General features: G+C 42.7%; 1 non-coding gene across 1 annotated transcript; it reads left to right on the plus strand.

The window, feature by feature from the left end:
* The first annotated feature begins 86,289 nt into the window (after positions 1-86,289).
* On the plus strand, positions 86,290-86,364 carry Trnat-cgu. The gene has a single exon. It is a non-coding gene; the product is annotated as a tRNA-Thr (tRNA).
* The last annotated feature ends 57,815 nt before the right edge of the window (positions 86,365-144,179 follow it).

A 144,179-nucleotide genomic window follows, 5' to 3' on the forward strand; every position in this document is an offset into this window, starting at 1 on the left:
TGACTTCTCGCGTGCAGCGCCAGAGAGACGCTCACAATATAACAAACTGTGCTTAAAAGCCGGCTTCCAACACCAAATCGATCCGCACAGTCATGGAAAAGAGTAAATGAAGGCAACATGGGTAGAACATTGACAAACTGCAGACACCAGCGCGTTTACCGTATGTGAAGAACGTCCCTGACGTCCCACCGGTCTTCTACACCACCTGCAAGATGAAGGATGCTCTATGCTCCACCAAGGACAAGGTAAATGCTCTGCACAGTGAAGGCTTGTAGAAGGTAGACTGTGAGTATGGTGAAGTCGGCATCGGCGGACACAGACCAATAGATGAGAGCGGCTATTGGAATATAAAACACAACAACATGAGAAATTCGGGAAACATAGGGGAGGAGACATCACAGACATAAGTTTAGTTCCGGTAATCGTTAAGGCTCAAAATGGCTCTGAGCACTATGAGACTTGACATCTGAGGTCATCAGTCCCCTAGAACTTAGAACTACTTAAACCTAACTAACCTAAGGGCATCACACACATCCATACCCGAGGCAGGATTCGAACCTGCGACCGTAGCGGTCGCGCGGTTCCAGACTGAAGCGCCTAGAACCGCTCGGCCACTTCGGCCGGTGGTAATCGTTAAGATTTAACTATAAAATGGGATGGGTATTAATTTTTCTTTTCTTCCGGGGGACCACGAATCCCTTGCACCAGATACTCAGAAATTATCCCTGAACACCACCCGAAATTTTGACGGTGGAATTAGCGCTCATCCTGTATATTTATCATTTTCACATCCGTAGCGGCGGTCGAAAGTTACAAGTGTACGGGAGACGCCTGTACCTTAAGCCGGAATGTACCTTGTTCCAATCTTATATCTCTAATCTTTACTCTCCAATTTTAGTCTCTTCCACCCGAAAGGCTGCCTACTATGATAGGAGTATAGTCAGCTGTTATTAGAGGAGTAAGGGGCAATTACTTCAGTTTTTTTCAGTTACAAGTATGGGTTTCTGGTTTTGATTCAATGTTATTCCAGATGCATTTGCGCACATAAAATGAAATAATTACGATAGACATTTTTCTTAGTAACCGTGCTTTTACTTCTCCCGCCATTTGATTATCTTAGGTTATATTGACCTTTTATTGAAATGGGAGGAAAATCGTATCTGGAGCTAGTTGGTGGCATTGCATTATGAACATGGCCAGAAGTACTTTGTAACATACATTAACAATGTGAGAACAGATATTAACAAGATAGAAATGTTTAATAGGCTTCAAAAATTAAAATTACTTTTTATTTAAATATTTGTTTACAATTAATTTTGGGACAAATTATTTTACAACAAAATAATTATTTTTGTGTGTGTTCATTTAGATATTCAGTTTATAGTTTTGTGTTTATGTTCAACAAATTCTGTTCATAATATATGATTTTCCGCTTATTTTAAGTGGTACGTGACCATATTGTACTTTGAGCCAAATACAATATTTTAAGATTTTATCTGTGTGATACTGTCTTTTAACAAATAGATTATATTTTGTAATTCATTTCATGGGAAATAAGACAAGTAATATGGTTAGATATGTACATGAAAAACCTAATTATTTCTTCTGCTATTACGCCCCAAAGGAAACACGCCCAAGGTACAAGCCCTTCCCTTACTCTGCCATTATGAGACCTCTGAAACAGAATGTTTATCTGATAATACCCCTTTCATTCACGTGTTCCTCCGACTGTACAAGGGTTTAGTAAAGACTCCCCATGTAGCTCACAATATAAAGTCTTAGGGAATCAAATCAAGAGTCAAGGATGTGGTCAGCCGCACCTATGTACCTTTCCCAAAATTCTGTGTCAACGTGGTCTTTGACAGAAATTACGAATCTTCTGAACAGAGGACATCATACTAGGTCAGATTATCATATTAGGATATACTTGACTCCATATTTGAATCCTTAAAACTTTTCCTTTGAACTGCGTGGGGAGTTTTTACTAAACCCCCGTAACAGTTGGAGGAAGACATGGATGCGAGAGATTATAAGCGCCAAAGAAGTGATTCTCCGTACATATGAAGCCTCTTACCCAAAGTATCATAATTTTCTATGAAGAAAAGACTTGTGAGACGAATTTAGTGATTGTGTTGCTGAGCTGTTGTCTTCATCAGCTACGTAATAAGTATCAGTATTAACACGAGAGTCAAGTCTGTTTCCTTGTAACGTAGAAATGGATCATCTCCAAATAAGTGTCCGGTGCGCAACTTTATGTCAATCATTATTTAACTTAGCGGCCTCATACCCGCAGGTTATCAAGCGTCAGTATCCTCATACCAAATTCGTGAGTCTCTTCATGATCGCAGTTCAAGTAAGTCTGAATTGCACTTAGTGCGTTCCCGCAGCGTTTGCCTTCGGAGCCATACATATTTGTGGATACCATTATCTATGTATAGAATGTCGCACCTTGGAACAGAAATGCCAAACGGTCACTTTTTCTGATGACTCCCTCTGTAGTTGTATAAAAGAGTTTTTGTGGTATACTCACATTTCTTTAGCGTTTTCCGAATGATTTAATCTGTACTCAAATATCTCTTTAGACTTCTAAACAACTCATGAAAGCGTCTGCTGTAAGCTATGTGCATTAATAAATCCACAGTTACCAAAAGTTTTCAGTTGTAGGGAACTGCTTGCCCCTTTCATACAACTACCCAGATTGCATGTCACAGAACTACGACGTATTGAACTAAATGCATCACCAAATATACCAGTAACTGAGAGCATACATACAATTTAAGCGTCTGGTTAGCTCATCAGGTGGTGTCGTCTCTACATAGCAACCGAATAGTCTCTTCGGTCTGTGGGTACACATATGTGGACTTCGACGCTTCACATCGTAAAATTCATAAATGATTTTTACCAGCTCAGTACATGTATGACGGTTACGTAGTTTCAGTTTTTACCAGTAGATCACACCTGTAACTTCTTACAGTGGCACTTATGATATTTTGAATATGTGACTGTACGACTCCCCAAGCTATGCTCATGTTACCTTTAAAAGCCCCATGAAAGAGATTAGCTTGCTCAGACAAACAGACGGATACGATGGTTTCAGATAAATAGATTACGATGTCTTTTTCTTTCGTGATTAGGTTTTGACGAGATAAAGCTTATATGCTGCCCCAAACTATACTCAAATTACCTGCGAAATCCCCGTGAAAATTGGTTTTTTAGGTTTGGAGAAGCGCGTTCAAACAATTATCAGTATAGATTCAATGTTTTTGTCTTCTGCTGGCTGAGACATGAAGCACGCATATGTGTATCTTAAATGTTTTAGAAGACATGAAAAATAAAAATTAACGCAATCTATTATAGAGCGTAACTATGTGTAACAAGAATAAAACAAATGATACCAACATTTTTCTTTTCTTATTTCGTTACCGGGGCTGAAGAGACAGTGTGGACCAAGCGAGATGGTGGAGTGCTGAGGCAGAGGTTTCGCATTAGGAAGGACGGTGGTTCACATCCCCGTTACGCTATTCAGATTTGTATTTTGCGTGGTTTTCAGAAATCGCACAGTCCTGCGGTGGTATCGTTAGTTTTAAGCGAAGCGACAGATTTCCTTCCCCGAACGGATCTCGTGTTCCATCACCAACTACATTTTTTTTCCGTCAACGGGGCGTTGCACCCCAGTCTCCCAACCTATTACAGCCACATGTGTGAGAGATTGCCGACAGGTGTTGCTGCGACAGGCAACTCGACAGGATGATGAAATGCGATGGAGGACATTTGTCAGATAGGAAGCAATAATTCCTATCCACAGTTTCAACATCGACGTGGTACAGTCAAGAACCGCAAACCACTGTGACGTGCGCAGTTGATAGATATTTGACGTTATTCACTCGGAATAGAACCGTCAACATGCCAGAACAAAGGGCTGCTCTTGCTGCTTCCAGCAAACGAATTTTATCGTCGAATACTGTGGAAAGGTTTCACGAACTTGGTTGTAAGTGAGGCGACCCGTCGTCTGTGAGTTCACCACAGAAATAAGCGTTAGAGGGCCACAGACGCTGGAAGGACGTCATTTCCGAGGAAGGCTCCGGTTTAGTTTACGAAACGAAAACATTTGTAATTTGTAATTTAGTTTCGGAACTGACAAAAGTCGTCAAAATTAGAGATGGAGATGCTTTAAGGGGGGCAATGTCTGTGAGTGGAGACCCTTATCTTTAGGTTTCCCATGCAATTACATGGCTTCCCACTCGCATGTGTTATTGTGCACGTCTATAAGGAGAACAATATTAACAGTCATGCCGATACGAGCGCAACTAATCTACAAGAGAATGAAGATCGTCTACACAAGACTCGTCTTGTAGACGAACACTTTCAACCACGATAGCTGCAAAGCATATAGTATCCAAGTCGTTCTTCCGACTTTAATACTAACAAGCACGTTCTTGTAGCACGTTGCTGTTTTCAGTCCTGCTTTCCATGCTGATATCGTAATAGAAGCAGGACTACAACAAAAACGACGTTCACTTTATATAGAATCCCAGTTTTATTATTGTTATTATTATTATTTGAGCCGTCAGTCAGAAGACTAGTTAAATGTGGCACGCCCCTGAGTAATTCATCTCCTGCGTTAACCATTCCATCTCAGAGTAGAATTTTGCACCATACATCTCAGTTATACATAACATATAAACAAACGTCCAATCTGTTAATGAAACACGAGACTATTTATTTCCGAAGAAGTGGAAGCGCAAGTAACAAAAGATCTAGATTAGCTGGCGAATTATAACGAAGAGTTTAAGCCAGCAGAGTCTCACCCGCGCATATTCTTTCAATGTAACCATAATGCGAATAAGGCGCTGAATATATCTTGGCCCATATGAAAACTTGAACTGAATTTAATTGATAAAAGGAGGAAATACAAAAACGCAGCAAATGTCGGAAGAAAATACAAACGTTTAAAAAATCAGTTTCACATGAAGTGAAAAATGGCTAAGCAGGAATGCCTAGAGGACAAACACATGGATTTAGAAGCATATTTTACTAGGGGAAAGATAGATACCGCATACAGGAAGGTAAAGAAGCTTCAGGGGATAAGGGAAGCAGCTCTATGAATATCAGGAACTCAGATGGAAAACCAGCCTAAGCAAAGAAGGGAAAACTGAAAGGTGGAAGGACTACATGAATGATCCATAAAAAGGAGATGAAGGCAGTATTACAGGGCGCAGAAGTGGACGTAGATTGCGAGAAGACTTTGACGGAGCACCGAAAGATCTAAATCGAAACAAGGCCCCAGAAGTACTGTAGCCTTGGAAGAGTCAGCCATGATAAAATTATACCACCTTGTGTGCAAGATGTTGAGAGAGGCGAAATACTCCCGTAATACGTAATAATCCTAATTCCAAAGAAATCAGGTGCCGACAGGTGAGAACTATCAGTCTGATAAATCAACACGAGTTATTTACAGAAGAGTAGAGAAACTGGTAGAAGTCGTTCTTGGGAAATAACAGTTTCGATTACGGAGAAATGTAGGAGCGCATCATTATTAACACCAGGACTTACCTTAGAAGATAGGTCAAGGAAATGCAAACCCTCGTTTATTGCATTTCTAGACGTTGAGAAAGTTGTCGAAAATGTTGACAAGAAGATAGAACGGGTATAATACCGGGGGAATTGGCTCTTTATAACTTGTACAGCAAAGAGACGGCAGTCATAAGAGTTGAGAGGCATGAAAGCAAAGCAGTGGTTGAGAAGGGAGTGAGACAGGATTATAGTCTACCCACAATGTCATTTCATCTGTACTTTGAACAAGCTATAAAGGAAACCAAAGAAAAATGTGGAGTAGGACTTGAAGTTGAGGGAGATGAAATAAAAACATTCAGGTTCACCGATAACATCGTAACTGTGTCAGAAAAAAGGGCTTTCAACAGTAGCTGTACGGAATGGGCGTGTCCTCGTTCTATCAACGAACTTGTCAAAGAGAGTGCAGGAGCGAAAACAGGTTCAGGGCACTCTCTCGCCTTTGGGGTGGAAAACAGCCCCTAAAGGCGGAAGATTCAATAATGATCAAAGGCATGATGGTGCAGGAGGCAATGCAAACAAGTGCGTTAAAGACCCATAAAGTATATCCGCAGGACATGGAGCCTGTTACTGAAAAGTGTCATGATGATTTTTCCATTGGCAAAAGATTTCAGACAAGTCCCTCATTCGGATCTCCGGAAGACTGCGAAACGGGAGGTGACCATGTAAAAAAGAACGATTAGCCCACGAAAGGATATGGTTTTAGGAATCGGGGCGTGGAATGTCAAACGTTTGAACGTTGTAGGGAAACTAGAAAATCTGTAAAGGGAAATGCTAATGCACAGTCTAGATATAGTGAGCGTCAGTGAAGTGAAACTGAAAGAAGACAAGAATTTCATGTCATATGAATACAGGTTAATATCAATAGCGGCAGAAAATGGTATAACTGGAGCAGGATTCGTTATGAAGAGGAAGTTAGGGCAGAGAATGAGTTACTGTGAACAGTTCAGTGATAGGGTGATTCTCATCAGAATCGACAGCAAACCAACACCGACAATGATAGCTCAGATATACATGCTGAAGTCACAAACCGAAGATGAAGAGACAGAGATTACATATGAGGCTATTGAGCTGATACTTCAGTACCCAAGAGAGATGAAAATCTAGTAGTCGTTGGGGACTTTAATGCGGTTGTAGGTGAAAAAATAGATGAAAGAGACACGGGAGAATATGGGCTTCGTACTAGGAATGAGAGAGAAGGAAAACTGCAATAAATTTCAGCTATTAATAGTGAATACTCTTTTTAAGAATCACAAGAGGAGAAGGTATACTTGGAAAATACCTGGTAATTCGGGGAGATTTCAGTTATATTACATTATGGTCAGACGGAGATTCCGAAATCAGGTACTGGATTGTAAGGCGAACCCAGGAGCAGATATAGACTCAGATCATAATTCAGTAGTGATGAAGAGTAGGCTGAAGTTTAAGAGAGTATTCAGGAAGAATCAGTGCGTGATGAAGTGGGGTAAGGATTAACTTAGGAATGAAGATGTACGCTTGAAGTTCTCTGAGGCTATAGTTACTGCAATAAGGAATAGCTCAGTGGCCAGTTCAGATGCAGTACAATGGACATCACTAAAAAGGGCAGTCACAGAAACTAGAAAGAAAACCGTCGGTACAATAAAGGTGACAGCGAAGAAACCATATGTAACAGAAGAAGTACTTCAGATGATCAGTGAAAGAAAAAAGCAGAGAAATGTTAAAGGAACTTTAGGAATACAGAAAAGCAAGCCATTTAGAAATGGAATAAATAGGAATTGTAGGAAAATGGCTGCATGAAAAATGCGAAGAAATCGAAAACGATATCATTGTCAGAAGGACTGACTCAGCATACAGGAAAGTCAAAACAGCCTTCGCTAAAACTAAAACAAATTGCGATTGAGAGTGCAATCATAATACCGCTGTTAAATGCAGAAGAGAGAGAGGATGGATCGAAAAGATACATTCAAAGCCTCTATGAGGGAGAGGACGTGTGATGATGTGTAGGACGAGGAGCACGAGTCAGTATAGAAAACTGCAAGAGGCGACAAGTACGAGGATTATCGCACAATCAGCTTAACAGCTCATGCATCCAAGTTTCTGACAAGAATAATATAAAGAAGACGGGAAAAGAAAATAAAGGATGTGTTAGATGACGATCAGTTTGGCTTTAGGAACGGTAAAGGCACCGGAGAGGCAATTCTGACGTTTGCGGTTGATAATGAAAGCAAGAATAAAGAAAAATCAAGACGCCTTCATAGGAAATGTCAACCTGGAAAAAGGATTCACCAGTGTAAAACGGTGCAAGATGTGCGGAATTCTGAAAAAAGAAAGGGTAAGCTGTAGGAAAAGACGGGTAATACACAATACGTACAAGAACCAAGAGGGATTAATAAGAGTAGAAGGCCAAGTACCAAGTACTCGAATTAAAAGAGTTGTAAGATAGGGATGTAGTCTTTAAGAGCTACTGCTCAACCCGTGCATTGAAAAAATAATGACGACAATAAAAGGAAGGTTCAAGAGTGGAATTAATATTCAAGGTGAAAGCATTTCAATGATAATATTCGGTGATGACATTGCTATCCAGTGAAAGTGAAGGAAATTTACAGGATCTGCTTGAATGAACAGTCTAATGTGTACAAAATATGGATTGAGAGTAAATCGAAGGAAGACGAAATAAATGAGCAGCAGGAGAAATGAAAATAGTGAGAAACTAAACATGATGACTGCTGATCACGAGGTAGATGAAGTTAAGGAATTCTCCTACCTAGGCAGCAAAATAACTCACGGCGGAGGAGCAAGGTGGACATAAAAAGCAGACGACCACTGGCAAGAAGGACATTCCTGGACAAGAGGAGTCTACTAGTCTCAAAGATGACCTTAATTTGAGGAAGAAATTTTTGAGAACGTACTTTTGGAGCACAGCATTGTAAGGGAATGAAATATGGCCTGTGGGAAAACCCTAAAAGAAGAGACTCCAAGCATTTGAGATGTGGTGCTACGGACGAATTTTGCAAATTAGGTGGAAGGAGGAGATTTTGCGCAGAATCGGAGAGGAAAGGAATATATGGAAAAACTGACAGGAAGAAGGAACAGGATGGTAGAAATTGAGTTAATACATCCGGTAATAACTTCCATGGTACTAGACGGAGCTGTAGAGGGGAAAATTTTTAGAGGAAGACAGCGACTGGAATACATTCAGCAAATAACTAAAGGCCTAGGTTGCAAGAGCTACTCTGAGATGAAGAGGTTGGCACTGGAGTGGAATACGTAGCGGACTAGTCAGAAGACTGATGTAAAAAAAAAAGGTCAAGGTAATTAGTTTAGGAAACGAGACACTAAAAGCAATAGATGAGTTGTGCTATTTTGGCAGGGAAATAAATAATTTTAGTCGAAGTAGGAAAGATATAAAATGTAGAATGGCAATGCTAAGAAAAGCATTTCTCAATAAGTGATATTTGTTAATATCCAACACAGATTTAAACATCTGAAGGTATTTGGCTAGAGTGTAGGCATGTATGGAAGTGAAAAACTGATGATAAACAGTTTAGAATAAAAGAGACTAAAAGCTTTAGAAATGTGGTGCTAAAGAAGAATGTTGAATTTTAGATAGATTACATCACGTAGCTAGTGAGGAGGTACTGAATAGAATAAGGGGAACAAGAAATTCGTAGCACAACTTGACCAATAGAAGAGATCGGTTGGTGGGGCATATTCTGAGACATCAAGAGATCATCAGTTTAGTACTGGAGGGAAATGTGGTTGGTAAAAATCGTAGAGGGATAGCAAGAGATGAATACAATAATTAGATGCAGGATGTAGACTGCAGCAGTTATCTGGAGATGAAGAGGCTCACACAGGTTAGAGCAGTATGGAGAACTGCATCAAATCAGTCTTCGGGCCGAAGACCACAACAACAGGAACAACGTGAAAACTCCTGGCAGAAATATTTGGCGTGGCCTTGAAGAGGTCTTGAAAATTCAAACAACACCGTCTCAAGAAGTGAAAATCGGAAATAATTTTACTCCAATCGGGAAGTGTGCATTTTGGGAGATACGATCCTCAGAGCTTAAGACATTATCTTTGGCACTTTCCTTCTATACACCTGAGTGTATCTTTCGCGGGAGTGGTCGGCGGATCGGTGGAAGGGGGGAAAAGGGGAGGGGGCGGTACAAGCAAATCGGGCTAGTTCGGATCAGCATATATCTTGCTGACAATCCACCTCATAACACAGTGTGACACATTAATGTATTTAATGAATAAAGTAAGAAGCCATACAGCCAATAATGCACTATCAGTGATATAGCCAACTAACTAAACTCAAACTCCGTTCATGCCAGAGCTCCTCAGCAAAGCTCTTGGGGGACGAGACAGAGGAGTTAAAAGACGTCATAAATTTAGTGCCATAGTTTTATCACTCCAGTGCATTCAGAACTAGAGTTGTGTCATCGTCTGCCTTTCATTTATCGGAAACTCTGAGCCGACTTCGTTCTGAAGTCTCAAAGTACATTATGGATCTAAAAATGTCATGCCATCTGGAAGTAAAAAAGGGTATGCGTCTGTCGAGTTTATAGGTTTCCCGATCTAGAAGATGTCATAACGCCGCAGAAAATTGGATCTACTAAAAGGAAATGAAAAGGTTATTAATACCACAACTTTTCTGGTGAATGTTGTGAAATCCGAACGTTTAGAATAAAATAATAATAAAAAAGTCCTACGGACCTTCCAGACGTCATCAGTTTTAAGTACCACGTACATATATCACTGTCCTTACTAACTCCAAATAACAACGTCCAGTCGCTTTCGATTTTTTTTTTTTTTTTTTTTTTTTTTGTTTCCATAAATTAGTATTCGAACTGTTTCACTCTCATATATAAATGTATGCGGAAGCCACATAATTGTGTTTGTAGACTGATGCTGATAGTAGCTGTGTCACGAAAATATAAGAATTATTTTTTATGTATGAGTATAGCCATGAATGATGCTAAAATGTCAAGTTGAGAAAAAGAAAAAGAGGTAATTTGCCATATAGCTATCACTCATGGTGATACATTGAAGTAGTTGCTATCTTATTATTACGCAGACGTTCCCAGCATCTCTGTGCACAAATATTACAAGATGTCAACGTAAGCTAACCAATCTTCGGTCACTTTCATGATCTGTTCCTGCTGGCCTGTCCAAGAAACTGACTATTCTTCATGAATTTAACTGTAGAAATCGAATTGTCGCGCAACGGATTGAATAAAGAGAAAGATTTGGCCCTCTTAAATGAGTCCTGGGTAGTCCACCTTCTTAGGTGAGTGGTCAGCACGACTGACTGCCATATATGGATCCGCGTTCCGTTCCCAGTACTGGCATGGAGTTTTCCTTGGTGAGAGGACTGATACGGGGTGCGCTGAGCCAACTGAGGAGCTATTCGACAGATTAGGAGCGTTCCCAAGTTCAAGACACCCGACAACGACTGAGAGAGCGGTGTGCTAATCACATGTGCCTCTAGACTGCATATAACACCATCTAATGAGTGAGTCGTGGGTGTTCTTTTTTACACCGTCATTAAGGATTATTCATTGTGGGCGTCGGCCATCTAGTGAATTGAAACTCTTGGCCTAAAATAACCCGAATTTCATTCGCTCTTCGCGGGAATACATATGAAGAAAGGGATAATCAAAAATTAGTAAGAATGGCAAGAACAGAGAATAAACAAAAGCGATGACAACATTGAACATAGGCATGCTTTAACTGAATATCTGATCAGCTTGGCAAGTTTTGATAGAGAGGATGCAAATAACCTTCACCCCAACAGGTTCTTGCCCGTCATTACCGTGGATGGACGTGCTGTGATTGCTCTGGTCAAACCAGGAAACAAGGTGTAGATTCCACATGCGAGTGCCTAAATCTTCTTGATCACGTGCTAGACTAGATTCAACCATGATGTCCAACGATATTCAGTACAAAAGTAATCAAAATCATCTAATCATGATCCTTCGTTATAACCCACGCTGAAAGCTGCTCTCACCAGAATCGACAAGGAGACAATATCTGCTTCCGCTGTGGCCTGCTCGCAGCGGTATCTCATCAGTGATGGTATGATGAGCTGATTCTCGAGAGAGCATGTTTCCCAGTCAAGTCCGCCTTCTCCCACGTCACTATCCACAGTCTCCGTGCCTCACGCCAATATGTCCTCTCCTGCGTCCCTATCTAGAGTCTGTTTCCACTTCTCTACCCACGCTCCTGAAAAACTGTACAGTTCCTCTTTGCACAAAATCCGCACAAATTATCTTCCACCGATGGAAATGGGTCGGCCAGTGATTAACCAATGATTTATGCTGCGCTCCAACACACAGCAGATACTGAAATAAGTGGTTGTAGTTTTATCATAAGCAGCATTAAGAAGTATTTTTCCTTATGTCTTGATGGTGACTAGATTCGGACACCTATGTCCATTTTCAAATCATCCGTATCGTCAGTGTGACAATACAGGCGAATGCCTATATGCAAAACTTGCCCGTGCAGTGACGATCAAACTCAACAACTGTAAATAAACCACGTAGAACAGACATCGGAGCAACCACCAATGCCTGTCCTATGTGGACTATTCACTGTTTTTGAGCCGGCCACAGTGCAGTTTGATCGTCACTGCACGGGCAAGATTTGTATATGGGCTCTCGCCTATATTGTCACACTTACAATACAGTAAATAGGACATAGTTATCCGAAACAAGTCACACCAAGAAATAAAAAAATGGGTTTCTTATTGCAGCTTATGACGTAGCTACAACCATTTACGTAAGTTGTAAGACAAGTTGCGGACCTATTTTTCACCTGCAATGTGCTGCAATTTCGTAACCTGGTGTATACCGGGTGGTTATAATTTAACTTTCTCTATTTAACACGTTATAACACGGAAAGTAATTACCGTGCGACAACCAATCTTGGTAGCATTAATGTCAAAGACATGGGACGAGAAATGATGCAAGATGAATTCAACTGAAACACTTTTAATATGCTGCTATGGTGCATCATACCATTAAAATTAATAAAATATTCCGGGCTATTATGCCATGATCTAATGGATTTCACTTAAAAACCCGACATTTCGTCCCCATCTGCGGAGGGCGTTTTCAAGGGGGATCGTCCGACTCACACCATGACTCGCTACTGACTACAGCAAAATGCCGCGTCCGCATGCTTACGCGCAGTGGCGTGACGTCACATGTTTTGAATACGCGAGTGCAGCTGGCCGTTGCCGACTGCCGTCGTCCGCTGTTACCATACTTTATTAACTGTTACAGTTCCGGCCTTGAAAGCTTGAAAGCTTGTTCAGAAAAGTATGAAAGCGCAGGATTGCGTTCTGCACAGCAGAACTAAGCAAATCCGTAGGTACGCTGGCCCCCTCTCTCGGTATGCTGCCTTTCAGATCAGCACATGTGTGAATGTTTCCCTGGTAAACCATGTCCTTCAGGTAGCCCCACAACCGGAAATCTCAAGGAGTGAGATCAGGTGATCGTGCCGGCCAAGCATTTGGAAGCGATTGGCTGATAAATCGATCGTTTCCAAATGCGTTTCGGAGAAGCAGGTGAACTTCACGAGCGATGTGATTCGAGGCCCCACCTTCATGAAAACTGTTGAGCTCAATGCGTCTCACTCCTGTGGGGCGTGTATGACGTTCTGGCGAAGCAAATCGCAGTAACGCTGGCCAGCCACACTACACGTCGTTGTTCCTTGAACGCCAAATTGTTCAAAGAAGGATGGGCCAAGGATGAGAGTAGCCGTGAAGCCACATCGTACGGTGACACACTCACCATACAGAGGAACTTCATGCATAGTGACTGGAGATGAAGATCCCCACACTCGGAAATTCTGTGTGTTTACCTCACCCTTCAGAGAAACATGAGCTTTGTCTGTGCATAGGGTGTTCCAGGGCCAGCCCTCGTCAACTTCAACCCTTGCGAAAGCGGAGAGCGAAGTCAACATGTCGTTCTTCGTCCTGTGGTGCAAGCTGCTGTACGGTATGGATCTTGTACGGATACCATTTGAGAATGGTTCGAAGCACCTTCGTACAGTGTACCACAGGATGTTCAACTGTCGTGACACAGCACGCGCACTGCCTGACGATCGGGAATTGCGCTCAGCGTTGTCTGTCATAGCAACAGAGATTTCATCAACTACCTGTGGTGCAACCGGTCATCGGCCTCTTCCCCAGTTCTCCAGTTTATTCGAACTTCTTCATCATACTCCGCACAGCAGGTGGAGAAAGAGGACCCTTCCGTAACCCTTTCATCTGGCGATATTCTCGAAGTGCAGCTGCAGCATTACTGTTGTTTTCATAACAGAGCTTCCTCAGTAATGCCCTGCTCCTTTTGTCCAAGCTCATCTTAACACGTCAACAAATGCACTGCGACTGGTGAGGTGTGTGAGGCTATGATTCACGATCCTGATCACGGCACCAGGTCGTCATAGTTGGACCTGGTCAGTGGCGCTGTCACGCATGGAAATCATGCACCCCACACTCTGGACATTAACGTTACCAAGTTTGACACTTGTACGGCAGTTAATTTATGTGTTATAACATGTTAAACAGAGGAACTACAACCACTCGGTTTGTTTTGTAGTAGCGCAATGAGATGCCTTCCCAAACATGACATTTTGGGAGCCGATTTCCAAACTACGACATAGCTGATATTTTTTAAGCTAACCTACGAGCTGCCTTCTTGTGTTACGAGAGAGAGAAATTTGCAATCCCTGTGCAGTGGCAATTGGATCTCGCCAGAGCCCCCCCCCCCCCCCCCCCCCGGTGGGAGAAGAAAAGATTTATAGCAATGATGAATAGTTTCCCACTTGAAGACGATGAGATGGCATCTCTTGACCAGCCCGGCTTCCCTCAGTTTTCTCGGAAGACCAGTTCATGTCCTTTTAGCAGAGATTTTGACTCGTAAAATTACTTATTTTTCCTCGGCCTGGATGCGTGTCGTTGTCCCTCAGAGTGAGGTTTTTCGAAGCAGACCGCATATGCACTCCGCTGGGGCTACAGTTCTGACGTATTTTCGGACAGGTGCCTGGGTGGCGCCTTATCTGACAAAACCGCATGTACGGTGAAACTTAAGGTGGCCATTCACAGCCTGAGCGGTCGGGGCAGTGCCTACTGCTTGCGGAATTTCCGCTGTCTGCGACCGGCATTCCCTCCTGCCCAGCATAGCTCACCCATGACTCTAAGGACTCGTGGAACTCATTACATAGAGGACATGTAGCTAGACAGACAGAATGAAAAAGGAAGTGAGATGCGTGTTAGCGATTCGATCTTTGCAGTCACTGAAATACTCCATGATATGAAGACATATACCTGTCAATCGGTACGATCATTAAATAAATTAGTATATAGTAATGATATATGAAATGTGTCAGCCCTAACCTGACGGATGCGTTTCAATATATGAGTTATGTCTGCATCCCTCAGCTGATCACGAGCGGGGAAAGGTTCGGAGATCAGTTACTGGAAATAAATAACTATTTCAGATGTGACTGGAAGCAGCTGCCTGAATTTATATTCAGTTAATAATCGTCACGCATTCTACAATATATGTAGCAGGTAAGCTTCATCTATTCTGCATTACCATAAACTGTACTAAAATCATATAAATCTGCTTCTACATCACTGTTCTGCAGTTCACATCCAAGTGCTTGGCAGAGGACTCCACGCTATTTCTCGACCATTTCACTCTAGAAGAACCCGCAGGAAAAATTGACACATAAGCATACAGTGTGAGCTCTGATTTCTCTTATTTTATTACGCTGTAAATTTCTCCATTTGTAGGTGGGATTCAATTTATTATTTTCGCATTCGAAGGAGAAAGATAGTGTTTTAAATTTTATCATATCCGTGACACTATCTCCCCTATTTCACGATAACGGAAACGAGATGCCCTTCTTTGAACTTCTTCGGTAGCCACCCTCAGATATATCTGGAAACAACGCCAGAGCGCGTAAAAAACACTCCAGTAGAAGTCGAATAAGAGTAGTGTAGGTAGCATCTTTAGCGTACTTTTGCCAATAAAATGCAGCTTTCTTTCGTCTTCCCCACAACGTTTTCTATGTGACGGTTCCAGTTTAAATTATCCATAATTGTAACCCTGAGGTTCTGAAACGTTTAGTACTCATGTGGAGAATCTCAAGCTTTTTATTGTTTACAGTCAACTATCACTTTTCTCCGCCATACAGGTATCTCTTATTAATCATTTTGTAATTCATATTGATTTTCTGATGGCTTTACCAGACGATAAACGACAGTATCATCTGCAAACATTGTCCCGCAAATCATTTCTACAGTTTAGAAACAGCAGAGGCCCTGTGATGGTTCCTTGGGGAACGCCGGATCTCACTTCTGTTTCACTCGATGACTGCAGTTATTACGAACCATCTCCTTAGTGACAGAAAATAGCGAATGCAGACGCACAACTGAGACGATACTCTAGGTACGCAGTCTGATAAAAAGCCACTTTTGAGGATTTGTATCAAAAGCCTTCTGGAAATCTAGAAATATGCAATCAACTTTCCGTAAATAAAGAAATAATAGCCAAAATAGTGATAATTACGTCGAATTGTATTAAGATTTGCCAAAATACTTTCATAACACGCCATGAAAACAAAACATTGAATAGAACAAGTTGAATATCAAACTAAATACGTCTGTTTCACAAATCTAGTATCTAGAAATATGGCGTCAACTTGAGATTCCTGTCGATAACATTCATTATTTTGTGTAAATAAAGCCCCAGTTGTGCTCCACAAGAACAATATTATCTGAATCCATGCAGACTGTGTGTCAATTGATCGCTCTCTTCGACATTTATGTTCGTCCGTTATGAAGTAACTCGAAGAAAACTTGCAGACCCATTTTATAGAACTAATGGAAATACCACTGTAGGCAGTTGGTTCACATCTCTTGCATCAGTTGATGAATTATTGAATCGAGGACTAACATACGTAGGTACTGTACGAGAAAACAAACGGGAGATTCCTTGCAAGATTTTGCCTAATGTAAGAAGACCCGCTGAATCATCATTATTTTGATCTGTACGAGAGAAGACCTCTGTATCATTCGTTCCAAAGATCTATAAAACTGTAGTTTTACTATCTTCTAAGCACCATGAAGTGTCTGTAAATCAACAATCGAAGGAAGCTGAAATTATAGAGTTTTACTGTAACATGAAAGTAGCAGTTGATGACTTAGATTTTAAATGCTCAAATTACTCTAGTTCACGCAGAACAAGAAGATGGTCTAACATAATCTTCGCTGCTATACTCAGCATTTCTCTTGCTAACGGATATGTTCTTAGTGTCGGTTCAAAATCAATTTAAAAAATCAGCCTGGAGAACACATATAGTCCATTCCAATGAGTATAGTAAAGCCAAATGTGTACAGCAGACTAGAAAATAACCCAAATTTGGATGAAAATATGAGGGAAATAATGTTCTAATTGGTTGGCAATGAAAAACTTTATCAACGCCCAATGCATATGAGCTAGGTCCCAGTGCTTCTAAAACGCCAAGGTGTTATATTTTCCCAAGGACGAAAGATAGAGTTCTCTAACATGTAACAGTTGCAATAAAATGTACTTGTAACCCTCACTTAAAGACAATCAATTATTGTTTCTCCTTTGAACCCAAACAAAACGAATTATGTTGTAGACTCATATTAAGATGCTTTCATTTTTTCATATTATTATTAATTTTTGTTTTGTAATTTTAATTTTATTTTATGTTCCTATTCTGTTAAAAAACATTTAATTTTTGCGTCGATTTGTATGTAATTTAATCTGAGCTATAAAAATTAAAAACCGAAAGATATATTTTTGTAAATGACTTAAAATTTCTGTTAAGACTGATTACTAAAAGCACAATAAACGATTAAGTAATAAATATGTTGTCTTATATTGTGTAAATATGCAAGTAACTTCCAATAATTATTTATAAACATGCCTAAATTGTGTTGGTGTACTTCTAGAGCTACACATGGCTGTATGTTACAAAAAACAACCCGTGTACTTAAAGATTAAACATTTGATGTAGTACGGAAACACTGAATATCTTGTGTCAGTCACTCTTCAGCGAGTTACAGAATATTCGCAGAGATGTGATGGCGAGCCGTACCGTGAGGTGCAGTACGCTGCATTAATCTCCCGGCAGCCGGCGCTGTTCCTCCGAAATCGACAGAGTACATCGACCGTGGCTCTGCGCACACGCCGCTCCGTGTCCCGCGCGACGTAATGACCTTAATAATACATGCGGTTACCCGGCGACCCAAGAGCACGCGATGAAGTGCTTAAGTTTTCTTGTACTTGCCAGATATCGGGGGCTTAGCGGAGACTGCGCCCTGGATAAGCGAGTGCGGTACTTGGCCTAGCTCCTAGGCCCCATGTAATGAGTTGAGCCCAACTATCCTGCTTACAGGCGTGTCCTCTGGACTTGCATCGTCGCATCACCACACGTGAAAATCAGAGTAACTTTTACTCGACGTTTGCAATATCATTTACTGTTATTCGTTAACAAATACGTTCTGAGTAGTTACGTTACGAAATATTTAGTTGTGCACTACGAAAATGATTAATTTCTTGGTAACTTTACTGTTTTCTTGTTTACTTTGTGCTGTTTCTTGGTAGCATATTTAGATTGACACGTTAGTGGCACTAGCCATAAGTAAGATTTCTAGTTCAATCACTTACTTGTATCCCTTATTTTAGGACACAGAACTTCATTCTTAATGGAGAGAAATCTTCAACTGTAAAAGTAACTTCGGGAGAACCCAAAGGGTTGGCGCCAGCTTTTTTGTACGTTAGATAAATAGACACGAACTCGATTGGACTTTTTTCCACGTACACACGACACGCTTTGTATACCCGCCACTGTTCTTACTGTTATCTGCTTCCTGTAAGTAGTTAGTGCACATTGTTGCCGAGCGAAGGCGGTGGTCATATTAATGTGACTGGATAGCTTACGTCGTGACAATACCATGAAAGTGTGTGCTCCTTCCTTCGGCGCTCGCCATACGACACCCCGCAGTACTGTGCGGTGTCACCGGTTGCATAATCAGCAGGTGCAGCTGGTCGACTAGGCTGATAGCGACGACTGCTGTAAGATGGCACCATTGCACGCAAAACTACATTTCCATGCCTTCCATAGACGCGAATTAATCGCCAGAAGACACCGCGTTACACGAAGAGCCAATCAGAAAGCACCATCTCATCACGGCCGGCGGCAGGCAACCACACGGATCGAGTGTTCTCATCCGCGTGGTAGTAGAAGCAGCGCCGCCATGCCTCTAAATGACTCAGCCCACAGCGAGCACGGCGAGATCACAAGAAGCCAGTGGACTACCTCCTCCGGCGGTCATCAATGAGTGGTACCGCTGCCAGTCCAGTGAACCTGCAGAAAGACATCCCGGAATACAGCTTGGTAGATATGGACTTGTAAGAGGGGCCATCTAACTTGGTTTGTATGATGAAGTTGCGCACTTTGTTATTTGAAGGTACCTATTCCGGGGAGAGAGAGATCTGTGAAGTTCCAGCATGCTGATAGAGGACAGCACGCGTATCAACGTTTATTAAATATTTTCCTTCAATTTTCGTCTTTCTTATAATTATAGTCATTTCTTTATGGTGACTAATTTCGGACTATAACGTCCATTTTCAAACCACAGTAATCATGAAGTTTCGATAGACGTAGGTGCACCTAAATGTAATTATACTACAAGCTGAACGTTCGTATCTACCTTTAAAAAAAAAAAAAAAAAAAAAAAAAAAAAAAAAAAAAAAAAAAAAAAAAGAGGGAAGTTGGATATTGATTTTGCCGTTGCGAGCATACAAGAACTCTGTCTGAGATATTACTACCGCGAGCTGCAGCGAAAGAACAGTTCTTGACAGTAGTTCGAAGCGGGCTGGGGTGGAGAAATGCGTCAGGAGAGGTCGCAGCCTGCTCTGACAGTCCTAGTGGCGCCAGAGGAGGTTTTTGAATTAATCCAGGATTTTTGGTACTTTCACTTTTTTCTGTGCATTGTTGTTGCTTTCCTGCGCACTGAAGGGATTTTATTAGATTTGTGTGTGCTTACATTGAAACTGACATTCATAGTTTTGTTGTGACCAGACACGTGATTATTGATTAAAGACATTGTGGAATAATTAAAACTTTTGCTAATCAAACTGTTCCAGGAAAAGAAAGGTTGGTTGGTGGGTTGGTTGGTTGGTTTGGAGAGTAAAAGGACCAAACGGCAGGGTCATCAATCGAAAAGGAAGTTTGAGTAAAATTGGTCTGTGTGTGAATTTTTTGAATATGGTAAATTAAAACTATTTATTGATTCCTTTAATTTCTTACATCATTTAAGGCTTGTTGACTTAAATCCTCCTGATCATTTAATTTCTATAAAAAAGAAAAAGCGGAGTAGTGATCATGCAAGCACTCTGCATGTGTCGCTGTATTTCTGTTGGATTATTGTAGTATGTTCTTGGGTGCAGAACATGCATGCAGTTGCAGCGGCATGCCAAGTTAAGTTGTCTGTTGCGTCCAGAGCATTACAGAACAATTGTTAGGAGATGTTAGAGAATATTTTAAAAATCGCAGTCAGATACAAGAGAACTGATTTTTCATGATTTATAGGAAGAGTAATTAATTCCCTATCAGAAAACCAACATGTCCGATAGTAGGTATATCCACTAAGTGTTTGAATACTGACATGTCTGAATAAGGTTTTTCATAATTCAAGTTGTGTGCCTACAGATCAGATTTTATGATAACGATAATGAAGTTTCGCTAGATAGCCTAGCAATTTTTGGATTAAAGGTATAGATAACGATAATATTGGCAGAGATAGTGCTGTACACATTTTCGTATGTCTGTTGCCATAATAATAACTTTTGATAGTAAAACTTTCACGAGTCTGATGATAATTACAATTCTTGCTAATAAAACTTCCAATGCAGTTTCCAACAATTTACATGTCTGTTGGTGGCGGGAACCGTATGATTACACTTACGTCTAACGCCATGGTTTAAAAAAGGACGTGATGGTCCGATAGTATTCACCAAAAAGAAATGGCTATTATCACAACAGTGGTGGATATCGAAGGAAAATAGAGTTAGTTACAGCAGAGTTCTACCCTCCCTGGAGTGCTCTAATGAATACAGCCATGGTAATTGGATTATTTATGTGTGTAGTTGTCTCCGACACTACACTGGTGCAATCGTAATTGAGGTGAGGTGCTACTAGCCAGATAAGCACATCCCAACGGTGGCGAAATCACGTCACAAAAGGATAACTGAAGAGATTCGAGTTGAGGTGGGGGTTTACCCAACAGTGTATATTTTCCTATTGATCCTTCTGTTGACCACTATTACTAACCTTAAATCATGAAATATTCACTTTCACGTGATTATAATCCGCTGCACTAGTTCCATAGTGTTGCACCTCGGTTCTACTTGGTTAAGCGAACTGCTCTTGCGACCAGCTCAGCGAAACGACATCATAAGAGGGAATCACCTAATCAACAAGCTGGAATTCTATAAGAAGCGTGCGTGATTTCTGAAAGGAGTTGCTACACAATATAGCATCAGTAGGGCACCTGAAGGCACCCACATGATGGGAAAGCTGGAACAAATGATGTCGTGGTTGTCCCCCGACTGTTCCTGGCACCTTTGCCTGTTACAATTGAGAGGCCAGGATTGCTGCCATTTTAGAAACACTACCTCACCAGGCTTGCATGTATACAGTCTAATTGAGACGTGTACTGTAGTCACCAACTGCGTGGGCGCGCACACTCGCTGTTCATCGCCGTGCGCAGGCACACGCCAATGCCGCCATCCACGCTGGGGACCGCAGTTTGACCTCGCATGGCCCAGTGTGCTTCAAGCCGAGCAGCATGAATAGCCCAGATATAGCCGCCTTTGCTGTCCACCGCTGGCTGCTCCCACCATCCCGCTTCAGCACGTCTACTATTGCGCTGACTTCACGATTCGGCTGCTTGCCGCCATCGACTGATGGAACATACCATTTGCTGTCTGTACGAACGGCAGGCCACTACTGACACCAACACGCTCCACTAACAGAGGCCAGCACACATCACGGACGGCCTTTGGCTGCATTTCCAGTACCGTCTTATCTGCTGTACTTGTTACGAAATAAATAGATTTTTCAACCAGTACTGTTTCCATGACGGATCTACGCCTGACATCTGACACCACATCACTGCCGCAACGCGCTGGGTGCTGAATGACCCACTGTAATGGTCTTTCACTTTGGCTACTACAAGTTTTGACTCCACTAAGGGAATAAGAACCGCCGATAGAAACACGTAGCAATAGGGAGTGAGAAAAGTAGTAGAAACATTTACAGATCTCATCTATACATAATGCAGCTAAAAAACAAACCCAAAATTCAAACGCCCTGGCAGATTAAAACTTTGTGCCGGGCCTAGACTGTAACTCTGGATCTTTGTCTTTCGCGGGCATGTACTCTACCGAACCGGGTAGCTCAGTTGGTAGAGCACTTGCCCACGAAAGGCAAGGGTCCTGAGTTCTAGTCTCGGTCCGGCACACAGTTTTAATCTGCCAGGAAGTTTCATATCCGCGCACACTCCGCTGTAGAGTGAAAATTTTATACCAGAAACCTAAAATTACTGCTGAGATTATCTTCGTTTCTAAAATTAACAACTCAAATCAAAATAATAACAATAGTGATGAACGGAAACCAAACATTACTGTTATTTACCTTTATAGCTGAATAAGTGAAGTAAATTTTTGATTAAAAAAGAAAAGAAAACATCACTACGAAAGAGGAGTAACTCTCTTATCTATGGAAGAAGTGTCCTAAATTAGGGCTACCATTTACTTTTTTAAGATATAAATTAAGTTATGTTGAATATCTTCAACATTTCACGGCCCTGTCAGCAACTGTATAAATATTAATTTTAATTTAAATAATTAGAATTCAGGTTTCAGTCGCGATAACCCAGCCTTCTTCAGAATAACAGTAACTACCGTTTGTCCATAGTGGACATCGTCAAGTTAAAACTACAAATCCATAAATCATCGTCAGACTATAAAAGTCCAGTTCCAGATAAGGTTTATAGTCTGACGATAATTTATGGATTTGTAGTTTTAGCTTCACGATGTCCACTATGGACAAACGGAAGGTTGGGTCATCCCGACTGAAACCTAAGTAAATTCTAGGTAAACAGTGCAACTGAGGCTGTTGATTATTAAAATTAAAATTAAATTATGTTGCAAATAAATTTTAAAAAATGTTGCAGGAAGAAACAGTTTGAAAAGTCCTGTTTTAAATCGTTGGGATGAAATTTATCACACTCTCATTATTTTTCTTCTTTTGCGTTTAAAAATATCGTCAAGTTGACACAACTTTGACGTGTGGTCTAAATTTGGCCTAGTACTAAAACTATTGACATATAATTGAGAAAACTGAGAGCAAGGAAACAAAAACAATTTATTTGAAGATTACAAAATTGGAAGCTTTTGTGCAGCAGTTGAAAAATAATATAACATACACTCCTGGAAATTGAAATAAGAACACCGTGAATTCATTGTCCCAGGAAGGGGAAACTTTATTGACACATTCCTGGGGTCAGATACATCACATGATCACACTGACAGAACCACAGGCACATAGACACAGGCAACAGAGCATGCACAATGTCGGCACTAGTACAGTGTATATCCACCTTAAGCAGCAATGCAGGCTGCTATTCTCCCATGGAGACGATCGTAGAGATGCCGGATGTAGTCCTGTGGAACGGCTTGCCATGCCATTTCCACCTGGCGCCTCAGTTGGACCAGCATTCGTGCTGGACGTGCAGACCGCGTGAGACGACGCTTCATCCAGTCCCAAACATGCTCAATGGGGGACAGATCCGGAGATCTTGCTGGCCAGGGTAGTTGACTTACACCTTCTAGAGCACGTTGGGTGGCACGGGATACATGCGGACGTGCACTGTCCTGTTGGAACAGCAAGTTCCCTTGCCGGTCTAGGAATGGTAGAACGATGGGTTCGATGACGGTTTGGATGTACCGTGCACTATTCAGTGTCCCATAGACGATCACCAGTGGTGTACGGCCAGTGTAGGAGATCGCTCCCCACACCATGATGCCGGGTGTTGGCCCTGTGTGCCTCGGTCGTATGCAGTCCTGATTGTGGCGCTCACCTGCACGGCGCCAAACACGCACACGACCATCATTGGCACCAAGGCAGAAGCGACTCTCATCGCTGAAGACGACACGTCTCCATTCGTCCCTCCATTCACGCCTGTCGCGACACCACTGGAGGCGGGCTGCACGATGTTGGGGCGTGAGCGGAAGACGGCCTAACGGTGTGCGGGACCGTAGCCCAGCTTCATGGAGACGGTTGCGAATGGTCCTCGCCGATACCCCAGGAGCAACAGTGTCCCTAATTTGCTGGGAAGTGGCGGTGCGGTCCCCTACGGCACTGCGTAGGATCCTACGGTCTACGATGGAGCTCCGTATGCCACGGCAAACTGGTTGACACTGACGGCGGCGGTGCACAAATGCTGCGCAGCTAGCGCCATTCGACGACCAACACCGCGGTTCCTGGTGTGTCCGCTGTGCCGTGCGTGTGATCATTGCTTGTACAGCCCTCTCGCAGTGTCCGGAGCAAGTATGGTGGGTCTGACACACCGGTGTCAATGTGTTCTTTTTTCCATTTCCAGGAGTGTATTTTATCCTGTGACTTCTACAATTTTATGTTGACAAGAGCCTCTACCTGTGGGCATTTACTACTGATCATTCATTCTGAGGTATGACATATGTAATCAGGCTGCTATCTGAGGTCATGGCTTGGGATATTTCTTGTTTTTGTCACTTTCATATATGACAAGAGCCGCTCAGCTACAGCTAATCTAATGTACCATCACGCGATGTAGCATGGCCCACTCCTTCTGAAGCATATATTTTTAGGAATATCGAAACCTAGGTCAAGAGCTAATGAATCTATTTTGCAACTGGGTGGATGATTTTTTTCAGCCTCTTACGACTATTTGGAAAGAATATCGTATACACAGTGGTCACTGTGGTATCCCAAGCTGATTCTTACCACAATATCTCTAACGTAGCCTGATTGTCCCCACCACCTTGTTGCCTAAAGTTGATTTATTAAGATTTGGAGTAAGGAAGTAATTTGGGCAGATGATCACATTTTCACAGCACGCGCTGAAATAGTGACACACCGCAGCGAGCGACAGGGTCAGTCGAATTTAAATAACCAGTTCTGTTAATAATAAAAATATTTATATTTTATGTTGCTTTTCTTTGTTGTGTGTTTATGCCTCGTTATCTGTTTGCTTTCTGTGGTTTGTCTACCTATAATCGTCTAGAGGATAATTGGGCTTCTGTGTCAACGATAATATGAGATCTGGTACACTTTCTGCAGAGCTGCACATATATTTTCAATTATTTGATTTCACAATACAAATCAATAAAACACACATAACTCGTTCTCCATCCTTGCACTTCAAACTCGTACGACCAACTGCCCAGAAGAACATAACAACATGTAGCAAAGAAATTACTATCAAATATCGATCTATTTATGTAAAACAATCTTTGGAACATACATTTCATAAATAAAATACAATTAACTGTTCATCTTTTTTGAGAAGTCCATAACCATCGTTGTAATTACGTTAAGTATTTATAACTGTTGATGTTTAAACATTTCCGCACTGCTACGTAGTAGTGAATTTTTTTGTTTTTTCGTCTTCGGTGCGATATCGTTCACTTCATATGATCCATGATCTGTGTGTGTGTGTGTGTGTGTGTGTGTGCGTGTGTGTGTAACACATCTTCTAAGTGACAACGAGTACCTACTGTCCCCTGGGAGTGACTCGTTAAGGAGTTATTGTATTTCATTTGATTTCTTTCCTCAATTATTTGTATCTGTACTACAATGAAAATACCTGCACAACAGGGAAAATTTCGACAGTAAGTGTTTTGTGTCTTATGCTTTCAACATAACAGGAAGCTGGCGTACTTTGCACTCGATGTTGGAAGCCACATCAGTTCGGGCAACAATGAACGGGTAGAAGCGGTCCCATTTCATGATCAGCTCGGTCGCTAGACATGAAAATAACGGACCTCTTGAATGAGGTTTTCACTCTGCAGCGGAGTGTGCGCTGGTACGAAACTTCCTGGGAGATTAAAACTGTGTGTCGGACCGAGACTTGAACTCGGGACCTTTGCCTTTCCCGGGTAAGTGCTCTACCATCTGAGCTACCCAAGCACGACTCACACCCTGTCCTCATAGCTTCACTTCTGCCAGTATCTCATCTCCTACCTTCCAAACCTCCGCTGCAGCGTGAAAAACTCATTCTGGAAACGTCCCCCAGGCTGTGGCTAAGCCATGTCTCCGCAATAACCTTTCTTACAGGAGTGCTAGTTCTGAATGGTTCGCAGGAGAGCTTCTGTGAAGTTTGGAAGTTAGGAGACGAGATATTGTCAGAAGTGAAGCTGTGAGGACGGGGCGTGAGTCGTGCTTGGGTAGCTCAGACTGTAGAACACTTACCCGCGAAAGGCAAAGGTCCCGAGTTCGAGTCTCGGACCGGCACACAGTTTTAATCTGTCTGGAAGTTTCAACCAACTTCTTCTTCTGGAGTCATGCACGGACCTGGCTGCTAAGACTCTCACAGCGGCAGAAAATCTGATGAACCGTGGCAGTCGCTACCAGTTGGATAATGCGTCTCCGAGATTCGATCCGCTGACGACAACCGAGTCCCATAGTTCCACCGGCGAGTACGCTGCCGGTATGTGGTGTGGTCTGTCTGGCACAATGATCTTGGCATAGTCGCGGAATAGTCACAGCGCTCTGCATATTAACTAACGGAGGACGCCTTCGTCTGGCTTCGATGGCTCCTCTGATGTTGGCCAGCAGGTACATCTTATCAACGTATGCTCTACTGAATCTACCTGTAGGAAAATTCACCGGGAAAGTTATGAAATTCAGACTTCTGTGTTTGTTTGATACTGTACAGTACTCTGAGAAAACTGATTGAACATAGTGACCCTGGCGCATGTGTAACATGGCGAGAATTGTTCAAATGGCTCTAAGCACTATGGGACGTAACATCTGAGGTCATCATCCCCTAGACTTAGAGCTACGTAAACCTAACTAACCTGAGGGCATCACACACATCACATTCGAATCTGCGACCACCGCAGCCGCGTGGTTCCAGACTGAAGCGCCTAGAACCGTCCGGCCACAGCGGCCAGCGTTATATTTGCACCTGTGCAATCTATTCAGTAATTTGGAAGTGCCAGTCGTGGTGAGAACAGTGTTCTGTATAGTTGTGAATGAGTCATGCAGGGAAAAGTGAATATGAACGTGGACAAACTGTTGGTGCTCCTATGATATATGCTACCGTAATTAAGGGAGCCGAAGTGTTTGGTCTTTCAAGAGGCACGGTATCAAAGATATGTACTGCTTGAAGAGAAAGGGAAAACATTATTCTCTCAGGAGGAATGTGTGTGTAGCGTAATCGTGACAGACGGTCATTGAAGACGACAACTGCAGAAATGAATGTCGCACTCGCGAACCCTGTCAGCACCAAAACAAAACAAAGGGATCGCCCTAAGCATGTATTTGTAGGACGACCTGATGTAAATGCCCGTAACAAGAAACTGTGGTGCCGAGGTCATGAAACCTGGACCATCCCAGGAGTGAAACATGGTAGTGGTTTGGTGATTGGGGCAGCCATATCGTGGTGTGCTATGGGGCCCGTGGTTACTCTGAAAGATCGCATTACTGCGCTCAGGTTAGTATTTTGACCGATCAGGTCCAGGTCATGATACATTGTTTGTTCTTCAGTAGTGATACTGAAAGGAGTCTACTGCGGTGCACTTATATGTGTCATCCGAATACTGCAATAATACTAATGTAAACTAAAATGAAACTATTATATTTTAAACGATGTATGTCTCTGATGGGCCCTATAAAGCGGATCGCTAACTTTGCACGACCGCAGATTGAAAGATACTGCTTCTGGTCTGAGATTGTAGTGTGGGAGTAAAAGACCGCTTGGCGAACAGCGTGGAGTGTGTATCTGTCAGTGAGCGAAAGAGGATGCAGAAGGCCGTTTTTGTGGTATGCTCTGTAAGGCCACCAAGTGTTAAATTATAATGTAGGAATTTTCTCATACCAATATTTTGTGTAACACCGCACGTAAAATAGGTAGTTAAAAATGAGGAGTGATTTTACAATGAATGTAAATTTAATTTTTACAAGAAAGGATTATTGGATTGTTAACACAAACAACCTTTACGAATACATGTATTATTGGAAGTACAAATGTGGAAGGAGAAGTCTTCTCGCAGTTAAGGTAAAGATGTTAATTTTTTATTACTTTCCTTTTTCCAGCGCGTTAGTATTAATGAGTTGGCTGATATTCGGTAACAGTGAGCTCTGCGTTGAGTTACTCCAGAATGTACGTAAACAGATTTGATGTACAGCAAGCTAGTTAGATATTTTCTTATTGTAATGTTTCTGTGAATTGTTAACACAGGTATATGTAATTTTATGGTTTGTCTTTATGCTTTTTAGTGATGTTAGATAATATTTGCTGTACAAATCTCAATGTCCGTGGCTACGCCAGGAATGATATGTTTTCATTTCATAAAAAGGATTTAATTTTTCTGAGTAATTTAATAACAATTGTCAGATGTTTTTAAAAGCCTAACTTCACTACTGAAAAGGTGAGTGTTAGTAATTCACACAAATCACTACCGCTCCCTCTCCAGGTAATATGTTTTTCAAAGACATTGAATTTTTCGTAAATGTTTTCATTTATCAGCCAAAAAAATTTTATGTGTATTTCAAAGTATTGCCGCCAGAATTGCACACCGCTAAGACTGTAGCTAGTATATTTTATTCTTCTTCATGACAGAGCAGAATATAACGCGATCCACCGTTGCTGCTTTAGAGGTAAGACAGTTTTATTTATTTATTATGTGCACAGGGACCAGAGTTATCGCCTCGGACATGGATGTGTGTGATGTCAAAATGGTTCAAATGGCTCTGAGCACTATGGGACTTAACATCTATGGTCATCAGTCCCCTAGAACTTAGAACTACTTAAACCTAACTAACCTAAGGACAGCACACAACACCCAGTCATCACGAGGCAGAGAAAATCCCTGACCCCGCCGGGAATCGAACCCGGGAACCCGGGCGTGGGAAGCGAGAACGCTACCGCACGTGTGTGATGTCCTTAGGTTAGTTAGTTTTAAGTAGTTCTAAGTTCTAGGGGACTGATGATCTCAGATGTTAAGTCCCATAGTGCTTAGAGCCATTTGAACCATTTGAATCAGAGTTATCAGTTTTGAACAGAGCCAGAGGCTTCAGTACCTAAGGGACTGAATATTTTCTGGAGTGACTGTATTTCTTTATTGGTATTGGGAGTTGCGTTGCCCAGTCAGTTAGTATAAAGTTTTGCTAACAATACCACAGAGTAAGCACGCCACTTGCACTTGCGCTAGATGATAACTCCAGTTGTGTATGCAATCCCAGTTCGGGCATCCATTCAAGTATTTCAATAAATTTAAAGAACGTTACAATACAGTGTTCGAAGACGACAGGGCCCCTACTCACAACAGCTCTCATCATCCAGGCACGGTTTTATGGCCTGGCCGACACAGTCACCAGTCTAGATACCGTGAGTATTCGTGGTTTACTTTGGAGAGAGAGGAGCGAGATTGCTTCGCTGTCCTCCTCCATTACCATTACTTGAACTTACCACTATTTCGTAGAAGGAATTATATGGCACTTCCCTCAGAACCATAAAGGACCTGTATTTATCCTTTCCAAATAACGGGAATGTAAGGCTACGACCGTGAGATCGCCGAAGCTAAGCGCTGTCGGGCGTGGTGGGAACTTGGATGGGTGGCTATCCACGCCGCCATGCGCTGTTGCCGTTTTTCGGGGTGCACTCAGCTTCGTGATGCCAATTGAGGAGCTACTCGACCGAACAGTAGCGGCTTCGGTCAGGAATACCATCATAACGACCGGGAGAATGGTGTGCTAACCCCACGCCCCTCCTATCCGCATCCTCGTCTGAGGATGACGTGGCGGCCGGATGGTCCCGATGGAGTGGTGGAAATTACAGGAATGTGTTTTCAGTACCTAGACGGTATTAGGCATGGTGACGTTTTGTAATAGGGTGGTTTCATATTTTTGTCCCACATAAGCATTATGGAAAGACCAGTTCATCTTCTCCCTTACGCCCGGTATCGTAGACTTTCCCCGGTGACCACACTATTGAGGAGAACGGACACATTGGTGCTGCGAAGAAATGCGATACTGTGGCTTGTGTCGGTCTCGAGAACGCGCCGCTGTTTAGTGGTACGTCGCGTCGGTACTGCTGTCTACTCCAGAGGAGCTTCCTGTCGCGCGGTGTGCCGGCGGCGGTCCAGCCGGTCTCCGCTACCTGCTGCCTGTGGTCCCACTACGCGCGGCGCCCCCTGCCGGCAGTGGGCCGGTCCGCGCGGCGCTTCGCAGTCGACTGCGCCGCCGGGAATCGATATGGCAGAGCGGCGCCGCCCGCGCCTCGCCGAGGGCCCAGCGGCCCAGCGGCCCTCCGCCCCGGCAAAGCGGGCCGCCGCGACCACGGCCACCGCACGACCACGACCACACCACCGCGACCTGCCACCAGCTGACGGCTTGCTTCAGCCCACTGTTCCAACAGCCCCGCTGTCTCCTGGCGTCGCCCACGCACGGGTATTATGCGGTGAATACACTGGCTGCCATTGAAATTGTAGCGCCAGAAGGGACAGCATAGAACGAAATATGCATATACAGTACAGTAGGAAAAATATGATAGTGCATTTGTGGGTGATTTATGGGTGTACACGGTTGGAAATTCAGTATGCAGACCTGTCACCTCTGGCAGCAGCGACGACCCTAACACTGCTGGACGTCGGTTCAAACTGAGCTTCGGTGGCAGGCTCTACATTGCTTCGGTTCTATGCAAGACTTACAAATCGTAATGACTGGAAAGTTGCAGAATATTAGTCTCACGGTAACCCATCATCAGCTGTTTTCAGTGGTTGAGAGATCTGGCAAACGTGTTGACCGGCATCACCCTCTACATGGCGTAGTTTAGGACTTTCTTAATCAGTCTTCTGACTGGAATGAGATTTTCACTCTACAGCGGAGTGTGCATTGATATGAAACTTCCTGGCAGATTAAAACTGTGTGCCAGACCGAGACTCGAACTCGGGACCTTTGCCTTTCGCGGCCAAGTGCTCTACCAGTTCGAGTCTCGTTCCGGTACACAGTTTTAATCTGCCGGAAGTTTCATATCAGCGCACACTCCGCTGCAGAGTGAAAATCTCATTCTAGAAACAACCCCCAGGCTGTGGCTAAACTTGTCTCTGCAATATCCTTTCTTCCAGGAGTGCTAGTTCTGCAAGGTTCGCAGGAGAGCTTGTGTGAAGTTTGGAAGGTAGAAGACGAGGTACTGGCAGAAGTAAAGCTGTGAGGACAGGGCTTGAGTCGTGCTTGGGTAGCTCAGTTAGTAGAGCACTTGCCCGCAAAAGGCAAAGGTCCCGAGTTCGAGTCTCGGTCCGGCACACAGTTTTAATCTGCCAGGAAGTTTCAGTCTTGTGAATGGTTTGATGCGGCCCGTCTGTGGCAAATTTTTCATCTTTCCAATCTACTTCCTCAATTATCTCTGTCTTCTCAACAGTTTTTACCCTCTACAGCTCCATATATCACCACGAAAGTTATTCGCGGATTTCTTAACTGATATCCTGCCATCCTGTCGCTTCTTCTTGTCAGTGTTTTACATATATTCCTTTCATCGCCGATTCTCCAGTGAGCCTCCTGAGTCCCTCACCTATCAGTCAACCTAATTTTCAACATTCTTCTCTAGCACCACTCCTCAAATGGTTCGATTCTTTTCCTTTCTGATTTTCCCACAGTCCACATTTCACTACCATACAATGCCTGTGTTCCAAACGTACGTTTTCAGGGTTTTCTTCCTCAAATTAAGACCTATTTTTGATACTAATAAACTTTTTTTGCCCAGGAATGCAATTTTTTCGGTGCTAGTCCGATTTGTTATGTCATCCTTGTTGCGCCCGTCATAGTTTATTTTGCTACCTGGGTAAGAGGAGTCCTTAACTTCATCTACTTCCTGATCACCAATCTTGATGTTGAGTCTCTCGCTGTTCTCATTTCTGCTACTTCTCGTTATTTGCATTTTTCTTCGATTTACTCTGAAGTAGACTATTCTCTCGAGACAGCAGATCTTGTAAATCATCTTCACTTTCGCTAAGGATAGCAATGTCATCAGCGAATCTTAACATCGACACCACTTCATCATAAATTTTCAACTCACTCTTCAAGTTGTCTTTTGTTTCCCTCATTGCTTCCTCGATGTTTAGACTGAACAGCAGGGTGAAGGGAGGGGGGGGGGGCGGGGGAACACTATATACTTCTCTTACAACCTTTTTAATCCGAGCTCTTCGTTCTTGACTTACCACTCTTTTTGTTCCCTCTTGCTTCTTGTACATATCGCATATTAACAGTCTTCTCCTTTAGCTTACCCCCATTTTTCTGAAGATTACGAACACTTTGCACCATTTTACATTGTGAAATACTTTCTCCAGGTCGACAAATTCTATGAATGTATGGTGATTTTTCTTCAGTCTAGCTTCCTTTATCAACCGCAATGTCATAATTGCCTCTCTGGCGCCTTTATCTCTCCTACTGTCAAACTGATCGTCCACTAAAACATCCTCAATTTTTTTCCATTCTTCCGTATATTACTCTTGCCAGCAATTTGGATTCATGAACCGTTGCGCTGATTGTGCGATAATTCCGGTACTTGTCGTCTCTTGCAGTCTTTGGAATCTTGTGGATGATGTTTCTCCGAAACTTTGATGGTATATCACCAGTCTTATACATTCTATACACCAACCTGAATAGTCCTATTGTTGCCATTTTCCCCAATTATTTTAGAAATTCTGATGGAATGTTCTCCATCCTTTCCGCCTAATTCGCTCTTAAAAGTCCAAAGCTCTTCTAAATTCTGATTCTAATACTGGATCCCTTATCTCTTCTACATCGACTCCTACTTCTTCTTCTATCAGATCATCAGACGAGTCCTCCCCCTCACAGAGGTCCTCAGTGTCCTCTTTCCACCTATCTGATCTCTCCTCTACATTTAACAGTGAAATTGCTATTATACTCTTAATGTTATTGCACTTGCTTTTAATTTCACCGAAGGTTCTTTCCGACAATCTTTTAATTTTTGATCTCTTCAGATTTTTCATGCAGCCATTTCGCCCCATCTTCTCTGTACCTGTTGTTTGTTTGATTCACAGGTGATTTGTATTTCTATATTCCTGAATTTCTCTGAACATTTATGTACTTCCTTCTTCCGTCGATCACTGAATTATTTACTATGTTAAACACGGTTTCTTCGCTGTTACATTCCTTGGCTTGTACCTACGTTTTTCTCTCTGGCTTCTGTTATTGAAAGAACGCTACAATACAGTCTGCTGATGCTGATGTCCACACTTCTTCAACCCAGATGCCTACTGAACTATTCAAGTTCTAGACCAGTGTTTATCAGTCGCGGTGGCTGTCAAGTGGCGGCATGTATATCTTTCGGTAAACCATGACCAGTTGTTTTGAGTGGATGAGAGTTCTGCGAAACGTGCGGGCCAGCGTAATACTGAATCAGCCTCCAATATGCGATGTTGCGTTATTTTCTTGAAAGGAGATCTCGAAGATGAGGCACAGCGACTGGCCTCCACACGACAGAAATGTAACGCCTGCTGTAGAACTTGCCAACTACTGCAAACACAGCAGAAACTTTATTGTGACAATGACTTGCGTCCTTCACGGGTTGTTCCAGCAGCATCTGCATCGCCCCAGCATGATCCCATCTTCTTCATGTGAATATAGTATTGACGAATGTGAAGTTAACCACATATATTTTCAGAAGGTGCTGCCCCACACGTTGTAACTATTTGAATGACGATTACCGCCAAGACCTGCTGATAAAATTTCTTTATTTAACAACTAGTTCCGGTCCACTGGCCATTGTCACAGTCCTAATACTACACTGAAGAGCCAAAGAAACTGGTACACCTGCCTAATATCGTGTAGGGTCCCCGCCAGCACGCAGAAGTGCCGCAACACGACGAGGCATGGATTCGACTAAAGCCTGAGGTAGTGCTGGACGGACCTGACACTACGAATCATACAGGAATGTCCATAAATCCATAAGAGTACGAGGTAGTGGAGATCTCTTCTGAACAGCACGTTGCAAGGCATCCCAGATACGCTCAATAACGTTCATATATGGGTAGTCTGGTGGGCAGCGGAAGAGTTTAAACTCAGAATAATGTTCCTGGAGTCATTCTGTAGCAATCTGAACGTGTGGCATGTCACATTGTCCTGCTGGTGTTGACCAAGTCCATCGGGAAGCACAATGGTCATGATTGGATGCAGATGTCCAGACAAGATGCTTACGTACGTGTCATCTGTCAGAGTCGTATCTAGACGTATCAGGGGTCTTCTATCACTCTAAATGCACACGCACCACACCGTTACAGAGCCTCCACCACCTTGATCAGTCACCTGCTGACATGCGGGGTCCATGGATTATGAGTTTGTCTCCATACCCCACACATCCATCCGCTCGATAAAATTTGAAACGAGACTCGTCCGACCAGGCAACATGTGTCCAATCGTCAACAGTCTAATATCAGTGTTGACGGCCCCAGGCGAGGAGGAAAGCTTTGTGTCGTGCAATCATCAAGGCTACACTAATGGGCCTTCGGATCCCAAAGCCCATATCGATTATGTTCCGCTGAATGGTTCGCACGCTGACACTTGTTGATGGCCCAGCACTGAAATCTACAGCAATTTGCAGAAGGGTTGCACTTCTGTCACGTTGAGCGATTCTCTTCAGTCGTCGTTGGCCCCGTTCTTGCAGGATCTTTTTCCGGCCGCAGCGATGTCGGTGATTTGATGTTTTGCCGGATTCCTAATATTCACAGTACACTCGTGAAACGGTCGTACAGGAAAATCTTCACTTCGATACATGGAGGTGTTGTGTTCCATCATTCGTGCGCCGATTAACACCACGTTCAAACTTTCTTAAATATTGATAACCTGGCATTGTAGCAGCAGTAAAAGGTCTAACAACTTTGCCAAATACTTGTTGTCTTATACAGGCGTTGCCGACCGCAGCGCCTGTTTAAATCTCTCTGTATTTGAATATGCATGCCTATAAGAGCTTCTTTGGCGCTCTAGCGTATTTATAACAACGGTTTATCGATATATAACCATTGGCGTCAGATAATAAAATTATGAATTCTTCACTGTTGTCACAGAGTAATATAAATTACATCATCAGTCATAAACTGTACCAGACATCGACGCATCAGCAGTCAGCATTAACGCTAGGAACGAGGCGATTCTAAATACATACATGTGAATGCATATGTCTCGCGTGTTGCCCAGCACCTCAGACATCCCCAGAAAAATACATAATATATGAGCCAGAGGCTACAACGACCATGTTGGACGTCACCGTTGAGAATATTACGTGATATCTCTAATGGATTTCTGATACTGACAGATGATGCCCATTGTCCTGAGACCAGAGATTAGGCAGTTTTCACTAGCTTTGTAAGTAAACACCGACCGGCTTTTCTAAGCAGCTCCCTAGTGACTCGGAAGTTCTTGGGTGCTAGGTAATGCCACGTAGAGGGTGGCTAGACAACGCAAACGGCTGTCCCATCGCTTACCTCTGTTGGCTTATGAGACATTTCCGATGTAAGAGGCATCTTCCCATGAATTCTCCTAATTGTAAAATATTTTTCATTGCGTTTGTCACTGACTCAACACACTGAAGTAAATTTGTATTTCACATCTTCTGCTGCTGAGAACGCTTCTTAGGCTCAAATGGATTAGATGGCCCTGGCGACTTAGATGGATACGCGCTGTTCTGTCTGCCAAGCTATACATACTAGGACCACATGATAAATAACGTGACACAAGCTTTAAGCAGATCCCGTGGGCTGGAGCCACCATGATAATGGCGGCCATCCCTGAGTGCGGGGACCTTCCCTCCCCATCACTGTTGTGGTATATCGAGAGGTTGTAACAATGGAAAATTCTACGGAAATGCAGGAGGATCTGCAACGAATTGATTCATGGTGCAGGGAATGGCAATTGAATCTCAATGTAGACAAGTGTAATGTGCTGGGAATACATAGAAAGAAAGTTCCTTTATCACTTAGCTACAATATAGCAGGTCAGAACGAGAAGCAGTTAATTGCATAAATTATCTGGGAGTAGGTATTAGCAGTGATTTAAAATGGAATGATCATATGAAGTTGATCGTCGGTAAAGCGGATGCCAGACTGAGATTCATTGGAAGAGTCCTAAGGAAATGCAATCCGAAAACAAAGGAAGTATGTTACAGTACACATGTTCGCCCACTGCTTGAATATTGCTCACCGTTGTGGGATCCGTACCACATAGGGTTGATAGAAGAGATAGAGAAGATCCAACGGAGAGTAGCGCGCTTCGTTACAGGATTATTTAGTAATCGCGAAAGCGTTACGGAGATGATAGATAAACTCCAGTGGAAGACCCTGCAGGAGGGACGCTCAGTAGCTCGGTACGGGCTCTTGCTGAAGTTTCGAGAACATACCTGCACCGAGGAGTCAAGCAGTATATTGCTCCCTCCTACGTAGATCTCGCGAAGAGACCATGATGATAAAATCAGAGAGATTAGAGCCCACACAGAGGCATACCGACAATCTTTCTTTCCACGACCAATACGAGACTGGAATAGAAGGGAGAACCGATAGAGGTACTCAAAGTACCTTCTGCCACACACCGTCAGGTGGCTTACGGAGTATGGATGTAGATGTAGATCACATGGGAACCCATCTGACAGCGCAGTGCTTCATCCATCACTCAACCAACTTGAATCCGCCTGATCTGAAAATGATTACAGTGCAAAGGTCAGCCTGACTAAGCGATCGGCACAAGAGGTAATGTGGAAGCGACCTCGACGATGGTTTGCCAAAGTTGATAGTTATGACAACAACAAGCGTAATTCGAATATATTGTCGAAGTCGCAACAAGAAGTACATCGTTGAGAACTTCGCAGAGAACTCAAGGTAAAATGGGCCTAACTGGGCTAAAACCTGATTGGCCCAGAGGAACGTTGATTCCACAGTGTCCACGTCTAGCCAACTACGTTCTACGGGGTACTATGGGCTGCGTTTGCTCTCTCTCTCTCTCTCTCTCTCTCTCTCTCTCTACGGTTACCGACGCCGGATGACACTGATGGTTCAAATGGCTCTGAGCACTATGGGACCTGCCGGCTGAAGTGGCCGAGCGGTTAAAGGCGCTACAGTCTGGAACCGCACGACCGCTACGGTCGCAGGTTCGAATCCTGCCTCGGGCATGGATGTTTGTGATGTCCTGAGGTTAGTTAGGTTTAAGTAGTTCTAAGTTCTAGGGGACTTATGACCACAGCAGTTGAGTCCCATCGTGCTCAGAGCCATTTGAACCATTTGAACCACTACGGGACTTAACAGCTGAGGTTATCAGTCCCCTAGAAATTAGAACTACTTAAACCTAACCTAAGGACATCACACACAACCCTGCTCGAGGCAGGATTCGAACCTGCGACCGTAGCGGTCGCGCGGTTCCAGACTGAAGCGCCTAGAACCGCTCGGCCACTCCGGCCAGCGATGACACTGATGCGTGATACAGTGTGGTAGCGTCGAGACGGCACCAACATCTACGTGGCTCCATATGAGACTGACCACAGGCGCCAGATGCTGATATAATGGCGAACTGCACGCCTCCCCATATAACATCTGCTCCCTTTTAAATAGTAGTTATTTCTAGCGCGAGCCTTCAGCGCACGCGTACACTTGGTCGAGGTCGTCTACTGTTTCCCGCCAGTGGTTGCCATTGAGCTGCCGCACGGATAGCAAGGCTTCTAGTTTATATTATGACGACTTCAAAAATATCATAATTCACGCTATCACAATATAATAAAATCATACCGTCTTTCTCTGGGTTCAAACGAAATATCTCACCGATGTATCATGCCTATATTAGCACAGGAGAGGAATTCGTCGCACCAAACCAGTCAGGATACTGGTGACCAAGAAAGAATATATATTGGCGGTACATTGACTACAGTGTTTTTCGATGGTAAGTTACAGAAGCGGCAAATACACTGAAGCGCCAAAGAAACTGGTATAGCCTTGCGTATTCAAATCCAATGATATGCAAACAGGAAAGATACGGCACTGCGGTCGGCAACGCCTGTGTATGACAACAAGTGTCTGCCGCAGTTGTTAGATCGGTTATTGCTGTTACAATGCCAGGTTATCAAGATTTAAGTGAGTTTGAACGTGATGTTGCAGTCGCCACATGAGCGATGGGACACAGCATCTCCGAGGTAGCGATGAAGTGGGGATTTTCTGATACGGCCATTTCACGAGTGTATCATGAATATCAGGAATCCGGTAAAACATCAAATGTCCGACATGGCTGCGGTCGGAAAAAGATCATGCAAGAACGGGACTAACGACGACTGAAGACAATCGTTCAACGTGACAGAAGTGCAACCATTCTGCTAATTGCTGCAAATTTCAACGCTGAGCCGTCAACAAGTGTCAGCGTGTGAACCATTCGACGAAACATCATCGACAAGGGCTTTTGGAGCCGACTGCACGAGACAAAGTTTTACGCCGCTCCTGGGCCCATCAACACCGATATTGGACTGTTCAAAATGGTTCAAATGGCTTTGAGCACTATGGGACTTAACTTCTGTGGTCATCAGTCCCCTAGAACTTAGAACTACTTAAAACTAACTAACCTAAGGACATCACACACATCCATGCCAGAGGGAGGATTCGAACCTGCGACCGTAGCGGCCGCGCGGTTCCAGACTGTAGTGCCTAGAACCGCTCGGCCACTTCGCCCAGCTATTGGACTGTTGACTGGACACATGTTGCCTGGTCGGTCGAGTCTCGTTTCAAATTGTATAGAGGGATGGACGTGTACGGGTATGGGGACAACCTTATGAATCCATAGACCCTCCATGTCAGCAGGTGACTGTTCAAGATGGTGGAGGCTCTGTGATAGTGTGGGGCGTGTGCAATTGGGAAATAAATGAAATGCACAGACGCAATTACAACGTTCCGCTTGATAATTGAAGCAAAATTAATACAACCCCTAATTTGAGGAAGAAATTCCGGATGACGTACGTTTGGAGCACAGCATTGTATGGTTTTGAAACATGAACTGTGGGAAAACCGGAGCAGAAGAAAATCGAAGCAATTGGGATGTGGCGCTAGAGAAGAACGTCCGAAATTTTGTGACTGAAAAAGAATGAGGCGGTTTCCCGCAGAAACGGTGAAGAAAGGAGTATACGGAAAACACTGACAAGAAGACGCGACAGGATCATGGGACATGTGTTAAGCTGTTAGGGAACAACCTCCATGATACTAAAGGGAGTCGTACAGCATAAAAATTTTAAGGAAAGCCAGAGGTTGGAAAACATCCACCAAATAACTGAGGACGTAGGTATCAAGTGTCACTCTGAGTTCAAGAGGTTCTACATCTACATCTACATTGATACTCCGCAAGCCACCCAACGGTGTGTGGCGGAGGGCACTTTACGTGCCACTGTCATTACCTCCCTTTCCTGTTCCAGTCGCGTATGGTTCGCGGGAAGAACGACTGTCTGAAAGCCTCCGTGCGCGCTCTAATCTCTCTAATTTTACATTCGTGATCTCCTCGGGAAGTATAAGTAGGGGGAAGCAATATATTCGATACCTCATCCAGAAACGCACCCTCTCGAAACCTGGCGAGCAAGCTACACCGCGATGCAGAGCGCCTCTCTTGCAGAGTCTGCCACTTGAGTTTATTAAACATCTCCGTAACGCTATCACGGTTACCAAATAACCCAGTGACGAAACGCGCCGCTCTTCTTTGGATCTTCTCTATCTCCTCCGTCAACCCGACCTGGAGAGGAATTCGTGGCGGACCGCATCAAACCAGTCAGAAAATTGATGATTAAAAAGATAAATTTTAATGTAATGATGAGTTAATGGAAGAAAGTAATCATTCCAGAGGAATGGAAAATGGCCCTGATACACCCTCTTCACAAAAAAGGTCCTAAATCTGATCCCAACAACTATAGAGGGATTTCCCTGGTGGATGTGACCTACAAGATATTGTCCAGAGCTTTACTAGAAAGAGCAGAATCTCAGTTGGATTGCCAAATTGGGGAGTATCAAGCAGGGTTTAGGAAAGGAAGATCCTGCCCAGAACAGATCTTAAACCTGAGAAATATTTTAGCATATCAGAAGCAGAGGGCAAAACCGTATATAGTGACTTTTGTAGTCGTCCAAAAATCTTATGATTCCATATACAGAGAGTCGTTGTTCAATAGTTTGGAGGAGTTTAGCTTGGACGGGAAAACTTTAAGCATCATCAAGGAGACGCTCACGAATACGTCCTCTAAAATCAGATTTATAGATGAACTATTGAAACCTTTTGAGATCAGAACCAGGGGTCCGACAAGGGGGTGGTATCTCACAAATGCTGTTTAACTGTGCACTCGAAAAAGGTGTGAGGGAATGGAATGCAAGAACAAGAGGGGGAATAATACTTGGAACAAAGAAGAAAGGAATTTGCTGACGACATGGCGCTGCTCGCGGAAACGTGGTAGGAAGCTAAAGAACAAATCGCCGAGTTACAAGAGCAGGCAGGGAATATTCGTTTTTTCGTAAGAAAAAACGAATATTATGACATATATATATACTAGATACTCCTAAGAGAATTAAAGTAGGAGCTCAAAAAATAGAGGTGGTGAGGAGTTTCAAGTACCTAGGGGAATGGATTGAATGGAACAACCTGTAAGGGAAAACAACGGAAGCAAGAAGGACCAAACTGGAACTAGCTTTCCAGAAAACCAAAAACACATGCAATAAAAAAGCCCCCTCTTGGAACTCCAAAATAAGTCATTACAACACAGAAGCACTCTACGCAGCAGAGGCAATAGTCATGGGGACGAAAGGGAAAGTGGAGAAATTGGAAATCAAGGAGAGGAAAATTTTGAGGAAGATCATGGATCCCAAATTAAAATAACAAACAAGTTTGCTATAGAAACGAAGCAAAGTGGGAGAGACTCTCGGAAACCATAAGAAAAGGAGGATTATTTCTCAGACTCCGAATGAATCTCGACGAACTAACTAAACAAATCTTTGACTTCTTTTACAAAAAAAGAAAAGACTAATGGGTTTAAGAAGGTGGAAAAGGATTTGAGAGAACTCCAGATTACCGAAGTCATGTTAAAGAATAGTACAGCCAATACCGTGACCAAAGACAAAACTAAGAGGTTCCAAGTTAAGATCAACACCAGGCAACCGATTCAGCTATCAGAGGAGGAAAGAAAGATCAGACAGAATGAAGAACTAATGGGAGAAAAAGAAAGCACAAGCATCTAAGAAATGATTGATCTGACGTACCCCAAAGATGGGTGTTTCGAAGTGGAAAAAAATGTGTTAATTATTGGCCTAATGTATTCCGAATGCTGTTCGTCTTTCATATTTGTTAGTTTCTTTTACTATCAAGTCTATGTACTTACAGATATGTGTAAGTCACAACAATTATTCCTGATGGGTCACTTCGAAACGGGAGATTCTACTTGCGCTACACGAAAGAAGATCGTTTTAAACAGAACATTGTCTTGCGAAACATAGGTAAAATGTGCTTTCTCTTTTGCTATTATCTTTAACTTTATCTGCGTTCGTCACATCTCTTGTAGCGCATTAGAGAATGAAACCGTTACTGATCCTCGTCACAAACACATCATTTCTAAAACTTGCAGTGCTGAACATTCGCCCTTTAGCATAACACGTCCTATTTAAGCATTCGAAGATGGGAACTTTAGGAAGTAATGTGTAGGGCTTGGAGTAATGCAAAACTGAAACGATCAGGTAAGTCAAGGCGCCCGAGTACATGAATGCTTTTATCTTAAAGTCTGACATGAGCTGAAGCAAAATCTTTCACAGTACCACCTGAAAATGTTCCAAAGGCCGAAACTGAAGTTTTGAAGTAAATAATTTATACAGTTAACAGCGAATATGATGTCCTTTAAGAAATTATGCGTGACTCTGAAGCCCGACTACGAGAAGTTAAGCACCTTGCTGTGTCGATCTTCAGCGAGCAGCGGTGTTGGTGTTAAAACTGCATGCCCCGACGCGGTGGGCACTGTCAAAAGAGAATCGATGGCGCTGTTATGACTAGAGATATCTAAACGTGTTTTGCGGAGCAGCTGCGAAAGCAATTATGTCGCGAGAGCTACTGAGGCCGAAATGGCTTGTGGCGTACGAGAAATTGTGCCCGGGGCAACATTCATAAATCACACGATCTCCCAGCGACTCACAGTGCAGGGCTGTATGCCAACCGGTGCAGCCTGTGCGCCGTATCAGAAGAAATTCGTCACAGACTACTACTAGATAACTTGGCTGAACGTCTATCTCCCCATCTGGAAAATAACATTTATTTTCTTTGGAATATTCTGATTTATGACATAATAATTGAATATAAGAGACTATGTTCGCAATACTGAAGACTGTACTCGTATTTCTCCGTGGTGGAACTGAGTCGGTATCCTCTACAGTGGAAACAAAGACTGTTTAACACAGCAAATGGAGAGAGAACGGTGGCTGTTTTTATGTTTACAACGGAACCGTAGCAGGGGCGAGCTCCCCAGAACCCGAGCAACGTCATTTACGGCGGTGTAAGAGAGACGAGAGAGGCAATTCTGACGTTACGGCTAATAATGGAAGCAAGGCTAAAGAAAAATCAAGACACTTTCTTAGGATTTGTCGACCTGGAAAAAGCGTTCGACAATATAAAATGGTGCAAGCTGTTCAAGATTCTGAAAAAAGTAGGGGTAAGCTATAGGGAGAGACGGGTCATATACAATATGTACAACAACCAAGAGGGAATAAAAAGAGTGGACGATCAAGAACGAAGTGCTCGTATTAAGAAGGGTGTAAGACAAGGCTGTAGCCTTTCGCCCCTACTCTTCAATCTGTACATCGAGGAAGCAATGATGGAAATAAAAGAAAGGTTCAGGAGTGGAATTAAAATACAAGGTGAAAGGATATCAATGATATGATTCGCTGATGACATTGCTATCCTGAGTGAAAGTGAAGAAGAATTAAATGATCTGCTGAACGGAATGAACAGTCTAATGAGTACACAGTATGGTTTGAGAGTAAATCGGACAAAGACGAAGGTAATGAGAAGTAGTAGAAATGAGAACAGCGAGAAACTTAACATCAGGATTTATGGTCACGATGAAGTTAAGGAATTCTGCTACCTAGGCAGTAAAATAACCAATGACGGACGAAGCAAGGAGGACATCAAAAGCAGACTCGCTATGGCAAAAAAGGCATTTCTGGCCAAGAGAAATCTACTAATATCAAATACCGGCCTTAATTTGAGGAAGAAATTTCTGAGGATGTACGTCTGGAGTACAGCATTGTATGGTAGTGAAACATGGACTGTGGAAAAACCGGAACAGAAGAGAATCGAAGCATTTGAGATGTGATGCTATGGACGAATGTTGAAAATTAGGTGGACTGATAAGGTAAGGAATGAGGAGGTTCTACGCAGAATCGGAGAGGAAAGGAATATGTGGAAAACACTGATAAGGAGAAGGGACAGGATGATAGGACATCTGCTAAGACATGAGGGAATGACTTTCATGGTACTAGAGGGAGCTGTAGAGGGCAAAAACTGTAGAGGAAGACAGAGATTGGAATACGTCAAGCAAATAATTGAGGACGTAGGTTGCAAGTGCTACTCTGAGATGAAGAGGTTAGCACAGGAAAGAAATTCGTGGCGGGCCGCATCAAACCAGTCAGTAGACTGATGACCAAAAAAAAAAAAGAAAAAAAAAAGAGAGATGTTTCCAGAATGAATTCATCATTCTGTACTGGAGCGCACGCTGATATTAAACTTCGGGTGGCAGATCAAAACTGTGCGCCGGAACGAGACTAGAATTCGGGAGTTTTACCTTTCGCAGTCAATGGCTCTACCGACTGAGCTGCTGGGACATAATTCACGCCCCGTCCTCAAAGCTTTGCTTTCGCCAGCACCACAACTTCTACGTTCGAAACTTCACAGAAATTCTCCTGCAGGACTGATACACCTCCATGGACTCTCTTTGGGGACGAGGTTATGACCAAAAATGTATTAATTACACTACTTGCCATTAAAATTGCTACACCAAGAAGAAATGCAGATGATAAACGGGTATTCATTGGACAAATACATTATACTGGAACTGACATGTGATTACATTTTCACGCAATTTGGGTGCATAGATCCTGAGAAATCAGTACCCAGAACAACCAACTGTGGCCGTAATAACGGCCTTGATACACATGGCCGTGAGTCAAACAGAGCTTGGATGGCGCATACAGGTACACCTGACCACGCAGCTTCGACACGATACCACAGTTCATAAAGAGTAGTGACTGGCGTATTGTGACGAGCCAGCTGCTCGCCCATCATTGACCAGACGTTTTCAGTTGGTGAGAGATCTGGAGAATGTGCGGGCCAGGGCAGCAGTCGAACATTTTCTGTATCCAGAAAGGCCCGCACAGGACCTGCAACATGCGGCCGTGCATTATCCTGCTGACATGTAGGGTTTCGCAGCGATCGAATGAAGGGTAGGGCCAAGGGTCGTAACACATCTGAAATGTAACGTCCACTGTTCGAAGTGCCGTCAGTGCGAACAAAAGGTGACCGAGACGTGTAAACAATGGCACCCCATATCATCACGCCGGGTGATACGCCAGTATGGCGATGACGAATACACGCTTCCAATGTGCGTTCACCGCGATGTCGCCAAACATGGATGCGACCATCATGATGCTGTAAACAGAACCTAGATTCATCCGAAAAAATGACGTTTTGCCATTCGTGCATCCTGATTCGTCGTTGAGTACACCATCGCAGGCGCTCCTGTTTGTGATACAGCGTCAAGCCATGGTCTCCGAGCTGATAGTCCATGCTGCTGCAAACGTCGTCGAACTGTTCGTGCAGATGGTTGTTGTCTTCCAAATGCCCCCATCTGTTGACTCAGGGATCGAGACGTGGCTGCACGATCCGTTATAGCCATGCGGATAAGACTTCTAGTGATACGAGGCCGTTGGGATCCAGCACGACGTTCCGTATTACCCTCCTGAACCCACCGATTCCATATTCTGCTAACAGTCATTGGATCTCGACCAACGCGAGCAGCAATGTCGCGATACGATAAACCGCAATGCGATAGGCTGCAATCCGATCTTTGTCAAATTCGGAAACGTTGTGGTACGCATTTCTCCTCCTTACACGAGGCATCACAACAACGTTTCACTAGGTAACGCCGGTTTGTGTATGAAAAATCGGTTGGAAACTTTCCTCATGTCAAGCAAGTTGTAGGTGTCGCCACCGGCGCCAACGCTGTGTGAATGCTGTGAAAAGCTAATCATTTGCATATCACAGGATCTTCTTCCTGTCGGTTAAATTTCGCGTCTGTAGCACGTCATCTTCGTGGTGTAGCAATTTTGATGGCCAGTAGTGTAATGAAAAGGAACGACGATGCAGGAAGGGTGTAGTGCTGTTCTCACATGTTGAAATCGGAAGTCACCGCAAGTACGTGAAATAAATAACGCAATGATTAAGAAAGAAACCACAGATATACAGATTGGCGATAGGCGGGGTGGGGGGGTGGGGGTAAGGGGAGGGAGTTGGCGATAAGTCCCCTGATTGGCTGGTTGCCTGGTTCATACCACGTTTCTTGGAAGACGGGGAGAGGGGTGATTTCCAGCACGCGGCTTGCTGATCTGGATGAAGAAGGATGTAACTCAGAGTACAAAGCGTAAAGCATAGGCTCTGCCTTAGCCATGTTTCACAGTCAAGTTTCCCTGTTTGTCACCTACATAAAATATCGTAAAATACTAACCTGTGGCGAGAAACTCGTGTTTGTTCGTGGTCAAAAATACCTTGATATCTAAAATCAATAACCAGGAACAGTTCTGTTACAGGCTTATACGACAGTTAACATATATCATTTTAGAATCTAATGTATATCTGTACAACTCCTGAAACAGCTTACTAAGAGATATTCCAGGCGACGCAATTCGTGTAACTGAAGCCAGTTGTTTTTCGAGCCTGTGGATTTAAATACGTAAATACCTTATGAGAACGGTCAGATAGTGCTGTGGCTGTGTACTGTACATTAATTACCACGGTCGCGGTATCATAAGTAGGCGATCCCTGCGTTTCTTAAGTTTCTGGAATCGTTTGGCCATTTACAACTTCCTTTAGAGTACATTTGAAAGAAGTCTTCTCAGTTTTAATCCGCACGTGGCAGGGCACTCGTTTCCTGGAGTATTAGGTACTCTGAGCCGAGGAGTCCGTGCCGGGCGGTAGAGAATAGTCTGCTTGAGCGGGACTGTCTAATAAACCGCACGACGGGCGGCCGCTCAAGTTCAATTTGTCGATGGAGAAGCGAGACGCAAGTTGGGCGTCGCTAATAACATAACGCTAGACGAGGCGGTAATTTGCCGGGCCGCCGGAAGTTACCCCTGTGTCGGCAGGGAGCGGGACGGACACCCATCTTGACTGCCGTCCAAGTCTGCCGCTGCGTGTGCCAGGCAGCTAATGGAGAGGGAGGGGGCTCTTAATTAGTCTATCTCTCTCCTATCCGAGCACTTGCCTTCAGTAGCCATGTACACGATGCCTGAAACAGTTCATAAATAAAAAGAAATAAACGATGCGAATGTTAATGGTGTGCCTTGGGGTGCTCATCCGGCTTCACACAATTTTCCTGCAATGTGTTTTAACGACTGACCTGGTTGTCTTCTTCGGGTGCTGCAAACTGTTTTACTTTATATGTGCCTTGGCGCCGAATCATAGCAATACCGTGCAGTACTGCTGGTGTCGCTCTGCAATTTGTACCAGAGTTCGACTGCAGGCGCCCACTATACTCTTTGATTTTTATTTATTTTTAAGAGCCTGCACTGCTATTGAGTTAAACGCACTTCCTACTCAGCGTCCTCCAGGTCTAATGGGTAAGGTGGCCAGTGACGTCTACAGGAAAATTAAACAGACCTTTGGAGAAAAGAGAACCACTTGTATGAATATCAAGAGCTCAGATGGAAACCCAGTTCTAAGCAAAGAAGGGAAAGCAGAAAGGTGGATGGAGTATATAGAGGGTCTATACCGGGGCGATGTTCTTGAGAACAATATTATGGAAATGGAAGAGGATGTAGATGACGATGAAATGGGAGATATGATACTGCGTGAAGAGTTTGACAGAGCACTGAAAGACCTAAGTCGAAACAAGGCCCCAGGAGTAGACAACATTCCATCAGAATTACTGACAGCCTTGGGAGAGCCAGTCCTGACAAAACTCTATCTGGTGAGCAAGATGTATGAGACGACCGAAATTCCCTTAGACTTCAAGAAGAATATAGTAATTCCAATCCCAAAGAATAAATGGTTCTGAGCACTATGGGACTTAACATCTTAGGTCATCAGTCCCCCCGAACTTAGAACTACTTAAACCTAACCAACCTAAGGACATCACACACATCCATGCCCGAGGTAGGATTCGAACCTGCGACCGTAGCGGTCGCGCGGTTCCAGACTGTAGCACCTAGAACCACATCCCAAAGAAAGCAGGTGTTGACAGATGTGAAAATTACCTATCAGTTTAATAAGTCACAGCTTCAAAATTCCAACCGCAAATTCTATACAGACGAATGGAAAAAATGGTAGAAGCCGACCTCGGGGAAGATCAGTCTGGATTCCGTAGAAATGTTGGAATACGTGAGGCAATACTGACCCTACGAGTTACCTTAGAAGAAAGACTAATGAAAGGCAAACCTAAGTTTCTAGCATTTGTAGACTTAGAGAAAGCTTTTGAAAATGTTGACTGGAATACTCTCTTGAAAATTCTGAAGGTGGGAGGGGTAAAATGCAGGGAGCGAAAGGCTATTTACAATTTGTACAGAAACCAGATGGCAGTTGTAAGTGTCGAGTGACATGAAAGAGAAGCAGTGGTTGAGAAGGGAGTGAGACAGGGTTGTAGCATCTCCCCAACGTTGTTCAATCTGCATATTGAGCAAGCAGTGAAGGAAACAAAAGAAAAATTCGGAGTAGGCATTAAAATCCAGGGCGAAGAAATAAAAACTTTGAGGTTCGCCGATGACATTGTAATTCTGTCAGAGACAGCAAAGGACTTGGAAGAGCAGTTGAACGGAATGGACAGTGTCTTGAAAGGAGGGTATAAGATGAACATCAACAAAAGCAAAACGAGGATAATGGAATGTAGTCGAATTAAGTCGGGTGATGCTGAGGGAATTATATTAGGAAATGAGATACTTAAAGTAGTAAAGGAGTTTTGCTATTTGGGGAGCAAAATAACTGATAATGGTCGAAGTAGAGAGGATATAAAATATAGACTGGCAATGGCAAGGAAAGCGTTTCCGAAGAAGAGAAATTTGTTAACATCGAGTATTGATGTAAGTGTCAGGAAGTCATTTCTGAAAGTATTTGTATGGAGTGTAGCCATGTATGGAAGTGAAACATGGACGATAAATAGTTTGGACAAGAAGCGAATAGAAGCTTCGAAATGTGGCGCTACAGAAGAATGCTGAAGATTAGATGGGTAGATCACATAACGAGGTATTGAATAGAATTGGCGAGGAGTTTGCGGCACAACTTGACTAGAAGAAGGGATCGGTTGGTAGGGCATGTTATGAGGCATCAAGGGATCACCAATTTAGTACTGGAGGACAGCATGGAGGGTAAAAATCGTAGAGGGAGACCAAGAGATGAATACACTAGGCAGATTCAGAAGGAGGTAGGCTGCAGCAAGTACTGGGAGATGAAGAAGGTTGCACAGGATAGAGTAGCACGGAGAGCTGCATCAAACCAGTCTCAGGACTGAAGACCACAACAACAACGACAACATCAACAACCAGTTGTGCCTGGCCATACGATGCTGTGGCTCAGTCTAGTTAAATGGAAACAAAGAAAATGAAAGTCTCGTCCAATGTCCTTCTCCCCTGTTACTGTCCATCTCCGCTTCAGCCTCTCTTTGTCCATCTCCTCCCTCCCCCCACTATCTCTTATCCGCTCTGTCCATCTACTCCTATCTGCTCTCAATGTCAATTTCCTCCAGATCCTCTGTCCATCTCCTCTTGTCCCCCTCTTTGACCTTGAGCCTTGTTTATTCTTATTGTATATTCAGATTCCGCAGGTTATCTGTTTAATAGACTGTCGTTTAAAATTTGAGGTAAATCGATAAAGAACTTTTTGAGAGTTTCACTAACAACGTTTCACAATCTCAAATACTGTATTTATATATATTTATTTCTTTATATAATACATATTTATTTACATACTATATACTATTACTATTTATATAGTGGAATTAGCGAAGTTCGGTGGCAGGAGGAACAAGACTTTTGGTCAGGTGAATACAGGGTTATAAATACAAAATCAAATAGGGGTAATGCAGGAGTAGGTTTATTAATGAATAAAAAAATAGGAGTACGGGTAAGCTATTACAAACAGCATAGTGAACGCATTATTGTAGCCAAGATAGACACGAAGCCAACGCCTACGACAGTACTACAAGTCTATATGCCAACTAGCTCTGCAGATGACGAAGAAATTGAAGAAATGTATGATGAGATAAAAGAAATTATTCAGGTAGTGAAAGGAGACGAAAATTTAATAGTCATGGGTGACAGGAATTCGATAGTAGGAAAAGGAAGAGAAGGAAACGTAGTAGGTGAATATGGATTGGGGGGGAGAAATGAAAGAGAAAGCCGCCTGGTAGAATTTTGCACAGAGCACAACTTAATCATAGCTAACACTTGGTTCAAGAAACATAAAAGGAGGTTGTATACATGGAAGAAGCCTGGAGATACTGACAGGTTTCAGATAGATTATATAATGATAAGACAGAGATTTAGGAACCAGGTTTTAAACTGTAAGACATTTCCAGGGTCAGATGTGGACTCTGACCACAATCTATTGGTTATGACCTGTAGATTAAAACTTAAGAAACTGCAAAAAGGTGGGAAATTAAGGAGATGGGACCTGGATAAACTGACTAAACCAGAGGTTATACAGAGTTTCAGGAAGAGCATAAGGGAACAATCGACAAGAATGGGGGAAAGAAATACAGTAGAAGAAAAATGGGTAGCTTTGAGGGATGAAGTAGTGAAGGCAGCAGAGGATCAAGTAGGTAAAAAGACGAGGGCTAGTAGAAATCCTTGGGTAACAGAAGAAATATTGAATTTAATTGATGCAAGGAGAAAATATGAAAATGCAGTAAATGAAGCAGGCAAAAAGGAATACAAACGTCTCAAAAATGAGATCGACAGGAAGTGCTAAATGTCTAAGCACGGATGGCTAGAGGACAAATGTAAGGATGTAGAGGCTTATGTCACTAGGAGTAAGATAGACACTGCCTACAGGAAAATTAAAGACACCTTTGGAGAAAAGAGAACCACTTGTATGAATATCAAGAGCTCAGATGGAAGCCCAGTTCTAAGCAAAGAAGGGAAAGCAGAAAGGTGGAAGGAGTATATAGAGGGACTATGTAAGGGCGATGTACTTGAGAGCAACGTTATAGAACGGGAAGAGGCTGTAGATGAAGATGAAATGGGAGATATAATACAGCGTGAAGAATTTGATAGGGCACTGAAAGACCTAAGTCAAAACAAGTCCCCAGGAGTAGACATCATTCCATTAGAATTACTGATAGCCTTGGGAGAGCCAGTCCTGACAAAACTCTACCATCTGGTGAGCAAACTGTATGAGACAGGCGAAATACCCTCAGACTTCAAGAAGAATATAATAATTCCAATCCCAAAGAAAGCAGGTGTTGACAGATACTAACGCGAATTCTTTACAGACGAATGGAAAAACTGGTAGAAGCAGACTCCGGGGAAGATCAGTTTGGATTCCGTAGAAATATGGGAACACGTGAGGCAATACTGATCCTACGACTTATCTTAGAAGCTAGATTAAGAAAAGGCAAACCTACGTTTCTAGCATTTGTAGACTTGGAGAAAGCTTTTGACAATGTTGACTGGAATACTCTCAAATTCAGCAGGTGGCAGGGGTAAACTATAGGGAGCGAAAGGCTATTTACAATTTGTACAGAAACCAGATGGCAGTTATAAGAGTCGAGGGACATGAAAGGGAAGCAGTGGTTGGGAAGGGAGTGAGACAAGGTTGTAGCCTCTCCCAGATGTTATTCAATCTGTATATTGAACAAGCAGTAAAGGAAACAACAGAAAAATTCGGAGTAGGTATTAAAATCCATGGAGAAGAAATAAAAACTTTAAGGTTCGCCGACGACATTGTAATTCTGTCAGAGGCAGCAAAGGACTTGGAAGAGCCGTTGAACGGAATATACAGTGTCTTGAAAGGAGGACATAAGATGAACATCAACAAAAGGAAAACTAGGGTAACGGAATGTAGTCGAATTAAGTCGGGTGATGCTGAGGGAATTAGATTAGGAAATGAGACACTTAAATAGTAAAGGAGTTTTGCTATTTGAGGAGAAAGTAACTGATGATGGTCGAAGTAGAGAGGATATAAAATGTAGACTGGCAATGGCAAGTAAAGTGTTTCTGAAGAAAAGAAATTTGTTAACATTGAGTATAGATTTAAGGGTCATGAAGTCGTTTTCTGAAAGTATTTGTATGGAGTGTAGCCGTGTATGGAAGTGAGACGTGGACGATAAATAGTTTGGACAAGAAGAGAATAGAAGCTTTTGAAATGTGGTGCTACAGAAGAATGCTGAAGATTAGATGAGTAGATCACATAACTAATGAGGAGATATTGAATAGGATTGGGGAGAAGAGGAGTTTGTGACACAACTTGACAAGAAGAAGGGATCGGTTGGTAGGACATGTTCTGAGGCATCAAGGGATCACCAATTTAGTATTGGAGGGCAGCGTGGAGAGTAAAAATCGTAGAGGGAGACCAAGAGATGAATACACTAAACAGATTCAGAAGGATGTAGGCTGCAGTACATATTGGGAGATGAAGAAGCTTGCACAGGATAGAGTAGCATGGAGAGCTGCATCAAACCAGTCTCAGGACTGAAGACCACAACAACAAACACTATTTATATACTATATCCGTTAAAATATATAGATTATTGTACATCTCAGTGTCTAAAATAATAAATAAATCTGTCAAGAACATATTTTACAGGTTTTTCTAACAATGGTTCTCCTTTATATGCTACGTACATATTTATATATTATATATATTAAGAATATATAATCTATGTCCACCTCAATATTCATTAGAGTTAACGTGTAAAAATCTGAAGTAAACTGATTAAGAACTTTCCGAGATCTTTGGTAACACAATTTTCCAGCTTATATATATATATATATATATATATATATATATATATGCACACTTCCCAGTAAAACGCTGTGTCGAAATTACAAGTCAGTCGACTGGCTGCTTTGCGAGGTTTGTGGGCACCGATTTACGTTGGCTGAATTTTTGTGTATAAATATTTGGCATTCGACACTGATCCAGCCATGTACCTGTCAAGTAGCAGAAATTCACATTGAAAAGATATGGATAAAAATGTAGCCTAAGCATATTCATGTAACTTTCACATTTATTTTATGCACACTAGAAATAAAGACGTACCACGCAAATTGCACAGGACATCGATAATAGCCAAACTGTATACATCTGAGGGAAATGTTTTGCTTAGTACTGAGAAAAGAGAAAATAAGAAAAGTATTCTCGGCCTTGAATAACTAAATTCTGAATCTATAATTTTAGTCTATAAATACATTAAATATCCGTAAACATATTAAATTTTAATGACAGATCAAACTGCATATTAATTGGAGAATTTATTTTTTCCAATTTTTTCTTTGTAGACTTAGTAAAAAGTGATACACGCCCACGAATTTGAAATAACGTGACTCGTGACTGTAGATTTTGTTAAACGCAAATTACAACCCATCACCAAATTTAATTATTAACTAAACACAGTCAGATGTTCGGTATTAGAATTTTTCACCAGTGGTTGTTTCAACCTGAAATGGCGATACGAAAAACTTTTCCTTACTGAGGACTCGAAACCAACACCGATCACCGTTGTATTCTAGTCACGAATAGACGTTAAATACCTGTTGCTCTCACCGTTAACGAGATATGCGCACGTTTGATCTAGAAACAACGTTCCGTAAAGTAGTGGGCTGGAGTTAAACCTGGCACATAACGTCGTTCTTTACTGTGCGCGAAGAGATGTTGAACATCGAATCCTTTTTCATCAGCAGCTATAAACAAATGTTTGAGCCTGAAATGGTATGATAAGAATTTCTGAGTCTTACTGGAAATCGAAACTGGTACCAGTTGTTATTGTCCACCACTGCACACTAGGGTTTGAAACGACGTGATGAAAACTTTTGAGCTGGACCCACACGCCTTTTTTGGAGACATTGAGGAGTTCGAAATTTTTGGAAACAACAAGTTGGTGGAAGAATATCATCTCAAAGCTGTCACATCTCAGTCAACACCAATATTTTCAAGAACCCAAGTTAAAATAATAAGTGCCTGGTTATTACGTGATGATTGGTTCGTAAGATAAAATATCTAGTGTAAGAAAGCTTACTGGTGACAGAGTTTCCAAATAACACGACTTCAGCCTAATGAGACGCTCCAGTCAGTAGTGGGTGGATATTATTTTCAATGTGAAATCAGAACCACGGTACAATCCTACTTTCATCACTTGGCGTCACCAAAGGTGAATTGGGTCTGTTCGTTCCTGTTCGAAATTGTCGCTTGAATCGATAAACGAACCCAGACCTCTCGTGTAACAAGTTAGCGTCCGATCACCACATGATTGAACTTCACAACTGGCTAGGTCATAATTTGGTCGTAATGAAGGATGTGCTACACTGAATGAGAATTTTAACTCCTTGACTCCCTGGAGGTGTGTTACAATCGCTTGAATACGTTTCTTTTCTTATTTTATGCATCGCCATTCACCAGATGCCTCGGCTATGCAGTGCGTCCTTTTGAATTAATTTTGATATCACTGAAATAAAATCACATAACGGTCTTCTGCATGAACTAGCAAGATTGTAGCATGCGGAGTTTCTGCAGGAGGTACTTGCTTCCACTTGAACTGTCATGGTACTATTTCTGGTCGTGGTCCACTGGTAAAGGTCGCACAATACAAACGACAAACCGATGTATAGACCAAACTCTTTCCTCTAAATCTTACAAAGCACCTAGTCTGTCTACTTAAAATATCAAGCTGATGGAATCGGAGAAATAATTTAATTCATCTTCCAACCCCCAAGAAACAACAAAGAGTTACAGAACCATTTTCATGAAAGAGCTCGGAGCATTCAAAGTAATTTGTGCTCTAGAGTTTCCAGGTCTACAGCGCATATTGCTGCACTCGCACTGGCAAAAGCATAAAATTATACTCTATACTATTTAATACTGCAGTTTTGTTTTCAGAGCGAAATATGTTGGACACATCGAGGGAACAAAGTGCAATAACAACAGTGTTGTGACCATTACCCATGCTGTAACATTAGATGTGAGGATTACTGAAGTACATAAATTACCACTGCATAGCAAGGCATCCCAGATATGTTCAATAACGTTCGTGTCTGGGGAGTCTGGTGCCCAGCGGAAGTGTTTAAGCTCAGAAGAGTGTTCATGGAGCCACTCTGTAGCAATTCTGGACGTGTGGGATGACACATTGTCCTGCTGGAATTTCCACGTCCGACGGAATGCTCAATCGACATGAATGGATGTAAATGATCACACAGGATGCTTACGTACGAGTCACCTATCAGAGTCGTTTCTAGACATATCAGGCGTCCCGTATCACTCCAACCGCACATGCCTCCACCAGCTTGAACAGTCCCCTGCTGACATGGAGGGTCCATAGATTCATGAGGTTGTCTCCATACCCCATCACATCCTTCCACTCGATAAAATTTGAAACGAGATTCGTCCGACCAGGCAACACGTTTCCAGTGAACAACAGTCCAATATCGGTGTTGATGGGCCCAAGAGAGGTGTACAGCTTTGTGTCATGCAATCATCAAGTGTACACGAGTGAGCCTTCGGCTCCGAAAGCCCATATAGATGATTTTTCGTCGGATGGTTCGTAAGCTGAGACTTGCTCATGGCCAAGCATTGAAATCTGCAGAAGGATTCAGCTTCTGTCATGCTGAACGATTCTCTTTAGTCGTCGTTGGTCCCTTTTCCGGCCGCAGCGATGTCGGAGATGTTTTACCGGATTCCTGATATTCACGGTACACTCGTGAAATGGTCGTACGCGAAAGTTCCCACCTCATCGCTACCTCGGAGATGCTGTGTCCCATCGCTCGTGCGCCGACTATAACACCACATTCAGACTCACTTAAATCTTAGTAACCTGCAATTGTAGCAACCGTAACCGATCTAACAACTGCGCCATTCTCTTATCGCATACAGGCATTGCTGATCACAGCGTCGAATTTTGTCTGTGTGTATATCTCTGTACTTGAATACGAGCGCCTATACCAGTTTCTTTGGCGCTTTAGAGTAGGAATACGGAATCCGCCTGTTGCTCTCCATCCATAGTTCGCAGGTTACCGTCTGAGAAAAAGGTAAGCTGAGTTTCGCATGAGCGGTGCCTTCTAAAACCATACTAATTCTTGGACAGAAACTCTTTCCTCTCAAGATAATTTATTATATTCGAAATGCAAATATGTTCAAGGATTCTGCAGCAAATCGATGTTACCTATATTTGTTACCTTTATTGGTCTGTAATTTCGTGGCTCTGTCATTTTACCCTTCTTATACGGTGTACACGTATATTACTTTACTCATGGCTGTAATTTTCAGAAGTCATCCCTGCTTTTTTGAGTTGCTAGGGACTTCGCGACAGGCGAGAGATTCGCGATAAATGCAAGTTAAGTAAGGGATCAGGGCTGTAGTGTACTCTTTGTAAAACCGAATTGGGATTCGATAAGCACCTGGCGACTTATTCGCTGTCAGCTCTTTCAGTTGTTTCTGTACGCCAGGGGTGCTGGTTACTAAGTCCTTCACACTGGGATCTGTGCGACGTCCAGATGACGGTATGTTCGTACGATTCTCGTGCATGAATGACTTCTTAAATGCGAGATTTAGAACTTCCGCTTTACTTTTTCTGTCTGCTACTGCCACACCAGACTGTTCGACGAATGACTGGCTAGGAGCCTTAGATCCACTTAGCCATTTTACGTAGGACCAAAATTTCCTCCGGTTCTCGGCAACATTCTTCCTAAGGTATGAAGGTGGTAGTGTAAGAATCGCACATCGATCGTTTTACAGACACACGAATTTCTGTTAACTTTAGGCTGTCGACATTTGCGCGTTCTCTTACAGACCAATATAGGTAACATCGGTTTCTCTTTTGAACCGAGAGTGCAACAGCCTTTACTTTCTCAGTATTTTTTCATTTTTATTGTTAAATGAAGATGGGTTTTTATCGTCCTTAATACATTTAACTCAGCACACATTTCTCCATAGTGTGAGTCACAAACCGTTTAAATTTTGTCCATAATTCCTCCACGTCCATTGTACTGGAACGAATTGATATCAGTCCAACTTCTAAGTCAGATGCTAACCGCTGTGTGACTGCTCTTTTTACTAGAAATACTCAGCTAACCTTCGTAACTGGTTTACTAACATTAGCAACCAAAGTCGTTTCGATGTCATCCCTGTCTATATAGTGACGCCGTTGATTAGGTCAGGCCTGTTTGTAGCTACAAGGTCTACAATATTCAAATATATGTGGGCTGTAAAGCTAGCTACTCAAGAAATTTTCCGAAAAACGTGTTTAGGACGTCTGTCTATCCCCTGAATCGAATCTACAAACGTCCCAGTCTCCACTCGGTAAGTTAAGGTCGCCTCCAATGAATGACCTGAGTATTTCCGCGCTACTAACCGTTGACTTTCTTCGAATGACTCTAAAACCGTCACAGAAAAAATGCTGTTGGTGTCGGGGGAGAGGGAGAGAAAGGGAGGGGGGTTGGTTTTACGGGAAATCCACGTCGAGGTAATCGCGCGGCCTTTAAGAACATCCAACAGTTAACATGATTTTACCTACACCTGTTACACTGTTAGACTGTTGCAATGTTTGTGTCAGCTGCATTAAACACGTGTCCTCCCAAGGCGTCTAAAGTGTCTTTTTGATGTACTTGCCGTGAATCGCTAAATATGTCAAAGCTTTCCATAACGGGCTTCAGCCAGCTCGCGGTCCGGAGAACGATTTCAGCGCGATAAATTTTCTGGGGGACAGTAAATTCGGAAAATTTGTTACAAATGCTTCCACAATTTACTGATAAAATTATGATAATCTAAGTGTCCTCACTCTGAACGCTGTCTGATTTCGCTACCTGCGAGTCGTCTGGCTAGTGTTCATCAGAGCACCTCGGCCTACCATCCTGTGCACTCCACAGCTACTCTGCTACCTGAGTAGCTGCTTCCTTTGTGTAGTGTACGCCTAACCAGTCAAGGTTAGTCCTGCAATTCCCTATACGATAATGCAGATCCAGATATCTGCAGTGAAGGCCGTCACAGAGTCGACGAGTCCATCCGGCTCCAGCCAAAAGGACCCCAGTTACAATGTTACAGATTGCGAGCTCCGCTGGCACCCCGCGCACGAGGCCAGCTACCTTCACCAGGTCCGCCAACGACCTGTGTGAACTAATGATAGCTTCAGAGACCAAGCGACAGGCGTCGTTGGTGCCAACGTGAGCCACAACTTGCAGACGATTGTAGCCTACAAGTTCGATAGCCGCAGGCAAGACCTCATCCATATTTCGTATGATGCCCCCCAGCAGACATACCTCGGGGCCAAAAGCTTTCTTTCTGGCCCTGAACGCTATCTCCTTAAGGAGCTCCATAATGCACCTAATGCTGGAGCACCAAATAACTAGTAAAATCTCCCCCCTTTCTCTGCCCGGACCCTGCTGTATGTGCGTCCACCTGACCGCTCACATGGTGAAAGACCGAGGCCAGACGGCCAGCCTCCACATTTGCTCTACGCCTCGAACGATGCGAAAGCGGTATCACCTGCCACTCATCCTCCGGCTGAGGTCGCATCCATCACACATCAGCATCAGAGCCCATGGGCGAAACAAAAGACACCAGAGGTGTCTCATGCGACGCGCCAGATTCTTCACCACCGCTGCTTCCCGTGGAAGCAGCCTGAAAACAACTGACTGTAGCTTAAAGCGTATTCAGCTGTTTCGCGAACTGCGATCAGCTCACCCTGCGTCCGCACACATTGTGCACACATTCTGCCTCACCCCAGTGTTACTAACGTAAGAACTGACTATAAAATCACAGGCAGAAACATAGATATGCAACTTACTAACCTCTTGATATGTCACCAGTGGAGGCTCACACTTTATGAACTGGGTAGCTGGCCGTTCAGCGGAAATGAAAACTGGGCTACATACTATCTGACGACACTTTACAGTTACAAAAACGAGAGACAACACCTCTTGAATACAAAAACACCCACAAAATTTAATATACTGTGCTAAGACAACCCTGAAGAAGCTAAATATGTAACTTGAAACTCTCCACGTGTGTAACAGACGGCAGCTGGAGCCAGACTGTACGGTTTTCAAATAAATCAAATACCATTCATACCATACTTCCTGCAAAAAGTGAAGTAAAGATAATGGAGCCCTGCTCCCCAAAGTAGATGACAAAGGCTCAATAATATTGATATCTGGTGACTGTGGTACCCAAGGAAGAAGTGAAAATTGATGCAAGTGTTGACAAAACCAATCCTGGACGATGCCAGCTGTGTTAACAGGGCGACTGTCGTCTTGAAACAAAGCACCACCATTGAGGAACAGACAATGTAACGTGAAATGCACCTTATCAGCCGAAATGGTCACTCTGACCTTGGCAGTAATGCGACCTAACACAGTAACAAAGGCGCCCATGGAATTGCACTACATGGCTGTCCAAATCATCGACGAACCCTCGACATCTTCTACTCTTGGAAACGTAAATTCTGCCAGAAGCAGGAAACAGTGTGAAACAAGACTCATCCGACCAAATGACTTTTTTTCCATTGCTTCATTGTCCAGGTTTTTAAGGCTTTCCCACCACGTTTTTCTGTTATGCTCATTTGCAACACTGATCTGTGTTTTGGAATTTGAATTCACGTTGCAACTTCCAGTTTATAGAGCTCTCTTCGTGTTGTTTTGCTGATGACAGGGTCCGCGAATATGACTAATACGTGTTACTTACTGGAACTAAGGAAAACGTGGATGGGAGGACCCACCAATACAACTTTCTTTGCAATTATATTTCTATTTAACAAAATATAAACTGTGTTTTACAGACGATCGAATCATTTAACCATAAAATTTTCTTTAACGAAATAAACAAATTTGCTACATTTTTTGACCTTAAACCTTACCTTGAATAAGCTTTTAATCCTTGCAAAAAAAATCTGAAGTGCTGTATTGCAAAATAGCAAACAATATAACAATAATTACCAGACGGTCGGACCTGCAGCCCCCCCGTTATCGGGTGAAACAGCGATGTTTACTAACTTTCTGTAACACATGAAACTATACAGGGTGGTCCAATGATAGTGACCGGGCCAAATATCTCACGAAATAAGCATGAAACGAAAAACCTACAAAGAAAGAAACTAGTCTAACTTGAAGGGCGAAACCAGATGGCGCTATGGTTGGCCCGCTAGATGGCGCTGCCATAGGTCAAACAGATACCAACTGCGTCTTTTTAAAATAGGAACCCCCATTTTTTATTACATATTCGTGTAGTACGTAAAGAAAAATGAATGTTTTAGTTGGACCACTTTTCTCGCTTTGTGATAGAGGCCACATGTGAAACGTCAACCACTACCTGCAACAAATGATGCCCAAGTAGGTGTTTCAGCTGCTGTTGCGGCTAATCCGCACATCAGTAGCAGACAAATTCCGCGAGAAACGGGAATCTCAAAAACGTCGCTGTTGAGAATGCTACATCAACATCGATTGCACCCGTACCATATTTCTATGCACCAGGAATTGCATGGCGACGACTTTGAACGTCGTGTACAGTTCTGCCACTGGGCACAAGAGAAATTACGTGACAACGACAGATTTTTTTCCACGCGTTCTATTTAGCGACGAAGCGTCATTCACCAACAGCGGTAACGTAAACCGACATAATATGCATCCCAAGTGACAGTTGGCTGTTAATATTTTCAAAGTTAAACTGATTGTCAGTTATTAAGAGCGCTCTGAAGGAACGTCTTAAAACATTACTTGTGAACACTTGTTACTAGAGAACTCACTCGGCGGAACCACAAGATCCAGCTAAAATACACCAATAATGACCCGGTCTTTCAAACACAGAAACGAACGGCTTAGTACAACAAGTTGTTCAGATTATAACTAATGATTGAGAAATGTAGTTACATTCCAAGAACTGAACCGGTTAACAGCTAAACCTAACCACAAGGTCCTTCTTTTTTTTAATGGCAGCATGTGCCTTAGTACAATTTTTCTGGCTGTATTTTTGACTAAGAGCAGATTAATTAGAACATTAATGATCGGGTACAAACTAGAAAGGAAAGGCAATATAATAGCGGGACAAACTTTCAAACGACAACTAGTGTCTTAGTACAGTACTACTGCCTATATTTACGTCCAAACAGCCGACCGAGTAAAACTCTAAGGTTCGGGTACAAACCAGAAAATAAGGAGGGCAGATAGACAATGAAAAAAAATTACCACGAGGATTACCGAATGTTACTCCACTTTATCAGCAAGAAGTTCCATGGATCTACGGTGCGCCGCAGCGGTTACTGAGTGGTGTCGATGAAAGACAGGTAGAAGAGGGCAGCCAGCCCACGAGCGGTCCCCCGACACGAATGTTGCCAACCAGCCGACGGGATGTCGGGCTGCTGCTTGTAGTCGACGCTGACGCCGATGTAGTACTCCATTATCTTCGCTCTGCGCAGGTCCTCCTTGCGCAGCTCGTGGCTTCGGCTGCTCGGACCTCGTGACCGCCGGCCGGAGTAGCCGAGCGGTTCTAGGCGCTACAGTCTTGAACCGCACAACCGCTACGGTCGCAGGTTCGAATCCTGCCTCGGGCATGGAAGTGTGTGATGTCCTTAGGTTACTTATGTTTAAGTAGTTCTAAGTTCTAGGGGACTGATGACCTCAGAAGTTAAGTCCCATAGTGCTCAGAGCCATTTGAACCATTTTTGAACCTCGTGACCACCTCTCGTGGCGATGCACAGCCAAACCCCAAACTTACTGCCTGCCTCTCGGGTCAGCAAACCCCGTATATATATCAGCAAGCAAAGACCTTCTAAGGACACAACCCACAGATACCAACTCTTCCTCATAGATATGGGTAATGAGGCCGCAAGGGGTATAGTCGACACTACACCTGAGCCAGTGGCGCCAGACAGAACAGTCTACTAACACAATGGAGCCATGGCTCAATAACCTTCACTAGAAGTGAATTTTGAGCTACTGCCATAGTCCTCTTCCAAAGCCATGTGCCGTGATCATTCAACAGGTATCCATTTGTCCGCGTTGTGACTTAGCTGGTGATGTTTCTCCGCTTTCACCGTATGTGATGTAAACTTGCGGTATGATGCCTCTTGAAACACCAAACCTTTCGGATACCTTGGTTACGGAAGCATTCACCCTACGAGAACGAACAATTTACTCACAGTCGGATTCGCATAGTTCCGACATCATAATGCAGTCACAGCTACGCGAGCAGTGGTCTGACCAAAACTCACACTTGCAACGTATTGTGGCCATTCCACAAGTGCCTTTCGTGGTCAGATACAACAGTGCAATCGGCAGGCTTGACTTATCACCTGCATTTATGTTAAAGCATGCATTTTTCGCTGTGATTCCATATTTCTGCCCAACTCCCGTACGTGCCGAGCCCTGTAACGCGTGGCTAACTGCACACCAGTGAAACTGTCCATTTTTTTAATTCGATATGTACACCAACAGCTATGCGGTGGTCACAGTACGTTGTCTGGTTTAAGATGCAAGGTGTATTAGACTCGTCCTGAACTCTTCCTATTCCATTCACAGATCGTTACCGAAATGAAAAATTATCGGTACCCCTCTGTTAAGCCTGAGCTTTTACTCCATAGTACTTATTCAACAGATATGTCAGAGTAAGTTACACGTATTGGAACATAAACCATCGATGCACGACGCCCTTCTTGTTGGGTATACTATTCGGGTTTATTAAACGCTTTGTAACCTGGAATTTCCTAGCAGATTAAATTGGTGTGCTGGACCGAGACTCGAGTTCAGGATTTTTGCCTTTCGCTGGAAGGTGCTCATCTCCTGAGCTAAACAAGCGCAACTCATGACCCTTCCTCATAGTTTTACTTCGGCCAGTAACTCGTATCCCATCTTCCAAACTTCTACGAAACTTACAGAACTAGCACTCCCGGAATAAATGATGTTGCGGAGACATGGCTTAGACACAGCCTAGGATATGTTTCCAGAACGATCATTTGCCCGTGAAAGGCAGAAGTTCCTTTTTTGAGGCTCGGTCCGCCACACAGGTTTAATCTGCCAGGAAATGTCATTACACCTCCCACTCCGCCGAAGATTGAAAATTTTATTCCAGAAACATCCCCCAGGCTGTGGCTATGTCTCAGCAATATCCTTTCTTTCAGGTTTGCTAGTCCCGCATGTTTCGCTGGAGAGTTTGGAAGGTAGTAGATGAGGTACTGACTGCAGTAAGGCTGTGGGGGCGGGTCATAAGTCATGCTGGGATAGCTCATGAGGTGGGGACTTGCCCGCGAAAGGCAAAAGTCCCGAGTTCGGATCTCAATCCAGCTCACAGTTTTAATCTGCCAGGAAGTTTCATTTCAGCGTACACTCCGCTACCAAGTGAAAAATTTCATTATGTTATCTTCTCGGGCTAATTAAGTAAACCCGGATCGTAGTGCATAGCTCTTCTTTGCACTGTCTCTAGCTCATCAGTTAATCCAACTTATTACGCAAAGCGCTGAAAAATAATCAACAGTTGGTCACACTAAAGTTTTGCAAGCGATTCCACCTTAGTGACGGTTTACATTTGTTTATGATTCTCCCGACAAATCTAAGTCTAGCATTTGCCTTCCCAGATTCAAGCGATGATCCCACATTCAATACTGGCATTCAAGACAAGCCAAAATATCGGTTAGTAAGGGTCGACAGTGTCGCCGAAAAAAAACAGGGTCTTTTTATATATCAACATGCGTTCCATCATGTTTACGTACGTTGTGAACTAGTTACTATTATTTGCAGCCAGCTCTGGTCACGTTCAAGTGACGATGAAAACTGCCGATACAGAACTACGTTTTTTTGCAAACAATTTTCTGCCCCTAGCGAAGTCGAAGGCGACGGATGTCAAACATCCTTTTCATTTGATATTAGAAAATAAACGCATCAAGTAGCTTCAGTTCTTACGGAATATGTTAGGTTACCGATTTAAAAGCTCAGAAATGCAAAAAATAAAGACAACGCGAAAGATACTCGTGGACATTTGGATGGACAGGGACGTTAGTATGTACAAATGCAACCTTAAAAATGGGAGATGTATCTGTAGTACGCTCACAAACAGAGATTCTTTAATATTAAAGGCACACCTTGTGAATGGCGTGAATTCCAGCATGAACGTGCCCCGTGCTGCGCACGCAAATAGCACTGCAAACGGAATGCGTGTAGCACGCAGATACAAACAGAACGTAAACACCACGCAGGCCGGGTGCCAACATTCCACTTCCATTTACTATCTCCTGATAACTGCTTTAGGTTATTCACTGAAATTATTACTCAGTACCTACATCTACATCCATACTCCGCAAGCCACCTGACAGTGTGTGGCGGAGGGTACTTTGAGTACCTCTATCGGTTCGCCCTTCTATTCCAGTCACGTATTGTTCGTGGAAAGGAAGATTGTCGGTATGTCTCTGGGTGGGCTCTAATCTCTCTGAGTTTATCCCCATCGTCTCTTCGCAAGATATGCGTAGGAGGGAGCAATATACTGCTTGACTCCTCGGTGAAAGTATGTTCTCGAAATTTCAACAAAAGCTCGTACCGAGCTACTGAGCGTCTCTCCTGCAAAGTCTTCCACTGGAGTTTATCTGTCATCTCCGTAACGGTTTCGCGATTAATAATTGATCCTGTAACGAAGCGCGCTACTCTCCGTTGGACTTCTCTATCTTTTCTATCAACCCTATCTGGTACGGATCCCTCACTGCTGAGCAATATTCAAGCAGTGGGAGAACAAGTGTTCTGTAACCCACTTCCTTTGTTTTCGGATTGCATTTCCTTAGGATTCTTCCAATGAATCTCAGTCTGGCATCTGCTTTACCGACGATCAACTTTATATAATCATTCCATTTAAATCACTCCTAATGCCTACTCCCAGATAATTTATGGAATTAACTGCTTCCAGTTGCTGACCTGCTGTATTGTAGCTAAATGATAAACGATCTTTCTTTCTATGTACTCGCAGCACATTACACTTGCCTACATTGAGATTCAGTTGCTATTCCCTGCACCATACGTCAATTCGTTGCTGATCCTCCTGCATTTCGGTACAATTTTCCATTGTTACAACCGCCTCATATACACTCCTGGAAATGGAAAAAAGAACACATTGACACCGGTGTGTCAGACCCACCATACTTGCTCCGGACACTGTGAGAGGGCTGTACAAGCAATGATCACACGCACGGCACAGCGGACACACCAGGAACCGCGGTGTTGGCCGTCGAATGGTGCTAGCTGCGCAGCATTTGTGCACCGCCGCCGTCAGAGTCAGCCAGTTTGCCGTGGCATACAGAGCTCCATCGCAGTCTTTAACACTGGTAGCATGCCGCGACAGCGTGGACATGAACCGTATGTGCAGTTGACGGACTTTGAGCGAGGGCGTATAGTGGGCATGCGGGAGGCCGGGTGGACGTACCGCCGAATTGCTCAACACATGGGGCGTGAGGTCTCCACAGTACATTGATGTTGTCGCCAGTGGTCGGCGGAAGGTGCACGTGCCCGTCGACCTGGGACCGGACCGCAGCGACGCACGGATGCACGCCAAGACCGTAGGATCCTACGCAGTGCCGTAGGGGACCGCACTGCCACTTCCCAGCAAATTAGGGACACTGTTGCTCCTGGGGTATCGGCGAGGACCATTCGCAACCGTCTCCATGAAGCTGGGCTACGGTCCCGCACACCGTTAGGCCGTCTTCCGCTCACGCCCCAACATCGTGCAGCCCGCCTCCAGTGGTGTCGCGACAGGCGTGAATGGAGGGACGAATGGAGACGTGTCGTCTTCAGCGATGAGAGTCACTTCTGCCTTGGTGCCAATGATGGTCGTATGCGTGTTTGGCGCCGTGCAGGTGAGCGCCACAATCAGGACTGCATACGACCGAGGCACACAGGGCCAACACCCGGCATCATGGTGTGGGGAGCGATCTCCTACACTGGCCGTACACCACTGGTGATCGTCGAGGGGACACTGAATAGTGCACGGTACATCCAAACCGTCATCGAACCCATCGTTCTACCATTCCTAGACCGGCAAGGGAACTTGCTGTTCCAACAGGACAATGCACGTCCGCATGTATCCCGTGCCACCCAACGTGCTCTAGAAGGTGTAAGTCAACTACCCTGGCCAGCAAGATCTCCGGATCTGTCCCCTATTGAGCATGTTTGGGACTGGATGAAGCGTCGTCTCACGTGGTCTGCACGTCCAGCACGAACGCTGGTCCAACTGAGGCGCCAGGTGGAAATGGCATGGCAAGCCGTTCCACAGGACTACATCCAGCATCTCTACGATCGTCTCCATGGGAGAATAGCAGCCTGCATTGCTGCGAAAGGTGGATATACACTGCACTAGTGCCGACATTGTGCATGCTCTGTTGCCTGTGTCTATGTGCCTGTGGTTCTGTCAGTGTGATCATGTGATGTATCTGACCCCAGGAATGTGTCAATAAAGTTTCCCCTTCCTGGGACAATGAATTCACGGTGTTCTTATTTCAATTTCCAGGAGTGTACTACACCATCTTCCGCAAAAAAAATCAGTGAACTTCCGATGTTATCCACAAGGTCATTTATGTATATTGCGAATAGCAACGGTCCTACGACACTCCCTTGCGGCACACCTGAAATCACTCTTACTTCGGAAGATTTCTCTCCATTAACAATGACATGCTACGTTCTGTTATCTAGGAACTCTTCGGTCCAATCACACAATTGGTCTGATAGTCCATATGCTCTTACTTTGTTCAGTAAACGACTGTGGGGAACCGTATCAAACGCCTTGCGGAAGTCAAGAAACACAGCATCTACCTGGGAACCCGTGTCTATGACCCTCTGAGTCTCATGAATGAATAGCGTGAGCTGGGTTTCACACGATCGTCTTTTCCGAAACCCATGCTGATTCCTACAGAGTAAATTTCTAGTCTCCAGAAAAGTCATTATACTCGAACATAATACGTGTTGCAAAATTCTACAACTGATCGACGTTAGAGATACAGGTCTATAGTTCTGCACAACTGTTCGACGTCCCTTCTTGAAAACGGGGATGACCTGTGCCCTTTTCCAATCCTTTGGAACGCTACGCTCTTCTAGAGACTTACGGTACACCGCTGCAAGAAGAGGGGCAAGTTTCTTCGCGTACTCTGTGTAAAATCGAGCTGGTATCCCATCAGGTCCAGCAGCCTTTCCCCTTTTGAGCGATTTGAATTGTTTCTCTATCCCTCTGTCGTCTATTTCGATATCTACCATTTTGTCATCTGTGCGACAATCTAGAGAGGGATCTACAGTGCAGTGTTCCTCTGCAATAGTCACCGGAAAATATAGAACCAATCAATCACTCCTAAATGATAGGGAAAGAGAAAAAGAGGCGAGGCGGTGGGGGGGGGGGGATAAGTTATAGGTAAAAAGAAATACGGCGGTATAAGTGGGTGCAAATGAGAAGTTGAAAACACAGAGCAAAATCTGAATAAGTGTGAATAGCTCATACGATATGCTAGATATATTGCACTGACAGGATTTCTCTCGCGACGAAAACAGGAAATGAGGTAGAAGAAATTGAGATAGAAAATGAGGTATAGCTCACAAACAAATTCAAAAATTAAGTCCCGATTTACGAAAGAGTCCCAGTACGAAGTGGAAGGAGTACGTTTAGGTGCATGGGGTTGTTATTCTAGAACATTATGCATAAACCAGTGAAATGAAATGACCATAAATCGGGACATTGTTATTAGGATGAGCCTGTCACTTATTTCGGGTTCATATTAATTTTGTTAGACCAAATATAGTTAATGCCATTATATATGTAAAAGGACCAGTCGTAAGAAGATAATTTTCCGAAGTAAAACGCTCTACTTCTTCATAGACGAATTCAATTGGTCTCTAGTTCTCATTAAAAATGAGAGGAGCTATACACGACCCAAAACATTGTGACCACCTGCTTTGCAGCGTGTCGGTCCACCTTTGGAACTCACTAAGCAACGATTTTGTGCGTCACGGATTCGACAAGTCCTCAATAGGTTGCAGGAGAAATGTGGCAACAATTTCTGAACTCAGGTCAAGCAATTCGCTTAAATTACTGGTCGGTATTTCGTAGACACATAGCTCGGACTTCCTAAGGTCCGAGATGTGTTTTGTCGGGTTCAGATACGGTGAATTTGGTGGCCAATATAGAACGTAACTCTCATGCTTCTTAAACCACTATATTACGAGCGTGGCATTGCGGCTCGGACAGTTATCCTGCTGGAAGATACCGCTGCCGCCAGGAAAGACATGAAGCGCAGAGAGATGCAGGCGGTCCGCTCTGACGTTCATGTACTCCACAACTGTCATGGCGCATTCGATTAATGTCCGCCATAGCATGATATCCCCCATCGGCCTGCGTCCGTTGCACAGTGCATATTTCGAGTAGTCGTTAGCCTTAATGACGATGTATACGGAGACTACCATCGGCATGGTGCACCAAAAAATGTGACATATTCGTCCAGACGATACGTTTCCATTGATCCACGGTAAAATCTGGTTGGGCCCACGCCCACTGCAATCATAATTGATGGTTTCGTTGGGTCAACACGTAGCAGTCACCTGCTGCGCTGAACGGAATTCTTCGAAACACTTGTGCCTACACCAGCTTTGTACTCCATCGTCAGATCTGCTCTACACTGCGGGAAAACCTCCAACGTCGACGTTTTGCGTTAAGGAGCAGTAGTCCAACACCTTGTCACCTACTCATGGTTCGACTGTTCTTAAACCGACATCCGTAGGACTTCACCAAGATAGCAAGAGTACTTGCACCATTTCCGAGATGCTCATTCCCAGACATCATTCCGTAACACTCTGTTCTTTGTCAAAGTCGTTTATATCCGTGGATATCTCCATTTGCGACCAGTATCTCATTCGTTTCTGCGCCGCTTGTACACATTCTTCATCGCGTCGCATGTCCGGGATGCCACTAGACGGCATTCAGCCTCGCAGTGACCATCGGCCATAATGTTTTGTCTCCTCAGTGTGCGTATAGGGTAAAGATTTTACTGACTTTCAGGGGCAATGTAGAATGATAAATATATCAGCTTGAGGTAAAGGACACTGATCCCGAAAGTTATTAGCAAGAAGCTTTGTGGTAGCTGTAACAGTGAAATACAGTGCTGGTGCTGTTGTTCCTGAGATAGGATTGATAGAATAGAGAAGATCCAACGGAGAGCAGCGCGTTTCGTTACAGGATCATTTAGTAATCGCGAAAGCGTTACGGAGATGATAGATAAACTCCAGTGGAAGACTCTGCAGGAGAGACGCTCAGTAGCTCGGTACGGGCCTTTGTTGAAGTTTCGAGAACATACCTTCACCGAGGAGTCAAGCAGTATATTGCTCCCTCCTACGTATATCTCGCGAAGAGACCGTGAGGATAAAATCAGAGAGATTAGAGCCCACACAGAGGCATACCGACAATCCTTCTTTCCATGAACAATACGAGCCTGGAATAGAAGGTAGAACCGATAGGGGTACTCAATGTACCCTCCGCCTCACACCGTCACGTGGCTTGCGGAGTATGGATGTAGATGTAGATGTAGATGTAGATTTTCAGAAGTGGTTGTATGGACCAAAACAAGAACAAATTGTCTTCAACAGATGGGCTCTACATGCGTATCTGAAAAGCTAAGAGCACTTCTTCATCTTTGTGATATACATCTCTTCTACCAAACCAATGGTCATAGCTCTTAATGTAATCATCGTTTAGTAGACAATTTTTTCTTGTTTCGGTCCATACTCCCACTCTAACAGTTGCCTATCCTGCAGTCTTAGTGACAACACTACCGGTATCTGTATTCCGCTGGCAGAAGTGTCCGAACGATTTTCGCTAATAACTTTCGTCTCAGTCGCTTCGTCGGCAAGGTCCCTTACCTCGAATTGATACATTTACTCTTCTCCATCATCCCTGAAAGCTTGTGACATCGTCACGGAATGACAAATGAGAAATTTAAGAAGGCAGCTGAAGTGTGTGAAAAATTCATTTGTGTTGATATGTGAGAAGCTATCGTACTTCGATGATAAATATTACCTCCAATCTGAAACACATTCCTGAGAAGTAATGAGCTACTCTGCAGTTCATCGCATCGGTTTCTGCTTTCTAATATTTATCGATATCCTGTCTGATTCTATTCGCATAACAATAACAGTCTGTACGATTCGGAGTGTACCCTAATTTATCTATCATTACGTGATACATACAATGGAGGCATCAAAACTGTCGCAGTCTTCATGAAACGTCGCTTCTGTAAATTTAACCAACACGATTTCACGAGAGCGCCACTTTTCCTTCACATTTAGGTGTCTGTAGATATCTCTCACACTTTCGTATAGGTTTTAGTGATGTATTGCGATCCTAGCCTCACGTCTCTGAATTCGTTCGATGCCAGCTCCAGTACCAACTTCACAGTTGCAAGCCGCTGTAGCAGTACACTAAAACTGAAAAAGTAAATACGAGGCTGCTTTTTTGTTTTTTATAGCCTCTACGTCACATAGCACCACCCTTCAATATTGAACAGCATGAATGTAAATAAAAGAAAAAGCGCGGGAAATCTCTTAGCCTGACACAAGACACGACAACTACTTATTACCCGGCTACCGAATGCACCCCCAACCCCTCCGATAGCCAGTCGCGTCCTTCCTGTTATAATCTGCGCACACCACTGATTCATTCCAACCAATATTTTTGCACGCTCCTTCACCTTCTCCTTCTGCAGTGTCTCATGACAGTTAATGACGTTGTCACCAAGCTTTAGTGGCGGCCCACGGATTCGTCTTCGCGACAGCTTTGCGTGCCGGCCCTCGGAGGTGACGATGGGTACTTCCTGTGGTGTCACCGCCAGACACCTCACTTGCTAGGTGGTAGTTTTAAATCGGCCGCGGTCCATTAGTACATGTCGGACCCGCGTGTCGCCACTGTGTGATCGCAGACCTCACGCCATCCTGCTTTAACTTAGCGCGTGCCTTTCGGCTTCCTCTCATTGTGTCTAGGCTGTCTTGTCTAGACACAACACTTCCCTTAACTGAAATATACGTAGTCGCGTAACCAAGTTGGTTCGGTATGGCCAGGTTTACCTTTCGGCTTGTCGAATAATAGAGTCCACACAAACGTCCCAAAGAGTCACTCCAACCGTACATAGATTGTTGTAACATGTCACGCTGGACTCCTAAGGGCACCGAAATCGTACGTGGATCTGATTCTTCAGCAGTGGTTGAAGCCAGTTTGTTACTTCATCAAAATTTCACACCAGCATCAATAAGTATTGTGGAACGTATGTTTATTGCAAGTGTTGAGTAAGCTCCCCGTAACCCCGGCCATATGTTGCGTGTCAATGTCTAACTTCTACATTCAATAGTCGACGAAGAGGACGGCAGTTATCTGTGAATGAAATACCCCTGTAAACATTCGAAGATGCGTGTTGGTATACATCTACGTTAACATCTACGTACACACTGCGCAACCCAATGTGCATTGCATGGAGAAGAGTACGTCGTACCAATAATAAACGATTGTCTTTCACGTATTGAGCTTCGAAGAAATGACTTAATGATTCTATACCGATGAAGCAAGGAGGACAAAAAAGTACAGTAGCACAGGCAAAGAGGGCGTCACTGGCAAAGAGAATTAATTCTACTGGTACCAAACATTGGCCTTCATTTGAGGAAGAAATTTCTGAGAATGTTCGTTTGGAGCACAGCGTCGTATGGAAGTGAATCATGGACAGTAGGAAAACCGGAACAGAAGATAATCGAAGCAATTGAGCTGTAGCGCTACAGAAGAGTGTTGAAAATTAGGTGGACTGGCAAGCTAAGGAATGAGGAGTTTCTCCGCAGAATCGGCAAAGGAAGGAGCATATGGAAAACGCTGATAAGAAGAAGAGACAGGATAATAGGAAAAAAATGTCTAAATGCTCCCAAGAGAATTTACCAGAACTTAAGGCCCTTTTAACTTCGCCAAGCGCTTCCGTCACATTTTAAAGTTTGCAAAACCGTCCTCTTGCAATTCTAGTGTTGCTTCTCTGAATGGGTTCGATGTCTATTGTCACGCCTACTTGATGAGGAATCGAAACGAACGACTTGCACCTTAGAATTCGCCGCACCTGCGTCTTATCAGCGATTTCCCTTACACATGCACTCCACTTTTCCAGGGCCAACAAGTCTACGTGACCGTTCTGTTTAAAGCTGCTTCTTGGTATTGCCCCTAGTTATTATTTCGCTGTGACGTGCTCACGACGGTCACCGCTGATCTTGTGGTCGGACTCTAACGGCGTCTGTCTCCTTATCATAGGCGTAATCCTCCATTTATCCATATTTAGAGAGAGATGCCATTCATAAAACCAAACGCAAATTTTGTTCTGCATCTTTCTGTATTTCCTTACGATCTTCCAATGACGATACATTCCTACAGACAAATCGACTGCTCATAATCTTACAGTGTTGCTTAATCCTATCTGATAAATTGTTCGCATGTATTAACTAGTCTTTTTATGCTTCCTTCGGGTGCACTCGATGATAATTTCTCTTCTGTAGTACTTCCGCCATCCTGTTTTACGTATCGGGCTCTACAACCGAAATATATTGTCAGGAAACACACGAAAAAATTGTTTGTATATCTAAGTGTGGAGAGATGTGATGAATGTAGGGATAATTATTTTTGTAAATTTAATAAAAATTATTTTGAATTGTATAGCTTCTAACTGCTATTTGCAAACTCTTTGGTTGACAGAAGTATGTTAGCTTAGCACAGGCAGCGCCTAGTACTCGTATATTCACTACTGTAGCGTGAGACTGATATGCTTTTGGACTTCACAATCCTTGCAGTAAAACAGGATCTACTGGTCTGATCTGTGATGCATTGGCTAGAGACTGATTGTCAACAGGCTAAGGACGCTTGAGGCTCCTCTGACTTCCACACTCTTGGGAGCGATGTGACACGCTGACTTTTACTTCGAGATTTGTTTCGATGCACGGTGTTTAGTTTACTTTGGTTGACAGTCAGCCTGCTTGTTTGTTTCAAACAGAATCACATAGGTAATAACAGTGAATGGTTTTCACGTGCTGAAATGTCGTGTATCGAAGAACTGCAGACAAAAAATTGAGTTTCAAATGAAATACAAATTTAATTCAATAAGAATATCAATTTAGAGCCAACAATGTTTGGGAATACGTATATCTTCCTTTTTTTTCTTACAAGTAACTGAGTCTTTAATAAAGCGATCACAACGTTTACTACTTCGACAGAATACCAGCGAGGCTTATCGCATTAATTAAAGACTATTTCCCGTGGTACACTAGTCAAGTAATATTTTATTCTATCTAATACTGCGGCTCCAACACGTGGCAAATTTCATCTAAATCTGTCAGTTCAAAGGCAATGGCTGAGCAGTTACTGCAGACATGTTTGTACCTTACACAGGAAGGCAAAACCACCGAAGCTCTCGCGTAGCATCTCCGAAAATGACATACAGAAATTCTATCTTGTGAGGGCGGAACAAAAGTGGACTTTAATGGGTTTTAGTCCATCTACCAACAAATTTTCTTGGGAAGCGTACAGTGTATAACTTGAGCATTCAGGGAAACCAAGATAAAACTTGAAAAAGAGAGAAACAAAAAGTTAGCTGTTTGCCGGTGTCATTGTAGCTCTATAAGAGACGAAAATGAAGTTGTAATAGGATATGAGTGTAACGGATAGTGCCTTGAAAATCAATAAAAGTAAAACGTTATGGAACGCAGTCGAATTTCTAAGGCGATACTGAGGAGGGAATTACTTCCGAAAATTAGACAGTAAGAGTAGTGGGTGAGTTTTCCTATTTGAGCAGCGAAATAACTGGCCGAATTGGAGAAGACATACAATGATCAGCCAGAATATTGCGACCACCAATCTACTATCAATATAGACCCGTTCAGGTGATAGCAGCGTCACCTGGCGAGGAATGACTGCTGGTCAGACACACACACGGCGCACGTAGCATCAGTGAGCTTAATGTCCGTGTGTAGAATGGGCAAGGTGTACGATCTGCCTGAGTTTGATCGAGGGCAGGTTGCGATGGACCAGATGCTCGGTACGAGCATTTCGGAAACTGCAAGACATGTCGGATGTTCGAGGAGTGCTGTGGTGAGTGTCTTCAGCACATGGCGAAACCAAGGTGGAACCACGCCTAGACGTCGTGAGGTTGGGCGACCACCCCTCACTACGGACGTCGGACGTCATAATCTGGACATGCTGATAAACCAGAACAGGTGAAAGATTGTGGCGGAATTAACATCAGAGTACAAGTGTGTCTGAACGCACAGTGCACCGAAGACTCCTAACGAAGGGCATTCACAGCCGACGTCCCATGCATATGCCAATGTTAACACAATGACATCGGCAGTTCCGACTGAAATGGACACGTGACCATCAACACTGGACGATGGTGCAGTGGCAGAACGGTACATGGTGATGAATCCCGATAACTACTTCATCATACCGACGGGAGGCCACGATTCCCTCGTTTTCCACCTGTACTGTAGAAGCGAGACAAGCCGACGGCGACTCCATTATTCTCTGCGGAATATTCACGTGAGCATCCAGGAGTCCAGTGGAGCTCGTGCAAGGTGCCACGACGGCCAAGAAATTGCAGACCACGTACAATTTTTCAAGATGATCATGTTTCGCGATGGCAGTGGCATTCAGCAATATAATGCGCCATGTTACAAGGCCAGAAGTGTAAGGGAGTGACTCGAGGGAAACAGTGTCACCACTGTGTCCCTCGAACCACTCCATTCCAGTTGATGTTCTGGCCCCCTAACTCACCAAATATAAACCTGATAGGACACGTATGGCATGTGACTAAACTTGGAGTCAGAGTTCATCGCCCCCTCCCCAGAATTTGCGGGAGGACTTGTGTACGTAGATGTGGCGCCATCTCGCTCCAAAAAAATTGTTCAAATGACTCTGAGCACTATGGGACTTAACATCTGAGTTCATCAGTCCCCTAGAACATAGAACTAATTAAACCTAACTAACCTAATGACATCACACAGATCCATGACCGAGGAAGGATTCGAACCTGGGACGGTAGCGGTTGCGCGGTTCCAGACTGAAGCGCCTAGAACCGCTCGGCCACAACGGCCGGCCATCTCGCTCCACCGACCTACCAAGGCCTCATTGCCTCCATCTTTACTGCACGTCGACAATAAACAGACCAGAAGAGAACCGAAACTTTTTAAACGTGGTACCATAGAAGAATCCTACAATTATTTAGGTGGATTGGAAAACTAAGGAGAAGGTGCTTAGTCGAAGTGGTGAAAAACATATATTTATAGCACAACTTGACTAAAAGAAGGACTCGGTCAACAGTACACACAAAGAGGCACCAAGGAAGTCAGTTTGATTATGGCTGGAAGTGTGGATGGTAAGAACTGTAGAGCGAGACCAAGGCTTCACTACAGTAAACAGTTCCAAACATATGTACGGTGGCAGAGTTCTTAAGAGCTTCAGATGCTTCCATAAGATAGATTAGAGTGGACAGTCACTATCTTCAGCTACAAAAATGCAGCATCCGACTCTTATCTTTCGTTTAAGACATCGGAAACAAAGTTTGTCAGCTGACTGGTACAACACATGTGGAGCGCGACTGGCATACTAGACGTTGACTGCCACTCATTGGTCCTATGTCTATCTTCTCTTACCACATTCATTCATTTCCATATGAAACTGGCAACTATGACATATTTAAGCTGTCTATTAAATAATCTGAAAGTAATTCTCATCCAACTCTCTTCTCATAGCGATATACGCCAGTGATGGCAGTCTTTTATTGTCCGTCTGAAACTTCGACTGCTTTTTTTGTCTGCCGCGCAGATTGTTTTGGTAACTTCAACAACTGGCATGAAACAAGAAAAGGTTACGTTCTGCTCCTTTTTGTATTATAAAAGATATATACCATTGCAATAATAATAATGGAAGATGACAACCTATACTCTCTCCTCTCTGCCGATGATCAGGTGATGATTGAAAAAGATAGTGACGACTCTAGCCATGGTCTAAGGAAGCTGTTTATAGAATGTGGCCAGTTGTTTACAGGAGCACGTCCTGCACTGTATGATACTAGTGAGTTCTTATTCATACGCTATTTTCTTTTGTTATTAGGTACATCGCCCTCGTCGTACTGCATCACAAAGACGTCCCTTAGATAGAATAGAAATAAAAGAAAAATCTGTACATTTTGAAACGTAAGGTAACTATCTGAAGTACCGGGTGATCAAAAATTCGGTATAAATTTGAAAACTGAATAAATCACGGAGTAATGTAGATATAGAGGTACAAATTGACACACATGCTTGGAATGACATGGGGTTTTATTAGAACCAAAAAAATACAAAAGTTCAAAAAATGTCCGACAGATGGCACTTCATCTGATCAGAATAGCAATATTAGCATAACAAAGTAAGACAAAGTAAAGATGATGTTCTTTACAGGAAATACTCAATATGTCCACCATCATTCCTCAGCAAAAGCTGTAGTCGACGAATAATGTTGTGAACCGCACTGTATAGCATGTCCAGAGTTATGGTGAGGCATTGGCGTCGGATGTTGTCTTTTAGCATACCTAGAGATGTCGGTTGATCACGATACACTTGCGACTTCAGGTTACCCCAAAGCCAATAATCGCACGGACTGAGGTCTGGGGACCTGGGAGGCCAAGCATGATGAAAGTGGCGGCTGAGCAAACGATCATCACCAAACGACGCGCGCAAGCAATATGGCGTGGGGCGCCATCCTGCATAAGCATCGTACGTTCCAGCAGGTGTTTATCAGCCAGGCTGGGGATGATGCGATTCTGTAACATATCGGCGTACCTCTCACCCGTCACGGTAGCAATTACAAAACCAGAATCACGCATTTCCTCGAAGAAAAAAGGCCCGATAACGGTAGATGTGGTAAATCCAACCCATACCGTGATTTTCTCGTCGTGCAATGGAGTTTCCACGACAGTTCTAGGATTTTCGGTAGCCCAAATTCTGCAGTTGTGGGCGTTGACAGACCCTCGGAGCGTGAAATAAGCTTCGTCGGTCCACAACACGTTACTCAACCAGTCGTCATCTCCGCCATCTTTTGAAACGCCGACGCCGCAAATGACCTCCGCTTCACTAAATCGCCAGATAACAGTTCATGATGCCGATGGATTCCCCGGATAACATCGGAGCGTACGCCTAAGTGCACGAGCGCTTACTTCCCCGTGCGTAGACGAACCCGCTACAGCCTCCATTTCTTCCTGAACTGTCTCAGCAGCATTACGCCTTGTGCTCGGTCGCCCACTACGGGGTCCATCGTCTAAACAACCCGTGGCTTCGAACTTCGAAATCATTCTCGCCACAGCTGCATTTGTCAACTGACTTTTACCCATTCGAATCCCCTTCCTATGGCGATAGGATCGTAACGCTGAACTAGCACATTCCCCATTCTGATAATACAGCTTCACTAAAAGCGCCTATTCAGGTAACGTCAACATTCTGCGACTGCTGGCTCATCTGATTCTCTCTCTCATTACAGCTACTTTTATACACGGTTGTCATGAGCAGTCACTGACGTTTTGCTGTCCAGCGCCATCTGTCGGACATTTTGTGAACTTTTTTTTTGTTCTAATAAAAACCCATGTCATTCCAAGCATGTGCATCAATTTTTACCTCTCTATCTACATTATTCCTTGGTTTATTAAGTTTTCAAATTTATACTGACTTTTTGATCACCCGGTAAATGAAATGGACGATTAAAGTCATGGAAACTTCACATTTAATACAGAAATGATAATGGAAAGGAATATATCATCCAGACTTATTCAAAAAATGATTTCCTTTGGTAGTAAACTGTCTATGATTTTAAATGTCCATTTTAATTAAATGCCTCAGGATTTTCCGTCTTTCCTTTTGTGTTACGCAACCACTTCTTCACGGTTAAGCAGGATGACGGCAGTGTAACAGTACTGTTGAGCAATGTACGAATAAAGACAACCACTTGTTTAGAGTTCCCTCTATGTTAATAGCCCAAATTTACATTTGGGGATGTGTCATGGTTTAACAGAAACAGTAGTTAATAAACTGCCGTACCGATTAAACTGTCTCCCAATTTCATTGCATAATATAACCAATTTAATTCAAAAACGGTTCAAATTGCTCTGAGCACTATGGGACTTAACATCTATGCTCATCAGTCCCCTAGAAGTTAGAACTACTTAAACCTAACTAACCTAAGGACATCACACAACACCCAGTCATCACGAGGCAGAGAAAATCCCTGACCCCACCGGGAAGCGAACCCGGGAACCCGGGCGCGGGAAGCGAGAACGCTGCCGCACGACCACGAGCTACGGATGATTTAATTAGTATGATCACCAATTTGATACAACGTGTTATTAAAGTAAAATCACTTTTAAAAAAATTAACAAAAACAAGCTGTCGTTTAAAATTTATTACACAAACATTTTTCATTTATAGTAGTTGACAATGAACTTTACTACCTTTAACAGGGATCACCGTAGCGAAGGTATGGACTGCAAATGGGGAAATCCACTGATATAGCCGACTCTGACAAAGGGTAGATTATTATTACCCTGAGCATGTGAACGAGTTTCGGAGCACACTGTTCATCGTTCATCGCACATTGTTGAACATGGAGCTCCGCAGAAGACCACCCCTACGTGTTCACATGTTGACCCAACGGCATCGTCAGTTACGATTGCGGTGGGCATGGGACCATCGGGATTCGACCGTCGATCAGTGGAGACGAGTCGGCTCTTCGGGTGAATCCAATTCTTGCTACATCTGTCGATGGTCGTCTCCACAGACGCCGCCTCTAAACGTGCAGCGTGCCACGGATGCAGACTTGTGGGAGCAGTATTAAGCTACGGGAGGCATTCTCCTGCACTTGCGTGCGACTTGTGGTAGTAATCTAAGTTATGCTGACAGCTGCGAACTGCTTGCAGCTCTTCAAGCCTGATGTCTTCCCCGACGGCGATGTCACCTTCAGCAGTATAACCGTCCGTGATTTGGAGCCAGAACCGTGCTACAGTGGTTTGAGAAGCGTAATAGTGAACTCACTTGATGTCTCGGTGACCAAATTCGCCTGATGTAAATCCCATGGAACCCATTTGGGTCGTTGTCGGGCCCCATCACCGTGTACGCAAATCAGCGGCCCGTTATTTACGCGAATTACGTGAGCTGTGCGTAGATACCTAACGGCAAATACCTCCACAAACTCACCAAAAATTGTGGGATCCCTGATCCACGTAATCCATAGTGTATTTCGTTCCGAAGACGGATAAGCAGGCTGTTAACCAGTTTTGACTTATCAGTGTGTGTGTGTGTGTGTGTGTGTGTGTGTGTGTGTGTGTGTGTAGGTACCTTCAGCGGCATATTTGGACACTGCTTGCAGAATGTGTTGCGAATAGAGTTAGTAGCACGGAATTGAAACGTCATACATGATCCGGTAGTTTTTGACGCATCTCTTTATTTATGACGACATATCAGGTGCGCTAAAGTAGGGGGTTCCAGCCCCGACAGCGATTGTTGTCTTACAGTAAAGGATATGTGTATCACGTTTGGTTGAAATAAGTTTAGTGGTTTAGGAGGAGACGTGGAACAACACAAACACTTACACAGGCAGACACACGCACACATACAACGACAAGACACACACACACACACACACACACACACACACACACACACACACACACACACACACGGGCGAGCGCACACATACAACGACAACACACACACACACACACACACACACACACACACACACACACGAGCGAGCGCGCGCGCGAGCAGGAAATGATTAAAGTGAGGCCACCCACCACGACCAAAGTAGACATCTTTTGTTGTGGTATAGAGACTAACCTTTCTAGTCACTGAGGAGGAGACCCCAGATACGTCTCCTGGTAACCATCTCGGAATTTCTAGGATGGCAATATCAAGAGCACATTACACTCAGCCTCAGGTAGCCAAATCATACGCTGCTTCACTAAACAAGCAAGTCGTCGATGTGACCTCAAATCGAATGACGAGCAACAAGCTATTTCTATATATGGATAATGACTGAGTATTTAAATCTGCCATTTATTCATGTTGTAACGTCACAAAACTATTGATACTAACAGGTCCGATTCCATATGGAACGGGTATGTGTTAATGATGATATGAACTGCACCTTACCTTACTGATGATTGCCATGCAGTGGTTGAAATGTAAATCTGTAAATCTGTAATAAGCAGATTATTGGCGACCGATTGCTGTACATTTCTAAACTTTAAATCGATACTACCGTTCGTACTGCTAGTGCTATTACAAATAATGTCAAATTTAGCTATGTTTTGTAATACACTCTAAGACAAAAAGCGACGCATCACAGAATAATAATCCGAATAGGAGGTACAGCTACAAATCATTACAATTTTAGAGAAATTGGATGATTTACTCAAGAGAAAGAGCTTCACAAACAGAGCAAGTGAAAAGTGCGCTGGTCTACTTCTGGCCCTTACACAAGCAGTCATTCGGCTTGGCATTGCCCAACAGAGTTGTTAGATGTCTTCCTGAGAGATATCGTTCCAAATTCTATGCAATTGGCGCTATAGATCTTAAGAATCACGAGCTGGTTGGAGGGTCCTGTCCATGATGCTCCAAACGTTCTCAACTGGTGAAATATCGGCAACCTTGCTGACCAAAGTAGGGTTTCGTAACCACGAAGGCAAGCAGTAGAAACTTTCACCCTGTGCGGGCGGGCATTATCTTGCTGAAATCTAAGCCCCGGATGGGTTGGCATAAATGACAACAAAACAGGGGGTAGAATACGTCGACGTACAACTGTTCTGTAAGGGTACCCGGATTACAACCAAAGAGGTACCCGGATTACAACCAAAGAGGTACCCGGATTACAACCAAAGAAGTCCTGCTATAAAAAGAATGGCGGGCGACAGTTATATCGGTACCCCACCACCGTCCAGGCTGTCCGCGGCGTCTCCAGACGCGTCTTTGCTGGTCATCGGGGATCAACTCATATTCATGTATCGTAAAGTTGATACACATTGAGTTTTTGGAGCAGTATTATTGTAACACGTTTAATTTTTTCTTTCACAAGGACTTGTTTAAGTATCTGTTTTTTATTCTTATTGCAAGTCGGGCGAGCGACCGCAGCGCCCGATTGAGGTTCGGCTGCTGGATATCGCAGGCTGGCCGCTGCTGCGCATGGAGTGCGGGCTCAAGACGTTGAGAGCACGCGCTTTTCGACGCTTATTTGGTTTTTTAAGAATAATGATTGTCAATTTTTTCTTGTTGCATTGAAAGAAGTTATCAAAAAATATGTAGAGACATGTTAATTACCCGTTTGAAAGGTGTGTAATATGTATGAAGAAATTACGTTTACGTATATATTAGCAAAAAACTAGACTGCATTTTACAATAGTGGTGAAAAGAAGTAGCAATTAAAGTTTTTTGCGACTTAGCTAAATGTTCTAAAAACAGTCACTGAGGAAAAATTTAAAGGGAATAACGAACAACTTTGACGTCTTCACATAGTTGTTCTTAAATAAACGGGTATAGCGACAAGGCAAGTCCTTCCTCATGGAGTACCACCACCATACCACACAGTAAGACAAGATGCATCGAGGTTTTCAGAATGCGAGGCCTTCATCCAGGCTGGTGCGAGGAAGGAACAGAACAACAGCGCACTAATTAAAGTGTCAAACTTCACCAAATTCAATGTGTGCGCAGGACTGCTTCCATATTTACGTTTTCCGCGTTCACTAATAAACTAACACAGTGTGCCGCAGAAGCTGTAGCTTACAACTGCATATGCACCTCTTCGTTTTGCGAATTGGGTATTCAGTACAAAAATTTACTGAGTAGTCACAATAACACCTTTAAAACGCATTAAATTTATATATAATTATCGTCCTTGTTCTTCTACACTTCAGGCACTGAGCAGTCACAATAACACCTTTAAAAAGGCATTAAATTTATAACTAATCATCGTCCTTGTTCTTCTACACTTCAGGCACTTAGCAGTTGTCTGTTCACACCATTTCTTAGATCTTCCTTGGATTTTTACCAGTTTATATCTTGCGACTTCTTTAAGTGCATCCACTTCACTTTGTAATTTTTCAGGATTTTGTTTCGTAATAAACTAAGTTAACCTCATTCCTAATGTCATAATTTCTTATTGTGCCTAACGTAGTATACTTTTCATTGCTTTGAGAAATCTCATTCCTTGCTGCTGTTCCATTCATCCCTCCTGCTGTTTGAGTACGATGCGTTCGAGGAACGGTCATAGATTTTTAAACTTTCATTTGTGTCTCTTTCGTATTTTGTTTTTCCTAACATGTATTTATTTGTCGCACAAAACTGGTGTACTTTTCTAGTGGCTCTTCTACACCCTTACCGTATTTATATGTAATGTCACACCATACTTAATCGAAATATGTAACATTTTCTGATATTTTATTGTCAGCACCATTATTTTATTCTTATGAGCTATTTTCCTGTAATGGAAACATAAAACGTGTATTCTAAATGATGAGAATTTGAGATATATGCAACGAACAAATGCAAGAAATTGTTTGGAATTCACAATTTACTGCCACGGTGAAAAAGTTATTTCTTATATCAAAAAATACTTATAGTTTTATATGCCAATATCCATAAACGAAACACGATTTTCGAGATAAGCATGTGGTAATTGTCTATCATTGATGTCTTATTCTGTTTTCTATTGTCCCGTGTCTTGTATAGTACATCACTGAAAACAGAAATTTGTATTTTGCATCATATATGTTTAGATTTTATTTCCAAATATAAAGTGCATTTTTAATATGTGTAGTCTCGTACAGTTTCATATACGCTCTATTGTTCACATCAGCAATCTCTTTAGATTTAAAACTCAATTTCTTCTGCTAATTTCCAAAGAAAGTATCTAATTGTTAAGCTCCCATTTTCTTGAACCTAAGAGGTGTCTTCCAGTTCCTTATTTTTTTGCAATGAAAATACTATGATTTCACAAACATACACTCTTTATGTTGACTGAATCACATGTGACAGACCTTTTACGGTGTATGCTTGCAGGTATTTCCGTATAAACACATGGCATTATCACTGACATTTCATAGTCGCGAAGGAGAAGTTCGTAATAGTGCAACACTAGTATTTGTATGGACTGACATACGTAAAGGAAGACCTCAGAAACAATGCCTTTACAATCTGCTGTAACACTGCTATAGAAATACATCCACAAGAATAAAATTAGCTAGTCAAATTCAGTAAAACAGCTAGAACACCAGTGTGGTCACGTCCAAAGTATTCACTAAACCTATGAAGATATAAAATGAGACATAAAGGACAATTTCTATGTTATAAACAGTCTGGTGCCTTGCTCTATGTTCCTTTCAGAAAAGACGAAGAGCAGGTCAGATGTGGAATTTTAAGATGTAATGTGTTTAACGTGTCACAAAGTACAGGTCTGCAGTCTTTACTTTGTCAGTGTCATGTTCCATTCACTTCCCAATATGAATTCAGAAACGATGTTCACCCTTTGTAGGCGGAAAGGTTAATGTACGTAAACTGTCAGGGTTCGAGTTTAAGAAACATTGTGTTACCCGAAAATCACAACGTACTTCTTCATCGAACTGCATATTCTTTTCTAGTAACAAAAATAAAATACATTTCGTAGCCCACTCATTCCTCTCGAAACCTTGTTTGCAGGTCTGCTTCTGAAAAAACTTCTTTCCCCCTTCTTTCTGTGTAAACAAAATAATTCAGACTTTGCTCCGGATTGTCGCTGATGCAGTATTTCTGCTCGCATTGACAGGGACGCATTGACTGACGAATGAATGCTCTCCTAATGCCGCGTTCAATAACAGAGAGGTACGAACAAAAATTGCCTTCGCAGTTGCCAGATTGTATAGGAAGACAGAGGGAGATAATCGATGTTTAACTATGAAAGAAAAGTATTCACAAGCGCCACTGAAAAGAGAACTCATCGATACCCCTTTGTATATTGTGGACGCGGCCTTCATTAATTTTAGAGCCTCATTGTCGATTTTGCAGTCGATATGTGCGTTGTGGAGACACCCACTAATACAGGGGCGAGAGAGGGCTGGATAGAAAGACTGGGGTGAAGTTAAGAATGAGAAATGAAACGCGCTCTAGGCTTCGCGACGTTAATACACCATTGGTGTACTAGAACAATGCTGGAAAATAATGGCTGAATAGAGGAACCAATATGTGAGAGACGAATATAAGTGAACTGAAAGAATGAAGGAGTCTGCCGTGTCAGCAATTTTTCCACGTTGACCGATGACAATGTGGAGATGAAAATCGCGAATCAGAGAGGACGAAAATTCAACGCTTGATTTGAAACTTTTAACAGTATTATCTGCGATATTTCCACGATGTTATCGCTTGCTGACACCTTGTGCGCCAGAGTTGGTCAGATGTGAATAATAGAATACTATACATCTACAGTCAAATGGGGGGAGTTAATAAAGGGATTCAGACACAGTACTTTGCGACAGAGCGCCTTGCTAAAGGGCAACGGGCTAGTCAGTCTAGAAAAAGGTGGGAAAAATTTAACATCGAAGGTGTTTGACAGAGAGAAGGTAAGTTTCACGTGGCTTTGTCATAGGAGGTGTGATTACAATTTACCGGAACTATTGCTGCAAAACATTTGATTTCGAAAACATACAAATTTAGTTATTGTCACCCTCAATATACTCCCCTCCTCTATTCCGGCAATGCTCCATTCGAATTTTCCGTTGAGGGAAACAGTGTAGGAAGTCTTCCTCTGTCAGCTTCTTGATGACTCCTGCCGCTTTTCTTTCATTGCTTCAATGGACTGAAATCTTGTTCCTTTTATTGCATATCTGACCTTGAGGAATAGATAATAATCACATGGTGCTAAAAACTAAACTAAACTCCGCTCGAACAGGCCATGACGGCCCAACGTACCGACCGGCCGCCATGTCATCCTCACCCCACAGGGGTCACTGGATGCGGATATGGAAAGGCATGTGGTCAGCGCACCGCTCTCCCGATCGTGTGCCAGTTTACGAGACGGGAGCCGCTTCTCAATCAAGTAGCTCATCAGTTTGCCTCACAAGGGTTGAGTGCAACCCGTTTGTCATCACCGCTTGGCAGACCGTATCGTCACCCATCCACGTGGTAGCCCAGCGCAACAGCGCTTAGCTTCGGTAATGTGGCGGCAGCCGATGTTACCACTGTGGCAAGGCCGTGGTGCTAGGTCAGGCGAATAAGGCGGCTGCTCTAACACTAGGATGATATTGTATTGTATTGTATTGTATGTTAACTGGGGACCTAGAAACGACGGAGAGGCTCCGCCCCCGCCGCAGCTGCAGTGGTCCACAACCTCAGGACGACTACCGCAGTCCACTTCACCCCTCCGCCATCCCACACCGAACCAAGGGTTATTGTGCGGTTCGGCCCCCGGTGGACCCCCTAGGGAACGTCTCACACCATACGAGTGCAACCCCTGTGTTTGCGTGATAGAGTAGTGGTGGTGTACGCGTACGTGGAGAACTTGTTTGCGCAGCAATCGCCCACATAGTGTAACTGAGGTGGAATAAGGGGAACCAGCCCGCATTCGCCGAGGCAGATGGAAAACCGCCTAAACCGGACCTCAACACAAATCCGCCGGGCGGATTCGTGCTGGGGACCAGGCGCTCCTTCCCGCCCGGAAAGCCGTGCATTAGACCACACGGCCAACCGGGCGGGCCAGCATGATATACTTCGCTAGAAAATGTTAACAGACAAGCGGTAAAAGCCGGTACATTCTCCTAATGCAGAAATCATGACTTGTTCTTCCATTATTCAGCCTTTTTTTTTTTTCCTTACGGAGTTGAGCAAGAACCTGTAACTCCAGGTTTATACAGATGGTTGGCGGACCTCGGCTGATCAGTATAAAGAGGCAAATCAAACCACCATTAGCTGCCTAAATTTCCAGTAGTTATTTTATTTGCGCAACCAGTTTTGGCGCCACATTAGACCATCTACAAGCCCCCCGCCAGACGTGGTGAAAGAATCCCACTTCGGCTCCAGTCATAATAGGCGCCAGCACTCAGTGACTGGTATCCTCAGATTTTTCAAGGTGTTAGTGTTGATTAGTAGTATGATCTTCAGGAACCCAGTGATGATACCTAATTCCATAAATGTCGAAATAAACGAATATCATCACCTTGAATCTTGATTTTATCATTCGAACTTTTTTCGCTCTCAGTGAAGTTGGTTCCTAAAAGTGCAGCATGGATTGGCGGTCAGTTTCTGGATCATTAGTGAAAAACCAAGATTCTTCACATTTTATCACTCTTTCCATGAAATTGGGATCGTTTTCAGTGGTGTTCGAAGTGTCTATGCAAACATTGTCACCAGCTTCGTTTTTGTTTGTTCGTGAGACTTTTCGGCAACAGTTTCACAAACTGGGAATGTGGATCTCGCGGGGAGCGTGCAAGGGATAAGTCCCTGCAGACGCACTATCCTCTGCGCCCGCGGTGGCTCAGATGGATAGAGCGTTTGCCATGTAAGCAGGGGATCCCGGGTTCGAGTCCCAGTCGGGGCACACATTTTCAACATGTCCCCAATGAAGTGCATCAACGCCTGCTTGCAGCTAGGGTGTCTATTTAATTATCATTTCATTTCTAGCAAAGCTGCATGGTCATCCACGGAAACTGTTCTTTCGGAAACAGATACTACCGTCATATATATAGTTAAAAAATATGGGTTCCCGGCCTTTGACCTTCTTGTGCGAACGCACACGCTATGCCCGAACTCGTACGGGACTTGGTAGATTAATCTGTCACGAGTAATGAGTATGATGGGCAAACATCTATTAGGCGCACTACGAATGTAGTGTTGTGGACATGTTGGGAATGTGGATCTCGCGGGGAGCATGCAAGGGATAAGTCCCTGCAGACGCACTATCGTCTGTGCCCGCGGTGGCTCAGATGGATAGAGCGTCTGCCACGTAAGCAGGAGGTACCGGGTTCGAGTCCCGGTCGGGGCACACATTTTCAACATGTCCCCAATGAAGTGTATCAACGCCTGCTTGCAGCTAGGGTGTCTATTTAATTATCATTTCAGTTTCACAAACACTTTTCTCATGTTAAATTCGTTACGTAAAATTTGCCTTGCGCGTTCTTCATCAATTCGTACAGTTTCAGCAATTGATCTAGTACTCAGCCGACTGTCACATCGAATCAGGTTACCTACTTTTTCGATATTTCCATCCGTTTTTTATGTTGGAAAGCGTCCTGGGCGTTTTCTCGCCAATCTTGGAAACGCTTGAACCACTCAAAAACCAGCATACGTAATAAAAATCTCTTCTTCTTACACTTATTTTCGCAAAGAATACCTGTCAGTAGCAGTTTTTCCGAATTTTCTGTGAAATGTCTCGACCGCTCGATGCCCTATTATTTCACTTATAATTTTTTCCGCCAAAACAAAATAACAGCTTTTACAAAAACGAAGGCCGCGGCCATTTATTTTGTCTTCCGACACCACAGACGCCGAGTTCGACAGAGAAGGCATTATGTTCTGTCGCAAATGTCTGATAGAACACACCTATCTGTACATACGTACTATATAGATCTTCTACTTTTAACTGACTAAGCGAAAGCAGACTCCCAAAAGAACTTTGCTACTATCTCCGAAAAGTCCTTTTACATTCTGGAAAATGCTCTCTCATATAAAAGTTTCACGCGTAAACAGTTAAAAAAATTGTTATCAGTGTGGTTTGTACGCGATATCTTTGCTGCGACGATACTGTCCTCCATTACCACACCCACGCGACATCTTCAAAACAATCACTAGCAGATACGCTTTTCCTGTTCTCCGTAATTGTGGTGTTACTTTTTATTGCAGTTTACGCATCTTCTACAGGACAACAGCACGAGGTAATCGGAGTTTTGGCTGATACTCTGCCGACGCACAACGTTTGGTATCGATCTGAGTGTCTGACATCTGGAGGTTTGGGTGTTAGTAGGCAGTTGTATAAGCCACAGCGCCATCTGAACACAGTGTTTACGGCAAACGAGAGGGGTGTCTCGGCATACCGAACGCCCGATCCACATTCCCACCTACCAACACCTGTCCGTGGTCCCTGTCTGTGCCCTCCATGCTCGCTACTTTGAGATTCCCATAGGAGGTCGGACGTAATTGTGTATCCGTACTGAAGATGGTGGGTTCATTGCACTTCGAGGCAAATTAATTATATGAGTGCTTGGTGTCTATTCTTTTGGACATGTCTGAAAGAACTAACTCCATGCATTCTTATGTGTCCGCAAGAACAGAAACCACGCACTCCTTCGACTGAGACGGCTTCACGCCTCACAGTTATTGGCTGTTTATTTTTGGTGCATGCGATACTTGCTCTGTGACAGCATTAGTTCCGTTATTTTATTGCCACATCTCTAACACGTGTGTGGTCCTCAGTTTGACCAATCACAGTTGATTGTATGTTGTTTACGAATATGGACACGATTTGCAGTATTTTCGTTGAACGCTTATGCTCATTTGCGAAGTCAAAATCTAGCATTGGCTTGTAAAATTAAACTCATTGTAAACAATATTTGATAATTCGTAAAAGAGCGCTCATTTTACTTTGGAGCGCTGTAGATGATGCAGAACTGGTCCTTGGCCGTTTTTCCACCTTTCACAGTAGATGTCAGTCATGGCAATGAAGCCAGCTCTATATTTTCCATGTTATTGCACGTTACAGTTAATTTTATTGGACTGTATCATCGTGACATTTTATTTAACCAGCTTTCTTTCAGTATGCCATAAGTAAGGTTGAGTGAAGTTCTGATATAGTTTTATCGTGACCATTACGACGATAATTACATGTATACTTAGGTTTCCCGTGGGTCAGTTTGTTTAGTTTCTAGAAAAATTCCAGTTCTGACCAGTATTACTAGTCACAGCTTGGATGTTTCTGACGAATAACTTTTGCCTTCATTCGGAAAACCCATCAGTGAGTCGCAGATCACAGTCCAAATGCAGCTGGAAAGGTGAAATAAGTGGAAATTATAGCTTGAGTATGTGCGGCTGGTCCCGGCGGAGGTTCGAGTCATCCCTCGGACAAGGGTGTGTGTGTTTGTCCTTAGGATAATTTAGGTTGAGTAGTGTGTAAGCTTAGGGACTGATAACCTTAGCAGTTAAGTCCTATAAGATTTCACACACTTTCTTTTTTTTTTTTATATATATAGCTTGAGTAACCTGGCTGTAGACCATTAGCTTCCAACATGTAGAAAATTACTGAAGGGAAAGAGAGAGAAGAAAGAACTCCACATTGTTCGCAGTTTCCGGAAAGAGTTTAAGCAGCTTTGGCAATTACACCCGAAAACAATAGTGCAAAATGATGTTCAAAAATAGTATTCTTAGCGGTAAAAGCGTTTCAGAGCATCAGAAAAGGCTACGTAACTGCTCCGCACAGTTATTAATTCTTAATTACTCTGATAATTGTTAAAGACAAGTGGAGGGACTAATTGCAGTGAAATTTTCAGCTTAAAGTCAGGGAAGCCACCAAAAGTGACTCGGTCAGCAAAATGTCATGCCTTCTGACATCGAAGGACGTTTGGCATAGGGCGCTTCCCTGTTATCTCTGCAGTGAGGCCTAGGATAGTGTCTTGTGAGAGGCTGCTAACGTTTTGCTGAAACCCAGTGCATCGTTAGAGTTGTGTCTACACTCGACAGTCCGTGCTTCCGTCGACGGTGTGCAACGTGCAGGTATTACTTAGATTTGTTCGCGTTACATTAAAACGGTAGTACAGAAGACTGTATACTTCTGTTTCTTTATTTTATCAGAGCGAGCTTTGTAGAATGTAACATCTCATAGCAATATAATGTATTCAGAAATGTATCAGCAAAAAATAAGTTTTTGTTTGTACTGGGTCCTCAGAAATAAGATACTGTTCGACTGTAACATGATCTTGGTGTCTCAACAACGTTGGAACCCACCATACACTTAAAAAAACGTAACAACGTCACACCAGTTTTCGTAGTGAGTTGCTTTGTGGCTGCATTACTTTTTCTAGTATTTATGCATTAAACTCAAGTAGCTTTTAAATTAAAACTGTAGATAGATAGCGTCTGCGGACGCTTTTACATTACAGCTGCCTCACAATGGTACCTCAACAGATGTTTGCCTAGAGTTGGCTTTTATTTGTGTGTTTAAAAGTTTCGGATATTTACATAAATTAGAGACAAAAAACTATTGCATAAGATATGTCAGAGTCCAGCCATGTATTAAGACGCCAAGGTAGAAATCAAGGTACATATTCGGACCGGAACACATGACGTTATGGAATAATTGTCACACACAACACGAATAAAGGAGGAAATACTACACATAGTAAAGAACAGAGCTCTTAATACCAACCACTGCACACAATGCAGAAACGATATCAGATTTTTCAAGTCTTGTTGGTTCTTCCTGCGTTTCCTTTTCATTGTATGCTGAAGTTTATTGCCCATATGCGTCATTCTTCAATAATTTCAGATAGTATGATGATGTGTTTTACTTTTGATCAATTTGATTGTATATTTCCCGATTCTCCAGTAGATTATTCATTTTTCTTGGTTCTAATATCTCCTTTTGACGTTTCTTTACCACGAAGCAACAACGAGAAATAACCTTGCAAACAAAAAACTAAAATAATTACAAAAACCATTACGTAGCCTGTTAGTTTGTTTTAAACTACATGAAACTAATTTACATCGTAGTATTTGTATAATTTCTAGTGCTCCGTTTTCAGGTAGCATGAATACTCTTCAACAACGGTTCCATATTTGCAGTTGATGAAATTGTAAACACAGTTTCCCAGTAGCCCAAAAAATTGGTTTACGTTTCTCGTTTTTCAGTGAGAATTATGGTCTAAAATCAGGCTGTAAACGGTTGTCGATTTTTCTTCTTATTTCTATTTCCCGATTTGCACAATTTACAGTGTTCTGATAGTTATTTATATGTTCATTGAATCATATTTGTGACAACGCTTTGTTATGTAGAATGTGCGTCAGTCAGTTCACATACAAAATACATTTCTTTTCTGCGAAAATATTTTTACATGTTGGCCATTCAAAGCATTGGTTGTTACGTCAACCTTAGCCTCAGATAATATTTAATACCGGTAATCCAACCACACACAGATTTTATCTACTGAGATATTTATGTTTGTCTGTCAGTAACTTTAATTGATATGGACAACGGTCAGATGTGGCGACACATATTGTTTCTTTCTGCATAAGAGTACGGTTTACATGTGGTGAGATTCTGCTATATTTGTTCTTAGTGATACGTATGAGAATGCGGTTTCTATAATTGCAAATAATACTTGACAATAAAATTCTGAAGGGAGTGTTTCTTAAACAGCCACCTGGTTCTTGATAGGTGGAGTCTTATTTCAAATCGCTGACTGAATTTACCTGTCAGTTTATATATCATCATGGGCGAAAAGTGACTGGAGCATCACCACGGAGCAATTCATATCGTATTTTTCTCTAATAATGCTGTGGTTAAGCATTAGACTAGCAATCGGCAGGACAGTGGTTCGATTCCCCACCCGACCATCCAAGTGTAAGAATTTCTTTGTTTCCCTAAACAGCGTAAGACAAATTCCGGGATAGTCCTCTGAAAATGACCTTAGTCTTCCTCTCGTAAACTCAGTTGCAGGGGTCTACTACCTTGCTGAAGGTAGAATAGCTTGAAAGGCTTTCATCCATATTAGTTCCTATTCTGACATAATTTTAATCTTCTAGGTCAGTCATTTACAGTGGGAACCCTAGATATTTAAGTTTTATTGCTGCATCTAACCCTACTCTTGACACAGGTCAGCACTGCCTCTGTTATTTCTATCAAAGTCTCAACTGTCCCAGCACTGCGAGAGAGCCAGAAAAGAGTTAGCAACTTTGGCAGAGAAACAAGGATGACTTATTTAGTCGAGCGCTGACCGTAAAGGGCAATAGTTACCGTTCTATTCTCAATACGTCACACAGACACTCTGTCAAGTAACACAAAAGCGATTAGTCATCTTATTTCCCACCATTTTGGTGTAATGATTACCAATTCTAACGAAATCCAGTTGTACAAACTGTATAAACTTCTGACTCCGGGTTTGGATGTTGTCTTGATACAAGAACGACATAGGAGATCCAGTATTCGAGTCAGAGTTTAATAGATCTTTGGAAGACTTCTGAATAAGGAAGATAGATGTGATAGATAACGTTACTTTGTAATTTCTAAAGTCAGTGGGGGCAAGCGACAAGCAAATGAATATTCTAGTCGCTGTCTAGAATCTATGGAACAAGAGACATACAACTAGAGTTTCGGCAGAATATCATCCACACAATCCTGAAGAAGGCAAGGGGAGATAAGTGCGACAACTATTGAACAATAATGCTTAGCAGTGCATACATGCACGTTGCTGACAGAAATGACATACAAAAGAATGGAAAGGATCTGTTAGAAGATCAATTTCGCTGCAGAAGTAAAATCAACAGAGAGGCAACTCTAACATTCCGCTTGATAATGGAACAAAAACTTAGAAAAGTCAAGAAAATTCATAAGATTTGTCGACCTAGAAAAAGCGTCCGAGAACGTAAAATGGTGCAAGATGTTCAAAAATATTAGAAAAACAGGAGTAAGCTATAGAAAATGCGGATAGTACACAATTTTCATAAGAGCCAAGAGGGAACAAGAAGAACTGAAGACCAAGCGCGAAGTGTTTTGATCAAAAAGGGTGCGGGACAGGGATGATATATCTCGTCCCTGCTGTTCAACCTATACATCGAAAAAGCAATAAAAGCACGGTTTAACAGTGGGATTACAGTTCAAGGTGAAAGGGTATTAGTGATAACATTCGATGTTGACACTGCTGTCCTCAGTGACAATGAAAATGAATTACAGGATCTACTGAATAGAATGAACAGTCTAATGAAACATGAACCTTGGCGTCGGTGAGGTGGCATACGTGCCTCAGCGATACAGATAGCCGTACTGTAGGTGTAAGAGCAACAGAGTGGTATCTGTTGAGAGGCCAGACAAATACTTTATTACTGAAGAGGGACAGCAGTCTTCTCAGCAGTTGCAGGGGCAGCAGTCTGGATGATTGACTGATCTGGCCTTGTAACATCAACCAAAACTACCATGCTGCGTTGGTACTGCGACCGGCTGAAATCAAGGCGAAACCACAGCTGTACTTTTTCCAGAGAGCATGCAGCTCTACTATATGATAGTGATGTTGGCGTCCTCTTGGGTAAAATATTCCAGAGATCATTAGTCCCCCATTCGGATCTCTGGGCGAAGACTACTCAGGACAAAGCGTCATCAGGAGAAATAGAACTGGCGGTCTATGTATCGGATTGTGGAATGTTAGATTGCTTAATCGGGCAGATAGGTTGGAAAATTTAAAAAGGAAAATGGATAGATCGAAGTCAGATATGATGGTAATTAGTGAAATTCGATGACAAGAGGATCACAACTTCTGGTTTGGTGAATACAGCATTATAAATACAAAATCGAATAGAAGTAATGCAGGAGTAGGTTTAATAATGAATAAGAAGTCACGAACACTTGTAAGCTACTAGGAACAGCATAGTGAAAGCAATTTCGTAGCCAAGGCAGACACTAAGCCCACACCTACCACAGCAGTACAAGTTTATACGCCAACTCAACAAAAATATGATGAGACAACAGCAATTATTCAGATAGTTAAGGGAAAAGAAAATGTAATTGTGATGGGGGACTGGAATTCGATAGAAGGAAAAAGAAGAGAAGGAAAAACAGTAAGTGAATATCGACTGGGGGGAAGTAATGAGAGAGGAAGCCACCTTGTAGAATTTTGCGCAGAACATAACTTAATCATCGTTAACACTTGGTTTAAGAATCATGAAAGAAGGTTTGATACGTAGAAAAGACATAGAGACACGGGAAGGTTTCAGATAGATTATATAATGCATTATGTAATAGTAAGACAGGGATTTCGAACTCAGATTTTAAACTGCAAAACATTTTCCTGAGCAGATGTGGACTCTGACCGCAATTTATGGTTATGAACTGTAGATTAAAACAGAAGAAATTGCAAAAAAGTAGAAATTAAGGAGGTCGTACCTGGATACACTGAAAGAAACAGAGGTTGATGAGAGAGTCAGAGGGAGCATTAGCCAACATAAGACCAGAACAGGTGACAGGAACATAGTAGAAGATGAATGGGTAGATTTAAGAGATGGAGTAGTGAATGCAGCAGAGGATCAAATAGGTAAAAACACAAGGGCAACTATACTTGGAGAGCGCAGGAGATGTTAACTCATGAAAGGAGAAAATATAAAAATGCAGCAAATGAATCAGGCGAAAAAAAATACAAAAGCCTAAAAAATGAGACTGATAGGAAGTGCAAAATGGCTAAGCAGGAGTGGCTAGAGAACAAATGTAAGGATTTAGAAGCATATTTTAGTTGGGGAAATATAGATACAAAGAACAGGAAAATTAAAGAGGCCTTTGTGGAAAAGAGAAGCAGCTGAATGAATACCAAGAGTTCAGATGGAAAACCAGTCCTAAGCAAAGAAGGGAAAGCTGAAAGGTGGAAGGAGTACATAGAGGGTCTTTATATGGGAGATGAACTTGAAGGCAGTATTGTAATAATGGGACTTAGGTGAAGATAAGATGGATAATATGATAATGCGACAAGAATTTGACAGAGCTCCTTCGACCATAGATATTGGTAGACTGGTCATGACGTATATTTCGTGGCACCAACATCTCTACTGCTATACCACGTGACTATTGGCAAAACAATGGTGGCATGCTTATGGTTGTACCGAGCGTTTTGTGAAGGGAAGTAACATTAAATTTCACGTGTAAGTATTATTAGTATAATTTAGCGGCATTTCTTGAATACTGATAAACTATTGTGTGTATCATAGCATTACCCAGAACGCCACAGTTACGTAAATTGGCGGTTTGAAGTGCTGTGTGTGTTTCCAGGCGCACAGTGCAATCGTATATATTTCTTGAAATGGTAAGCTACAAAGCTGCTTATTCTCTTTCGTATAGGTTTCCAAAGGATGAAGGGCGCAGGCAGATGTGGATACAGGCAGTGAAACGAAAAGATTTCAAGCCTACTGCACACACACGCATCTATTCGAAGCACTTCAAAGAATATATATATATATATATATATATATATATATATATATATATATATATATATATAAACAAAGATGATGTGACTTACCAAACGAAAGCGCTGGCATGTCGATAGACACACAAACAAACACAAACATACACACAAAATTCAAGCTTTCGCAACCAACGGTTGCTTCGTCACGAAAGAGGGAAAGAGAGGAAAAGACGATAGGATGTGGGTTTTAAGGGAGAGGGTAAGGAGTCATTCCAATTCCGGGAGCGGAAGACTTACCTTGGGGGGGGGGGGGGGGGGGGGGGGGGGGGGGGGGGAAGGACAGGTATACACTCGCGCGCGCGCGCGCGCACACACACACACACACACACACACATATCCATCCGCACATACACAGACACACACATATAGAGTGTGTGTGTGTGTGTGTGTGTGTGTGAGAGAGAGAGAGAGAGAGAGAGAGAGATATTTATTACCAATAACCCTTCCTACTCCAAAAGCAATGGCAATGTGCATTGCTACTACACAAGAAGAAAGGATGATTTTTACTATCCTGGATTAAATCTGACTTTGGTACAAAAAGGGGTGAATTATGCTGGTATTATTTTAAAGAACAATTTGCAAAAACAAGTTAGGGGTTTGATTTCTCGTCAGGGTTTAGTTTTATTTTGTACTTCCCAGTTACAAAACATACGAATATCAGAAACAAATACAGAATACCATTTGCAAAAAGGTAGTTGTATGACCTGTGTTAGTTTCCAGATAATAAGCTGTAATGTATGGGATAAATAATATGCTGCTACAAAAATCTTTGGTCATTTACCAAAAAGCATTAAAAGCCTGACAGATAGCCAACCAGCATTTAAAATCAAACTAAAAGAATCTATGAATGACAGCTCCTACTCAGTAGACGATTTTTTAGGTATAAATAAGTGATTGGAAGAATTGTCATGTAATGATAGGTCTACCTTTCCTTAAACTGACATATCATTGCGAAGTATCGTATTCATGATCTGCGGAACAAGTATTCATGTAAGTAGGTACTGATTTTGTAGATATCTTATTTGATACATCTACGAAACAAACTGTTTAAACCATAAAAGAGCTTTCAAATGAAACTGCTTTACGTTTTGTGGGTGAACGACACAATTGAGTTCGTTACATTCGATGTGAACACGTGTGTTTACGTTACAGGTTTCGTTGTTTATGCCGATTTATGAAGTCTATAACACTTTCTACAACCAAGGCACTAAAACACACACACGCAATATTTACATTTTATGCAGTGCATAACGCGTATTGTTAGTAGAGAATGCATCTCATAATTGGTAACACTGAAATATTCGCGGCGAATAGATTGCCGAACATCGAAATTGTTTCAGCAGTTCACAAAGTTCATTGTGAAGTAATGGCTGTAAAACTAAATTTGTACAGTGGTTACGCAATAATTTATCATTTCTAGCTGTGTTTACATAAGCTACATTTAATGTGGTGAAGTTAGCAGGAAATCCACTGAGAAATACTGAAAGTGAAATCAGGAATCGGAATGCTGCCCTGAACTCCCGCCGACGTTCTGCCAACAGTCACGTGATTCTATGTTGCAGCCACGCCAGATGTATAGCCGCTGCACTGCTTGCCCAGTCTATTAGTATCTATGGTCGAAGCAGAGCTCTGAAAGACCTAAGTGGAAACAAGGCCCCAACAGTAGACGATATTCCGTTGGAATTACCGATAGCCTCGGGAGAGCCAGTCATCTGGGGTGCAAACTGTGTGAGATAGGTGAAATACCCTCATACTTCAAGAAGAATGTAATAATTACAATTCGAAAGAAAGCAGTTACCGAACTGTCAGTTTAATAAGTAATGACTGTAATATACTTACATGGATTCTTTATAGACGAATCGAAAAACTGCTGGAAACCGACCTCAGGGAAGATCACTTTGGATCACAGAGAAACGTGGGAACACGCGAGGCAGTACTGATCCTACGGCTTCTCTTAGAAGATAGATTAAGGAAAGGCAAATCTACATTTATTGTTTTGCATTTGTAGATTTAGAGAAAGTTTTTGACAATGATGAGTGGAATACTGTCCTAAAAGCTATAAAGGCAGAAGGGGTTAAAGGCGGACAGTGAAAGGTTATTTACAAATTGTACAGAAACCACGCGGCAGTTATAAGAGGCGAGGGGCGAAAAGGGAAGTGGTGGCTGAGAAGGTAGTGAGACAAGGTCTTAATGTACCCCAACGTTATCCAGTCTGTGCACTGAGCGAGCAGTAAAGGAAACCAAAGAAAAATTTGACGATGATATTATAATGAAGTCAGAGACAGTAAAGAATTTGGGAGAGCAGTTTAAAAGAATGGACAGTCCCTTGAAAGGAGGATATAAGATGAACATAAACAAAAGCAAAACTATAGTCATGGAACGTAGCTAAATTAAATCAGGTTTTGCTGAGGGAATTAGATTAGGAAACGAGACGCTTAAAGTAGTAGATGAGTTGTGCTATTTGGATGGCAAGATAACTGATGATGGCGGAATGAGAGACGGAAAAAACTGTATACTGGCAATGGCACGAAAAGCGTTTCTGAAAAAGAGCAATGTGTTAGCATCGAGTGCGGACTTAATTGTCAGGAAGTCTTTCCGGAGGGTAAGCCATGTATGGATGTGAAACAATAATCAGTTTAGACAAGGAGCGAATAGAAACTATTTAAATGTAGGGAAACGTGGGGGGTGGGGGGTGGGGGAGGGGTAAAAATTGCAGAGGAAGACCAAGAGATGAATGCATTAATGAGATTGAGAATGATGATAGAGTAGTATGTGGAGCACAAGTACAGAATATGGATCGAGAGTAAACGAAGAAAGACGAAAGCAATAAGAAGCAGCATAAATGACATTAGCTACAAAATTAACATAGATATTAGTGATCACGAAGTAGATGAATAAATTCTGCTACTCTGTAAACAAAATCTCACTTGACGAACAAAGGAAGGAGGACGTAAAAAGCAGACTAGAACTAGCAAAGAGGGCACTGCTGGAAAGAAGATATCAAAGGTTTATCAAAGATAAACCTTAACTTGAGGAATAAACTTCTGAGAATGTACTTTCTGGACATAGCTTTGTATGGAAGTTAATCATGAACGGGAAAACTGGAATGGAAAAGAAAAAGGGCTCTGAGCACTATGGGACTTAACTTCTGAGGTCATCAGCCCCTAGAACTTAGAACTACTTAAACCTAACTAACCTAAGGACATCACACACATCCATGCCCGAGGCAGGATTCGACCCTGCGACCGTAGCGGTCGCGCGGTTCCGGACTGTAGCGACTAGAACTGCTCGGCCACTCCGGCCAGTCGAATGGAAAAGATTGGATCGTTTTACATGCGAAGAGTGCTTAAATTTAGGTGACTGATGACGGATGAGTAGATCCTCCGAAGAAGACAGAAACACAAGAGTAAGGGACGGCGTGATAGAACAAGTGTTAAACTACCAGGGAATTACTTTTGCTGTACCAGAGGGAGCTATAGAGGATAAATCCAGCAAATATTTCAGAACGTAAGGTGCAAGTGTGTTCTGAGTCGAAGAGTTTGGCACAAAAGAGGAATTAGCGGCGGGCCTCATCAAACCAGTCATAAGAATCATTCATTCATTCATTCATCATCATTTAAGACTGATTATGCCTTTCAGCGTTCAGTCTGGAGCATAGTCCCCCTTATAAAATTCCTCCATGATCCCCTATTCAGTACTAACATTAGTGCCTCTTCTGATGTTAAGCCTATTACTTCAAAATCATTCTTAACCGAATCCAGGTACCTTCTCCTTGGTCTACCCCGACTCCTCCTACCTTCTACTGCTGAACCCATGAGTCTCTTGGGTAACCTTGCTTCTCCCATGCGTGCAACATGACCCCACTATTAGCTGTGCTACACCTCGCTTCCAGTTCTTTCACCATGTTGCCATCCTGTGAGAATATGCATCCTAAGTACTTGAAACCGTCCACCTGTTCTTTGTTCCTCCTATTTGGCACTCAATCCGTTTATATCTCTTTCCCACTAACATTACTTTTGTTTTGGAGATGCTAATCTTCATACCATAGTCCTTCTATTTCTGATCTAGCTCTGAAATATTACTTTTCAAACTCTCAATTGAATCTTCCATCACAACTAAGTCATCCGCGTATGCTAGACTGCTTATTTTGTGTTCACATATCTTAATCTCATCCAGCCAGTCTATTGTTTTCAACATATGATTCATAAATAATAATAAATAATATGAACAACAGTGGAGACAAGTTGCAGCCTTATCTTACCCCTGAAATTACTCTGAACCATGAACTCAATTAACCGTGAACTCTACCTGCTGCCTGACTATCTATGTAAAGGCCTTTAATTGCTTGCAAAAGTTTGCCTCCTATTCCATATTCTTGTAGAACAGACAATAACTTCCTCCTAGGAATCCGGTCATATGCCTTTTCTAGATCTATAAAGCATAGATACAGTTCCCTGTTCCACTCGTAAAACTTCTCCATTATTTGCCGTAAGCTAAAGATCTGGTCCTGACAACCTCTAAGAGGTTTTCATCTAATTTGTCCTCAACTAATACTCGCAGTTTCCTTTCAACAATACCTGAGAAGATTTTACCCATAACGCTGATTAAAGAGGTACCTCTGTAGTTGTTACAATCTTTTCTGTTTCCATGTTTAAAGATTGGTGTGATTACTGCTTTCGTCCAGTCTGATGATCCGTCCCGACTCCCACGCCATTTCAATTATCCTGTGTAGCCATTTAAGACCTGACATTCCACTGTATTTGATGAGTTCCGACTTAATTTCATCCACCCCAGCCGCTTTATTACACTGCAATCTATTGACCATTTTCTCCACTCCCTCAAAAGTGATCCTATTTCCATCATCATTCCTTTCCCATTGTACATCGAAATCTGAAACATTACTGATCGTGTTTTCACCTACATTGGGCAAATCTGCAAAATATTCCCTTCATCTGCCCAAGGCATCAACAGGATTCACCAGCAGTTTTCCTGACCTGTCCAAAATACTTGTCATTTCCTTCTTACCTCCCTTTCGAAGACTGCTAATTGCACTCCAGAATGGTTTGCCAGCAGCTTGACCCAAAGTTTCCAAACTGTTTCCAAAGTCTTCCCAAGAATTCTTCTTGGATGCTGAAATTATCTGTTTGGCTTTGTTTCTTTCTTCAACATAACTTTCTCTGTCTACCTGAGTTCTAGTATGTAGCCATTTTTGATACGCCTTCTTTTTCCTTTTACAGACTGTGTCCTTCTACCAAGAGGTTTGCTTAATCCTACCTTTACACACTACTGTTCCAAGACATTCTTTAGCCACTTCTAGTACTGTGTCCCTGTACCTTGTCCATTACTTTTCCAATGACTGTAATTGACTACATTTAACTAACTGGTACCTTTCTCAGACCACTGTTATGTACTTGTGCCTGATTTCCTTATCCTGAAGTTTCTCCGCTCTTATACTCCTACGTATGGACCTGACCTCCTGCACTTTCGGCCTCACAATACCAATTTCACTGCAGATTTAACAGTGATCAGTGTCATCAAAGAATCGCCTGAATATACGTGTGTCCCTCACAGCCTTCCTGAATTCCTGATCTGTTATTATACAGTCAATGACAGATCTGGTTCCCCTGCCTTCCCAAGTATACCGGTGAATATTCTATGTTTCAAAAGGGAGTTTGTGATTACTAAGCCCATTTTGGCACAGAAATCCAAGAGTTGTTTCCCGTTCCCGTTGCTCTCCATATCCTCTCCAAATTTACCCATAAACTTTCATACCCTTTTGTTCGATTTCCAATCCTGGCATTAAAATCACCCATGAGCAGAACACTGTCTTGTCCTTTACTGTAACAACTACATCACTGAGTGCCTCATAAAAACTATCCATCTTATCTTGATCTGTCCCTTCACAATGCGAATATACTAACACAATCCTAATTTTCTTGCTAGACACTGTCAAATCTATCCACATCAGTCGTTCGTTTACATACCTTATTGCGACTAATCTGGGTTCCATTTCTTTCCTGATGCTATTCCTGCTTTGGCTCCTGACAGGTATACCTTGTATTCTCCCACTTCCTCTTCTTTCTCACACCTTACCCGAATGTCACTAATAGCTAAAACGTCCAACCTCGTCTTACTTGCAGCCTCTGCCAGCTCTACCTTCTTCCTAGAGTAGCCCCCATTGATATTAATAGCTCCCCATCTCGTTGCCATTCGTTTGCCGAGTCGTATCTTAGGAGCCCATGGTTTGTCAATTAGAGGTGGGACTCCGTCACCTCCAAAGGTCCGAGGCATTTTGCTCTAATTGTTGCCAGCATCATATTTAGGCGGACGAGGTGGCCGAGTGGTTCTAGACGCAACAGTCTGGAACCGCGCAACCGCAATGATCGCAGGTTCGAATCCTGCCTCGGGCATGGATGTGTGTGATGCCCTTAGGTTAGTTCTAAGTTCTAGAGGACTGATGACCACAGAAGTTAAGTCCCATAGTGCTCAGAGCCATTTGAACCATCATATTTAAAGTACCAGCGAAGCAGGTTGCTAGCCTTACTTGCCCCGAGTCCCATTGAGTTTTACCCCTAACGGTTGAGGGACTAACCGGTGGATTTGGTAGTCTTTGCCGTCTGAGCACAAAGGTGACTACGACTCAGAATATGTCCGATATGCCCAGCCTTATCAAAGTAACTGGTATCCCGACTGTCAGGACCACTTACTTGGCCACTCATACGTTGCCCGTGGTTCATGAACTAGGACATGACAACAGGAACCCACACCATGGCCCGGTCATGAGACCGATCAGTCAAAAACCCTCATAAAACACACGATAAATATCAGGCTTCCGTAAACCACACAGTACAGCAACTACATCAGACACAGTGACTGATGATCTCAAAGAAGCAATGGACAGGCACAAAGCAAGGATCTGGCAACGCTTCATTTCAGTGTGGAATTTCATACCACTGATTTCGACATATTACTTTTGAAAATAAAAATAAAATATGAGTAGCTGTATTCCTCACGTGGTTCAACGACTACATGAGAAGCATATACTATGAATCGATTATGAACTGGATAAATCATAGTGGAAAAATATTTTATGGAGTGTACCATAAGATTTAGTTCACGATCGGTTGCTTTTCGTTATTTAAGAAAGTAACACATCTGTTTTACATTGTTGTAACTATCGCTTACATACACCATCAGTCAGCCTTAAGAAAATGAGTCATACTATACCATGAATGAGTGATGACCTTTGTTCGATATCATTATCAGCACAAAATCTGACATATAAACTATACCCTGTTGATCCTTATATTACAGCCACAGAGATCTCGAAGAGCAGTTCTTCCCTTACTTCTTGATGGTGATACGTTACCATACCAAAAAGCACAGCAATATATCGGCATAATCGTGGATGACCATCTAAACTTGAGAGAATAGACTTTCAGAGGCAGGAAGAAAATCTCTTGTCTTCATGTGGTTCAAAAAGTATGAGAAATACCATCGATACTCGCATAAGATATGTATTTGACTTTTCGTTGTTTTCCTACATCAGCTTTCATTAAGATCATTCACAGTAAATGCTACCGAGTGGGCATTGTGAACTTCAAACGTCTTATTTCTCCACAGGTTTTAGCTCACATTAGCATCTCTTCCCATACACGTCTCATCTCTTACTTCTCTTTTAACTTACCGCTAACACATTTTATCTTGGTATCATCAACAAGTGTCAACGATTTGGATGACCTAGTCTAAGAGCTGTAACGTACTGCATTATTTCCATTAACTGTGCATCACGATCAGATAGCCCACTAACAATTGGCACTGTCTATAAATGTGTTATCAGTCAAGATCCTGCTATCCTGTTGCACAAGAGCTGTTAGTACCAGATTTCTGAACGTTATTCTGAATCTGAAGGTAGTTCCTAAACTGTTCATAAGACTGAGTCCACACCCATCCTACCCCCTCAAAAAAGAAACATGCATCGAATCACCTAATGTTATACGTAGACAACCCAGCAACATACCAAAGTGGAAGCTGCTCTACTTTTGCCATCTAAGAAAAAAAAAGAATAAAAAAGAAGTGAAGATCAACAAGAATTCTAGATTTAACAGGTAAGTACCTACCGAAAAGACTTCCTAACATTTATATTAATATCCGAAGTATAAAAAAAGTCTCCTTTTCGGAAATGGTAAGTACCTTGAACTCAAAGCGCTTTGTGTCAGCTGGTGAACGTGGTAACGACAGTGAAGCAGTATGTAACCGGTGTAAGTGATTAACGTTCAGCAAAAAGCAGACCCAGTGGAGCGGAACTCCTTTGCCGACTGTTTTTCTTTCAGGAGACTGCCGCCAGTGAAGATTGTGCCTTGTCATAACGCAGATGTCTCGGCTCCACCGTGTTCATCCCGTTTTCATTTTCGTCCGTTCCCTCCCCCCCTGTCCGATATCTGAATTGCATCAGCAGCCACCTGTCGCCTTTACGGGTTCAGAAGCTCCGAAGGACACGGCGAGAACATCAACGTCAGGCGAAATGTGGCAGACCAGGTCCCGCTGCGGAAATTGAGAGAGTAAGCATAAACGAAGGCTCCTGGAGCAAAATGATAAGGACATTCCTGACGACTACGAAGCTGGTGCGCTCAGAGGGAAATTTCCGCTTTTTGAGGAAGATAACACGTGGAAAGAAAAGTAGTCAACTTACATGGTGCTGATGAAATTAGATAAGGAAATGAGGCACTAAAAGAAGGAAATGCGTTTTGCTATTTGGGTAACAAACTAACTGACGATGACCGAAGGGCACAAAATGTAGATTGGCATTAGCTATAGCCACCATTTCTTAAAAAGAGATTTTTTTAACTTCGGACGTCAATATAAATGTTAGGAAGTCTTTTCTGTATGTATTTTTATAGAGAATGGTCTTGCCCGGAAGTGAAACGTGAACGATAGACAACTCAGACAAGAAGAAGGCAGCTTTTGAAACGTGGTGCTAAAAAACAACGCCGAAGATCAGATGAGTAAATCGAATAACTAAAGAGAATGTAATGAATCGAATTATAGGAAAAGAGAAAGTTATTGCACAGCTTGAATCAGGAATCGGTTATCAGGGCGCGTCCTGAGGCATGAAGAAACAGTCGATTTAGTAATGGAAGGATGTCAGAGGGGAAACAACCAATTTCTTTAAGTTCAATAATCAGGTTCAAATGGACGCAGGTTGCAGTAGTTCTACAGAGATGAGGATTTTGCAGAATAAACCAACTCGTAAAAGTGCACTAAACCATTCTCCAGACTGATGACCAAAACAATGGCAACGTGGCGGATAACGGAACAAACTAAAAAAAAAAGCAATGTTGTCTTAGTTATGTCCATTTATGAATGAATCAGTTATTGATTATCGGCGTTTTGCCTGTTAATGTTTACATACCGGCCTCGTTGATACCTTATGATGTGGCATACAGCGAAGAGGTGAGAAACCAACGAATACGCACGCAGCGGCTAACTTATTCACCATAAGCTGTGAATGAACCAATTTATTCTTATTCTGGTAACTCCACTGTAAACCAATCAGTTCCGCCACAAACAGGTACACAGGATGTTCGTAGATTAACGTTACAAACTTGTAGGACTTGTAGGCGGGCGGGGGGAGTGAGTATATAATGTTTTGAATAGGAAACCATGTCTAGAAACGTATAGTTTCCGTTCTACGACGCTTCCACTTTAGACGTGTAACGCGCCCACGTCTGATTCGTGAAACAGGAAAGTCTCAGCGTTGCTTTTTCTAATGTGAAACAGGGTAGATGGGATCACATATACCATGTCAGATGCTCAACTGATGTCACTTAACGTCCCCCATGCACAGAGCTGTTCTGTGTGTACAGTGTATGCCAGGCTCTTCTTTGTTTAGGAATAATGTAAAGACAAAGAGTTAATACAAACAAGTGTGCTTAAGTAATTAATAATCGTTTCGTTATGTTTCCTTTGATACCTAATAATTGTACTGCGCCACATCTAATTCAACTTCTCAAGCAGCAGTGGCTGAATTAAACAACTGAACTGAAACCATAGTTTCGGACATGGGTTCCTATTCAAAATATTACGTATTCACTTCCCTCTACAAGTCCTAGATGGGTATAGCGGAATGTATAATGATGACCTGTATAATGATGTCCTAGGTTCTATCGTGGTGAACTCTTCATTAGAATCGTCTGGTATTAGGTCGGCCATAAATATCGCAGTGTAGTTTGGTGTGTTTTCTCCAAAGATTTTGTAGTGAACCAAAAGCTTACGACATGACTGGAATAACCTCCTTGTAATTCTGAATTTGGCAGGGGTAAAATCCAGCAAGAGGAAGCTGATCTATCATTTGTACAGAAACCAGACTGCACATAAAAACGTCGTACATGAAAGGGAAACAGTAATTGAAGAGGGAGTGAGCAGCGTACCCCTAACGTTATCCAATTTGTACACTGAGTAAGCAGTAAGTCAAACAATGTGGACGAACCACGAGGACAAGCTAGGAGTTGGTGCACGAATTGATGTGATTCTTAGTGATTCGCTTTCCACTACGTACTTACATTTCAGGGTACGTGGCTGACCGACATTCTGCAAGTGTGACTTCCAGTAACGCCATGGAAGCTGCGAGGGATGACGAAAGGAACGTTTCAGCTCCCTCTGTAACCCGTAGTACACACTGCGAGGGTTCGTTTACATTTTAAGTTACCCCGTCATGATCTACAGCTCGGAGTAGTCTGCGAACCCCCTCACTTGACAATCTTTAATGTCCATTTACTGCCGGAAGTATGCGGAGAACAAAATTTTGTGACAGACATTTTTGTATTGCTAGTACGTGAGGAATCGCGCTGCGAAGTCCAATTGCGCGAATTTTAATAGCAGGTATGTAGTTAATAACACAGAACAGATTGCTTGTTCATCCCACGAAACATGGCAATACATTGTTTGGTAATATACTGTTCAAATTCATCATTGCTCACAATTAATGAAAATATGTCTTTCAGATCTTATTGTGGTATTGAGAAATGTTTACACTACTGGGGTCTGAAACCCTCTAGGGCTCCATTACCTTGGGCTAATCTTGTTATAACAAGTTTTATACACCGGATGTAAAGAAGGGTTCACACGATTGAGCTATTGTATGTGGATACAGGGAGGATGGAACCTGCACCCCAATAGGGGAAGAAAGAAAGGAAAAGGCAGAACTACGCATGCAAGGACCGAAGAAGGATAAAAGACAAACTCCGACGACTGGTACCCTCATCAAACAAAAACTCATACAGCCCATACTATTTCATTAAACAAAAACCACAAGGTATAATTAATGCCTTTCCCCACATCTACTCTCCCATAAAGAAGATAGAAATCCTCACCCAGTATATGAGAAAGAGTAAAAGAATTCCTTCTAAATCACAAAATTTTACAAACTTCAAAATGATACAAAATTTTACCTTTTCTGGTGACCTGTTAATAGGTTTAGTTTAATATTCCATATTATCTGGCCATTTAGGACAAGACTTCTGTAGATCACAGACCAGAGAAAGGTTAAAATTTTATCCACTCAGAATTCTTACAATCGCTGTGGCATCCCACGTAACCAGGATCCATTCTGTATATATTTCTTTAGTACTCTTCAAGCAAGGATGACAGATTCAAATATTTCCTACACAACAGGCATCTTCTTCTCCAAATTTTGCTGTCTCCATGTACACTTGAACCTGTACCTGATCAATGCCTTTGGGACTCACCTACCCTTTTAAACCAGACTCTAAAGTCAATTCGATTTGTTCACTCTCCAACACAACACAACACAACAAAACATTTGAAGGTTGCCTCCAAATACCAACATTAACACCTTTAATACTTAAAGCACACGCCGGCCGGGGTGGCCGAGCGGTTCTAGGCGCTACAGTCTGGTTCGAATCCTGCTTCAGGCATGGGTGTGTGTGATGTCCTTAGGTTAGTTAGGGTTAAGTAGTTCTAAGTTCTAGGGGACTGATGACCGCAGAAGTTAAGTCCCATAGTGCTCAGAGCCATTTTTTTTAAGCACACGCCTCCTGTCACCCATTTTTCAGAGCCTCATCTCAAAACCCACTGCTGCTTCAAAGCCCTAAAGTCAAAATGACCCCTCATGTAAAGTATGAAATTTGCATATAAATTTTTGACATTGTTCACTCTTTTTTGTGACTCCTAACTAAAACCAAACCGCTCATCCACTACTGTATGGGTGTAACTTTCTCCCATCTCTTTTTTCCTTCTCTCAACCTCTGTCATCAGCAAATCACTCACATTGTTGCTCCATGACTCCTTTGTACCAACAGCCTCCTGTGACCATTCAACCGACTTCAGAAAGGATTTCCTTCTATTTGTTCTCCTGCTAGTTTCAATGGAGAAGCCATTGTAACCGAATGCGGCAAGAAGAAACACGAGTTGATTTGGAAGAGACAGGGGCTCCAGTATTAGAATTAGAATTTAAGAGAGCTTTGGAGCATTTGAGATCAAATAAGGCAGTAGGGATAGATAACATTCCATCAGAATTTCTAAAATCATTCGGGGGAAGCGGGAACAAAACGGCTATTCACGTTGGTGTGTAGAATGTATGAATCTGGCGATATACCATCTGCCTTTCGGAAAAAAACTCATCCACACAGTTCCGAAGACTGCAAGAGCTGACAAGTGCGAGAATTATCACAAAATCAGCTTAACAGCTCTTGCATCAAAATTACTTACAAGAGTAGTATACACAAGATAGGAAAAGAAAATTGAGGATGTTTTAGATGACGATCTGTTTGACTTCGGAAAGGTAAAGGTACGAGAGAGGAAATTCTGACGTTGAGGTTGATAATGGAAGCAAGACTAAAGAAAAATCAAGACACGTTCATAGGATTTGTCGACCTGGAAAAAGCGTTAGACAATGTAAAAAGGTGCAAGATGTTCGAAATTCTGAGAAAAATAGGGGTAAGCTATGGGGAGAGACAGGTAATAAACATGTAGGGTCATAAATATGTACAAGAGCCAAGAGGGAATAATAAGAGTGAGCGGCCAAGAACGAAATGCTCGTATTAAAAAGGGTGTAGTCTTTCGCCCTTACTGTTCAATCCGTACATCGAAGAAGCAATGATGGAAATAAAACAAAGGTTCAGGAGTGGAACTAAAATTTAAGATGAAAGGATATCAATGATAAGACATTATAACCGCGAGTGAAAGTAAAAAAGAATTACATGATACGCTTAATGAAATAAACAATCTAATGAGTACAGAATATGGATGGAGATTAAATCGAAGGAAGACGAAAGTAATGAGAAGCAGCAGAAATGAGAACAGCGAGAAACTTAAACATCAGGATTGATGGTCACGAAGTAGGTGAGGTTAAGGAATTCTGCTACCCAGGCAGCAAAATGACCAATAACGGACGGACATCAAAAGCAGACTAGCAGAAGTCTACTATCGTCAAACGTAAACTGATGACTTAGGAAGAACCATCGTATTATTTCCAAACTGAAACCAATTTATATCGATCTCACGTGTTAAGTAGCTATACTGAACTACATGCAACATGATTTAATTGTGGAATGGATGTACATATATTCACTGTAATGGCCTGGATTTTTATTTACTACATTTATAGTACGATACTCGCAATAATAGAACGTTTGAATGACACAGTGACCTGACTATAAGCAACTGTCGTAACAAAAGTTGTGGAAACCAAACCACTGTGCAAGAACTTCACTTTACTCTTTATATCCACGCTATTTTAACACGAATATGACAACATGAAAAAAATCAGAAAACTGTGACAGGACAACTGAGATACAGCAGCAGTAAAGCATTTGTCAACAGACGATCCTGAGTACATAGCAATGAAAGCACATCTACACCTACATCTACATGGAAACACTACAAATCATATTTAAGTGTCTGGCAGAGGGTTCATCGAACCACCTTCACAATTCTCTATTATTCCAATATATTTCCGTACGAGCTCTGATTTCCCTATTTTATCGTGGTAATCGTTACTCCCTACGTAGGTCGGTGTCAGTAAAATATTGTCGCATTCGGAGGAGAAAGTTGGTGATTGGAATTTTGTGAGGAGATTCCATCGCAACGATATACGTCTTTGTCTTAATGATGTCCAACCCAAATCCTGTATCATTTCAGTGACACTCTCTCCCACATTTCGCGATAATACAAAACGTGCTGCCCTTCTTTGAACTTTTTGGATGTACTCCGTCAGTCCTATCTGGTAAAAATGCCACAATGCGCAACAGTATTCTAAAGGGGGACAGACAAGCGTACTGTAGGCAATCTCCTTAGTAGATCTGTTTCATTTTCTCAGTGTCCTGCCAATGAAACGCATTCTTTGGTTAGCCTTCGCCACAACATTTCCTATGTGTTCCTTTCAGCTACTGTGTTCCTTGAAAGCGTGGCTGGTGCAAAAGACTCTTTGCCGCTTTCGACTACTTTGCGTATCAAGACTCCATGCACGTCTTCAACTCTCCTGAAACAGCGCGGAGACCAGGCGGAATACCTCATGCAAATAATAAAATACACAAAACGGGGCTTGTCCCCTATTAAATCTTCTTACATAATAATTAAAACTTTATATTCTGAACGATTATTCTGGATAACAAAAACTACATAAATAATTCTACTAATAAATCTTATTAATTTTTATTCAAAAGTAGTACGAGATTCCATTTCCACTCAACGCAATTATTTATATCCAAGCTTTGCCTACAAAATGTCTGGAAAATCTCGTACCCACACAGCACTTCCATTTCTGACTACTCCCAATGATTTTTACACTCCACTCGACGAAGCAGTTTTAAATCAAAATTCTTACACTAAGTAAATAAAACAAATGTCGTGTGACTAGGGCCTCCCGTCGGATAGACGGTTCGCCTGGTGCAGGTCTTTCGATTTGACGCCACTTAGGCGACTTGCTCGTCGATGGGAATGAAATGATGACGATTAGGACAACGTAACACCCAGTCGCTGAGTGGAGAAAATCTCCGACCCAGCCGGGAATCGAAACCGGGCCCTTAGGATTGACATTCTGTTGCGCTGATCACTTTTTCTTCTTCATTTTGTTCGATAGAGTTCTTTGCGTTTGGTCTAGGCGGACGTCACAAGACATCCGTTCGAGTTGATCGTTGATTTCTTGACTCAGAGCACGCAGCCCTGTGACCGAATACGCTGAGCTACCGTGCCGGCAAACCACTCAGCTGCCGGGGGCGGACGTTCTTACATTAACGGACTTTCATAAACTCCTTTATTTGCTTGTCCTTTCAACACATTTTCGTTTCGCATTTCCTCAGAGCCTTCATCCTCCTTATGCACTGCCGAGTCACCTTAATGTGACCACTTGTCAAAAGCCTGAGCAGCCACCTTTTGAGGTGCGGACCGCTACAAGAAATTTAGGAAGAGAGTCAGTGAGGTTCTGGAAGATATCAGCAAGGATGTGGAGCCATACGCTACGTATCTCGGTTGAGGGTCCAGGGCGCGAACAGCCCAATTGAGGTGGTCCCACGAATTCTCGACCGTCATGGAGTTTGGTGGACAGGCAAGTACGGTAAACTCATCCTGTTGCTCTTCGAACCACGCACGTACACTGCGGGACGTGTGACAAATTGCGTCGTCCTGCTGGTAGATACCATCGTGCCGAAGAAAGGTTTCTGTGGTAAGGTCTTATGGAACTAAACTGCTGAGGTCGTCGGTCCCTACCAAGGAAAAACAAACTGCATTTGGGGGTGGACATGGTCACCATAAATAGATGCACACTTGCATTGATCCAGTGCGGCTTCCAGAAGGACGAGATCACCCAGGGAATGCAACGAAAAAATTCCCCAGACCATAACGCGCCCTCTTCCAGCCTGCAACCTTCCAACAATTGATGGAGGCCGTTTGCTTTCAGACAATTCATGTCGGTGGAGCATGAAACGTGATTCATCTGAAAATGCCATCTGTTGCCATTCACTGGATGTCCATTGACGGTACTAGCGTGCAAATTCCAGGCGTCGTAGTCGATGAACAGCAATCAGCACGGGCGTAAGAACCAAGCCTCTGCTGTGGAGCCCCATACGCTGCAGTGTTCGCTAAGCAGTTGTTGAGTAGACACTGTTGGCAGCCCGTTGGTCCAAACTCAGCAGCTGCACGTCTATACACCCTGTCGTTCACCTTTATTATTTACAGCCCGATTTTTGATACTGCCATTTTGCCACGCATGGTATACTTTAACCATTGCGGCAGAGAACAGTTTACAAAATTAGTCGTTTCGGAAATGCTTCCATCCTTGTCCCGAAAGCCAACGATCAAGCTGCTTTGGGCGTCAGTTAAATCTCTCCGTTTCCGCATTACGACAACGACTACACTGTCTTGCACGTACCCTGATACACTTTATATACCACTTACTATTTCTCCTGCCACATACCGTTTGTCAGTGGTTACTGTACAATGTTAGAGATCAAGCTGGTGGCCACATTAATGTGACTGGACCGTTCGTGAAGGGAAATGTTAAGAACGATTGACTCATCATCGGCCAGCTCAAACCGCTAAGAATACAAACTTGAAATTTGGAGAAGGTGTCGTTCTTACACTATAGACATCGTTTAAGAAGGGATTTTTATAAATATTTTAGAAAATAGTGGATGACATTATTCTTGAAAGTAATTTACTGTTATAGAAATATTGAAAATAGTACTATGAAAATGGTTACTCGGCTTCACGCTCAGAAATAAAAAAGTGCGTGTTTCAGAATTCTTGGAAAATCAACCCCTAAAGGTGTAGAATCAGGGGTCAAAAGTTTTATTAAATTATTTCATCATAAAAGAATTTTTAAAACTACATCTTCGAGATTTTGTATTTCGCTTCTCGGATCAAAAAGAAGGTACGTATTTTTGAAATTCAGCCCCTAAGGGGATGAAACAGTGCATACAATTTTTATCAAAATGTTTCGTTATATTAAAACATTTTTAAAGCTGAGTTTGGAGAACGTGTTGACCTTATACTGTAGGCATCGCTAAAGGATTATCCAAAATTCTACACTTGCTGTTCTTGTTGTTGTGGTCTTCAGTCCTGAGACTGGTTTGATGCAGCTCTCCATGCTACTATATCCTGTGCAAGCTTCTTCACCTCCGAGTAACTACTGCAAGCTACATCCTTCTGAATCTGCTTAGTGTATTCATCTCTTGGTTTCACTCTTCAATTTTTACCCTCCGCGCTTCCCTCCATCACTAAATTGGTGATCCCTTGATGCTGCAGAACGTGTCCTACTAACCGACCCCTTCTTTTAGTCAAGTTGTGCCACAAATTCCTCTTTTCTCCGATTCTATTCAGTACCTCCTCATTAGTTACGTGATCTTCCCATCTAATCTTCAGCATTCTTCTGTAGCACCACATTTCGAAAGCTTCTGTTCTCTTCTTGTCTAAACTATTTATCGTCCCTATTTCACATCCATACATGGCTACACTCCATACAAATACTCTTAGAAAAGACTTCCAGACACTTAAATCTATACTCGATGTTAGCAAATTTCTCTTCTTCAGAAAAGCTTTTCTTGCCATTCCTAGTCTACATTTTATACCTTCTCTACTACGATAATCATCAGTTATTTTGCTCCCCAAATACCAGAACCCATCTACTACATTAAGTGGCTCATTTTATAATCTAATTATCATCTAAATCTAATTATCATCACCTGATTTAATTAGACTACACTCCAGTATCCTCGTTTTGCTTTTGTTGACGTTCATCTAATATTCGCCTTTCAAGACACTGTCCATTCCGTTCAATTGCTCTCCCAGGTCCTTTTCTGTCTCTGACAGAATTTCATCGGCAAACCTCAAAGTTTTTATTTCTTCTCCGTGGATTTTAATTCCTGTTCCAAATTTTTCTTTTGTTTATCTCACTGCTTGCTCAATGAACATGTTGAATAACATTGGAGATAGGCTACAACCCTGTCTCACTCCCTTCCCAACCACTGCTTCCCTTTCATGCCCCTCGACTCTTATAACTGCCATCTGGCTCTTGTACAAACTGTAAATAGCCTTTCGCTCCCTATATTTGACCCCTGCCACCTTCAAAAAGGGAGTGTTCCAGTCAACCTTGTCAAAAGCTTTCTCTAAATCTAGAAATGCTAGAAACGTAAGTTTGCCTTTCCTTAACCTATCTACTCTACAGTTCATAACCAATAGATTGTGGTCCGAGTCCACATCTGGCCCTGGAAATGTCTTACAATTTAAAACCTGGTTCCTAAATCTCTGTCTTACCATTATACAATCTATCTGAAACCCTCCAGTGCCTCCAGGCCTCTTCCATTTATACAACCTTCTTTCATGATTCTTAAACAAAGTGTTAGCTATGATCAAGTTATGCTCTGTGCAAAATTCTATTATGCGGCTTCCTCTTTCATTCCTTATCCCCATTCCATATTCACCTACTACTTTTCCTTCCCTTCCTTTTCCTATTAGCGAATTCCAGTCCCCCATGACTATTAAATTTTCATCTTCCTTCACTATTTGAATAATTTATTTTATCTCATCATACATTTCTTCAATCTCTTCATCTGTGGAGCTAGTTGGCATATAAACTTGTACTAACTGTGGTAGGTGTGGGCTTCTTGTCTACCTTGGCTACAATAATGCGTTCACTATGCTGTTCGTAATAGCTGACCCGTGCTCCTATGTTTTATTCATTAAGTAACCTACTCCTGCATTACCCCTATTTGGCTTTGTATTTATAACCCTGTATTCATCTGACCAGAAGTCTCGTTCCTCCTGCCACCGAACTTCACTAATTCCCACAATATCTAACTTAAACCTATCCATTTGCCTTTTTAAATTTTCTAACCTACCTGCCCGATTAAGGGATCTGAAATTCCACGCTCCGACCCGTAGAATGCCAGCTTTCCTTCTGCTGATAACGACATCCTCCTGTGTAGTCCCCGCCCGGAGAAGATCCGAATGGGGGGATTCTACCCTTATGGTGGGTGAATTAGGTGATGCAAGGTTTTTTGAACATATTTCTTTATTAAGGAAAGTTTGAAGCCAGAACTACGAAAAAAACTGTATATGTTTTGTCGCTCGGAAACGAAAAAAAAAAACGTGGTTCAGCATTTTTAGAAATTCAACCCCCAAGGGAGTGAAATATGGTATGAAAGTTTTTATGAAAATGCTTCGTTGTGTTTAAACATTTTTAAAGCTAAATGTATGAAAATTGGTGTATGACGTCTCGGTTAGATATAAAATAGTGTTTTAGGGGATGAAAGTATCTGTGGAAATATCACCAAGAGAACTAGGAAAATAGGATTAACAAACACCTCCGACTCCAAATAATTGCTTTTCGTTTTTTGGTGAGAAGTACATTCGGAAAAGACCATGTTTCTATGGCCTTAATTAGCGTTAATTGTCTGGAAGGTATTGCAATACGTGTGCTAAATAAAGATAAGCTACTTGAAAGCCACCACGACCAATGGGCTTTGTCAGAATTGCGTAGAAAGAGAAACGGATCTTTAATGTATTAATGTTCAGTGAGCCTAACATACATTTATAAAATTATTTTTGTTGTAATTACTATGCAAACGCGAGCGAAGCAGTGAGCACTAGACTGCTTTTCAATACACCAATACACTCTGACAACACGTTTTGTCAAATGTTATTTCTTTATTCTCTTACGGGTTTTAGAGGCTACACGTTTCAGTTCCATACGAGAGTGAGTTCATACACAGACATAGTTTTCGAACCGATCGGCAATCTTGTATAGCAGAATGCCACTTCGTTGAATAAAAGCTTCATTTACCTCCGTCATTCTGCTGCTGATTTGTTATTTGCTTCGGTCAGTTCATGTGGATTTACATCATAAATCCTTCACTCCCTCTATTCTGTCCTTTGAAATCTGTCATTAATTTTGCTACTATTCGTCATCACGTAAGTTTCTATTTTGGTTTAACCTTAACCGAAAATCGTTGTTAAGAAAAGCCGGTCGAGTGGCCGTGCTGTTAAAGGCGCTGCAGTCTGGAACCGCAAGACCGCTACGGTCGCAGGTTCGAATCCTGCCTCGGGCATGGATGTTTGTGATGTCCTTAGGTTGGTTCGGTTTAACTAGTTCTAAGTTCTAGGGGACTAATGACCTCAGAAGTTGAATCCGATAGTGCTCAGCCATTTGAACCGTTGTTAAGAAAATTCTTTCCTCGTTGGACATCTCTTCTAAGTCTCACCGACTTTCAGTCGCACAAGTAAAGCCGTTTCAGAACGCTAAAATTTATATAAGCTCGCCTTGTACTTTCATCACCGTTCCGAAATTTTCTTTCGAGTTAGTTAGTCATTGCCTCTTTGACGTATGATGTAATAGACAGTGCCCTCTTAATGACACGCAAGACCGTACCGAGGACAAGTCGAGATAGGCCTCCGCCATGGGTGCAGGCACAGAAAGTGTGCAAAACCTGACAAAAAAAGAAGATTTACGAGAGTCGTTCGATAAATCTGCTAATTTTCCATAAAAGAACGCAACATTTTTGTTATTCCTTCATGGTTGGTAAGCCCTATTTTTCCAAATATGGTATAAAGACTTTCGCCATTGTTGACAGCCCTCAGAATCGATCAGTGTGTCGACTACGATTGAAAACGGAGAAAACAGAGTTACTTGCTGTTATCAAACATTTTCATTAGAAGGGCTGGACTGCCGCACAGATCGAAACAGGATTGGACGAAGTTCACTCGGACTCTGAACCATCACTGAAGACCATTTACTTTTGGGTTAAAGAATTTAAATGTGTTCGGTCAAGCACCGATTACGAACAGCACTCCGGCCGTCCAGTTGGGGTCACCAGAAAGGAAACCACTGAAAACATCCATGATATGGTAATGCAAGACCAACGAATAAAAATTCGCGAGAATGCCGAACGTTTAGTCATCTAAAATGAGCGAATGCATAACATGCTGCACAGACAATTGGCTATGAAGAAGCTGTGTGCGAGGAGCGTGCCGCAAATCATCACAGTTTACCAAAAGCACACCCAGCATGTCAATTCTAAACAATGTCTGGCAATGTTTAATCGCAGTCCGTAATGCCTTTTGGGCCAGTTTGTGACTATTGATGAAACCTAGGTCCATCATCACACTCCAGAGTCGAAAAGACAATCAGAACAATGGACAAAGACTGGTGAAAGTTCACCGAAGAAGGCAAAGATTGTTTTGTCAGCTGGTAAGGTGACGGCCGCTGTATTTTGGTATTCCCGAGGAATAATCCTCAGAGATAACTTAGAAAAACGTAGAACCATAACTGTACCCTTTTACCGTTCATTGTTGGATCGTGACTTAAAAAAGGCCGAGGCTGGCACGCAAAAACGTGTTCTTTCACCAAAATAATGCACCATTCCACACATCAGCGATTACAATGACAAAAGTGTATGAATTTGACATTGAACTGGTTGCTGATCCATCCTATTCACCCGGCTTACCCAAGTAACTTCTTTCTGTTCCATACCTTGAAAGTTTGGCTTGCTGGGAAGAAATTTTCGTCTAGTGAGGAAGCAATAGTTGCAGTCAACGAGTATTTTTCAGAGTTCACAAAAACTGTTTTTTCGATGGGATAGAAACGCTAGAGCATCGCTGGACCAAATATATACCCCTCAAAGGAGACTATGTCGAGCTAGTACGGTGAGTTCCTTATGGAACAAACATTTTTTCCTTGCTGTTTTTAGCAGACTTGTCAAACCACCCTCGTAAGAATTAATATGGAGGGGCACGTGAGTCCTCCCACTGCTCGTGTTTCCACTTTTTTTCCTGCGAGGGAAACCTTTCGCTGGGTCAACGCCCGTAAGCGCTGTCACAGAGTCATTTATTCCAAGTAGCATCATACAGAAACTATCTACTGCTAAACAGAAGACTGTCGACTGTCGCTAACATGTTTTATGTGCGAAAAGTGCGCTTGGTTCGCACTGCTGCCGTCTATACAGTCAAAAATGGTTCAAATGGCTCTGAGCACGATGGGACTCAACTGCTGAGGTCATTAGTCCCCTAGAACTTAGAACTAGTTAAACCTAACTAACCTAAGGACATCACAAACATTCGAACCTGCGACCGTAGAGATCTTGCGGTTCCAGACTGCAGCGCCTTTAACCGCACGGCCACTTCGGCCGGCGTCTATACAGTCCACTCATTTTCCACAGTGGAGTTTTTGCGACTATTTCGCTGCAGTATTGTGGGATCTCAAATGTCAGCTAGCGTGTGCTGCGACGAATATTCTATTTACCCAAACCCTTCCGATTTCAGCTGATTTCTGTTGATCGAGAGAGACTGCTTGAGCTGGAATGTTTCAAAGTGTTTGATAGAATAATAAGTGAAAGGAAAAAGAGATCTTGCATATTTCACTGAAGTGATTTCTTGCCAGAAAACACCCTAGATAAAAGCTCTGTATCTTGCAAAATGTGCAGTTGGTTTTTGTGCCAAAGGTAGCAGAAACATTGACACAACGCTCCTAGTTAACTAAACAGCTTCTTTTAAGTTCTATGTGAAACAAGTGATGAAGGTTATTGGCGCATCTTCCCATTTGGATATTTTGACGATTTTTCGAAGAATGGGTTAACAGATGCTTATCTAAACATGGAAATAGTCCTGAGACCATTTATGACAATGACAGCATCTTCTGAACGTAAGTTCAGAAAATCAAAGATGATGACAGAAAACTACGTTATGTCGAATACCGCACTGTCAAATTTAGCTAACTTCTCGGTAGAAGATAACATAGTCACCAAACGTGACTCCAATGACTCGCCGGCCGCGGTGGTCTCGCGGTTCTAGGCGCGCAGTCCGGGACCGTGCGACTGCTACGGTCGCAGGTTCGAATCCTGCCTCGGGCATGGATGTGTGTGATGTCCTTAGGTTAGTTACGCTTAAGTAGTTCTAAGTTCTAGGGGACTGATGACCACAGCAGTTGAGTCCCATAGTGCTCAGAGCCATTTTTCCAATGACTCAGTCAACTCGTTTTCTTCACAAAAGCGTCGAAATGCACCGTACGACTTTAATTAAAACACAATTCCCGGAAACGGATATTTTCTTAACTCTAAAATACAGTCCTTTTACATTTATTTACAATTATTTATGAACTATTTATAATTTGTGAGGAATAAACAAAATATGTTCTACAGTAAAAACAATGTATCGTACCTGCCATAAACAAAAATATACAGATTTTTTTATCTCCGTTATTTTTACGAAGTTTACATAAATTGTTATTTGTTTACCAAAAATACATTTAATTTGTTGTGTGCCATTTTTCATCTATAAAACACATTTTAACAGTATTTCTACACAATGTTTCACTGTTAAAAAACCTGTACTGATGTAACAAAAGTCATCGGATAGCGATATGCACATGAACTGATCGCTGTAGTATCGTGTACACAAGACATAAGAGAACAGTACATTGGCGAAGCTGTCGTTTGTACCCCGTTGATTCATGTGAAAAGGAGTCCGACGTGATTATGGCCACACGGCGAGAATTAACAAATTCCCAGCGTGGAATGGTAGTTGGAGCTAGATGCATGGGACATTTCACTTCGAAAATCGTTAGGGAATTCAATATTCCGAGATCCACAGTATCAAGAGCGTGCCAAGAATACTAAAGTCCAGGCATTACCTCTCACCACAGACAACGCAGTCGCAGACGGTCTTCACTTAACGACCCAGAGCAACTGCGTTTAAGTGGAATTGTCGATGCTAACAGACAAGCAACGTTGTGTGGAAAGACCGTAGAAATCAATGTGGCGGGGTCAGGGATTTTCTCTGCCTCGTGATGACTGGGTGTTGTGTGATGTCCTTAGGTTAGTTAGGTTTAAGAAGTTCTAAGTTCTAGGGGACTGATGGCCATAGAGGTTAAGTCCCATAGTGCTCAGAGCCAAACCAATGTGGGATGTGCGACTAACGTATACGTTAGGGCAGCGTGGCAAAATTTGGCATTGGTGGGCTATGACAGCAGAAAACCGACGCAAGTGCGTTTGTTAACAGTACGACATCATCTGCAGCGGCTCTTCTGGGCTCGTGACAATATCGGTTGGATCCTAGACTATCGTAAACCCTTGGCCTGGTCAGGTGAGTCCCGATTTCAGTTGGTAAGGACTGATGGTAAAGTTCGCGTGTATCGTAGACTACATGAAGCTATGGACCCAACTTGTCAACGAGGCACTGTGCTAGCTGGTGGTGATCCCGTAATGGTGTGAGTTGTGTTTACATGAAATAGAATAGGTGTTCTGCTCCAATTGAACGGATCATTGACTGGAAATGAATATGTTCGGCTACCTGGAGACAATCTGCAGCCTCTCATGGGCCTCGTGTTCCTCAACTACGGAATTTTTATTGATGACAATGTGCCTTGTCACCGGGCGACAACTGTTCGGACTGGTTTGAACAACATTCTGAAAAATTCGAGCGAAAGGTTTGGCCACCCAGATGGCCAAACATTAATCCTACTGAACATTTATGGGTCATAAATGAGAAGTCAGTTAGTGCAGAAAGCGTTGGCGAGGGACGTCCAGCGACTTGAGTCCATGCCATGTCGAGTTCCAGCCCTACGTCGAGCAGAATGTAGTCCGACATGATATTAGCAGGAATTTGTTGACTTTTGTCACTTCAGTGTACGTACAAAAGTACAAAATTTACTAAACCACTTTTCGGAAAATGTAGTTCTACGGGGAGGCGGGTGCGCAGCTTTGACAGGTCTACCAGGGGCGCAGGATTATCTCGGAACTGCTCTGATAACAAATGCATGTTTTTTTTCTTTATTTCTAACTTTTATTTTCCAAGTATGATTTCTGTAGATTCTGTAAAATTGTTTATGTAATGTGTGAGGCTCACCCGCATGCTAACACACAGGAAAAGAAACACCCATGTCCTTCTACCTATTCAAGAATCAGCTTAACTGGTCGCCACGTTTGTATAGAGCTGAGACTAGCGGACATTAGCACAACAAAAGAACCGGTGACCGCAACTGAATTGCATTGCGGTTGCTGTGTTCTCTGCAAGGCCCGAGTCCGTAGCCAAATAAAACAATTCGAAACGTGATGCGCTAATGAATGGGGACGTTCTAGAAGTATCACATTTGTTCTCATTTCAAGCAGCAGTGTACTTTAGTCTTTACTGACCTGTATGCAATGCAACAAAGATCGTTATTCGCTTTTATACTCCATAGGTGGAGCTTTAAAATGGTTTAAAGAACAGGAAAACGAAGTCAAAACTGTAATCGAAGTGAAATCTGTTCTCCATAGGGCTTTTCACAAGGAAAGTTCATTAAGAATAAAAAGTGCCATTAATGGGTGTAGTGTAAACACCACTGCAAGACTAAAGGAAGTCGAAATTTGCAGGCATGATGAAAAACGAACACTGAAATAGGTTATCGATCACAATGTCGATAACTGGCTATTATTCTCCCTGGCGATGCAACATACAATCTACGTTGTTGGGTAACGATACAGAAAGTAACATTCACTAAAAAACTCTGTTACCAGGAAAACAAGCTGAATCCCTCAAGTCACTTTCTTAATGTACCTATAGTATTACGGTTCAGCATAACTATTCGTCCCAGTATGCTCATAAATGATACAACAAGCAAACAAAATTTACTTTGCGGAAGTCACAGCATAACATAGGCTGGCGCTGACATTTCTTGAAATGAAGAGTCTAACAATATATAAAACTGATGAGCATCAGCAATATTGAAGTATAAAGTGGGGGTTACAGGACTCAAGAAAGCGTTCATTTATGCCTGATGATGCGAAAATATTATTGGACGCCAGCATCACCCTCACTCAATTATTAAAATGTTGTATCTGCTCACCCTGAGAAAAATAACCACATTATCGCGCAGAGCAACGAAATGGACAGTACTAAAAAAGTACTGCCATCGTATAAACTGTAGTAAAATACATGAGCCGCCCTTAATGAAAACAAGACAAGCAGAAAATAAAAAAGCGTGGCGCGCAAAACTCAATAAATAGAAAAATAATAAACCATGAGTCTTGCCGTACGCACCTGACGTATCAGCGTATCACGGCGAGAACAAATACGAGCTGACAGGAGCTGAGCGCTGACTGCAGTTTATACGAGTTTGGTACTTTTTTAGTACGGCCCATTTCAAGGAACCATATGATAATACGGGCAGGCATGATACAACAGACTTTACGAGTTTTATCCATTCCTTGATCTGACTGATATACTTGTATTATAACATCGTTTATTTTTCTTTCTTAAATTTCAGGCATTTACCATTGCCGTTTCCTTCACTCAGTCGCTCGTATTTTGACTTCCGTTCGTTTTGAGAACGTTTTAATACAACTTGACTGTGAGTGATGGGGGGCGTCCAATAATCTCTATGTTTAGCTGTGTATGATTGGAGTGTGGGTATTCTGCTTATTATGTACTCGATTCTCTTGAGGGTTATTGTCCGTTTCGTATACACTGAAGCGCCAAAGAAAGTAATACGCACGCGTATTGAAATACAGAGGCATGTAAAGAGGTAGAATACGGCGCTCCGATCGGTAACACCAATATAAGACCACAAGCGTTTGGCGCCATTGTTAGATCTGTTACTGTTGCTACAATGGCTGTTTGCAAAGATTCAAGTGAATTTGAACGTGGTGTTATAGTCGGTGCACGAGCGATGGGACACAGCATCTCCGAAGTAGCGATGATGTTGGGATTCTCTCATACAACCATTTCACGTGTCTACCGTGTATATCAGGAATCCGGTAAAACGTCAAATCTCCGACATCGCTGCGGCCGGAAAAAGATGCTGCAAGAACGAAACCAACGACGACGAACAGAATCGTTCAACGTGACAGAAGTGCACGCCTACAGCAAAGTGCTGGAGATTTCAATGCTAGGCCATCAAGAAGTGTCAGCGTGCGAACCATTCAACGAAACATCACCGATATGGGCTTTCGAAGTCGAAGGCCTACTCGTGTACCCTTGATTACTGCACGACACAGAGCTTTACGCCTCGCATGAACACGTCAACACCGACAATGGACTATTGATAACTGGAAATATGTTGACGGTTGGGTGAGTCTCGTTTCAAATTGTATGCAGCCGACGAACGTGTGCGAGTATGGAGATAACCTCATGAATTCGTGGACACTGCATGTCAGTATGGGACTGTTCAAGGTGGTGGAGGTCCTGTAATGGTGTGGGACATGTGCAGTTAGAGTGATATGGGACGCTTGATATGTCTAGATACGACTTTGGTAGGTGACCCGCATGTAAGCATCCTGTCTCATCACCTGCATCCATTCATGACCATTGTGCATTCCGACGAACTTGGGGAATTCCAGCATGACAATGCGACATCCTTCTCCCCTCCCCCTCCCCCCCACCAGTCCATAATTGCTACAAAGTGGCTCCAGGAACATTCTTCTAGGTTTAAGTACGTCCGCTGGCCACCAAACTCACCAAACATCAGCACTACTTCAGATATTAATCGAGTCCATGCCACGTCTTTTTACGTCATTTCTGCGTGCTCGCGGGGGCCCTGCAAGATATTGGCCAGGTGTACCAGTTTTTTTGGCTCTTCAGTGTATTTAGCATCTAAACATCACTGAAGTTACATGTTGATTTCGCTGGAGCTCTTTTCAATAAAATTTAGTTTTTCCTCCTATTTCCGTTTTCTTTTTTCTTTTTCTTTTTTTTTTTTTTTTCTATTCAGCTGAATCTGATGATGTAACTTTAGGTTGTAATAGTCAACAGTTGCTGCGGTTTTGTTTAACAAGAATGCATTTTTACAGTTGTGGATGCCCGCAGTATAAAAGTGTTGCTTTTGTGTTGTGGTCGAAAGATGGACCAGCGCGCTATTGAGCACATACGAATAGTCATCATGTCTTGATTCATCAATGTACTTCACTCGAACAAACCTATCTTTTTATTTTCACCATGTTTAGCGAGGACACAGGAGAATCTTAAAATTGAACGTACGCCATACATAATTGCAAGGCGCCATTAGAGTGTTACATACTTTATTGGTTCAAATGGCTCTGAGCACTATGGGACTTAACATCTGTGGTCATCAGTCCCCTAGAACTTAGAACTACTTAAACCTAACTAACCTAAGGACATCACACGCATCCATGCCCGAGGCAGGATTCGAACCTGCGACCGTAGCAGTCTCACGGTTCATACTTTATTGTTTCAAACTTATTGTTTAATAAATACGGTCAAGATTGACGCGTTGAATGTTGTTGTAATCAACGTTTGCTATTCTCCCAGCACACATAATTCACATTTGTATCTTGCTGTGAAAGTCTCAGTAAGACGGTCAAATTCTTCCGCTAACTGGGCAACCTCGAGGACAAAGGACATTTACACCCAGACGCGCAAACCGTTTGGCTTTAGAGAAACTATGCGCCAAGGCCTTGCGAGGACTGCCAGCCTAACTCTTAACAGGAGCGGAGAACGGAAGGCAGGGGTGAGTTGGGGCGCAGGAAGGGCGGGGAGATGCTGTCGTCTTTACGGCTCCATCACCGGCGTCGAGCAGACAAACGCAATTAACCAGCGGAATGAAAACATGCTTACGTGCCGACGCGAATAAGCGCTAAATGAAGGAATTGTGGAGAGAGAAGGCACGGCGGAAAGACAGGGCAGCGATCGATAGAGGGGACTGGGGGCAGAACACGCAGTCACAAGCTTGATGGCGAGGAAAATTGTCGCCAGTTAGGGGGTCACGAAACACGCCCTTTTCAATGCGTCAAACGGCGCTTAAAGACTAAGAGGAACATCCCACACCGTTTGACATCACAAAAAATATATCACTTTCATCATCTTTAACTACACTACTGGCCATTAAAATTGCTACACCAAGAAGAAATGCAGATGGTAAACGGGTATTCATTGGACAACAATATTATACTAGAACTGACATGTGATTACATTTTCACGCAATTTGGGTGCATAGATCCTGAGAAATCAGTACCCAGTACTCATAACAACCACCCGTAATAACAGCCTTGATACTCCTGGGCATTGAGTCAAACAGAGCTTGGTTGGAATGTATAGGTGCAGCTGCCCATGCAGCTTCAACACGATACCACAGTTCATCAAGACTAGTAACTGGCGTATTGTGACGAGCCAGTTGCACGGCCCCCATTGACCAGACGTTTTCAGTTGGTGAGAGATCTGGAGAATGTGCTGGTCAGGGCAGCAGTCGAACATTTTCTATATCTAGAAAGGCCCGTACAAGACCTGCAACATGTGGTCGTGCATTATCATGCTGAAATGTAGGGTTCCGCAGGGATCGAATGAAAGGTAGAGCCACGGGTCGTAACACATCTGAAATGTAACGTCCACTGTTCAAAGTGCCGTCAATGCGAACAAGACGTGATCGAGACGTGTAACCAATGGCACCCCATACCATCACGCCGGGTGATGCGCCAGTATGGCGATGACGAATACACGCTTACATTGTGCGTTCACCGCGATGTCGCCAAACACGGATGCGACCATCATGATGCTGTAAACAGAACCTGGATTCATCCGAAAACAGGACGTTTTGCCATTCGTGCACCCAGGTTCGTCGTTGAGTACACCATCGCAGGCGCTCCTGTCTATGATGCAGAGTCAAGGGTAACCGCAGCCATGGTCTCCGAGCTGATAGTCCATGCTGCTGCAAACGTCGTCGAACTGTTCGTGCAGATGGTTGTTGTCTTACAAATGCCCCCATCTGTTGACTCAGGGATCGAGACGTGGCTGCACGATCCGTTACAGCCATACGGATAAGACTGCTAGTGATACGAGGTCGTTGGGATCCAGCACGACGTTCCGTATTACCCTCGTGAACCCACCGATTCCATATTCTGCCAACAGTCATTGGATCTCGACCAACGCGAGCAGCAATGTCGCGATACGATAAACCGCAATCGCGGTAGGCTGCAATCCGACCTTTATCAAAGTCGGAAACGTGGTGGTACGCATTTCTCCTCCTTACACGAGGCATCACAACAACGTTTCACCAGGCAACGCCGGTCAACTGCTGTTTGTGTATGAGAAATCGGTTGGAAATTTTCCTCATGTCAGCAAGTTGTAGGAGTAGCCACCGGCGCCAACCTTGTGTGAATGCTGTGAAAAGCTAATAATTTGCATACCACGGCATCTTCTTCCAGTCGGTTAAATTTCGCGTCTGTAGCACGTCATCTTCCTGGTGTAGCAATTTTAATGGCCAGTAGTGTAATTATATAATAATACACTGACGTAAAAAAATCGCAGCAGGTATTGTGTGACGTAAGCGAAATTTGGAAGGCGTGTTTCTCCATCTTCAAATTTCACAAAACTCGCGTAAGACTGGCGCTAGTAGCGCCACTGTAAGGATACAGAACACATTTGCTTTAAATACGTGCTGCAATGGTCTTGAGAGTTAGTTACCTTAGAGACTGGACGCGGTGAGCTGATATTAGTCAGGAATGCCTCTAAGGCGACAAAGACGCCATTATCAACATCACACATAGTTTAAACGAGGTCGTGTAATAGTATTACGAGAAACTGGATGTTTCTTCTACGATACTGCAGAAAGACTTGGGAGGAATATTGCCCCTGTACATGATTCCTGACAGTGGTGGTCACGAGAATGTACAGTCGCAAGAAGATCGGGCTTGAAACACCCATGCGCCACTACCGAGGGGAAATATCATCGTGTTTGGCGTAGGTTTCTGGTGCATCGTTTTGCATTTGCAGCGGCAGTTGACACCGCACTCACACAACGAATTGTTAGAAACCGTTACTTCAAGGACAGCTCCGAGCCAGGAGCCCTGTAACGTGCATTCCACTGACACGAAATCACCACCATTTGCAACTTCAGTGGTGTAAAGTGAGAGCTCATTTGAAGACGCGGTGGACTTTGGTTGTCTTTTCTGATAACATCTCGTTCTGCCTAGGAGCCAGTGATGGCCTTGCGCTGCATGGAAGGAGGCCATTTGAGGGCCTGCAACTTACCTGTCTGCGTGCTAGACACACTGAAGCTACATTTGAAATTATACTCTGGGTGCGATCTCTTATGACAGCAGGAGCGCCCTCGTACTTATCCCACAGACCCTGACTGCAAACCTGTACGTCAGTCTGGTGATTCGGCCTGTTGAGCTGCCTTTCTTGATCAGCATTGCAGGGAGTGTTTTCCAACAGGATAAAGCTCGCTCACATTCCACTGTTGTAACCCAACATGCTCTACAGAGTGTTGTCATGATGCCTTGGCCTGCTAGATCACCAGATCTGTCAACATTCGAGCACGTGTGAGATATCATCGGAAGATAATTCCAGCGATATCCACAAACAGCGTTAACCGTCCCTGTATTTGATACCATTAGACTTCTCTTGGCCAAGATTGCCCTCTTTGCCTGTGCTAGTCTGCTGTTTTGCTAGTCTGCTTTTTTTCCTCCACCTTACTTCGTTCGTCGTGGGTAATTTTGCTTGTAAGAATTCCTCAATTTCGTCTATTTCGTGAACCCCAATTTCGATGTTAAGTTTCTGACTACACCCATATCTGTTACGTCTTATTACTTTCGCCTTTCTTCGGTTCACACTCAACCTATATTCTGTGCTCATCAGACTGTTTATTCCATCCAACAGACCCTGTAATTCGCCTTCACAATCTTTGAGGATAGCAATGTCGTCGGCGAATTATCACTGGTATCCTTTAAAAATGAATTTTAATTCAACTCGTGAACCTTTCTTTTATTTCCGTCATTGCATCTTCGATGTGTAGGTTGAATAGTAGAACTCAAAGAATGCATCTCTGCCTTTTACGCTTTCTGATCCGAGCGCTACGTTCCTGGCCTTGCAAATTTTAACCCGAGTTCATCGCTCCTGGTCTCACAAACTTATTATTCCCTCTTGATCATTGTACGTATTTCGTGTTATGCGTATTTCCCTACATTTTCCTCCCACGTTTCTCAGAATTTCGAATGTCATGTATTTTTCTACGTTCGTCAACGAATGCCATGAGCGTATCTTGACTTATCTTCAACCTTTCTTCCAACGTGTTATTTGATCTCAAGTCTTCCAGAGCTGTTTCAGATTCTAATACTGGATCCCTTTCTCAACCCTGTCGACTCCAATTTCTTCTTCTGCTACGTCATCAAACAATTCCTACCCCGTCATAGACGCTTTCAGTGAATTCTTTCCACCTATCTCCTTCCTCTTCTGTGTTTAACAGTAGAACTACCACTGCGCTCTTAATGTATTTACCCTTACTTTTAATTTAAACGAAGACTGTTTTGACTTTTCGATATCTTCACATCTTTCCTGCAGCCATTGCACCTTGGCTGTCCTACATTTTCCATTTATTTTATTCCTCAGGGATTTATAATTCTATATTCCTGTGCTTCCTTCTTTCGTGGACCAACTGAAATATTTCGTCTGTTATTCATGGTTTATTTGCAGTTACCTTCCATGTACCTATGTTTATTAGTCAAACATCTGTGACTGTCCCTTTTAGAGATGTACACTCCTTTTTAACTCTGCTGCCTTATCAGAGAATCCACATCCTTAGCGGATTTCACATGCATCTCCTCAATCCTCAGTGCTTCAGTATTCCACTTCCTTGTGCATTGCTTCTTTCATCTACATGTACATGGATACTCTGCCAATCACATTTAAGTGCCTGGCAGAGGGTTCATCGAACCACCTTCACAATTCTCTATTATTCCAATCTCGTATAGCGTGCGGAAAGAACGGACACCAATACATTTCCGTACGAGTTCTGATTCCCATTATTTTATCGTGGTAATCGTTTCTCCCTATGCAGGTCAGCGTCAACAAAATATTTTCATTCGGAGGAGAAAGTTGGTGACTGGAATTTTGTGAGAAGATTCCGTCGCAACGAAAAACGCCTTTCTTTTAATGATGCCCAGCCCAAATCCTGTATCATTTCTGTGACACTCTCTCCCATATTTTGCGATAATACAAAACGCACTGCCCTTCTTTGAACTTTTCCAATGTACTCCGTCAGTACCGCGCAGCAGTATTCTAAAAAAGGACGGACAAGTATAGTGTAGGCAGTCTCCTTAGTAGGTCTGTTACATTTTCTAAGCGTCCTGCGAAGAAAACACAGTCTTTGGTTAGTCTTCCCCACAACATTTTCTTCCAATTTAAGTTGTTCGTAATTGTAATACCTAGGTATTTAGTTGAATTTACGGCTTTTACATTAGACTGATTTTCGTGTAACCAAAGTTTAACGAGTTTCTTTTAGCACTCATGTGGATGACCACACACACTTCGTTGTTTAGGGTCAAATGCCACTTTTCGCAGCACGGAAGACGGCTGCGCAGATTGTCTCCCAAATCATTTATACAGATAAGGAACAGCAAAGAGCCTAAAACACTACCTTGGGGAACGCCAGAAATCACTTCTGTTTTACTCGATGACTTTCCGTCAATTACTACGAACTGTGACCTCTCTGACAGGAGAGATTTTCTAGCTTTCCTGCTACATCCAAACTTATGACATTCCATGCTCCGACACGCAGAATTTTATCCCGGCGTTGGGTATCCCACCTTTTTCTTATGGTCGCCTCTCCCTTTGAAGTCCGCTCCCGGAAATCTGAATGGGGGAGTAACCCGCACTCTTTTGCCAATAGAGAGAGATCATCACGACACTTCTTTTCATTTAGAGGCCAAATGCCTGTGGATACAAATTATGCGTCTTTAATGCAGTGGTTTCCATTGAGTTCTGCGTCCCCATGCCGTTGATCAGCGCTAATTCTTTCAGTCTCCCCACCCAAGGCGAATAAATTGCCCTGAACCTCTGGCCGCTCCTCCGCCCTCTTTCACAACGCTGTTGGGAGATCAATTGTGACACAACAGAGGGTTTCTAAGAGATCATGTATATGAGTTTGTGCAAGTGCGCTGTGGTGTATGTCTTTCAATTATTCACTTTAAGCAAGTCTTAACCATTGTACCAATATAATTTGTAGCTATGTATTTAAATGATCAGCAGTTAACCAACATTTTCGCTGAGAAGTTCTAAGAGTTACTTGAACATCCTAGGTAGTAGCGAGATATCAGAAATACGTTCAATGAAATTTGAAAGTAACAAAATGACTAACTCTCTGAATTTTAGTTCCAAGCGTAGGCTGCTGCAGGTAAATGGTAATCTGGGCTGCAGTGAACCTGTACAAGGAAATATCAATTGAAGGCACGGAAGTGTAATTCTGAGTAGAGCCGGTGAGCTGTGTTAATATAAATGAACTGACAGAACCTGAAGTCCATATCGTTGTGGACACGAGTAATATGTTTCCTTTTGAAGAGAATAACGTACATTATGCAACCAAACATTTAAAAGAGAAATCATTAGTGACGATCATAATATAATGCAACAATTATCAAATGCAGAATTATTTTCATCGATCTGGATTACCAAAACTGAGTACAGAGTATAACGTATTAAAAGATATCAGTGCTCAAACAGAGTTTCACAACTTTGTTGTCAAAACGATATTTATTTTTCGCACAACGGAATGTACACCGGTGTGCAGAACTTAAGGAGGAGAGTACCTTGCGCATTATGTGCCACTGTCAACGAACACAGTTCGATGAAATTTCGACCATATATCGAAAGAACTGCTACGGTAGAGTACAGAAGCTAACTGAAAGAAATACGCAATGAGACGAACATGTAAGCATAGAATTGTATCGTTGACAATCGATAGTCGCATCTGTGCCCAGCGAACACAACGGTGGTGAGTCGTGGCATAGCTTTCGTGGAAAGCGGGCGCTGTGTTGTGTTGATGCCGTGGCTGTAGCACGAATCTTACAAGTTATGGCGAAGTAACTGAAAATGTCTGCCACACAAGTTTTGCATTTAATTTCATTGTTCACGGCGCAGCATCAAAGTTTATCCAAAAGGCAATGTTTCTCGGTTTTGTGTCGCGACGGTTACGGAAAAATAATATGGACTGGTATGATCCTAGTTGAAAGTTCTAAGTGAAAGAAACATTTATTGTTTTTACTGTTTGAATATCACGAGCGCAGGTACTTTCTCTTTGGTATATCGTACCCGAAATTTTATGGAGCATCCGCGTCGCGGTTTGGTCACGCGCACGCACGTGTTATAAGCTATCGCATTGTTTAGTACTATTAGAAGAACTGTGACAACCATCGACTAATAATACATCTGTTGAACAGTGATTATTTTGTGTTCTATTCACAGAGTTCTTGCACTAGATGCCATCATGTAGAAAGATAGCTTATACGTCACAACTGACACGTACTTGGAGTAAAATACTGATCACGTCTATTGTGGAATAAAGTTAATTGTGAATACTATAGCCCCACCCAGTGCTAGTGTTTAACAGAATACAGTGAGAGATCTGAGTTTCTCCTGGCGTATACAACTTTCAAATAAACATTCAAGAATTAACTATCATTTTGTAAATGAACTACTTTGCTGTTTCTTTTATAATACGGAAAAGTTTTGACATCCTTCGTTTTAATTAAACAGGAAAGACACAGGACTTGTATTCTGTAATACACCATGACTGCAAAATACAAGAACATAAACGATTGCCGGCCGCGGTGGCCGAGCGGTTCTAGGCGCTTGAGTCTGGAACCGCGCATCTGCTACGATCGCAGGTTCGAATCCTGCCTCGGGCATGGATGTGTGTGATGTCCTTAGGTTAGTTAGGTTTAAGTAGTTCTAAGTTCTAGGGGACTGATGACCTCAGATGTTAAGTCCCATAATGCTCAGAGCCATTTGAACCATGTTGAACCATAAAAGACTGCCAGAAAAAACTATAATCAGGTTTACTTCTGTAGAAATAGGTTTACAATTCAAAACAGAAGTACCTGTGTCTGGAAAATGCGACATCATTCTCGTTGAGCGTCACGCTTGTGATTAGTATTCAGCAGAAATCGTACTACCTCACTTTTAGATACCTTTTTTCCGTTTAAATGTTACTGAATGAAGATGAAAGTTTTAAAATCTATGCTATGAATAACAACTCAGTCTGATATTCAAAGATTCTTTCATTTTGCCGCACAGTGAAACTAATTTGACCAGACCAGTAGCAGGTTTAAGAATACCTTCAACGCACACCTGTTAACCAAAAAGAGGCCAGATGAGGCAGAATTCAGCTTTTACTGAGCGTCTGAAGGCGACAGGTCACCAACTAACTACGCTGAATGAACTCAACATTTTGCATTATGCGCAAAAAGACAAGACACTTGATCTTCTATAGGAATTAGAAATTCTCAAGCATGTGTATGCGGGTAATGATCAACCGTTTAACGATCTGCTGATTAGAAGAAATCAGAACTACTTTGACACCATGTTCTTAGTTTTTAAAATATTAAAGTTGTCGATTTTTTGGCTTTAGCTATTCTATACTTAAATTATTTGTTTCTGTATAATATTGTGTGGTATTATTAGATGACACGTTTCCTACTACTTTTTATGCTGAAGCTCTCTTTGCTTATGTTAACCATTTAATCATGGGCACTTGTTTTTGTGCCCCTTGGGTACCTCTTTTTTCTGATGATGCCAATTGTTATATAGCTGCTTTTTATCCTATAGTTGTACTTAGATCATACTTCTAATTTTCTAAAACTTTACGCTTTTATTTTTTACATTTTAAGAGCCAAACAGGGTTATATCGTTGTAACTTCTCCTTTTTGTGGTCCGCATCGATTGCTAGCACGTGCTGCTTTGCCCATGGACTATTGGTGCATTGCACAAATTTGTTTCTTTTAAATATAATTTTTAATGTGTGCCCTGTTCAAATGGTTCAAATGGCTCTGAGCACTATGGGACTCAACATCTTAGGTCATAAGTCCCCTAGAACTTAGAACTACTTAAACCTAACTAACCTAAGGACATCACACACACCCATGCCCGAGGCAGGATTCGAACCTGCGACCGTAGCAGTCCCGCGGTTCCCGACTGCAGCGCCAGAACCGCTAGACCACCGCGGCCGCCCTGTGTGCCCTGTATCACTAATTCTTCCATTACTGTTCTTGACCCATAGTGCTTCTGCAGCTAAATTTTGAGATTTTTATTCTAGATCTTATTTGTGTTGTGAAAATTGTTTATGAGGGCAATCTGTATGTGTTTGCGCTAACTTACTGTATGCCTTATGCCTTTTGCGAGCGTGGTGTTTGTGTTTGTGTGTGTGTGTGTGTGTGTGTATGTGTGTGTGTGTGTGTGTGTCTTTACCCAAGAGTGACCATCTTCAAATGTTCAAATGTGGTCCGCAGCCTGTGGTCGTGCGGTAGCGTTCTCGCTTCCCGCTCGCGGGTTCCCGAGTTCGATTCCCGGCGGGGTCAGGGATTTTCTCTGCCTCGTGATGACTGGTTGTTGTGTGACGTCCTTAGGTTAGTTAGGTTTAAGTAGTTCTAAGTTCTAGGGGACTGATGACCACAGATGTTAAGTCCCATAGTGCTCAGAGCCATTTGAACCATTTTTTTGTTCAAATGTGTGTGAAATCTTATGTGACTTAACTGCTAAGGGGTCATCAGTCCCTAAGCTTACACACTACTTAACCTAAATTATCCTAAGGACAAACACACACACCCATGCCCGAGGGAGGACTCGAACCTCCACCGAGACCAGTCGCACAGTCCATGACTGCAGCGCCCTTAGACCGCTCGTCTAATCCCGCGCGGCTGACCATCTTCGATGGCCTGTTCTTCTTGTGTAAAAGTACAACGTAAATTACCACTTTATTTATTTAATAACGCAATAAGAGGCAACCTCTGTACAAGTAATATGTAATAAGATTGGGCAGAGTTTCTGGAGTTAGTTGCGCGGGTTGAAAGAAGGGGGGGAGGTGACGGACGCTGGGTGGAGACGGTACGTGGATGTGGTTGGCAGTTGTCCACGGCGGATGGTGGCGTGTAACGGCCCGCTGAAGTTTATATTTGTGCCATGTCTGTGGGTGGACTGTAGCGACGTGTTGAAGTTGATGGACAGAAGCTCGTGATGCGTTAATTCTGCGGAAGATAGATTTGACATAGTCCTTAACCCTCCCGCGCAGGTACTTTCCTTCCAAGAAAGCGCGTAAATCTCGTACCTGGCCCATCGCGGTGCACCCACCTGTTCTGATGTGACTGTAGCGTTGATACGTTCGAGGTGCAGGCAGTACCCTACGCCACGAAGTCATACAGGACTTGGTGCCGGGCAGTAGACTCGTATAACTGCGGCTTCGTCTTCAGAGCCGGATTTTCACCAAGGAAGAATTGCGGTAGTGCATTAACCATCTTCTATGTTGATTGTTTACGTTCTTGGGCATGCTGCGTGAACGACAACGACTTGTCGAGGACGACACCCAGATATCTCGTGGGTGGTGAAAAATCAGGTCAAAGGACTTGCACCGCATCCGGAGGATCAGATGCTGCTTCTTAGTAAAGGGCGCCGTTGCTGCCTTGATGGGTGATATTGTTTTTGATGCCCACATCTCCATCACGTCTATCTGGCGCTGCGCGTCATGAAAGCAGCGGCATACAGACTGTCGGTTTATAGACTGAGTCTGATCGGAGTTTGGTCGGAAGGTCATCGATATAAAGCTTGAAGTGTAGCGGCGCAATGACCGAACCCTGCGGGAAACCCTGCTGTGGTGATATGAGTGCAGAACGTTTCCTATCCACAGACACGGGAAACATACGGTCATTTAGGAAATTGTCTATGAGATGGTTATAGCTATATGGAAGTTACGTCTGCTTGTGAAATTTCACGATCTATTATTGGGCCACGTCTCATCATTGGCCCTTACAAAGTCAAAGAAGAGGCCACAGGAGATTTTCGAAATTTCGAAAATTGGTGCGGTGTTCATTATGTTCAGTTAGACGTATAAGCTGAAGCTGACTTAACATGACGCTCTGTCTAATTCTCAGCTGTATAAACGCTCGGCGTCCTCTGCTGTGATGGCCGATTTTCATTACCCTGTGCTTGGTGCAGCAAGTGTGTGCAATTCTGTAAATATGGTTGTATCGCTGTACCACTCCACCTGCCATCATGGCTGTACCGGCGATGTTGTTTCGATTTTTGATTTACCACTATGTCATTTATTCTCTCTTTTTTGCGGCTGGTCCCGGCGGAGGTTCGAGTCGTCCCTCGGGCATGGGAGTGTGTGTTTGTCCTTAGGATAATTTAGGTTAAGTAGTGTGTAAGCTTAGGGACTGATGACCTTAGCAGTTAAGTCTCATAAGATTTCACACACATTTTTTGAACTTACTTACCGATTCGTTTTCAGTGTCTAGGCACATCCCTCAATCAGCCCCATCTGGAGGTATGCTTATTCCATAGCATTATAGTTTTATGAATGGCTTTCAATCCATGGTTCATAAAAATTTCGTTAGGTATTTTATTACAACTGTGTATGAGAGGACTATATCTTATCCATTATTTTCGCTTTATTTGTTTTTGTAGATAATCTGATGATGCTCTGCAAAGACGAAAGCAACATTTTTCGTAACCACGACTATCTTATTCAAGTAAAGTTTGGATAACTATCTTCGACAAATGAATGCTAAACAAATTTATGATTGTAGGCTTTTACATGAGTTACAGAAACATGCGTGTTTAGAAGTAGGACATGCTAGGTAGAGGCAGGTGAACCATTTCCGAATCTATGGCAGCGACGACACTGCAGTTTGAAGCCACTGAATGCAGCACAATTTGTGCGATGGGATTGAAATTGATCTGTTCACGCCAGGCATTGCATTCGAATGAGCGGTGGAATCCCAGCAATGGAGCGAGGCATTTCGAGGAATCCATCACGAAGCGCAGCGGCACAGTAACATACACAAGATCTTGGACTGTTGTTGAATACGAATGAGATGTCGAATTCTATGTTTATTTTACGTAAGCAGGGCGCATGATTCCGCACTAAAATCGCACGGAAATGACGTACAATTTTTTTTCGTAAAACAGTTAATAATGCCTGACGCTATTGTAACAAGTATTCTTTTTGGAGGTAGTCTCAGAGCATGGAAACGCAAACGCAGTTAAAATGAGCTTCTACAAAAGGGAAGCAGCAAGTAAAGAAACTTTTTCTACTGCAGCTTCCGCTACCAACGAGAAGAAGCAGTTGCCAGAAATCAACATGGGAAAGGGAGCTGTTACCACAGTAAGTGACGCAGTCAAAACGTCGCATTGACAAACAAAATTGTTTTAACTCTTTACTTATCAAAATCCGAAAATTTATTGTGTATGCTCAACTTTTACAGTATCCTCCCTCACTGATTATGCTTCACAAATAAAGGATCTGATGGAAAACCACTCTTAATATACAGCACCCTTTACACAGGAAAAGTCCGTCTCTATAGTTCAGTGGTAAGCGCAGCTGACTTCCGTGTGGGAGACCGGGGTTCGATTCTCGGTACTGCCAGTGATTTTTCCGTGGTGGAGGACGGGTATAGGATGCACTTAGCTTCAAGAGGGCAGCTCAGAAGCCTCTCGACCGATTAGCAAATCGCCGGCCGGAGTGGCCGTGCGGTTTTAGGCGCTACAGTCTGGAGCCGAGCGACCGCTATGGTCGCACGTTCGAATCCTGCCTCGGGTATGGATGTGTGTGATGTCCTTAGGTTAGTTAGGTGTAATTAGTTCTAAGTTCTAGGCGACTGATGACCACAGAAGTTAAGTGCATAGTGCTCAGAGCCATTTGAACCATTTGATTAGCAGATCAAGAGACTCGACACGACCGGGAGAGAATGTTGTGCTGACCACGTGCACCTCAATACCGCAAACAATGACGTCATTGGCTGTGACGGGGGTCAGCCCATTTGCCCGTCTACGGCCAGAACGCGGAGTTTTACCTTTTCACCCTAAGATAGGAAAAACTAAGGAAAAACCTTATAACGCTTGTTACATGTAACATATGTTTAAAATATCCATATATTTTGTATTAGCAGCTTGTTTTGGTACAGCCACACATAGATACAAGAATGGTAATTGTGAAAGAGCTTGGGTAATAGGGGAAATGTTTCATCAGATCGACGAAAGAAGGAAGCACAGAAATATTCAGGGATTTCCAGAATACAGAAATAAGAATCATTTAAGGAATGAAATAAACAGGAAGTGCAGTGGAGCCACGACTAATTGGTTGCTGGAGGAAATGTAAAGAAATCGAAAAAGAAATGGTCTTCGGAAGGACTGACTCAGAATACAGATAAAATCAAAACAGCCTTCGGTGAAAGTAAAAGCAAGGGAGTCAACATTATGGGTGCAGTGGGAATTCCACTGCTCGAAGGCGAGCGAGAAACAGTGGATCATATAAGTAACTGGTATTTTTCTGTCGTTAGTACAAAGATAACTGGGAGGAAAAACAGACTCAAAGTACTATATCGTAATACCCCACAGCAATCAGACGTGCTACGGACTCTGATGAGCTACCACATGCAGTTTCCACAACATTTACTCTACTTGCAGATGCGGACAGCGACCAAAATCGAGGGACAGGTGAAGAAAGCGACTTTGACGCGTCCTCAACTTCTCATCAGTTTAACAAGAATGAACTGAATGATCTTGTGCGTGATCTGGATCTCTCCAGACTTGCAGATGAAGTGTTAGATTCTAGATTTGCAAGAAAAGTGTTTACTGAGTGATACTGTCATAGTACCGAAAGCGGGAAGAGATTTCTCTTTCATACGTTGGTTTGTTGCAATAATATCTCAGGTCTTCACAAACAGTTTGGGATTCCATTGTATAACCTAGGTGACTGGCGTTTATTTGTAGACACTTCAAAACTGAGTCTGAAGTGTTCTACTACAGAAAAGTCTGTGCACCTGTTCCAGTGCTTCGTTCTGTGTATTTAAAAGAGGAACACAATGACATGTAGACTGTGATTAACCTACTAAAATACCAGGAAATACGTATACATCTAAAACGGGTAATTTGCTGCTAGGTCAACAGAGAGGATGTACAACGTATCCCTGAGTTCTTTGCATGTGGAACAACCGAACACGAAATAGGCCCTGGAAAGCTTGTGTGTCCTCTTATGGAATACTGCTGCGTGCTACAGAACCCTTACCAGATAGTGTTTTCCGAGTACAAAGAGAAAGTTCAAAGAAGGGCAGCAGGTTTTGTACTATCGAGGGGAGAGAATGTCAATCACGTGATACAGGAGTTGGGGTGGATCTCATTAAAACAAAGGCGTTTCTCGGTGCGCGGGATTTTCTCACGAAAGTTCAATCACCAACTTTGTCCTCGAATGTGAAAATATTATGTTGACGCCGACCTACGTAGGGAGAAACGACTATCGTAATAAAATAATGGAAATTAGAGCTCCCACGGAAAGATATAGGTGCCCGTTTCTTCCGCGCGCGTTCGAGAGAATTATTGTGAAGGTGGTTCGCTGAACCTTCTGCCAGGCACTTAAATGTGTTTTGCAGAGTATCCATGTAGATGTAGAAGGAGCTGCCCATATGTGAGACTCTGCAACCTGGTACGCCAAATATTGTCAATGATTCAGTTGTCAGCCGAGAAAAAATTATTTTCCCACTACTCCATATCAAACTGGGTTTGATTAAAGAATTAGGTAGAGACGGTGAATGCTTCCAACATATGCTCAGTGCTCCTCCTGCTCTGTCTATTAAGAACACCAAATCAAGAGTGTTTAATGGACCCCAGATTGAGGCACTTATACGTGATAAAGAATTTATCACAAAGATGAACATCAAGGAAAGGGCCACAGGAGGTCATTCGTGGCAGTAATGGAAAACTTCGTGGGTAATAAAAAATCTGCTAACTATGAAAGTGTCATAGCTGATATGGGGTGCGTCAAATTCCATTTCCCATACACTTATCTCGATAAATTCCCTGACAAATTAAATGACGTCAGTGACGAGAAAGGCGAACGGTTCCATCACGATCTCAAGACTACGGAAGAGCGAAATCGAGGGAGGTGGGACAAACATGTGATGGGAGACTATTGCTGGAGTACTAAACAAGATCTCTCGGAAATATAATTACGTAGGCTTCCGCGGGCAGAGTCAGTCGACATAAAAGTTTCCTCGGTATGGTATCGCATCATAATGTATAAAACTTCTGCTGCTGGAGACAAACCAACGTTTCGGCTACAGTTGCAACGGCCGTCTTCTTGGTCTAGAAGAAGGCCGCTGCAGCCGTAGCCGAAACGCTGGTTTTTCCTCCAGCAGCAGAAGTTTCATACATTATGACGCGGTACGATACCCAGAAAATTTTTCTGTCGAAATCTCTCGGAAACAGTTTACAAACGGAAGAAATTGTAACGAAAATTTCTGCCTCAATAAAATGCGCTAGTTATAAGTAACATTTATCTCAGGGTAGTTTTCTTCTTGATCGTATGTGTTCTAGTTTGTTAGGAATAGATTTAGTTTCTGTTTCTATATAATTTGTATTTAATTTTATTTAATTTGCATTAACCAGCTAAGTTAACCAAGGTTTGAGCTCCCTGTAATGTGGGTTTGGAGCATAGACTATTATGACAGAGAATCATGGACGGCGCGAAAACCGAAAAAGAAGAGAATCAAAGGGCTCAAGATGTGGTACTATACAAGAATGTTGAAAAATAGTAGATAGATAAGATAAGGACGTTGTCCACATAACGGGTGAAGAAAGGAACGTATGGAAAACACTACTGAATTTTAAGCGGCTCACACAAGAGCGATAAATACCGTGAGATATTGGCTGCAACGGTCAGTCAATTCGATCCCGTTACACACGAGCGTTTTCCCAAACAACTGTGATCAGTCTTTCGAATACTACCGTGTCGTTGAGTTCGGCTACTGAAAATGAACAGCGCTTGGCAGCAGTGGCAGTTGACCTTCGAATGCTAATTCTTGGAAACGATAAAAATAATAGTAATAAGCGGAAATGAGCGCTATGGAATTTGTCTTGGAACGCGTTTGTTTGAGACTGTAGGGTATATTACAAAATAAATTACGTTTCATTTTGTTTACAGAGTGTTTCATTTATTAGGCTTTTAGTTCAACTACGCAGATTTACGCCATGGTTCTGGAATCTCGATGTGTCTATAGAAATGTTTTCGACATCAACACAGCTAGTTCCCATAACTCTTTAGTAAGTTGTGTGGGAGAGAGAGATCACACGATGTGACAAGTGGCAATGGCTGTAGAATAGGTATATAGTCCTAAACATTTAAATTAAAATGTCCACTTAATATTACCACATTATCTTTAGAAATTAGTAGGTAGAAATATGTAGAAGTTTCATAAGTAAGTCAAAATCGCCAGATGGAGAAGAGTATATTGTGACTTCCCATAGTTTTCTACCTCTGCAGTAGAAGCTTCAAAATCTTAAACCATAATCTAAACGTAAGAAAATTTTTAAATTAGCATCCCTTCTCAATATTAGTGGCAAATTCGTTGTCACTTTGCATGGCGGCTCGTGCCCCCTGATCAACTGCAAATTCTAGTCTAAGGCCCTTTCTTCAGCTGGGCACAGCGAAGTGAAACAAATCCATGCAACCACACTTAAATATACAAACGATTCGCAGCCAGGCAGTCATATTGCCACATACCCCCGTCCCGCTGCATGCGATTCATCAGATTTTTTGGAAATTCCGAGAGTTAAGCGACTGATCGCTACGATCTAGAATTTCGCAAATGGCGTGCAATCTACCGATAGACAACACAGCCTGTCGACGGACTGCTGCTATCCGTCGCCAATGTCTGGCGCTTTTTAGCATCTTGAGTCCCAGTGGTCTCTGCCACAAACTATCATTTTATTCATTTTGTTTTGAATTATCAGTGCCTTTAGCATGAAACCACCTACGCTACTTAATCCCCGAATCAGGGCCTTAGCATCATGTGTGGTATCATGCTAAAGGCACTGATTGCATTCAGCGATTACACTGCCGTCTTGTTGTTGCGATTTGCTTGTCTTCACTAGTTTATGTTTTACGAGATCCTTCTTGGTTTTGCACAAACACAACTGAGGTTTTCAAAAAATGGCTCTAAGCACTATGGGACTTAACTTCTAACAAGGGAACCTCTCCATAGCACCCCCCTCAGATTTAGTTATAAGTTGGCACAGTGAATAGGCCTTGAAAAACTGAACACAGATCAATCGAGAAAACAGGAAGAAGTTGCGTGGAACTATGAAAAAAATAAGCAAAATATACAAACTGAGTAGTCCATGCGCACGACAGGCAACATCAGGGAGAGTGCGAGCTCACGAGCGCCGTGGCCCCGTGGTTAGCGTGAGCAGCTGTGGAACAAGAGGTCCTTGGTTCAAGTCTTCCCTCGAGTGAAAAGTTTAATTTTTTATTTTCAGACAATTATAATCTGTCCGTCCGTCCGATGCGAGGTAACTGCGCCGTAGTATGGGGACGCTACACCTAAACAAACATCGAAACACACGACGTCAGTCGACTACAGCCCACGGAAGAGAGAGTATTCCTGCTAACGAGGCTCTCTGGCTGCCATCTGACTGTTCGCTACTTTGGACGAAAGTCAGTTAAATACGTGAGATGTATTCCGTGGGCAATACGAATCCAGCAAAAATAGCTCGCGACTTCATTGGAGAGGCACGTCCTTTCGTCTACTAATCTCACGGTTTTGCGGTGCGGTCACAAAACACAGACACTAAACTTTTACAGTGAACAGAGACGTCAATGAACGAACGGACAGATCATAACTTTGCGAAAATAAAGAAAGTAACTTTTCACTCGGGGGAAGACTTGAACCAAGGACCTCTCGTTCCGCAGCTGCTCACACTAACCACTTTTTCTTTTTCTTTTTTTTTTAAAAAAAATCTCATTCTGTTCGCTTTTGTTCGTTACATCTGTTCGGGGCGGACGACGTAAGACATCCGTTTCAATCCGTTGTTGTTCGGTTTACTCAGTTTGTTTATTACAGAGGGCAGCTAACCCTCTGACCGAACACGCTGAGCTACCGTGCCGGTAGACCAGGGCGCTCCTGTGCTCACACTCTCCTTGATGTTACCTATCTTGCGCATGGACTACTCAGTTTGTATATTTTGCTTATTTTTTTCATAGTTCCACACAACTTCTTCCTGATTTCTTGATTGATTTGTGTTCAGTTTTTCAAGGCCTATCCACTGTGCCAACTTATAACTAAATCTGAGGGGGGTGCGATGGGGAGGTTCCCTTGTAAAGTCATCAGTCCCCTAGAACTTAGAACTACTTAAACCTAACTAACCTAAGGACATCACACACATCCATGCCCGAGGCAGGATTCGAACCTGCGACCTTAGCGGTCGCGAGGTTCCAGACTGTAGCGCTAGAACCGCTCGGCCACAACTGGGGTTTTCCTTGGCTCTTTTAAAGTCAGAAAGGCCAAGAAAAGTCCGAGAGAAATCTGTGGGCAAAGAAATAGCTCTATTACTTAAGAAGCTGGGAGCAGTCGATTCTCGTAATGGATGAAACATGCATTTCATAGCTGCTGAGCATCATCAAACAATACTTAACGAAAACAATACGGTAATGCGAGAAGCTGTAAGCTGCAAGGAGAGGCTGTTAGCTACATTGGGTTTCTAGCCACTAGCAGAATTCATTTCTGTTGTATCCCCCTAATTATTATCTAAAATGATTCCTGAAACTTGCAACATGATGTATACTTTCCTGTGGAAATAATTCATTGTAAAGCAAAATAAATAAAGCAAAAGATGTTCATGTAAAAGTTATGAATTTATTTATGTATTTAGCGTAAAAAAGATGCCCCTGTAAGTTAAAGAAATTCATTTCAAATGAGAAGAAGAAAGACTACAAGTAGTAGTAGCCCATACCATCTAATAAATAAACAGATACGTAAGAAATGAAACATTTAGCAACTGTTAGAACTCTAAAAGAAAATCCCACTCACTGCTCTTGATAGTACAAGGCCTGGAAATAGGGTGAACTTTTTTAACACTTATAACAGTGAAGAAAGTATATTGTATGAATAAACGACCACTGCTTGTGTGCATTTCGGTTTTTAGGTTTTATTTCCCACACCTAAGAGAAATCTGTCTGTATTTTGGTTACTAAATTCGTTTGCCGATAAGTATCATAAATAAAACCTAAAAAATAGAAAAATCAAATACATAAAGTTGACAGACTTTTATTCATAACATACATACCTTTCACTCTCTCTTTGTTCCACATGAAACTATTTTGGATTCGTTGAAAACTGAAACGAGTGGTTCATTTCTTGCATCCCTACTGCTGTACTGCTCGTTCATTGTCACAAAAAGGTCTTCAGTCTTTAAATTTCTCCAAAAAATTTATCATTAAAGTTTTATCCGCCTTACTCTTTCATGTATATAAGAACAGCATTTAATCCCGAATGCAGTAACAAAAGAGGAACTTTCGTCGAGCGGTTGGCACGACAGCATTTCATACGGCACAGTTAGTTGGGTGGTCCTACCCAACCAATACCCAGACAAAAGAACAGAACAGTTGGTCGGTCGGTTGGTCAAAGCGCCTACAAACGTCCAATTTGTCGGTGCAGGGTCCTTCAGCTGTATGATTGGTTACTCAGGTAGACAAAGGCGCCCTCTGCGGGAGCAACCTGACAGCACAGGTACGGCAGTCTAAGCTGGACATGTGTTCATGTTGTTGGCCGGGAGGAAGCAGTCAGCCCGCAGCTTTCCACATCACAGACACGTCTGCTTGTCGCGGTGGGAGTTATGTGGGGTAGGTATATGTGTCATTGACATATTCTTAGGCTATTTGGTACATGGGGAGAAAAAAATATTTGTGCTCCACTACCATAGTATACCGTGTAAAGATATTTTAAGAGTTTAATCGTGATTTGCACTATGAAACACGTTGCAATAATTTCTCCAGCAGGAACAAAGACGAGGTATATTGCGACGGCCAAACGTTGGGGATTAATTAAACAAGATACTACTCCCGTCGTCACTGATATGACATCAACATGGTGACAGTAACATCTCATTTCTCTCCATGTGGCTGGTTCTACGGAACGCCCGTGTACCATTCGTTCAAAATATTCGTATATTTTGTGGTAAACGAACATTTGATGTGTGATTGCGTGGAACATTTCTCCACAAATAATTATTAATGGCAGTGCAGTGGTGGTTTGATGGTATTAGTATTTGGATTTCTGAGGGTTACTTTCGATGCAAAGTAATTCTGAGATGCCGAAAGCACTTCAGCCAATCTGTTTCGAAATACGTGTGGGGGCCAAAGACCGTTTGTAGTCGAAGTGCTGACACGTGTAAACCAACGGGAAAAGTCCATTCAATAAGAGTTTCTAAAATATGCAGTATAAATAACTGGCGTGGTACGGACTTGCGTGCTCAACCTGTTTGTGAACTATCTCGCAGTGCATCAACACACACATTGCACGACTAGAATGTTATCGTCTGACAGTGTATAATTACTCTGCGTAAATGTTCTCGTTTTGCTTAATTTGCAGATACTCCGATCAAACAAGTTGTTCACACTACTTTGGTTACGCATAATGGCACTGAATTGCTGCACAAGTCCTTTTTGACTTCAGAATATTCAAAGTAATATCCACGTTTTGGTGCAAATTTGTCTCGTAACAGATTTAACCTTCCCAATAGGTTCTGGGAATTTCACTAGTATTTCTTTCAATGTCATACAGTAGTTGGTTCCGTAGATATATAAGGAGCATTAACATAGGCAATTTCGTTTCCCCAGGCGAAGTACTCACCAGGTGTGACGTCAGCGCACACTTCTCGGCCCACTTCAAATCTCCTGCCGGCCGGTACGTCACAAACATCTCAAGACGTCGCATCGCAGCTTTATCAGGTCAAGTGGTAATGGATGAGGTGGAAAATATCTTTGCCATTTATGAAGAGAAATTACATTTCTGATGTTTTCGTTTATACGATACGGCAAGAGACCTCCTTGCGTGTTCAGAGAAATAAACTTTTGGTAAACTACAATTAAAGACATTGTGAAAAGATGCGTTTCGAGAAGCAAATACCCATTTTCCGCTTACGTAGAAGATAGCTTCAACATTAATCCAACGTTTCGACATTAAAATGTCGTACTAACGTTTCTCAGGCTTGAATATCTTCTTGCACTACTGGCTGCCTCATAGGCCCCCCACCCATCTCCCTCCCCCCCCCCCCCCCCCCCACCCCCGACAACCTTCGCCATGCGGAGTGTAGGTGGTTAGTCCTTTCATATTGTGATAATTTAAATCGCTTCGTATTGCTAAGTTTGTAGCAATAGCGAAAGACTTTATATTATGAATGCGACGGTGCTTTAGGTTTCACCATTTTGCTAAACTTCACGAGGGACCGTGAATGCGGTGCACTTGTTCGCGATGTAGACAACACTTGGGTCCAATTGGAGATGGCCAATAGTATACTATAAGGCAGACTTCGAAAAGCTGTTAAGTCATTCTGCTGACATGCGAATTATTTCTGCGGGCTTTCCATCATATTCTTTTACTGACATTAACACTTGCACCTATGTTGAAACATCTTGTTTGTGGTGACGATAGAAATTACTCGTTGTGAACAGTACTTCCATTTTCTGCTTACAGGCGTCAATGTATAAAAAATTCTTAGCTCTTAATCTGTTACAACAGCGGTGCAATACTCGTATTTCGTCTCAATGGCGGAATGTGTCGTGATACACGACGGAGTAAGCAAAAATCATAATTTTTGAAAGCTTTATATTTTCAAATTGTTAACCCTATACCCTTCAAAATACTGCGCATCACAACTAATACATTCGTCCCAC

Source organism: Schistocerca americana, chromosome 2 (genome assembly GCF_021461395.2).
Source record: "Schistocerca americana isolate TAMUIC-IGC-003095 chromosome 2, iqSchAmer2.1, whole genome shotgun sequence".
NCBI classification, from domain to species: domain Eukaryota; kingdom Metazoa; phylum Arthropoda; class Insecta; order Orthoptera; family Acrididae; genus Schistocerca; species Schistocerca americana.